Source organism: Mobula birostris, chromosome 8 (genome assembly GCF_030028105.1).
Source record: "Mobula birostris isolate sMobBir1 chromosome 8, sMobBir1.hap1, whole genome shotgun sequence".
Lineage (NCBI taxonomy): Eukaryota > Metazoa > Chordata > Chondrichthyes > Myliobatiformes > Myliobatidae > Mobula > Mobula birostris.
This window is the reverse complement of record NC_092377.1, coordinates 73,416,895-73,561,073: the sequence shown is the minus strand read 5'-3', so window position 1 is coordinate 73,561,073 and position 144,179 is coordinate 73,416,895. Positions and strand designations below refer to the sequence as shown.

Genomic DNA, 144,179 nt, shown 5'->3' with positions numbered 1-144,179 from the left:
CATCTCTGGGAGCCATGTTATATAATGTTTCAAGATACCTCAACTTAATTCGGATCTCTTTGAGGCCAAAATGAAAAAAGGAATAGAGAATGTTTTCGGGGAAAAAATGTTTACAACCAAATTAATTACAAGGCTTTCAGCACCCTCAAATAATACAGGCCTTACTCTGTCAATGCATTCTCAGTCAGGTAGAAGTAATTGAACAATTTTAGTGGTCTTATGTATTGTCTTTGAGCACTATAGCATGAATTCTGCACAGAATATTGACATAAGTAGTCACGAAGAGATGATTACATTAATCACTGGAGCTGTTTCCAGAATGAAGCCCCACAGATAAAAATTGACAGGCTAGCAACTACCAGAATGAAAACTTAATGGAATTTTACATCAAGATTGCAGATTCTTATTTTTACACCTAAGCATACTAATTTAGTAATTTGGAAAAATTATTAAATTGGTTATATTTGGTCTGGTCTCAAATCTACTGTGCATATATTACAGTGCTAATTATGAGACTGACTGAGAAACTAATCCACCATCATTTATTTCATTGCACTTTCAAAGATAAAATCAATTATTCTCATTCTCATTCAGATAAGGATATAACATTCCATATTGGACACAGTGCAATATTGATTAATATTTTAGCTGCAGTTTTAATCAAAAGTAAACAAAGGAAAATATTGACAAAGAACATAAGAAATATTCTTGATTTAATAAATAGAGTTGCACAAATAAGTAATAAAAATGATATTCAGACTGTTAATGGGAAAGTACAGTTATAACAAAAAATAAATGCTTTGGATACATAATACGTTAGCAAAACAAAATATATGACAAGTGAAAGGCTTGAGACTGAAATATATGCTGGAAGTAGGTTTATGGACTATCTGAATTTACATGCTTTTGGGGATTAATAAACTTCTCCCTTCTCATGGAAACTTGGCTTCCCACAATAATAGACACATATCCACAGCAAAAAAAAACTATACCGGTAACAACTGAACTTAAACGATAGTTCTGAGAAGTACTGTATTTTGCATGCATTTGATGCCCTATTTTAACATTTTAATTCAATGAAACTCAGCAAATCAAACAAAATTAAAGATTATGCAGCAATCATAACATATGCAAATGTAAACCTTCCCATCATTTTGTATGGAACACCCATTTTCACTGTCCTCAAACATATTCACATTTTGCTAACAACGTCGATTCAACATTTTAGGCCCTTAAGTCTGTTCTGCTGTTCAATGGCTGACCACAGCTCCACTTTCCCATGACATCCTGTATTTGTTCATTATGATTACACCATTCTTGCTATTTAATTTGCTGCACAACATAGTTATATAAGTTAATAAAACATTATGAACCCAACCTAAAGGCTACTTCTTGGTCAGCAGTTATTCTGTGAAGTCTAATTGAAAAACAATAACTAATAGGTTGCCCTCTGTGTCATCACTTTTGGTGACTCCACAGTAAAAATGAATTCTGTACATATTGCATTAAGGTTGGTTAGCATTACTGAATTTAAATCAGATATTTTTGGAATAAGCAATACTTTATCAAAGTTACCTATGCACTAATAAGATTGATTTATTGCATATTCAGTGTGGAAAAAAAGGTTTAAATAGTAGTGGTTATTGCATGTAACTATATGCAATAATTTTTACCATTTTTGTGCTTTTCTTGTCTAAATCTCTGCAATGTCCTCCTTTCTTAGGGTCATGATCCAATTATTAAAATCTAAAAAGATTGGTAAGACAATGGATTTCCAAAATAAAATGAAAGGTTAGTGGGATTTTGACATTGTGCCTAAAATCTATTATCTTTAGTTTTTCATCTGCTATATGAATGTAGAAAAGGCCAATGACATTGCTCTCATGGAAATAAAGTCACATGAGCTCTTTCCTTCCTATATGTAATAGGATAAAATAAGATACCTTTTTTTGGCCTCTTGACAGATATGGAAAAAGGGTTGTCAGAATGAAATATATACAGTATATATGCTTCTACAAATGATACCTTTAAACTTAGGTCTAGTATAGATGCATTATTATTCTTCACATAAAGGCCCCCACTGTCTGTCAGAGTCAATATTGAAATATTTGAGGGAGGACAAGTACTTGAAAGTTAATGATGATGGTAAGTTTTCAAACAATCCCCTACACATTAGACAGCTGCAGTTTTGCCATCTAGACCCTACCCTCTTCCCTTCTGGGACCTTTTTACTTCTGCACTTCCATGAAGAATTTATTAAAATGTGCCTTATTTTCCAAATTCCTGGTTGACCCTCTTGATCCATTCTCTGTCTCAATATTAGTGTTTTCTTCTGCATCTCTGAAATATGATGGAGCATCTAAAACCCTGCCTAATCACAAATTGTTTTTATTGTTAGTGTCATTATTGTACAGAGAAATCAGAATCTTTTGTCCATATTCTGAACATGCATCATAGATAATTCTTAACAAGTGAGCATACATATCCCTTCACATTTCACATTTTATGCCTTTATGTTGTCTATTGATCCTCTTGATAGTAATAGACTGGATTCAACTGCCATAGGATATTTGTGAAAGAATTGAATTAGGTTCTTCACAAAGCATTTTATTATAGTCATCTCTCTAATTATGATGGAGAATGTAATTTTTCATGTATAACAAATCTTCATTTACAAATCACCTCCCATACCTGATATCGGGGCATTCATCGGTATCCAAGTGTTGTGAGTAGTCGTCAGTTGAAGATAGTACAAGACTTGATTGTAATTTATGTCCTGACATTATTGCTGAAAAATAAGTTCACACTTACTATGAGGTGTCAAAAAAAGGTAATGGTCAAATGATTATATTGTCAATATCTGGTGAACTGCAAAGGGGAGTCATACAGTAAATGTGAAATGGCAGGTAGCATGTACCAGAAATGAGGTCCATACACAGCCAAAGGAATCTAAATTGGGTATTTCACATCCAACTTGGAGGGAATGAACAAATAAAACACAGCTCTAATCCTGTCATGATAGCAAGAGGACACAGAACAACAAGCTGAATAGAAAGATGGAAAAAAAAAACAAATTTTGGAAAAGTCAGCAGTGCATAGAATTTATATATATATATATATATATGTTTATCCATAGTTGGTTAATCTGAAACCAAATGAGACATTCACTCTCTGGAACAGAATCTGAATGCAACTATTTATGTGCTGTTTAGATTCCTAAAACTTTTGAAGTATCATCATTATGGCTATTCTGTTAGTGAAGCCACTAGTATGTGCATGGCAAGCTCCAACAAACAGCAAACTGATGACCAGATTTTAGTGATGTTGTCTGAGGGACAACAATTGGCCAGGGCACTGCATTTCTTCACATGAATGAGAGGTAGATATATTCAATTGAAGCTCATCTGAAAGATAGGATCTCCAAAGCATCAGACACTCTTCCTATTTCATTGGAGCATCAGCCCAGTTTCTTACATTCAACTTCTTGGAATGGTGCTTGAACCAATCCACTATATCCTTACATAAAGGTTACCAACTGGTTCATAAGCACAAATAACATGGAAGTCTTGTTGTGACGTGTAAAAGAAATCCCTGTCCATGGCACCAATTAGCACTGAGTCACAGAGTGAACCAAGCCCTCATGTGGTATGGTTTAATTCCAGCGCAGTGCCAAAGTGAAAAACTAGAAAGGGAAATGTGCATAAGGTAAAGAAGGGCTAATGCTAAACGCATGTAACGGAAAAGGGGAAAATAAGAGTAAAGCACAAATAATTTGAAGAAAATGAGGAAAACTGTCACACTAATGAAATGTTGCAGATACTGGAGAACGCAAACAACACCATCACCGACTTTATCCGCTCAGGGGATCTCCCATCCACTGCTACCAACCTTATAGTTCACACACCTCGCACTTCTCGTTTCTACCTCCTACCCAAGATCCACAAACCTGCCTGTCCTGGCCGACCTATTGTCTCAGCTTGCTCCTGCCCCACTGAACTTGTTTCTGCATACCTCGACACGGTTTTATCCCCCCTTGTTCAATCCCTTCCTACCTATGTTCGTGACACTTCTCACGCTCTTAAACTTTTCAATGATTTTAAGTTCCCTGGCCCCCACTGCTTTATTTTCAGCATGGATGTCCAGTCCCTATATACTTCCATCCCCCATCAGGAAGGTCTCAAAGCTCTATGCTTCTTTTTGGATTCCAGACCTAATCAGTTCCCCTCTACCACCACTCTGCTCCATCTAACGGAATTAGTCCTTACTCTTAATAATTTCTCCTTTGGCTCCTCCCACTTCCTCCAAACTAAAGGTGTAGCTATGGGCACCCGTATGGGTCCTAGCTATGCCTGCCTTTTTGTTGGCTTTGTGGAACAATCTACGTTCCGTGCCTATTCTGGTATTTGTCCCCCACTTTTCCTTCGCTACATCGACGACTGCATTGGCACTGCTTCCTGCATGCATGCAGAGCTCGTTGACTTTATTAATTTTGCCTCCAACTTTCACCCTGCCCTCAAGTTTACCTGGTCCATTTCCGACACCTCCCTCCTCTTTCTTGATCTTTCTGTCTCTGTCTCTGGAGACAGCTTATCCACTGATGTCTACTATAAGCCTACTGACTCTCATAGCTATCTAGACTATCCCTCTTCTCACCCTGTCTCTTGCAAAAACGCCATCCCCTTCTCGCAATTCCTCCGTCTCCGCCGCATCTGCTCTCAGGATGAGGCTTTTCATTCTAGGACGAGGGAGATGTCTTCCTTTTTTAAAGAAAGGGGCTTCCCTTCCTCCACTATCAACTCTGCTCTTAAACGCATCTCCCCCATTTCACGTACATCTGCTCTCACTCCATCCTCCCACCACCCCACTAGGAATAGGGTTCTCCTGGTCCTCACCTACCACCCCACCAGCCTCCGGGTCCAACATATCATTCTCCGTAACTTCCGCCACCTCCAACGGGATCCCACCACTAAGCGCATCTTTCCCTCCCCCACCTCTGCATTCCACAGGGATCGCTCCCTACGCGACTCCCTTGTCCATTTGTCCCCCCCATCCCTCCCCACTAATCTCCCTCCTGGCACTTATCCGTGTAAGCGGAACAAGTGCTACACATGCCCTTACACTTCCTCCCTTACCACCATTCAAGGCCCCAAACAGTCCTTCCAGGTGAGGCAACACTTCACCTGTGAGTCGGCTGGGGTGATATACTGCGTCCGGTGCTCCCGATGTGGCCTTTTATATATTGGCGAGACCCGACGCAGACTGGGAGACCGCTTTGCTGAACACCTGCGCTCTGTCCGCCAGAGAAAGTAGGATCTCCCAGTGGCCACACATTTTAATTCCACATCCCATTCACATTCTGACATGTCTATCCACGGCCTCCTCTACTGTAAAGATGAAGCCACACTCAGGTTGGAGGAACAACACCTTATATTCCGTCTGGGTAGCCTCCAACCTGATGGCATGAACATCGACTTCTCTAACTTCCGCTAACGCCCCACCTCCCCCTCGTACCCCATCTGTTACTTATTTTTATACACACATTCTTTCTCTCACTCTCCTTTTTGTCCCTCTGTCCCTCTGAATATACCCCTTGCCCATCCTCTGGGTCCCCCCCCCCACCTTGTCTTTCTTCCCGGACCTCCTGTCCCATGATCCTCTCGTATCCCCTTTTGCCTATCACCTGTCCAGCTCTTGGCTCTATCCCTACCCCTCCTGTCTTCTCCTATCATTTTGGATCTCCCCCTCCCCCTCCCACTTTCAAATCCCTTACTCACTCTTCCTTCAGTTAGTCCTGACGAAGGGTCTCGGCCTGAAACGTCGACTGCACCTCTTCCTAGAGATGCTGCCTGGCCTGCTGCGTTCACCAGCAACTTTTATGTGAGATACTGGAGAACATTCAGTTTGTCCTGCTCGCCGTTTTCCATACTTAGAATGGTTTTTGAATCATTCCTTTCTAATGTGCCTTGCTTACACATAGACGCCACTTTGAGCCAGGACATAGCACAGTACAACACAGGAACAAGCCCTTCAGCCCACAATGTTGTGTCAAACTAATTATTTAATGATCAAATGCCCAGCTAAACTAACCCTTTCCTCCTACACAATGTCCATATCCTTCTACTTCCTGCACATTCATGTACCCATCTAAAAGTCTCTTGAACATTCCTGTCATGTCTGCCTCCATCACCAGGCCAGGCAGTGTATTCCCACCATTGTCCATGTAAAAGGTTTGCCCCTTACATTTCTCCCGAACTCAACTCTCCTTACTTTAAATACATGCCACCGGGTGTTAAACATTTCAACCTTGGGAGAAAGATACTGGCTCTCAACTCTGTCAATGCCTCTCACAATCTTATAAGCCTCTATCAGATCTCTCCTCAGCCTTCACCACTCCCGAGAAAACAACCCAAGTCCGTTCAACCTCTCTTAGCACCTGACCTCTAATCCAGACAGCATCCTTTTAAACCTCTTCTACACTGTCTAGAAGCTTTGACATCCTTCTTATAATGGTGCAATCAGAAATGAATGCAATTCTCCAGATGCAGCTTATCAAGAGTTTTATAAAGCTGCAAATTAACTTGCTGCCTCTTCAACTAATAAAGGCATCTCATATGCTTTCTTCACAACCCCGTCAACCTGGGCAGCCACGTTCAGGGCAGTATGAACTTGGACCCCATGATCCCTCTGCACATCAACACTAGTAAGGGCCTCTTTGCATTTGATCTCCCAAAGTGCAACATTTTACATTTGGCTGGGTTAAGCTCCATTCGCCATTTCTCCACTCATACCTACAACTGATTTATTGCCTGCTGTATCCTTTGCCAGAATTCTATGCTATCCACAACACCAGCAAACTTTGACAAAACTTTCTAAACCACCAATCTATATTTTCATCCAGGTCATTTATATATATACCACAAACCGCAGAGATCCTTGTATGGCTATCTGTAGAACACACTGGTCACAGACTTCCTGTCAGAATTAAGTCTCATCAACCACTACCCTCTGCCTTAGTTTCATTGGGCAATTGATTGCATATACCCTACTAAAATCGATATAGAGAACATCCACAGGTCTATCATTCACCAGTCCATTTTAGGGATTCTTTGGCTACTTCCCATTTCTGATATTCATGCAAAAGTTAACATTTTTCTATGTAATTGTATTGTTTCTACTCCATAAATCCCTTATTCCATAACTGCCCCCCTCCCCACCCAGCATACACACCCTCCCTAACCTTCTCCAGCCTCACACTGTACAACTCACAGAAATTTGGAAAATAATTCCAATTAGGGACTCATATCATTTGCCTTGACTTGAGTAGCATAATGTCATAACAGTCAGTTGAGCTGCCTCACTCCTCCAGTGATGCAGGTTCAGTTCTGACCACAGGTTCTAAACATGTGGAGTTTGCAATTTCTCTCTGTGACCAACTGAGGGTTTTTCCCAGGTGCTCTGGTTTCCTCCCACATCTAAATGACACACTAATTCTGGCAAATTAATTGGTGACTGTAATAGTGTGCAGTGTGTGAATGTATGTGTTTGTGTGTGTGTGTGTGTGGGGGGTGGTGTTGTGATAGGAGAATCAGGGTAGAGTTGAGGGGCAAGTGAGAGACCATAGGTTAAAGGGAAATAAGCAGGGCAAAGGGATTCCCAGAGTTGGCACTGAACTGTCTCATTCTACACTTCGAGGGACATAGACAAGCTTTATGTCCACTAACTTATTCCCAGGCTGAGCAAGTCCAAAACTAGAGGATGTAGATTTAATGTGAGAAAGCAAGTATTCAAAAGGGACCTGTGGCCAACAGTTTCACACTGAGTATGATGGATATATAGAGAATGAGCTACCAGAGGAAGTTGTAGAGGAGGGCACAATTATAATGTTTAAAAGACACTTGAACAAGTATGTAGACAGAAAAAGTTTAGATGGGTATGGGCCAAATAGGAATAGCTGGTTTAGACATCTTAGTCAGAATGGATGGGTTTGTCTGAAGAGCCTATTTCCATGTTGTATAACTCTGTGAATCTATATACTCTATTTCCATTATGTGGGAACCCTTGCTTATTTTCTCCACATGATGAACCATTCCAGAACCTAATCATCTCAGAAAATGCTGTTTGCGGGTTTAATAAAGTTCCTGAATTGTGCTTCATATCATGGATAGCCTAGTTCATCCTTTTTAACATTTTTGCCATTCGTGTTTGCTCCAATCAAGTGATAATGATGGTGTTTATAATTCTGTTTAATTCAAAATATGCGTGGGTAATAGTAAAAAAATGCGTAAAAAGGTAAGATTTCCAAGTATGCCATCAGGAGAAGTTTTAACTGCCACGAAAGGGTAATTAAGTGCAAGTTCTTTCCATATGAAAATAAAGACGTTTGGTGCTGCAGATTTACAGAAGACGTTTCTTCTGTACATCTACAAAAGCTGCAAATGGTTGTAGATTCATTTGGCTCCATCATGGGCATTAGCCAGTCCACCATCAAGGATATCTTCAAAAGGCGAAGTCTCAAGAAGGTGGCATCCATCATTAAGAACGCCCATCGCCCAAGACATGCCCTCTACTCATTACTGCCAATAGGGAGGGACTACAACAGCCTGAAGACATACTCAACATTTTAGGAACAGCTTCTTTCGCTCCACCATCAAATTTCTGAATAAGCCATGAATCCCTGAATACTACCCCACTACTTTTCTCTACTTTTATTTATTTATTTGTTTGTTTGTTTATTTATTTTTCTTATTATAACAGTTTTTTTTCTGTATTGCACCGCACTGCTGTCGCAAAATGACAAATTTCATGACATATGTCAGTATTAATAAATATGATTCTGATTCTTTTTCTTTTGAGCTGCAGTCCGGAATCATGGACCATTAAAATAAAACATGATAAAAGATATTGATAAACATAATAAAAATTTCTGCTAAATCCCAGGGAGTAATGAAACACCATAGGGGATATTTTACATAAGTATCATAGAAACATAGAAACATAGAAAATAGGTGCAGGAGTAGGCCATTTGGCCCTTCGAGCCTGCACTGCCATTTATTATGATCATGGCTGATCATCCAACTCAGAACCCCGCCCCAGCCTTCCCTCCATACCCACTGATCCCCGTAGCCACAAGGGCCATATCTAACTCCCTCTTAAATATAGCCAATGAACTGGCCTCAACTGTTTCCTGTGGCAGAGAATTCCACAGATTCACCACTCTCTGTGTGAAGAAGTTTTTCCTAATCTCAGTCCTAAAAGGCTTCCCCTTTATCCTCAAACTGTGACCCCTTGTTCTGGACTTCCCCGATATCGGGAACAATCTTCCTGCATCTAGCCTGTCCAATCTCTTTAGGATTTTATACGTTTCAATCAGATTCCCCCCTCAATCTTCTAAATTCCAACGAGTACAAGCCCAGTTCATCCAGTCTTTCTTCATATGAAAGTCCTGCCATCCCAGGAATCAATCTGGTGAACCTTCTTTGTACTCCCTCTATGGCAAGGATGTCTTTCCTCAGATTAGGGGACCAAAACTGCACACAATACTCCAGGTGTGGTCTCACCAAGGCCTTGTACAACTGCAGTAGTACCTCCCTGCTCCTGTACTCGAATCCTCTCGTTATAAATGCCAACATACCATTCGCCTTTTTCACCGCCTGCTGTACCTGCATGCCCACTTTCAATGACTGGTGTATAATGACACCCAGGTCTCGTTGCACCTCCCCTTTTCCTAATCGGCCACCATTCAGATAATAATCTGTTTTCCTATTCTTGCCACCAAAGTGGATAACTTCACATTTATCCACATTAAATTGCATCTGCCATGAATTTGCCCACTCATCCAACCTATCCAAGTCACTCTGCATCCTCTTAGTATCCTCCTCACAGCTAACACTGCCACCCAGCTTCGTGTCATCCGCAAACTTGGAGATGTTGCATTTAATTCCCTCATCCAAGTCATTAATATATATTGTAAACAACTGGGGTCCCAGCACTGAGCCTTGCGGTACCCCACTAGTCACCGCCTGCCATTCTGAAAAGGTCCCGTTTATTCCCACTCTTTGCTTCCTGTCTGCTAACCAATTCTCCATCCACATCAATACCTTACCCCCAATACCATGTGCTTTAAGTTTGCACACTAATCTCCTGTGTGGGACCTTGTCAAAAGCCTTTTGAAAATCCAAATATACCACATCCACTGGTTCTCCCCTATCCACTCTACTAGTTACATCCTCAAAAAATTCTATGAGATTCGTCAGACATGATTTTCCTTTCACAAATCCATGCTGACTTTGTCCGATGATTTCACCGCTTTCCAAATGTGCTGTTATCACATCTTTGATAACTGACTCCAGCAGTTTCCCCACCACTGACGTTAGGCTAACTGGTCTATAATTCCCCGGTTTCTCTCTCCCTCCTTTGTTAAAAAGTGGAGTTACATTAGCCACCCTCCAATCCTCAGGAACTAGTCCAGAATCTAACGATTTTTGAAAAATTATCACTAATGCATCCACTATTTCTTGGGCTACTTCCTTAAGCACTCTAAGATGCAGACCATCTGGCCCTGGGGATTTATCTGCCTTCAATCCCTTCAATTTACCTAACACCACTTCCCTACTAACATGTATTTCGCTCAGTTCCTCCATCTCACTGGACCCTCTGTCCCCTACTATTTCTGGAAGATTATTTATGTCCTCCTTAGTGAAGACAGAACGAAACTAATTATTCAATTGGTCTGCCATGTCCTTGCTCCCCATAATCAATTCACCTGTTTCTGTCTGTAGGGGACCTACATTTGTCTTTACCAGTCTTTTCCTTTTTACATATCTATAAAAGCTTTTACAGTCAGTTTTTATGTTCCCTGCCAGTTTTCTCTCATAATCTTTTTTCTCCTTCCTAATTAAGCCCTTTGTCCTCCTCTGCTGAAGTCTGAATTTCTCCCAGTCCTCAGGTGAGCCACTTTCTCTGGCTAATTTGTATGCTTCTTCTTTGGAATTGATACTATCCCTAATTTCTCTTGTCAGCCACGGGTGCACTACCTTCCTTGATTTATTCTTTTGCCAAACCGGGATTAACAATTGTTGTAGTTCATCCATGCGACCTTTAAATGCTTGTCATTGCATATCCACCGTCAACCCTTTAAGTGTCATTTGCCAGTCTATCTTAGCTAATTCACGTCTCATACCTTCAAAGTTACCCCTCTTTAAGTTCAGAACCTTTGTTTCTGAATTAACTATGTCACTCTCCATCTTAATGAAGAATTCCACCATATTATGGTCACTCTTACCCAAGGGGCCTCTCACGACAAGATTGCTAATTAACCCTTCCTCATTGCTCAAAATCCAGTCCAGAATAGCCTGCTCTCTAGTTGGCTCCTCGACATGTTGGTTCAAAAAACCATCCCACATACATTCCAAGAAATCCTCTTCCTCAGCACCTTTACCAATTTGGTTCGCCCAATCTACACGTAGATTGAAGTCACCCATTATAACTGCTGTTCCTTTATTGCACACATTTCTAATTTCCTGTTTAATACCATCTCCGACCTCACTACTACTGTTAGGTGGCCTGAACACAACTCCCACCAGCGTCTTCTGCCCCTTAGTGTTACGCAGCTCTACCCATATCGATTCCACATCTTCCCGGCTTATGTCCTTCCTTTCTATTGCGTTAATCTCATCTTTAACCAGCAACGCCACCCCACCTCCCCTTCCTTCATGTCTATCCCTCCTGAATATTGAATATCCCTGAACGTTGAGCTCCCATCCTTGGTCACCCTGGAGCCATGTCTCTGTGATCCCAACTATATCATAATCACTAATAACAATCTGCACTTTCAATTCATCCACCTTATTACGAATGCTCCTTGCATTGACACACAAAGCCTTCAGGCGCTCTTTTACAACTCTCTTAGCCCTTATACAATTATGTTGAAAAGTGGCCCTTTTTAATGCTTGCCCTGGATTTGTCGGCCTGCCACTTTTACTTTTCTCCTTAGTACTTTTTGCTTCTACCCTCACTTTACACCCCTCTGTCTCTCTGCACTGGTTCCCATCCCCCTGTTGTGAGCTAACCTCCTCACGCCTAGCCTCTTTAACTTGATTCCCACCCCCCAACCATTCTAGTTTAAAGTCACCTCAGTAGCCCTCGCTAATCTCCCTGCCAGGATATTGGTCCCCCTAGGATTCAAGTGTAACCCGTCCTTTTAGTACAGGTCACGCCTGTGCCAAAAGAGGTTCCAATGATCCAAAAACTTGAATCCCTGCCCCTGCTCCAATCCCTCAGCCACGCATTTATCCTCCACCTCATCGCATTCCTACTCTCACTGTCGCGTGGCACAGGCAGTAATCCCGAGATTACTACCTTTGCGGTCCTTTTTCTCGACTCCCTTCCTAGCTCCCTATATTCTCCTTTCAGGACCTCATCCCTTTTCCTACCTATGTCATTGGTACCTATATGTACCACGACCTCTGGCTCCTCACCCTCCCACTTCAGAATATCTTGGACACGATCAGAAATATCCCGGACCCTGGCACCAGGGAGGCAAACTACCATCCGGGTCTCTGGACTGCGTCCACAGAATCGCCTATCTGACCCCCTTACTATCGAGTCCCCTATCACAACTGCCCTCCTCTTCCTTGCCCTACCCTTCTGAGCTACAGGGCCAGACGCTTTCAGAATAGATGTCTTTCAGAAAAAGGTTGATAAATCTATAACAGAAAGAAAGACATTTTGTTAAATTAAGGTGAGAAAAACTGAAGTAATTCTTGTTTTGTCCAGTTTGTGAAGTAATAATTCAGATGGCTCTTTGCAATTCCATATCCCTCAGTCAGCCAAATTAGCAGAAATATTCAGTGGTTCTAAAATAGATCATGTATTGCAAACTTTAATTCCTGTTAAATCCAAGACTTGGTCTGAAAATGTGTTGACTTAATTTAGAGACAGATGAAAAATGGAATATGATAGAAATCAATCGACCTTTGGATCTTAAGGAAATTATGGGAAATGTAGTTACAGCGGGAAAGTGGTGTTGAAGTGAAAAGTGGGGCTATGATTTTATCACACTGAGAAAAGGCAGTAGACAATGAATGGCTTACTCCTGCTTTTATTTCTCATGACCTGATAGTTTTGAAACATGTGAGTCATTCTGTATAGATTAGTATATTACAAGGCTGCATCCATGTTGCAGGCAACAGTGGTCAATCGCTCAGTGAAAACTTGCACCATTGAAACTCCTCCAGTCGCAAAAACAAAATTACCCAAGAGACCAAAGATTTTTGGCAGCAGTGTCCACAGATGGTTCTTTTTGTCAGCCTTTCAGATCATTCATCTCTTGACATTGTTCTGTACTACATGTACATGGTGAATTTTCTCTGTAACATTAAACCCTGGGCTGCTAATTTTAAGTTAACTTTCTGAATTAATGGAAATTTTATGCACTGTATTTCAGATAGAACTAATAGTTATGTGTAAAACAACAAGTTTAGTCTTCTTTATGAGTTTTGGTGCACCTATTTTGCTTCCTTGCCACATTTCTATCTTCCTGTATAAGCAATAATGTAGGAGCAAAATAAAACACTGCAGGTGGCGATGACAGATTAGCCCTACTTTGTAGTCACCAGAAATCAAGACAGCTTCCCTCTTGCTTCAGCTGGTCACTCTTTGACCTCCCTCATCAAACTGGGGTGAATGACTTTGGACTTGATCTGAAGCAAGAGCATGGGACCATTTCCCTGCTGTCCAATGCTGTGACTTAATAGCTCTGTGACAACAAGGGATGTTGTTAAGTGCAATGCTAAATTCTTCAGTTAATGCTTCTATTAGCTATATAAATCAGGAGTGTGACCCATAGGGTGATTCAGGTTTTCTGCTGCATCCTGCGCCTTTACTGTGCAATGCTGTCAATGAGTGGGGGCTTCCATCACCTCATGAGAAAGAACCTGACGATGCACAAGGCCTCAGAAAAAGCAGTAGGATGATAGTACACTTTGGCAATAAGATAATTGCTAAAGCAATCAGGGCTACATCCAGGGGGTATTTCTATCCCGTAATTTAAATGAAAAAGTGCCAGAGGCAGGACCACCAATACACTTCTAAAGCAAATTTTCAAACAGTTGAAGAGAACATTTGCAGGGCTAGAAATAGATGATTAGGAATGATTGACAGCACTTTCATAGTGCTGATGTAGGTATGAATAGCTTTCTGTTGTGTTCCAAGTTTTCTTTTATTCTGAAACCATTCCTTGTACCAAAGCTCTTCAGTAACTGTTAATTAAAAATGCTTCATCTGGCACTGGCCCCACCCCCAGTTAAAATTCTATCATCGACCCAAACATTGACACTGAGATAGAACACCACAACCTCTGACCTTTGGAAGTGGAAGGAAGGTTGGAGCTGCTGTAGTTTGCAAGGACAGAGGAGTTAAAGGTAGGTGTGGAAAGAAGGAATGAGACTGAGAGAAAGGGAGTTGGATGAGATGGGTTCTCAGAGGCAGGAGTAGAGGTAACAGAACCTGGAGAGTGTTGAAGCTGGAGCTGGGCTTAGGGGCAGCAATAAAATTTGGTGTGATATTACAACTGAAGAAAGGGAAGCAGTAGAGGCAGCTAAGCAATGGTCTTAATCAAACTGGCAAAATATAAAATGAGATCCTTGCGCCTGTTTTTGGAGGAATCAGAAGTGAGAGTTCTACACAATTAGTTAACACTGTGAAAAGAAACCAGGCAGTTGGGTGGAAAGTGGATAGGTAGTTATCAAAGTTCAAGGAAAGACTGACTAAAGCTCTGAGGCAATGAGGGGGTAGACTTTGATGTTCCTTCCAGTTAGGGTTGAAAAAGAAATTATATGCATGCCAGGGGGAAGACAATGGGAGATCAATAGCACTTTTATGAAATTTTTAGGTTACTGCTCATAATTCATACTCTTCAGAACAAACATATATTGTCCAGTAAGCTATGGCTTCTTTCCTCTGTTGAATCCTCCATCCATGCTGGTATTGAGGGGACTACATCACAGGAAAGCTCTCCTCGTCATTGAGGACATCTAGAAGGAGTGCTGTCACAAGAAAGCAGCATCCATCACCTTCCAGGCTATGCCCGCTTCTTGTTGCTGCCATCTAGAAGGAGGTACAGGAGCCTTAGGTCCAACACCAGATGTTTCAGGTACAGTTATTACCCTTCAACTATCAGGCTCCTGAACCAGAATGGACAACTTCACTCACCTCAACAACAATGCACTGCTTCCACAAAGGACTCTGCATTTCATGTTCTCAGTATTATTTATTTACTGTTTATCATTATGATTATTTGTTTTTTTTTGCATTTGCACAGTTTAGCCTTCTTTGGCACATTGGCTGTTTGTCACTCATGTTTGCTTGAAGTTTTTCAGTCGTTCTATTGTATTTCTTTGTTCTACGATGAATGCCTGCAAGAAAATGGATCTAGTATGTGGTGATATATATCGTACATATTTTGAGAATAAATTTACTTTGAACTTTGAACAGAAGGGGATAGTTGCATTGAACTTTGGTGTCAGCTGTGACTCTTGTTAGGATTCTTGTGTTTGAGTCAGAAAGTTGTGGCGTCAGAAAATACTTGATCATCAGCAAAACGAGACTGATACTATTGCAAGGAAGTTAGACACTATTGCAAGGAAGTTAGACACTCCATTTTGAAATCTGCTGTGCTGAGCAGACATAAAAGATCTCATGAAAAGAGGTCAATGTTGGTGACTTGATCAATATTTATGCCTTAAATATCATTAAAAAGAGATAGTATAGTATTTATCAAATTTCTATCTGTGGAACTTGCTGTTCAGAAATATCCATCACTTTTCATATATTTAAGTGCAGACTGCACCTGAAATATCCAAGTATATTTATATCTTTAAAACTCCTCAAAAGAAATGCTGACTATGAATGCTGCGTTATAAATCCATAGCACTTACTTTTTCTAGTACTTTAAATCATGAAGTGTTACCTACTCTTGTCTTTGATATATCTCAGCTGTCTCTGTTAATCCTCCCTCTCTCTTGTTTGAGATATCTGAAAGTGTAAAGCATATGTCTGTCTATAGAAAGCTAATAAGTTCAAGCCCAAAAGAAATACAGATCAGGATGCCTACTGCCAAAAAATGTCAAGGCTTCTGGAAATTTCAGTACCACGAGTTTCTTCCATAAATTTACAATCTGTCATGGGCAACTGCCTAACTGTGAGTAAAGGTCAAAGCTTACTCTTTAACAGAGTATTGAATTGTGTCCTCTTTGGAAAGCTGCCTGCTTGGCTGTGGCTGGTTATTGAACTCAGACCGTGATTTCTTCAAAGCTAAATGAAAATATGATTTTTGATTCAAGCTAAACAAAATGACTTCAGGAAACTTGTGGTGTTTCAGAAAAGCTGCTGGATGGGTTGACTGAATTTGCAAGCTATTGCTGCTTGCCGACAAGTTACATGATATGGTGAAACTGAGGGGAATGGTCTGTAGGTATACAAGGCTATACAATGCCCAAATAAACATTGTTAGGGGAGGTGAAAAATTAACATTTGGGGTGCCAAAATCTTCAAATTTGCCTTAACAATACTGAGAGCAAATTTTTTTTTATATTGGACAGATTTTGTTGTCAGTGTTTAAGCCCATCGCCCCTACTGGGGTGCAGGCCGCTGACAGCAGCTCACCAGAGTCCCTATCCTGGGCCAGTCTTTCAAGCTGCCCCCAGGTGTAACCAACCTGTAAAGGTCCTTCCTCTCCCAGGGATAAGGTCTTTGGAGCTTCTGTTGGCATTTCTATAGCTCTGGATTTTTATGAGGTGAGGTTGCTAGCCCCCTGGCCTCGGCCTCTGCCTCTTGCAGCCAGGCTTGGGACCGTCCGTGGCAGAATATGCTGTCAGTTCTATTTTAAATCAATAATGTAAAATCCAGGTTATAGTTAGGAGTTGCAACTCTCTGTGAATCGTTGCAGTCAGGCTGAAACACATTAATATTACTGCATTCTAATTCAAATGACCTGCAGTTCAATCAGGCTGGAGGAAGTCAGTGGCTCAGTGAGTCAAACGTCATCTAGTGGGAAGTGAGGGGAGGAAATGTCCATATTTCAGATTGTGACAAATTAGCTCAGAGGAGGGAGATAGAAACACCAATGCCCAAGAACAGAAAAGGCTACAGAAAGTGAAGGATACAACCCAGTCCATCACAGGCAAAGCCCTCCCCACCATTGAGCATATTTACATGAATTACTGCCACAAGAAAGCATTCATCATCAAGGAATGTCCCCCACCCCCACAATCCATGCCATGCCCTCTTCTCTGTACTAACATCAGGCAGGAGGTACAAAAGCCTTAGGAACTACACCACCAGATTCAGGAACAGTTATTACCCTACAACCATCAGGCTCCTGAACTGGCGTGGATAACTTCAATCTTCAATACTCTGAACTGATGTCTGCAACCTACAGATTCACTTTCAAGAACTCTTTACAACTCATCTCCCCAGTGTTAGTTTTTATTGGCACAGCTTGTCTTCCTTTGCACATCGATTGCTTGTCAGTCTTTGCCTGTTTTGTATAGTTCTCTGTAAATTCTATTGTATTTCTCTTTTCTTCCTGTAAATGTCTGAATGAAAATGGATCTCAGGATAGTACGTATATGGTAATATATACCTACTTTGATAATAAATTTACTTTGAATGTTTGAGTTTTCCTCTTTTTATTCCTTTCCCCCCACAGAGGATGTTCGATCTTCTGAGTTTGTTATTTGGTTCAGATTCCATCATTGTCACTCACTTGTATTTCCAGTCCAATCAGGTTTTAATACTGCAAGTGCCATGTTCAGGCTGTTATACAAAGTCTAAAGGATTGAACTGGGACTTACTGTTCTGAGAGCCGCAGTTTTGTAAACCAAATCTTCCTGCTGTGACGAGCAAGTCTGGCTTTCAAACCAATATAAATCAATAAAAAAACACCAAGGCCTAGAAATCATACTATATGGTGCCACATCATCTGGTTTCTCTGAAAAATGAACTGTGAAAAAATAATGGAGAGATGCCATAATTTGCAAAAGTTGCTATTTCTGTTTCAGTTTTAACCTTGCAAAACTCGTCAAGGGGATTTTCCTGCACTGGCCCCAGCACTGAGAACCACAGTCTAGCAGGCTCCTTTAAGGCTCCCTGTTTCCATCCAGGGGGTCAGCGTGGACATGGTGGAGGATTACAAATACCTGGGGATACGAATTGACAATAAACTGGATTGATCAAAGAACACTGAAGCTGTCTACAGGAAGGGTCAGAGCTGTCTCTATTTCCTGAGGAGACTGAGGTCCTTTAACATCTGCCGGACGATGCTGAGGATGTTCTACGAGTCTGTGGTGGCCAGTGCTGTCATGTTTGCTGTTGTGTGCTGGGGCAGCAGGCTGAGGGTAGCAGGCACCAACAGAATCAACAAACTCATTCGTAAGGCCAGTGATGTTGTGGGGATGGAACTGGACTCTCTGACGGTGGTGTCTGAAAAGAGGATGCTGTCTAAGTTGCATACCGTCTTGGTCAATGTCTCCCGTCCACTACATAATGTACTGGGTGGGCACAGGAGTACATTCAGCCAGAGACTCATTCCACCGAGATGCAACACACAGCGTCATAGGAAGTCATTCCTGCCTGCAGCCATCAAACTTTACAACTCCTCCCTTGGAGGGTCAGACACCCTGAGCCAAAAGGCTGGTCCTGGACTTATTTCATAAATTACTGGCATCATTTACACATTACTATTTAACTATTTATGGTTCTATTACTATTTATTATTTATGGTGCAACTGTAATGAAAACCAATTTCCCCTGGGATCAATAAAGTATGACTATAACTATGACCAAGTAATTTATTTCCTAGCTGTCTTTTTGGCCCCTATCCCTTACACATGGTACCAACTCCCATCTACCCCACCCCCAACAAATATGACTTCTACTGGCTTGAGCAGCTCCCCTACTGGTCACCTGACTCCCCCAACTAATCAGTTACCACAACTCCACCAACCTATGCCTAGCAGCAGAGAAAGTGGAGAGAAAAGTTACTTGAGGTTTATGATATTATGAGCGCTTAGATTGAGTAAAAAGGAAGGATTATTTTATTTGAATTGGAACTTCCTATCAGGAGGTTAAGCAAAAAAAGGCAAGTTTTTTTTTCATTTCTCTTTAGATATACTTTATATATGTCATATACACTTTATATCATTTTATTTCAAAAGTTTTGACTATTTCTTGGTATTTTATTGTTAGTAATTTGATTTTTAATAGTTGGAATGGCTTTTACATTTTTAATTATTATGGCAATGTTTTAGTTTGAGAATGTCTCTTAATGTTTGGAAGTAAAACTTCATGTAGTGCCTTAAAGACCAATTCTGTTCTGAAATCTCATCTTTTATTTTGTCATTTGCTGCTCTTAGTCAATGTACCTTAAAAGTTTGCTCGAACTTATAACAGAGTGTTCTGGGCAGGCGTGCATTGGCAGTAATTCTTACTGCAGTATCATGGAAATTGATGCTTGTTAATAATTTTGGATGCAATTTACTTTTGCCTGTCACTTGTTGTGAAATTTGCTTTAAAGGATTACACTTACACTTCAAAAGAATCCTTCCCGAGAATATACTTTACAGAAAATCTCAGCCTTCTGCATTTAACAAATCTCGGCTAGGTTTGCAAGTTATTCACTCAAGTCTGAGTAGTCTCACTGGTACAACAGCAGGTTAACTATATCTTCTGTTGTTTTTTAGGTTTGACATTAAGATCTTGGCCAGCCAAATGCAACAAATAGTTTGGCAATTAATTGAAATGATTTATTAACTTCCAAAAAGTTTTTTTCAATTTGTAGAATCCATGTTATCAAATTCACTGAAGGGAATAATCTAGCAGAAAGGAGACAATTAAAATGGGCAGGCTGATGAATCATACCACTCCTATTCGTAAAATTCAATTTATTTTCATTGTGAACAACATAAAGTGGTTTTTAAAGAAAAGTAGTTGCTTAATAAGCTTAACAACATAAATTAATTAATCTGCAAAGACTGCTGCTTGCAATCAAGTAACAAATAATCAGCTCCCTCTTTTAAACACCTCACAAGGAATTCACTTGTAAGTGTTTTAACCCCAAGGTGTGGAAAATAGTGTATGAAGCCTGTCTCAGATTGTTAGCTTCCAGCAAGAAAATTGCTGGAAGCTAACAATCCAGCAAAAATTCCAGCAACATTCAGGCCAAGACTGTTCCCAGTCTTGATGTAGGGTTTTAGCCCAAAATGTTGACTTTTTATTCCTTTCCATAGATGCTGTCTGACCTTCTGAGTTCCTCCAACATTTTGTGTTTGTTGCTGTGATTCAAAATAAACAAGGTACCAGAGTTGCAAAGGAACCAAAGGATGTCTGAATTGCTCAGACAAAAGGAAACTGGAAAGTTAGGAGTTCTAGATGGCATGCAGTGTTTTATGATTCCAGAATTCAAAGCCACTGGAATGTCCACATATACAAAAGCTATCTCTACACTGAATTTCAAAGGCTGAGGTTGAAACACTTTGGTTCTGGATTAGTTTAATTCCCAAGGGAAGGTTACTGCAGGTAAAATACAATGTTACAGTGAGAAAAAATGACAACTGTGAGGCAATAACAGCGTTGCTTCATAAGTCTGCACTAAGACTGAGTCTATTGTGGATCCTTTGGTTAGAATCACAATTTGCTTGCTATTATGAAGCAGATCTTAGATGGACTTGTGCTGGCAGTGAAGTTCAATAAGGATGTTCAACAATCCCTCTCAGTTGATTGAGTTATTAGCATTTTTTGAGGTTAAAAAAGAACATGTATATTAGTTGATGATCCTCCTTGCACTTTTCTTGAAGTTGAGGCAAAATGGGAGCCCGTGTCATTATATCTCTTGAAACACTTACAAGTAAATTCCTTGTGGGGTGTTTAAAAGAGGGAGCTGATTATTTGTTACTTGATTGCTAAGAGGCAGTCTTTGCAGATTAATTAATTTATTAGTTGGTAATCTTATTAAGCAGCTACTGTTCTTTAAAAACCACTTTGTTTTCTCAATGAAAATAAATTGAATTTTAGGAATACAAGTGGTATTCAGGAGGAGGAGAAGATGGCGGCGCTACGCAGCTTGCAGCGACCACTCCGGTGAATGATATCTGTAATCTGTCGAGCAGGGGTCCGTGCACAATCCTGATTTGATGGAGACAGACATGAGAGAACGGAGGAACATCTGGAGAAACTTCTGAAATGTCTTCTTCGCTGCTACTGTGTGATCCAGAATCTCCGGAGGGGAAGGCCCCGAGTCCTCAGCTTTGCTTGTTGCTCAGTGGCCGGGACGGGGTCGAAGCACTCGGCAGAGATGGTGCTGGGTGTCGAAGGGCTGGTCGGAGGCTCGAAGTTTTCGGACGGTCTCAGAGTCGGCTGTGGTTGGGTGCTTCCAATGCATCAACAGTTGTCGGCGCCTGGAGTTTTATGGCAGGGAGAGTTTCTCCTTTCTGCCGCCTGCTATCGGGGACTATCGGGAGTCGATTGGAACGTTGAGACTTTTTTTTAACCGTGCCCATGGTTTGCTCTTTATCAAATTATGGTATTGCTTTGCACTGCTGTAGCTATATAATTATGTGGTCTTGTCAGTGTTAGTCTTTGGTTTGTCCTTTTTTTTGTGATATCACTCTGGAGGAACATTGTATCATTTCTTAATGCATGCATGCATTTCTAAATGACAATAAAAGAGGACCGAGTGTCCTCATAATCTAATCTAATCTAAAAGATTGATCAAATCATCACTGCAATTTGGGGAGAACCTGCTTAATCAATGGTAAGAGTCAACTGAGGAGGAACCTGGCTGTGACTGGATTTGTCCTCTATCTTAAAGGCTTTCAGTACTAATCACAGACAGGTACTTAAAAACACTAATCAACAATAATTGATATCCTTTTTAGCTTTTGTGACAGGAATAAATTGAAATAATGATATAATGTGTCCAAATTGGGAAATCGTAAGTATTCCTGGTCATTTAATTGTGCTGTTGAGTTTGTAGAAAGGTATTCCTTGATGCATATCTTAACTAATATGGAAATAACTTCCCACATTGCTGAAATTCTAATGTTAATGTCAAATAATCAAAATAAATCTGGTTGGTCTGAGTGTAAGATAGGGAGAGTGAGGCCATTAAATGGGATACCAATAAACTATGCAGAAGCAAAGATGGAGAACAGCTATTTGAAGGATTTGCAAAATAAATGCCTTGATGATATATGAAATGGCTGACTTCTTTGGATGCTATTTCTGGCAGTGAATTCAGGGTCAATCAAGAGTAACTGGCAATAACTATGCACAATTATAGACTGCCCAACAATGCATATACCTAAATCCATTTTAAAGTTGGTGTTATCCCCTGTTTATGTGGCATAGCCAAGAAACAGATCATAAATCTATATTATCCAGTAGAAAAATAACACTGTTGAAGATAAATAAACAGCAACTTCTATAAAAATTAAACAAACTAGAAGGTATGAAAATTTGGGAAAATGATTTTTGGATAGTGGATAGTTTTGTTTTTAATGTTAGCTAATTTAAATATCATTTTGTATTACTATGACTTGGCCTTCTCCAAGATTATATTGCTGACTTGATTATAGCAGAAACTCTTGGGCAGAGGACAATTCTGCAAGGTTTTAACTACTTTCAAATATTCTGCAATTATTAAGGTAGGATGTACAATACCCTGGAATTTTGGCATCGTAACTGGAATTATTTCTACTGCAAAATAATTGCCAACATTCACACTAATTTTGTGTTCAATAATTTCTGGCAAAGTTTTATGATATTCCATGCAGTGTGTGCTGGAGCAGTACATCCACGTTTGCTGATGTCATAAAACTGGATCAGCAAGTGGGCTGTGAGGAGGACAAAGAATCCATCCAAGGATATAGGCAGACAAAGCAAGTACTCAAAAATTTGGAGCAAAATGGAATGGTTTATTCAGAAGAAGTGGAAATATAAACTAATTGATGTAAAACTTATAAAATATTGGAACAGCTATAAAATACAAAGAGTGTGGATTCCTCAAGCAATTAGGATAGTAAATGTTATGTTGTTCTTTATTAAAATGGTTATAAAACAAGAAAAGGAAATGTTACCATCATATATCTCTAAGATATGCAGCTAGGCTACAGTGTATAGTTTAAATCTCATTCCAAAAGAAGGTGTACTCTCCTTGGGCTCCTTTAGAAGCTGCAACAAGAGGGGCCGGCTGGTGGCGCAATGACATCAGCGCCAGACTCTGAAACAGAGGTTCCCGGGTTCGAACCCAGTCGGGTCCGCTCCGGAATACGCTTTCCATCCGTGCCAGGTTGAGTGTTGAGATCGCAACTCGACCTCATAAGGTAAAAGGGAAATACTGTGAAATGTCTGTGTGAGGAGTGGCACGCCACACAGTCTCTCTCTCTCTCTCTCTCTCTCTCTCTCTCACTCACTCTCTCACTCTCTCTCTCTCTCACTCCGCGTCTTGTAAAGGCATGAAAACGACATTGTCACACATTGCACATGCACGGACGCACACAGACACATACACGCACACGCCAAAAAAAAAAGCTGCAACAAGAGTTCACTAGATGTGTTCCTCCATTGAGACAATAACCCTGTGAGGAGGGACCAAGTGCCCAGTGGAGTTGAGGGGAGTAAGAGATCTCCATGGTTCTGAAAACTGCTCACAGAATGCAAGCTGAAAGGCTGCCCCTCTGGCTGGAGATACTAAGACAAAGGGCCATCATTCTAAGATATGGAATCAACCAGATGAAGAGAAACCTTTTCATTTGGGATTGTGATGTTTCATACTATTTGCCTTGACACCACTGATTAATTAAGCTTTGGGCATATATTGGAGACTTTGAGCAAAGGTTACCTTCTAAATAAATCAAGAAATATAAAAAATTATGTGGCAAAGTGATGGAGGATTAAATATTATTAAACATTATATTTAGATTAGATTATCAGGACACTCAGTCCTCGTTTTTTGTCATTTAGAAGTGCATGCAGTAATAAATGATACAACGTTCCTCCAGAATGATATCACAAGAAAACACAGGACAAACCAAGACTAAAACTGACAAAACCACATAATTATAATATATAGTTACAACAGTGCAAAGCAATATAATTTGATAAAGAGCAGACCATGGGCACGTTAAAAAAAAAAGTCCCAAAGTCCCGATAGACTCATCATCTCACGCAGGCGGCAGAAGGGAGGAACTCTCCCTGCCATGAACCTCCAAGTGCCACTAACTCGCCAACGCAGCACCATTGGAAGCACCCGACCGCAATGGACTCTGAGTCTGTCCGAAAACTTCGAGCCTCCGACCAGCCCCTCTGACACAGCCTCTCCAAGCACCATCCTCTGCTGAGCACTTCGACCGCGCCCCAGCTGCCGAGCAACAAGCAAAGCCGAGGACTCGGGGCCTTCTCCGGAGATTCTGCACCACATAGTAGCAACAGCAGCAAAGCAGGCATTTCAGAGGTTTCACCAGATGTTCCTCCGTGCTCTCACATCTGTCTCCATCAAATCAGGATTGTGCACGGCACCCTATTTGACAAATAACAGACATCACCACTGGAGCAGCCGCTACGAGCTGCATCGTGCTGCTGTCTTCTCCTCCCACCTTGTATTTATTTGTTCATTTAGAGATACAGCACAGAATAGGCTCTTCCGGTTCCATGAGCCACATCACCCAGCAACCCCTGATTTAACCCTTGCTGAATTACAGAAGAATTTACAGTGATCAATTAACCTACTAACTGGTACATCTCTGGATTGTGGGAGGAAACCAGCGCAGGCGGAGAAAACCCTTGCATTCCACAATGGTAGTACGAACTCCTTACAACAAGGTGATAGGGGAATCCTGAAGAGGGAGGGATCAAGTAAAGAGCTGAGAAGTTGATTGGTAAAAGAGATACAGGGCTGCAGAAAGGAGATTCTGATAGAAGAGGACAGAAAGCCATGGAAGAAAGAAAAGGGGAAGGAGCACCAGAGGGAGGCAATGGGTGGGCAACGAGATAAGATGACAGAGGATAAAGGGGATGGGGGGTGGGGAAAGGGGGCATTACTGGAAGTTTGAGAAATCAATGTTCATGCCATCAGGTGGAGACTACCCAAATGGAATATAAGGTGTTCCTCCAACCTAAGTGTGGCCTCATCATGACAGTGGAGGAGGCCATGGATAGACATATCGGAATGGGAAGTGGAATTAAAGTGGGTGGCCACTGGGAAATCCCGCTTTTTCTGGCAGACGGAACATAGATGTTCGGCAAAGCCACCTTTGTGGCATTGGGATCCCACCAGCAAGCACGTAGTTCCCTCCCCCCCACCCTCCCACTTCCTGCTTTTCGCAAGGATTGCTCCCTACACGACTCCCTTGTCCGTTCGTCCCTCCCCTCTGATCTCCCTCTGGGTAGCCTGCAATCTGATGGTTTGAACATTGATTTCTCGAACGTCCAATAATGCTCCCCCACATCCGCCCCCATCCCTACCACCTTCATCATTCCTCATTCCCCATTTCCTTTTCCCTCTCTTATCTCCTTGCCTGCCCATCGCCTCCCTCTGGTGCTCCTCCCTCCCTGTTCTATCTTCCATGGCCTTCTGTCCTCCTCTATTAGATTCTCCCTTCTCCAGTCCTGTATCTCTTTCAACAATCAGCTTCCAAGATCTTTACTTCATCCCTCCCCCTACCGGTTTCACCTATCACCTTGTGTTGCTCTCCCCTCTCTCCACCTTTTAAATCTGCTCCTCAGCTTTTTTTTCTCCAGTTCTGCCGAAGGGTCTCAGCCCGAAACATCACTGTACTCTGTTCCATAGGTTCTGCCTGGCCTGCAGAGTTCCTTCAGCATTTGCTTGGGTTTCCAGCATCTGCAGATCTTCCCTTGTTTGCCTCTGCTGCACTTATCTTTTCACTGAGTGTGTCATCCCATTTCAATGCCGTCAGTCAGATATGTTGGTACATGTTTCAACACTCATGTCATAGAGGAGTTGAAGAGCGAGTTATAGATGGACAGTTATTGTCTATGGAACCACTAGCTCAGCTTAATTACAATCCAACCCAACAGAATGCAACATATTTCCCAAGCTTTCTTTTGCTTGAATTGCAGTTTCTATATGTGATGCAGCCAGTTTGCCTCTCAAGCATTTCATCCCAAGAGGAAATTCAATACCTTGCATATTGCTATGTAATTAGAAGGAGGTGGCTGGAGTTGTTCTTTTCCCTGGACTACTGTGCACGCTATGTGCTTTTAAACAATGGGGTTTCCATCAGCTGAAGGTGGTTTTAGCATCAACTTCCATGTAGCTCTTAAAGAAGCAAGTAATTAGGATAAAGAGAACAGATGAGATGCAGACACAGGATCAGATATGCGCTAAAGTGTTTTGGGGAAAGCGCTGCTCTCAATGAGGCGAAGCTTTCCTAATGATGTTTAAAGCATATTGTAAGAATTGATTTACCTATTCTTAATGTAATTTGTCTGGATAAGGGACAACTGAATTGGGTAACCCTGATGTTATTTGCAGATGCAGATTTTTGTTTTTTTAAACACATGTGCAGCACAATCTTTCAAAGAATTATTTCTATTCATCTCAACCTGTAATATACCAATCTTGCAGGTTCTTTAGGAGAAAGTGACCAGGTGGGAGTTTCTCACATATTGGTCAGCTGCTTTCCATTCAGTCTGGTTGATGGAAAGGTGTGGGGGAAGAGGTTAGGATACCTCAGTCAGTCTCTCATATCTAAATTGGCCAATTTCTCCCAAAAATAATGCTTTTCAGTTATTTATAACTTGAAGCTCTTGATGGATGTGAGTTATAAAGATGGAGCATCCATTACACAGAACTCGTTCCTTTGTACAATTTTGTGCTGCACTCAGCTGACCACATAAACATAGCAGGTGTTGACATTTTCCACAATATCTGCTATAGTATTTAAGGAGTTACTGGACTCGTACAAAATGGAGTCAACTGAACCCATTGCAACCATAAGGGCCCAGTCTAATCCTACACTGATCCCACCTCATTTTCCCATCATTTTGCTGCTCCTGTTTACAGAGCCAGTTTCCCCAGTAAATGACAGATGGATGGGAAGCTGATGTATGCTATGAAAATTGATAACCAATAAAATTGATATCACATGAGGGCCAGACCTTTTGATCAGAGGGGGGAGCGGTAGGTGGGACATAAACATTCACGAGATTTAAGCAGTCTGTCTCTCCTGCCCTTCCTGCCGTTTAAGCAGTTTGCAATTGAACTGATAAATTGACTCCATTCCCCGCCCATCTCTTTATTCCTTCATTTTCTTTTATATAAAGGTCATTTCTGAATATACCTGTTGACATCCATGGCCTTGTGTGAATCAAGATTTTCAATAATTTGGGCCATTCTTAACAACCCTACGTTAAATAACTAGGTATCACCTGAAATATTCATTCGTGGGCATAGCATTGAAGATGCTCCTTAAATTATTTATAGTTCCAAAATCAGGAGGAAAGAAGAATGTGCATCCACTGCCTAATGACCATAAGACATAGGAGAAGAATTAGGCTATTTGGCCCATCGAGTCTACTCTGCCATTTAATCATGGCTGATCCATTTTTTATCTCCTCTTCAATCCCAGTTCATGGCCTTCACCCGTAACCTTTGATGCCATGTCCAATCAAGAACCTATCAATCTCTGCCTTAAATAAACCCAATGGCATGGCCTACACAGCTGCAAGTAGCAACAAATTCCACAAATTCACCACCATCTTGCTAAAGAAATTTCTCCTCATCTGTTTTGAGTGGACGGCCCTCTATCCTGAGGCTGTGCCCTCTTGTCCTAGACTAACCTACCATGGGAAACATCCTTTCCACATCTACTCTATAGGTATTTCAATAATCAGAAGGTTTCAAAGAGGTCACCATAACCTTCTAAATTCCAACAAGTACAGACCCAGAGCCATCAAACGTTCCTCATATGATAAACCTTTCATTCTTGGAATCATCCTTGTGAACCTCAGCTGGACCCACTCCAATGCCAGCACATCTCTTCTAAGATGAGGAGCCCAAAGCTATACACAATAATCAAGATGAAGCCTCACCAGTGTCTTATAAAGCCTCAGAATCACACACCTACTCTTGTATTCTAGACCTCTTGAAAGGAATGCTAACACTGCATTTGCCTTCCTCACCACTGACTCAACCTGCAAGTTAACCTTTGGGGTGTTCTGCACAAGGACTCCGAAGTCTGTTTGCATCTCAGATTTTTAGTGGATTTGAATTTGCATGTGGGCTAGACAATATTGGGATGATAGATTTCCTTCCTTAGGGGACATCAATGATCAGGTGGTACATTTTTACGATAACCCAATAGTTCTGTTACTACCATTACTGACACTAATTTTTATAGTCAATTTAATTACAAAGTCATCTTGCAATTTCTAACTTCCAAAGAGTTGATTGACCTCAATGATTCCAAAATATGGTCCAGTGATTATTTTTTAACCCTCTAATACAATAAATGAAATATGCAAACAATAGGCTCACTAAATGACATCTAATGATGGGTTTCAGTTACTACTGCTACCCACCATCACTGTACTGCGGCCATGCCCAATGTAAGCTAAAGGTTGCCCCGTGCTTCCAAGACTACACACACCTCATTACTACTCACTCTTTAGTTTTAGAGACTGGAAGCAAAAGTTTAGCATTGCCCAATTACTTCAAAATCCGTTGTCTTTTTTGTGTTCAATGATATCATAAACTTTGGCTCTACCCACCCTTAATATAATGAAGGGCAATTTCATCAGCTGGATGTTACTTGATGCTTGAAAACTCTTATCACAGCCTCAACAACTGCCTGTGATAATGAATTCCACCGATTCACCACTCTCTGGCTAAAGACCTTCCTCTTCATCTCCATTCTAAAAGGATGCCCCTCTATTATGAGGTTGTGTCCTCTGGTCTAAGATTTCCCCACCATAGGAAACATCCTCTCCATATCCAATCCATCAAGTCCTTTAAACATTGGATAGGTTTCAATGAGGTCACCATTCATTTTCCTGAATTCCAGTGAGGAGAGTCCCAAAGCCATCGAACGCTTCTCGTATGACAATCTCAGAATTATTTTCATGAGCCTCCTTTGAAGCCTTTCCAATGTTAGCGCATCCTTTCTTAGAAAAGTGGCGCAAAACTGCTCACGGTGGCCCAAAGTGAGGCCTCCTCAGTGCTTTATAAAGCTTCAACATTACATCTTTGCTTTCGTATTCTAGTCCTCTTGAAATGAATGCTAACATCACATTTGTCTTCCTCACCTCTGACTCAACCTACAAATTAACCTTTAAGGAATCCTGCAGAAGGACTCCCGAGTCCCCTTGCACTTCATATTCTTGAAGGTTCACTACATTAAGAAAATAGCCTTTGCTTTTATTTCTACCAAAGCACATGACTATACACTTTCTGACATTGTATTCTAACTGCCACTGTTTTGTCATTTCTCCAAATCTAAATCCTTCCGTAACCTCTCTACTTTTCTCAAAACTACCTGCCCCTCCACCTATCTTCGTATCATCCATAAACAGGGCCATGAAACCATCAATTCTGTCATCTAAATCGTTGACATATAATGTTAAAAAAGCAGTCCCGACACAAACCCCTGAGGAACACCACTATTCACTGGCAGCCAACCAGAAAAGTCTCCTTTTATTCCCAGTCTTTGCCTCCCGCCAATCAGCCACTGCTTTATCCATACTAGAATCTTTCCTGTAATACCATGGATTCTTAACTTGTTAAGAAACCTTGTGTGGCACCTTGACAAAGGCCTTCTGATAATCCAAGTGCACAAAATCCAACAATTCTTCTTTGTCTACCCTGTTTGTTATTTCTTCAAAGAATTTCAACAGATTTGTCAGACAGGATTTTTCCTTGAGGAAACCATGTGAACTACGGCTTGTTTTATCGTGTTCCTCCAAGTACCTTGAAACTACATCCTTAATCGACTTCTACATTTTCCCAACCACTGAGGTCAGACTAGCTGGCCTATAGTGTCCTTTCTTCTGTCTCTCTCCCTCCTTGAAGAGTGGAGTGACATTTGAAGTTTTCCAGTCTTCTGAAACCATTCCAGGATCTAGTGATTCTTGAAAGATCATTGCTAATGCCTCCACAATCTCTTCAACCACTTCTTTCAGAATCCTGGGGTGTAAACAAGCATCAGGAACAAAGGTGATGAACTGAGGGCTTGGATACATAGATGGAATTATGATGTAGTGGCCATTACAGAGACTTGGCTGGCACCAGGGCAGAAATGGATTCTCAATATTCCTGGATTTCAGTGCTTTAAAAGGGATGGGGGGGGGAAGGGGAGGATGGGTGGAATTACTGGTCACGGGTACTATTACAGCTACAGAAAGGGTGTGTAATGTAGCAGGGTCCTCTTTTGAGTCAGTATGGGTAGAAGTCAGGAACAGGAAGGGAGCAATTACTCTACTGGGAGTATTCTATAGGCCCCCTGGTAGCAGCAGAGGAGCAGATTGGGAGGCAGTTTTTGGAAAGGTGGGAAAATAACAAGGTTGTTATCATGGGTGACTTTAACTTCCCTAATATTGATTGGCACCTGTTACTTCCAATGGTTTAGACGGGGCAGAGTTTGTTAAGTGTGTCCAGAACGGATTCCTGTCACAATATGTTGACAGGCCGACTAGGGGGAATGCCATACTAGATCTAGTATTAGGTAATGAACCGGGTCAGGTCACAGTTCTCTCAGTGGGTGAGCATCTGGGGGACAGTGACTACTGCTCCCTGGCCTTTAACATTATCATGGAAAAGGATAGAATCAGAGAGGACAGGAAAATTTTTAATTGGGAAAGGGCAAATTATGAGGCTATAAGACTAGAACTTGCAGGTGTGAATTGGGATGATGTTTTTGCAGGGAAATGTAATATGGACATGTGGTCGATGTTTAAGGATCTCTTGCTGGATGTTAGAGATAAATTTGTCCTGGTGAGGAAGATAAAGAATGGTACGATGAAGGAACCATGGGTGACAAGTGAGGTGGAGAATCTAGTCAGGTGGAAGAAGGCAGCATACATGAGGTTTAGGAAGCAAGGATCAGATGAGTCTACTGAGGAATATAGGGTAGCAAGAAAGGAGCTTAAGAAGGGGCTAAGGAGAGCAAGGAGGGGGCATGAGAAGGCCTTGGTGAGTAGGGTAAAGGGAAACCCCAAGGCATTCTTCAATTATGCGAAGAACGAAATGATGACAGGAGTGAAGATAGGATCGATTAGAGATAAAGGTGGGAAGATGTGCCTGGAAGCTGTGGAAGTGAACGAGGTCCTCAATGAATACTTCTCTTCGGTATTCACCAATGAGAGGGAACTTGATGAGTGTGAGGACAATATAAGAGAGGTTGACATTCTGCAGCATGTTGATATTAAGGGAGAGGAGGTGTTGGAGTTGCTAAAATACATTAGGATGGATAAGTCCCTGGGGCCTGATGGAATATTCCCCAGGCTGCTCCATGAGGCGAGGGAAGAGATTGCTGAGCCTCTGGCTAGGATCTTTATGTCCTCGTTGTCCATGGGAATGGTACCGGAGGATTTGAGGGAGGCGAATGTTGTCCCCTGTTCAAAAAAGATAGTAGGGATAGTCTGGGTAATTATACACCAGTGAGCTTTATGTCTGTGGTGGGAAAGCTGTTGGAAAAGATTCTTAGAGATAGGATCTATGGGCATTTAGAGAATCATGGTCTGATCAGGGACAGTCAGCATGGCTTTGTGACGGGCAGATCATGTCTAACGAGCCTGATAGAGTTCTTTGAGGAGGTGACCAGGCATATAGATGAGGCTAGTGCAGTGGATGTGATCTATATGGATTTTAGTAAGGCATTTGACAAGGTTCCACATGGTAGGCTTATTCAGAAAGTCAGAAGGCATGGGATCCAGGGAAGTTTGGCCAGGTGGATTCAGAATTGACTCACCTGCAGAAAGCAGAGGGTCATGGTGGAGGTAGTACATTTGGATTGGAGGGTTGTGACTACAAAGTTCGGTTCTGGGACCTCTACTTTTCATGATTCTTATTAACGACTTGGATGTGCGGGTAGAAGAGTGGGTTGGTGAGTTTGCAGACGACAGAAAGGTTGGTGGTGTTGTGGATAGTGTTGAGGATTGTCGAAGATTGTAGACAGACATTGATAGGATGCAGAAGTGGGCTGAGAAGTGGCAGATGGAGTTCAACCCGGAGAAGTGTGAGGTGGTACATTTTGGAAGGACAAACTCCAAGGCAGAGTACAAAGTAAGTGGCAGGATACTTGGTCGTGTGGAGGAGCAGAAGGATCTGGAGGTACATGTCCACAGATCCCTGAAAGTTCCTCACATGTGGATAGGGTAGTTAAGAGTGCTTATGGGGTGTTAGCTTTTATAAGTCGAGGGATAGAGTTTAAGAGTCGTGGGGTTATGATGCAGCTCTATAAAACTCTGGTTAGGCCACAAACTCTGGTTGGAGTACTGTGTCCAGTTCTGGTCACCTCATTATAGGAAAGATGTGGAAGCATTGGAAAGCAGACAGAGAAGATTTACCAGGGTGCTGCCTGGTTTAGAGAGTATGCATTGTGATCAGAGATTACGGGAGCTAGGGCTTTACTCTTTGGAGAGAAGGAGGATGAGAGGAGACATGATAGAGGTGTACAAGATACTAAGAGGAATAGATAGAGTGGACAGCCAGCGCCTCTTCCCCAGGGCACCGCTGCTCAGTACAAGAGGACATGGCTTTAAGGTAAGGGGTGGAAAGTTCAAGGGGGATATTAGAGGAAGGTTTTTTTACTCAGAGAGTGGTTGGTATGTGGAACGCACTGTCGGAGTCAGTGGTGGAGGCAGATACACTCGTGAAATTTAAGAGACTACTAGACAGGTATTTGGAGGAATTTAAGGTGGGGGGTTATATGGGAGGCAGGGTTTAAGGGTCGGCACAACATTGTGGGCCGAAGGGCCTGTACTGTGCTGTACTATTCTATGTTCTATGTCCTATAAACCAACTGGTCCCAGTGAGTTATCTACCTTCAGACCTTTCAGTTTCCCAAGAACCTTCTCCCTAGTAACTGCAACTTCACACACTTCTGACCCCTGACACCTGGAACTTCCACCATACTGTTAGTGTCTTCCACAGTGAAGACTGATGCAAAAGATTTATTCAGTTCATCCCCAATTTCCTTCTCCCTTATTACTAACTCTCCAGCATCATTTTCCAGTGGTCCGATATTCACTCTCACTTCTCTTTTACATTATATGTATCTGAAGAAACTTTTAGTATCCTCTGATATTATTGGCTGGCTTATCTTTGTATCCCATAATTTCCTTCTTTAAGACTTTTTTAGTTGCTTTCTGTTGGTTTTTAAAAGCCTCCAAGTCCTCTAACTTCCCATTAATTCTTCTTCAATTATATGCCCTCTCTTTGGCTTTTATGGTGGCTTTAACTTATCAGCCACGGTTGTGTCATCCTGCCTTTAGTACACATCTTCCTCTTTGGGAAGTATATATCCTGAGCCTTCTAAATTGCTCCCAGAAATTCCAGCCATTGCTGCTCTGCTGTCAACCCTGCCAGTGTTCTTTTCAAATCAATTTTGGCCAACTCCTCTCTCATGCCTCTGTAATTTGTTGTTATACTGAAACTTCTGACTTTAACCACTTATCAAATTGCGGTGAGAATTCTGCCATATTATGATCACTACATCCTAAGGGTTCCTTTACCTTAAGCTTTCCAATCAATTCCGGTTCATTGCACAACACTCAATCAAGAAAAGCTGATCCCACAGTGAGCTCAACCATGAGCTGCTCTAAAACGCCATCTCATAGGCATTCTAGATATTCCCCCTCTTGGGATTCAGCACAAACCTGATTTCCCCAATCTACCTGCATATTGAAATTCTCCATGTCTATCATAACATTGCCCTTTTGACATGAATTTTCCATCTCTTTTCCCACCCCCCCCCTCCCCCTGTAATTTGTAGACTACATACTAATGTTTGGGAGTCTGTATATAATTGCCATCAGGTCTTTTTTTTTACCCACAATGAATCAACGAATCAACAGCTTCCAATCCTATGTTACCTCTTTCTATGTCACCATTTTTTTTTAACCAATAGAGCCACACCACCCCCTCTGTCTACTTGCCTGTCCTTTCGACACACCATGTATCCTTGGACATTAAGCTGCCAGCTATAATCTTTTCTCAGCCACGATTCAGTGATACCCACAATGTCATAGGTGCCAATCTGTAACTGTGCTACAAGTTGATCTACCTTATTCTGTATACTGCCTGCATTCAAGTATAACACCTTTTACATTGCAACTCATTGCATTCAGTGAAATTTTGCCCTGTCATCAGCCTGTCCTTGCTGGGAGTCTCTCTGCACACTACCTCTGTAAACCAACTACCCCATCGTCAGCACTCTCACTCCGGTACCCATCCCCTTGCCAAATTAGTTTAAACCTTCCTGAACAGCTCTAGCAAACCTGCCCACAAGGATATTAGGCCCCTTGAGATCCAGGTGTAACCCATCCCTTTTGTACAGGTCGTAACTTTACCAGAAGAGATCCCTGACCCCTGCACCAGTTCCTCAGCCACTTATTCATCTGCCAAATCATCCAATTCTTACCCTCACTGGTGTGTGACACATGCAGCATTCCGGAGACTACTATGCTGGAAGTCCTGTTTTTCAGCCTTCTCCCTAACTCCCTAAAATATCTTTCAGGATCTCAACATGTATGCAGACTTCTGGCTGCTGACCATCCATCTTGAGAATACTGTGTACTCGATCTGAGACATACCTGTAGTAGTGAATTACATAGAAACATAGAAACATAGAAAATAGGTGCAGGAGTAGGCCATTCGGCCCTTTGAGCCTGCACCGCCATTTATTATGATCATGGCTGATCACCCAACTCAGAACCCCGCCCCAGCCTTCCCTCCATACCCCCTGACCCCCGTAGCCACAAGGGCCATATCTAACTCCCTCTTAAATATAGCCAATGAACTGGCCTCAACTGTTTCCTGTGGCAGAGAATTCCACAGATTCACCACTCTCTGTGTGAAGAAGTTTTTCCTAATCTCGGTCCTAAAAGGCTTCCCCTCTATCCTCAAACTGTGACCCCTCGTTCTGGACTTCCCCAACATTGGGAACAATCTTCCTGCATCTAGCCTGTCCAATCCCTTTAGGATCTTATACGTTTCAATCAGATCCCCCCTCAATCTTCTAAATTCCAACGAGTACAAGCCCAGTTCATCCAGTCTTTCTTCATATGAAAGTCCTGCCATCCCAGGAATCAATCTGGTGAACCTTCTTTGTACTCCCTCTATGGTAAGGATGTCTTTCCTCAGATTAGGGGACCAAAACTGCACACAATACTCCAGGTGTGGACTCACCAAGGCCTTGTACAACTGCAGTAGTACTTCCCTGCTCCTGTACTCGAATCCTCTCACTATAAATGCCAGCATACCATTCGCCTTTTTCACCGCTTGCTGTACCTGCATGCCCACTTTCAATGACTGGTGTATAATGACACCCAGGTCTCGTTGCACCTCCCCTTTTCCTAATCGGCCACCATTCAGATAATAATCTGTTTTCCTATTTTTGCCACCAAAGTGGATAACTTCACATTTATCCACATTAAATTGCATCTGCCATGAATTTGCCCACTCACCCAACCTATCCAAGTCACCCTGCATCCTCTTAGCATCCTCCTCACAGCTAACACTGCCACCCAGCTTCGTGTCATCCGCAAACTTGGAGATGCTGCATTTAATTCCCTCATCCAAGTCATTAATATATATTGTAAACAACTGGGGTCCCAGCACTGAGCCTTGCGGTACCCCACTAGTCACCGCCTGCCATTCTGAAAAGGTCCCGTTTATTCCCACTCTTTGCTTCCTGTCTGCTAACCAACTCTCCACCCACACCAATACCTTACCCCCAATACCGTGTGCTTTAAGTTTGCACACTAATCTCCTGTGTGGGACCTTGTCAAAAGCCTTCTGAAAATCCAAATATACCCACATCCACTGGTTCTCCCCTATCCACTCTACTAGTTACATCCTCAAAAAATTCTATGAGATTCGTCAGACATGATTTTCCTTTCACAAATCCATGCTGACTTTGTCCGATCATTTCACTGCTTTCCAAATGTGCTGTTATCACATCCTTGATAACTGACTCCAGCAGTTTCCCCACCACCGACGTTAGGCTAACCGGTCTATAATTCCCCGGCTTCTCTCTCCTTCCTTTTTTAAAAAGTGGAGTTACATTAGCCACCCTCCAATCCTCAGGAACTAGTCCAGAATCTAACGAGTTTTGAAAAATTATCACTAATGCATCCACTATTTCTTGGGCTACTTCCTTAAGCACCCTGGGATGCAGACCATCTGGCCCTGGGGATTTATCTGCCTTCAATCCCTTCAATTTACCTAACACCACTTCCCTACTAACATGTATTTCGCTCAGTTCCTCCATCTCACTGGACCCTCTGTCCCCTACTATTTCTGGAAGATTATTTATGTCCTCCTTAGTGAAGACAGAACCAAAGTAATTATTCAATTGGTCTGCCATGTCCTTGCTCCCCATAATCAATTCACCTGTTTCTGTCTGCAGGGGACCTACATTTGTCTTTACCAGTCTTTTCCTTTTTACATATCTATAAAAGCTTTTACAGTCCGTTTTTATGTTTCCTGCCAGTTTTCTCTAATAATCTTTTTTCTCCTTCCTAATTAAGCCCTTTGTCCTCCTCTGCTGAACTCTGAATTTCTCCCAGTCCTCAGGTGAGCCACTTTCTCTGGCTAATTTGTATGCTTCTTCTTTGGAATTGATACTATCCCTAATTTCTCTTGTCAGCCACGGGTGCACTACCTTCCTTGATTTATTCTTTTGCCAAACTGGGATGAACAATTGTTGTAGTTCATCCATGCAACCTTTAAATGCTTGCCATTGCATATCCACCGTCAATCCTTTAAGTGTCATTCGCCAGTCTATCTTAGCTAATTCACGTCTCATACCTTCAAAGTTACCCCTCTTTAAGTTCAGAACCTTTGTTTCTGAATTAACTCTGTCACTCTCCATCTTAATGAAGAATTCCACCATATTATGGTCACTCTTACCCAAGGGGTCTCTCACGACAAGATTACTAATTAACCCTTCCTCATTGCTCAAAACCCGGTCCAGAATAGCCTGCTCTCTAGTTGGTTCCTCGACATGTTGGTTCAAAAAACCATCCCGCATACATTCCAAGAAATCCTCTTCCTCAGCACCTTTACCAATTTGGTTCACCCAATCTACATGTAGATTGAAGTCACCCATTATAACTGCTGTTCCTTTATTGCACACATTTCTAATTTCCTGTTTAATACCATCTCCAACCTCACTACTACTGTTAGGTGGCCTGTACACAACTCCCACCAGCGTCTTCTGCCCCTTAGTGTTACGCAGCTCTACCCATATCGATTCCACATCTTCCCGGCTTATGTCCTTCCTTTCTATTGCGTTAATCTCTTCTTTAACCAGCAACGCCACCCCACCTCCCCTTCCTTCATGTCTATCCCTCCTGAATATTGAATATCCCTGAGCGTTGAGCTCCCATCCCTGGTCACCCTGGAGCCATGTCTCTGTGATCCTAACTATATCATAATCATTAATAACAATCTGCACTTCCAATTCATTACACTTGAGATCGCTTCAATGTCTTCCCTTTCAATCTTTCCAGAAATCTGTGATCTCTCCATCCTGGTTTATTTTATGCATGTCGTTTTGTTTTTAGGATTTTGAGTGCTTCCATTTTGTTTTGAATGGAGACAAGAGCAATGCACGCTGCTGATGGTGTAGTTAGACAAAAATCTGAAATAAGTTTAACATTTAAATTCCATGTAAACCTTTTTCATGCATGTCCCTGAGTACCTTTGCTCTTTTACTTCAGTCTTGTTAGCTCAATGCAGATGAAGCTGCAGTTTCCATATTAAAGCGCATCTTCCATCTATCATAATAACAGTTAACAAATCTAAAAATTAAATACCAGCTTTGTTAGAAATTATGAATAAGTAGTATACAAAGTTTAATTATAGAAATGTAAAATCAGTTAAATGTTAATGTGCCCACTGCCAATTTTCAACATAGCTTTTGTCTAATAGTCATGTAATGTACTTGACAGTATAAACCTTCTGTATTCCATATGATCAGCACCAACGGGCTATGGATAATTTTATTGCATGTTATGGCAGGGATATGTTTCTAAGAACTTTTCAAAACTTTTCAAAACCCATAAGGTGGAGCCCCCTGCAATATAGCTAAATTTTGGCCATCCATTTAGTTAAACCAGGGTGTTTAACTCGATCATTCATATTTCTCTGTACAATGAAATATTTTTGTGTTCTCACATGGCAAATAATACCCACAGACCCCCAGAAGCTGACAAATCCATCCCAACAGTCTCCCAAACCTTTGTTCGTATATATGAGCTGTACGTTAGTCAGGCATTTATAGCCTTGAGGAGACCTGTACTAGTTACAGTAATTTTTAGACAGTAGACTAAAAATAACTTAATTTGGTTGTTTCTATAATCTAGCATAGTCCAATGCATAAGAATACAAAAAGTCACCAGAGAAATAGATTTAGATTATGGAACACACATCAAAGTTGCTGGTGAACGCAGCAGGCCAGGCAGCATCTCTAGGAACAGGTACAGTTGACGTTTCAGGCCGAGACCCTTCGTCAGGATCTATTTTCAGAAATACAAAGTGCATGATCAGTTGTTTCATTACACAGTATTTGCCAACCCTAGTTGTCCTTTCTGAGATTAAAGACAGACGGAAGACCATGATCACTCACATCATGTGACATGCAAATGTGATGATAATGATGTGTTATCTGTGAAGGTGAAGATAAATTGCCAATGTCTTGAATTGAAGACAATCCCACACTGAGGAGTTCTGGGGTTCCAATACTTTGATCCAGTGAGAATAAAAGATTTTATTGATGTATTTGTAAATAAAGAGGGGAACTTGTAATGCATTCAAGGACTTGTTTTCACTGTTTGTGGGTTTGAGGAACAGGAGTTGTGGAAGTGATAGGACAATGCCCAAAAGGAAAAATAAATTGTGTTATTGCAATGCATCCTTGTAGTTCATGCATTTATGTAATGGAGCGGTGGGGTGGGGTGGGGTGGGGAGGAGTGCTTGTGGGTAGGGGCGGATGCGTCTGTCTTCCCTATCAGCGTTTCTACTGTACTTAAGAGTGTAAGGCTGTGTATTTAGCAATAAAAGCCAGCTCTGTGGTTTTCATTAAAATCTTGTTTAATATTTTGACTTAATTTGAATCATTTAAATGGGTTTAAAAATTCTGTTAATAATTCCTGGAATCAATATTAATTTGGTTTTCTAGAGTAATGAGGTAATCAGTGCCTCAAAGTGCCATTGTGCAGGATACTTCCTGTCACAGTAAACTTTTCAGCTGTATTCAATTAATGTCTTGTAAGATTTTGAAAATGAATTATATTGTTATCACTTACACTAAGTCAAATAACAAGAATATCTCATTAAAAATATATTATCCATCTATCTGTATGTTAAGGGCATTCAATTCATCATAGTGTTGTCAGAAATTTGAAGCAGAATTGAACTTCCCAGTTTCGAATTCGCTACCACTATGAAGTCATATTTAAGAATGAGAAATAAATTTTTACATCTCCAAGCTTGTTTATCTTAAATACAGTTAGTTTCAGGCCACTCAATGCCAAAAGAAGACTTGCTTAAAAGAAACATTCATAAAACATCTGAGAGTCGGGATTATTTGTTTTGTTTGAGACTTCACAGCTGTAAGCAGGTAGTTCTGGTTGCCCCACTATAGAAAGAATGTGATTGTACTAGAGAAGGTGCAAGGAAGATTGACATGGTGGAGCATTTCAGCTATGAAATACTGGCTAGGCTGAGATTTTCTTCTCTGGAGTGGATAAGGGTGGGGGTGGGGAGCTGAAATGAGATAGACAAAATTATGTATACCATAGATGGGTACATAGTGAGAAACCAAAGGTGCCTAGAACCAGAGAGGTGAGGTTTGGAGGAATAGTTGAAATCAGGTAGTGGAGGCAAGTACTCAGAACATTCAAGTGTTTAAATAAGGGCTTGAAATGCTGTGGCGTAGAAGCTAAGTGCAGGAAATAGTGACTTAATGGCTAGCATAGAAATGGTGAGTCAAGTAGTCAATTTTATGCAATGTGACTTAGTTTAAAAGGGACAGAAAGCATCTTCACCTCTACTTTTTTTAACCTATGGCAGTATTCCACCAGGCCATCGGACTGATGAGCTCATGCTGATTTGAGTGTACTCTATATTACATTGACTGTTCTATTTATTACAAATTACAAACTTTGTATTATAATCTACTATGATTGCATATTTAGGTGGAGATGTAACATGAAGATTTTTACTCTTGTATGTGAAGAATGTAAGAAACAAAGTCAATTCAATATATTTACCAATTAATCACAAATAATATGTGTAACGCATCGAAGGAGAAAAATTTCATCTTTGATTTAATGTCTGTTTAACCAGTATTGCAGATTAATTACAATAGTCACTTTGAAACAAAAATGAAAACCAAACAAAAAATTTAAATAACATATTGCACCCTGCAGCCTTGTCAAGGCATCGTAATTTTTAAAATTTAAAAGCAGCGCTTACTGGGCTGATGATGCCAAATGGGTTAAAGTTGAAAAAAGCCCACAATGGATCCTTGAAAGTGGACAAAATGATAGTTGATAAAATTCACGTTCAAGTCTCATGTTGGGTCATAAAGAGAGCTTTTTGGTGCACTGGCCTTCATAAATCAAAGCACTGTGTACTTTTTGGGATGTTATGTTGAATTTGTATCAGAGATTGGTGAGGTCTAATTCAGAGTACTGCGTGCAGTTCTGGTCTTCTACCTACAGGAAAGATATCAAACAGATTGAAAGAATGCAAAAAAATTTGCAAGGATGTTGCTGAGATTTGAGGACTTGAGTTATAGGGAAAGGTTTGAATAGGTTAGGACTTTTTTCCCTGGAGCATAGGAGAATGAGGGGAGATTTGATAGAGATAAACAAAATTTTGAGGGGTATATGCAAACAGGTTTTTCCTAATCTGGTTTGGGAAAACTAGAAGTAGAGGGCATGGGTTAAGGGTATAAGGTGAAATGATTAAGGAGAACATGAGGGGAATGTTCTTCATTCAGAGGATGGGTGAGAATGTTGAACGAGCTGCTAGCAGAAAGGGTGAATGTCAATTCCATTTCAACATTTATGAGAAATTTGGATAAATACGTGGAATGAGAGGGCTATGTTTCATGTGTGATTCAATGGGATTAGACAGGACAACAGATTGGCACAGAGTGAGTAGGACAAAGGCTGTGTTTCTGTGCTGTCATACTGTATGACTTGAATGGGATAAGGTAATTGCACCTAAAACTGCCTTCAACTAAACCAGTGGAAACAACAACTCTGTAATCGTTTAATATGCCTAGCTATTGTTATGGTAGGCAGTGTTCATGAAGAAATAGGGCTGATTGGCTTCCTCCATCTGTAGTTTTCTAGTGAAGAAATTCAATGAGCAGATTGTCTCAGATTTTTTTCTCATTTAATTGCTCTAGCTCTTGTACAGGTGCTTTTCAAAATATTTTAGATCTGCTTCATTGGATGCCTACCGAAAACTGCTTAAAACCCACAAGCAGAGTGTGTGGGTAATTCTGGAGAGCCAAACTATCTCTAAAATCTAATGCTACCCTGCAGCTGTCAAAGCAAGGAGTATTATCAGCTGCCATATGCAACATAAAAAGGCTAAGTAGTTCTAGGGAGGGATAAGAAAGCTGATGAAGTTCATGATAGAACAGCTGTTAGTTTGTGATTTGCAATCTATTGTTGGCCTCAACAGATCAGTCACTTGATCTTGATTCACCTAACCTGAGTTCTGATGAAGCTGTGATTCTTTGTTTTTCATGAGAACATAAAATTATCATTAGACCATTGTATCACTATGTGTCCAGCATTATCCTAATGGGATTTAATTACACTGCTGACATTTCCAGGAATCAATGGTAGTTTCTTTTCAGCCTATCAGAATGATGCAATAGGTGCTTCAAAGTGACTTTATTACAGAACGCCTCTTAACAAAGTAAACACAGAATACAATTAATGTCAGACATGGTTTTTAAGAATGAGAATTTTAAAAATAAAATCATTGGTTCCATATCATTGTTTATGTATCCATCCTTTTCCCAAAATCCTATGGTCCAAATCCTGCATTATACAGAATCTTCTCTGAGAATCATCATGTTATTGCGATGGAGGAAGCTGATGAGTTCCTGAGATCCCGAGAGCAATGCTGTCTGGAGTTCAGCTCCTATTAAGGCCACCCATTGCAGTAAGGTCAAGCGGGAAGATCCAGACAAAGAAAGAGATCCAACTGAGACCTCAAAGATGGGGCTGGTGGAAGATGATGACACATTGCCTCGGCAGTGAATGCGGAGCAAGGGTTCAGCAATGAAGTGGTCCCCGGTTGTTTTTCACTCCATGCCACTGGACCAGGCCCTGATCTGTCAACGTCCAAATGGTGAGTGCTTGTGCATCAGCCTCGCAACATTAAACAAAATCACCTACAGGCGTTCTCCATTAAGGGCAACTGTTTAGGAGAAGATCACACTTGACTGGAATGATGGTACTACTACTACTACAAAATTGTCGACTTCACATTGTGGCATTATTTTTCTCCCCACCACCCAGATATCTGCTTGACTTACCATTGATGAAGCAGGAGACTACACAGCCCAGAGTATGTAAGTGATTGTTAACCCAGATGGACAACCTAAGAGGAAAATTGGATGATGGGGGGAGTGATGATGGTTGCTGTTGTGAGGCCAGTCTATCTCAGAGAGTTGGGAGCCTCCCAAGCCTAGAAGCAATGCTTTAAAGACATTTAGGAATACCCTGAACTTGTTATTAACTCAATTATTTCAAGGTCATGGAAATTCAGACAACACAGGGTAAAATATAGGAGACCCAACCCCCAGACAATGGGCAAGCTGTGTGTAGGGAGCTGGCTGGCTTCTTACTTCTGCTCCATATCTACTCAAACCAGAACTGAGCAAATTGAGGCAACTTTTGGGCCAGAGGTGTCAGGTTCGAATCTGGCCAGCTCCATGTTTGGTTGAGCATCAAGCTAGCAATTCAGCCTCGTAAAACAGACAAACGCAAATAAACAGCAAAGTTACAGCCCAAAGTGCCAAATGAGATGCAGGAGGAAAAAGAATGAGACATAGGAGCAGAATTGAGCCATTCAGCCCATCAAGACTGCTCCATCATTCCATCATGGTTGATCTATTATCTCTCTCTACACCATTGCCCTGACTAATCAAGAAACTACCAACCTCCACTTTAAATATATCCAATGACCTTGCCTTTACAGCTGTCTGTAGTAATGAATTCCACAGATTCACCACCTTTGGCTAAAGAATTTCGTGCTCATCTCCATTGCAAATGGACATCCCTCTATTCTGAGGCTGTCCTAGATTCCCCCACTTTATGAAACTTCTCTTATCCAGGCCTTCCAAGATTCGATAGGTTTCAATGAGATCCCCCCACCCCCTTATCCTTCTAAACTCCAGTGAATATTAGCCCAGAGCCCTCAAACACTCCTCATATATTAACCCTATGGTTCCTGGAATCAGTCATGTAGACCTCCTCTGGACCCTCTCCAATGCCAGCACATATTTTCTTAGATATCTTTGAGGAGTTCTTTGAGGAAATAACAAGCAGGATAGACAAAGGAGAGTCAGCAGATGTTGTATACTTGGATTTTCAGAAGGCCTTTGTCAAGGTGCCATATTGTGTATAGTTAAAATGGGGACACCCAGGATTCCCCTAAATTAATAACCATCCATAATACTTGGAAAGGGAAACCCACACTACAGATATGGTTAGATTTTGGAGCAACTTGCTCCAAGATCAGAGGCAAGGGATATTGCTTTGCAGCTGACTGCAAAAAGCTCAAGTAAATATAACTGCATCAAGTGATTCCAAAGCACATTATATTTCAAGGTTCATTTATTATCAAAGTTTGTATGCAATATACAACTCTGAGATTCATTTTCTCATCATACTTAACACAATAGGAAGCTTCACATTTTGCATAAATTCTTATTCATATATATTCTTATTATTGGGATACCCTTTTTATCCTGACATTTCAGCTTTCACAAACCACTCTGAAATTAGATCAATTAGTAACTGTTCTGCCGCAAGAGGCGCTGTTCTTTTTGTATGCAATTCATTTTGTACAGACATCACTTCCTGGTCGTAAGCTGTTTTTCGTACATAATTTCCAGAAGAGGTTAATTCAGATTTCAACTTGGAGCAAACACAGTAGAAAGACATCCATTTCCATCCACCCTTTATTTGACCTTGAAGTAGCAATATCTGTGAGTCTGAAGCCGCCTTAATATTGGTGAATATTTATTAGATGTACTTTGAAGGAAGTATTATATTTATCATTCATCTCTATTAGGCTATTGCTGTGGTATGAGTTCAGTCTTGTCCTCGGCATAGCACAACTTACCTTGTTTAATGCTGATCATGAGAATAATCGAAAATAGTATATTCAGGCACAGGACGATTTTATGTTGAATCTCATACGTGTTTTATCTGGCTGGCTGCAGTTTCACAAAGCTTTCTCATTAAAAACACTGAATAAAGCTTTCAGCTTGGGCGATTTTTGTGAGAAGGTATCTAACTTGTTGCCTAGTTTTGTACGCAATGTACTGTGAAGGCAGTAGAGTGATTATCTGAGTGTTTGCTGTAAAAAAAAAAGTCAATTAAAACATCAATCCAATCTGATTAATTCCAGATATATAGTAGAGTGAACGCCTCACTGGATATTTCACAAGTTGGGAACGACTTCAGAATGGTGCAATTTTGAAGGCTGTTCTTGGTGTCAGCCAGATCTTGTTGATATTCTTTGTTGACAAGCTGGTAAAGGACGTATTTTTCTGGTCATAGACTGTGCCAACCACCTGACTGGAGTGTTCAAGGAAATCTTCAATCTCTCACTGCTGTAGTTTATGGTTCTCACCTGCTTCAGATAGGTAGCAATCACACCAGTGCCCAAGAAGAGCAGAATGAGCTGCCTTAATGATTACCATCTAGTGGCACTCACATCTACCACTTTGACAGGTTGCAACTAACTCCTGCCTGAGCAAGGACATAGAACCCACTGCAATTCATCCACCACCGTAACAGGTCAACAGCAGATGCAATCTTACTGGCTCTCCACACTGCTTTGGAGAACATAGCCAATAGCAAGACATGCGTCAGGCTGCTGTTTATTAATTACAACTCAGAATTCAATACCATTATCCTTTCAGTATTAATCACCAAGCTTTTAAACCCAGGCCTCTGTACTTCCTTCTGAAAATGTAACCTTAACGTCCTTATTGGGAAACCACAGTTGATTACAGATTGGTAATTGCATCTCCTCGCCGACAATCAACACAGGGGCACCTTAGCCCATTGCTCTGCTCTTTTTACACTCATGACTGTGTGGCTAAACTCAGCTCAAATGGCATTTATAATTGATGCACAGACGACACTACAGTCATTGGCAAAATCTCAATGAGCACATGAACACCACCTGATTATTGATTTTGTCCTTACACTACTGCTGCCGAAAAACAACAAATTTCACACACTTCTGACAGTAATAATAAACCTGATTCTGTACGAAACTTCGTTTGCTTTGGCCCAATTAACCAGCAGGGGGCTACATCTGCCAATATAACCTCAAGTATAGTTCAGTAAATTGACAACAGCTAAATAATACATCTGGGCATTAAGATCCAAACAATTTTTCTCAAATTATTAGTGTTTCAGTTACACTTCCCACAGAATTTTGAAACCCTAAAGAAATCCTAACAATAATCAAAAAAATTCTTGTAATTTTCTAAACGCATAATGTTCACTGTTGATATTTACTATGTTCATGTGACATCATAGCAAGTGGGAGAAACTCGGGCAGAATGAGTGAATGAACGATTAAGGTGTGCATGGAAGCAATTGGAGGAATGAGCTGGTATTGACTAAAGCATAACCTCATTATTAGTAAACTGCTTGAGGAAGCTGTCATCTAACAATGTGTCCCTCATGGACTTGGTAGCCAGAGCTGAGCTGGTGTTGCCAGTTTCAACCCTATCAAAACAATTTCAAGTGTCATTTAAGAATTTATTCTTCTGCCCTATTCTGCTTTTTGATGTAATAGCTTTCTATTCATTATTTCTGAGCTCTTGTCTACACTATTCTCTATATTGCTGCATTCGTTCATAGCAAAATTCTGTCAGTTATTGTATAGGAGGAAAAATCAAGCAGCCAAGCCACTGTGTCGTGTGATACATTTTGTTGGTGTGGTTTAACAGATCAGCTGAAAACTTCACAGCCTTCATGGGATTGCCTCCTCACAAGATTAAGCTAATGTTGTTTGGAAGAACATTCAGTATGTATTCGCTACAAGCTCTATTAGTAACAGGTTTCACAGGCACAGTACACTTGGAACTCAAGGTACAGGACAGGCTTAGGTCCATCTGAGCTTCCTTGCCAGGGAAAAACTTGGCCCTTTGTACACAAGTAATTCTGCCCACGCTTCCATGTAATAGATTTGTTCAGCAACCTTTAAAGTTTCCATCAAGGCTTTCTATTTCCATTTACAGCAATCCCATTAGACAGAACTGCATGATGGAATTCTCATCACCACAAACAGAGTGAGTTACTTACTAACACTTTGCAGCCACTGTATATCAGCAATTTGTAAAATGTTTTTTTCCACTGATGTATTTGGAATTAGAAATACTAGGCCACATGCCCGATATTATGATTACCGCTCTTTTTCAATAAAATTCAGCACTGTTAATGAAGCCAATTGCCTAGAATTTCAGTTGCAGAAAAAATAATACTCATCACAAGAGGAAGAATTTACTTTTTTGAGCTAATAATCCCTGTGTATATTTATTTGGAGAACACCTATAGCTACTGTGGTAGATGAACTTAGTGGCTACTGGAGCCATCTGTTTTATAAATATTGATTGAATGGATAAAATATTTTGCACTCCTAATAAGTATCAATACTTTACAATTTTATTTGTGGCAATGTGATGATCCTCATAAGCTGATGGTTTTTTTTTCCATTTGCATTGAAGTTTGGAATAATGGAACAGAGAGATGATTTATTGAGTTTACAATGACATTGGTGTATGTGTTAAAGACTGCCACAGACTGAAATATCTAAACATCACTTGAATTGTCCAGTGCTGGAAAATAAGATTAATGCAGATATGCACTTGGTGGTTGCTACTGACATGGGTGTGCGTGTTCCTGTCCTGTATGATTAAAGTTCAAGGTAAATTTATAATTGAAGTACGTTTTAGCCACCATATACAATACAGATATTTGTTTACTTGCAGGCATACTCTGTAAATCCATGAGACACTCTTCTGAAAGCGTATAATTTGGTACTATTAAGGTAAATAGAAAACTATTCTATCAAACAGCCTAAAAGGGCAGAAGAATAAATTCTTAAATGACTCTGGAAATTGTTTTGATGGGTTGGTGTTGCCAATTCCAACCCTAACTCTGGATATCAAATCCACGCGGGACACATTGTTAAGTCAAGGCAGCCTGGGAGGACGACCTCTTCAGGCTGTTCACTATTGTCACTCAGCTTGTCAAGTCAAGTAACAACACAGCGCCAAGAGTCCAGTGACTGAGCACCAAATCACAACAGACTTCTCCTGGATGCAGCTCATTTTAATTCTCAAAAATTGGTATGTTGTGTTTAGAAAGATGCTCAGGGTCACTAGATACTGGAAAGTTTCCGGAGGATTGGAAAATTACAAATGTCACTTCATCCTTCAAGAAGGGAAAGAGGCAGAAGAAAGGAAATTATTGGCCAGTTAGCCTGACTTCAGTGGTTGGGAAAATGTTGGAATCAATTAATAAGGATGAGGTCTCTGGGTACTTGCAGGTAGATGACAAAATAGGCCAAGGCAGCATGATTTCCTTGGGGGAATATTGTGCCTGACAAATCTGTTGGAATTCTTTGCAATAACAGGCAGGATAGACAAAGGAGAGTCAGCGGATGTTGTTTATTTGGATTTTCAGAAGGCCTTTGACAAGGTGCCGCACATGAGGCTGTTTAACAAGATAAGAGCCCATTGTATTACAGGAAAGATGCCGGCATGGATAGAAGATTAGTTAAGTGGCATATGGAAAAGAATAGGAATAAAGGGGGCCTTTTCTATTTGGCTTCTGGTGTTCCACAGGGATCAATGTTGGAACTGCTTCTTTTCATGTTATTTGTCCATGATTTGGAAGATGGAATTAATGGCGTTGCAGCCAAGATTACAGATGATAAAATGATAGGTGGAGGGGGAAATAGTGCCGAGGAAGCAGGGAGCCTGAAGAAGGACTTAGACACATTGGGAAAATAAGCAAAGAAGTGGCAGATGGAACATGGTGCAGGGAAGTGTATGGTCATGCACGTTGGTAGAAGGATAAAGGTGTAGACTATTTTCTAAGTGGAGAAAATTCAAAAATCAGAGGTGTAAAAGCACTTGGGAATCTTTGTGCAGTTTTCCCCAGAGGTTAACTTGCAGTTGAGTTGATGATAAAGAAGGCAAATGTAATGTTGACATTTATTTCAAGGACCAGAATATAAAAGCAATGGTGTAATGCTGAGGATTTATAAGATCACCCTTGGAGAATATTGTAAGCAGTTTTGGGCCCCTTAGAAGACCATAAGGTATAACGTAGGAACATTATTAGGCCATTCAGCCCATCAAGTCTGCTCAGCCATTCCATCATGGTTGATTTATTATCCCTCCAACCCCATTCTCCTGTCCTCTCTCTGTAGCCTTTGACATCCTGACTAATGAAGAACCTTTCAAACTCCGCTTTAAATATACCCCCAATGATCTGGCCTCCGCAGCCAGCTGTGGACATGAGTTGCAGTGTCTTTGAATGTTAGTCTATAGTTGTGGAATCAGTTCAGAGTTTTTTTGTGGGGGGATGGGGGGGGGTGTCTGAGGCTTTGGCAGTGACTTTAATCTAGTATGCTATTAAAGTTCAGTACACCTCATTCAGCCTTTCCAGATTTTTTTAATTGCTAGAATAGTTCATAACATATGAGGTTCTCAACAATTTACTGAAAAGACAATAAGACACATGAGCAGAATTGGGCCTTTTAGTCTATTGGGTCTGCTCTGCTATTCCATCATGGCAGATTAATTGTCCCTTTCACCTCTAAAATCCTGCCTTCTCCCAGTAATCTTTAATGCCCTTACTAATCAAGAACTAATCAACCTCCTCTTTAAATATGATCCAATGACTTGGCCTCCGCAGTCATGTGTGGCAATGAATTCCACAGACTCAGCATCCTCTGTCTAAAGAAATTCCTCCTCCCTTCTGTTCTTAAGGGATATCTTTGTATTCTGAGGCTGTGCCCTCTGGTCCGAGACTCTCCCACTGCAGGAAACATCCTGTCCACATCCACTCTGTTCAGGTCTTTTAATATTTGACGGGTCCCCCTTCATTCCTCTACTGGCCAGCAAGTACAAGCCCAGTGCCATCAAATGCTCTTCAGACCTTAACCCATTAATTCCCAGAATCATTCTCGTGAACCTCCTCTGGACCTCTCCAAAGTCAGCACTTCCTTTTTTAGATATCTTTGAGGAAAGCTTGCGGAATCCTTTGAGGAAATAAGCAAGACAGACACAGGAGAGTCAGTGACTGGTTGTGCAATTGGATTTTCAGGCCTTTGACATTAGGTATGTGTAAAGCAAGGAAAGATAAGAGGCCAAAACCTATTCTCAATACTCCAAGTGCAGTCCGACCAATGCCTTGTAAAGCTTCGGCATTATATCCTTGCTTTTATACTCTAGTCCTCTTAAAATGAATGTTAACATTGCACTTCCCTTCCTTATCACCCTGCAATTTAACCTTTAGTGAATCCTTTACAAGGACTCCCAAGTCTCTTTGCACCTCTGACTTTTGAATTTTCTCCCTGTTTAGAACATAGTCTACACCTTTATTCCTTCAAACAAGTGCATGACCATACACTTCCCTACATTACAGTCCAACTGCAACCTGTTTGCCCATTCTCCCAATCTGTCGAAATCTTTCCGCAAACTCCCTGCTTCTTCAACACTTCCTCCCCCTCCACATATCTTCATATCATCCGCAAACGTGGCCACAAAGCCATCAATACTGATGTCCAAATCTTTGTCAAATAATGTGAAAAGAAATGGACCCAACACAGACCCAAAGAATATCACTAGTCACCAGCAGCTAACCAGGAAAGCCCCCCCCCCCTCTTTATTCCCACCATTTTCCTTTTTCTAGTCAGCCAATCTTCTACCCATGCCAGTATCTTTCCTGTAATACCAGGAGTTTGTTAAGCACCCTCATGTGTGGTACCTTGCCAAAGGCCACCTGAAAATCCAAGAATACAACATCCACCGATAGTCCTTTATCTATCCCGCTTTTTATTTCCTCAAAGAATTAAGACAGATCTGTCAGTCAAGATTTCCCCTTAAGGAAACCATGCTGAATTTGGCTTCTGTTATCATGTGCCTCCAAGTACCCTGAAAATCTCATCCTTAATAACGGACTCCAACATTTTCCCAACCACTGAAGTCAGACAAACTGGCCTGTCTTCTCCCTCTCTCCCTTCTTAAATGAGTGGAGTGATATTTGCAATTTTCCAGTCCTCCAGCACCATTATGGAATCTAGTGATTTTTGAAAGATTATTACTAATGCCTCTATCAATTTCTTCAGCCACCTCTTTCAGAATCCTGGCGCATTGTCCATCTGGTCTAGGTGACAAACCTATATACATTCAGACCCTTCAGCTTCCCAAGCACCTTCTCCTTAGTAATAGCAACGACACTCACTTCTGCCCACTGACTCTGGCATACTGCTAATATCTTGCACAGTGAAGACTAACATAAAATGTTAGGTAAGTTCATTCACCATTTCTTTGTCCCTCATTACTACATTTCTAGTGTCATTTGCTGGCAGTTTGATATTCATGCTCCCCTCTCAGTTACTCTTTATATATCTGGGAAAAAAAAACTTTTAGCATCCTCTTTCATATTATTGCTAGCTTAACTTCATATTTCATTTTTTCTCTCCTTTTGACGTTTTGTAGTTTTTTTGGGTTTTAAAAGCGTCCCAATCCTCTAACTTCCCACTTTTTTATGCTGTATTATATGCCCTCTCTTTTACTTTTATTTTGTTTCTAGCTTCCCTTGTCTGCCACAGTTGTGTCATCCTCCCTTCAGAATACTTTTTCATATCTGGGATGTATCTATCATGTGCCTTCATACGCTCCCAGAAACTCCAGCCATTGCTGTTCTGCTGTCATTCCTGCTAGTGTCCTCTTCCAATCAACTTTGGCCATGTCCTCTTTCATGCCTTTGTATTTCCTTTACTCCACTGTAATAGTGATGCATCTGAACTTTTCTTCTCCCTCTCAAAGTGCAGAGTGAATTCTATCATATTACTATCATGACTCCTGAGGGTATTTTTACCTTAAACTCCCTAATCAAATCTGATTCATTACACAACACTCAATCAAGAATTGCCTATGGCCTCAAACTCAAGCTGCTCTAAACAGCCATCTCTTGAGCATTCTACAAATTCCCTCTTAGGATCCAGCACCAACCTAATTTTTTGAATCTACCGACATATTGAAGTCTCCCATTACTATTGTAACATTGCCCTCTTTACATGCCTTTTCTATCTCCCATTGTAATTTGAACCCCATGACCCAGCTACAGTTCAGAGACCCGGATATACCTCCCACCAGTGTTGTCTTAATGTTGCAGTATCTTAACCCTACCCATAAGTATCCTACATCTTCCAATCCTATGTCACCTCTTTCAAAGGATTTGATTTCATTTTTTTTACTAACAGAGCCACCCCACCCCCTCTGCCAACCTGCCAGTCTTGTCGATACAACGTGCATCCTTAGTTGTTAACCTCCCGGATATGATCTTCTTTCAGCCACGGCTTAGTGATGCCCACAACATCACACCTGCCAATCTCTAATTGTGTTACAAGATCATCTACTTATCTGTCTATTGTGTGCATTCAAATACAACACCTTCAGTCTTATATTCATCACCCTTTTTGATTTTGCTTCCACATCACACTTCACTTCATTCCACCGATTGCAATTTTGCCCTATCATTTACCTGTCCTTTCTCAGAGTCTCACTACACACTGCATCTAGTTGTATACCAACTGCCTCATCCTCAACCTTATCACTCTGGTTCCCATCCTCCTGCCAAATTAGTTTACCCCCTACCCTATAGCTCTAGCAAACCTGCCCACAAGGATATTGGTCCCCCTTGGATTCAGGTGTAACTTGTCCCTTTTGCACAGGTCAGAAGAGATTCCAATGTTCCAATGTCATCCTGTTCTTATCCTCACAGGCGCTTGTCACAGATAGCAATCCAGAGATTAGTATCCTAGAGGTCCTGCTTATATCCTCGGTTGAAGACTTCCTCCTTTTGCCACCCCGAGCTACCTGCCAGCCTAGTCATCATATGGGAGCCCAAGCATAGGATGATGAACCCTGGGCGCCCTCCCAAGACTATGGTCAACACGCTCCTAGAAGACAGTGGCGCGGCTAATGTAGATGAACTGAACACACTGATGAGGGAGAGGGAGAAGTGGAGAATTCGTCATCGTGTCCGACGCCGGCCCCCTAAGCCTGAGTCAATGTTGTTATTGTTGTAGTAGTAGTAGTAGTCGTCCCTTTTCGTGCCTATGTCACTGTTTCCAATGTGTGTCACGACTTCCAGCTGCTCAATAACACTGGAGAGGACCTTAGCAACATTCCCTGTGAAAGAGGTGCATAAGCATCTGGATTTTTATACAGCTGTACAAATGCATGTTCTATCAGATTGTGGTAACAAGTCTTGATGGCTTCAACATTATTCTCATCATAACTTCCAGCTATGAGATATGCTTCGCTTGCACTAACGGGTCTCCAAGACACAGACATTGTAGAGACTGTGATTAATCCCACAATAAATTTGTTGGATTCACTGAAGCCAGCAGCCAGAAATGCAAACACTTTCCTCAGCTTTAGCAGATTCATTAAGTTTACTTGGGTTAATTGCCAAATGTAGCTTATGAACCGAAAGGAGAACACATATTACACAAAGTGCATTTAGGATGAAATTTAAATAAACTTTAATTTCATTATATGGGATAACACTAGAGGAAAATCAAAACATTCATATCCTATCAGCCATAACATGGATTTGTAAAGTGGAAATCATGGGTAAGTAAGTTATTTTAAGGAAACAGTGTATAGGGCAAAGAAATGCATCAGTTTAAGATAGATTTTCAGTTATTTATGACAAGGTGCTGAATAACGAAGGTGATACAAAACTTTCTTTCAAAATACAAAGGAATAAAAATATGAATAAATTAAAAGCTTTCAAGATTAGCAAAACTTTGTCAGTCATCGCACAACAGAAAATTCATTTGTTTTCTACTTGTAAGCTATTATTTTTCAGAATCAGTCAGGTTTATTGTCACCAGCATGTGTCGTGAAATTTGTTAGCTTAGCAGTAGCTGTTCAATGTAATACTTGATAATATAGAAAGAAAAATAAATAAGTAAATCAGTTACATTAAATATATTGGATTTAAAATAGTGCAAAACAGAAATATTATTTTTTTTTATAAATGAGTAGTTCATAGGTTCAATGGCCATTTAGAGATTGAATGGCAGAGGGGAAGAAGTTTATCCTGAATCGCTGAGTGTGTACCTTCAGGCTTCTGTACCTCCTTCCTGATGGTAACAATGAGAATAAGGGATGCCCTAGGTGATGGGGTCCTTAATGGATGTCATCTTACTGAGGCACCGCTCCTTGAAGATGTCTTGAGTACTATGGAGGCTAGTACCCATGATGGAGCTGACTAATTTTACAACTTTCTGTAGCTTCTTTTGGTCCTGAGCAGTAGCACACCCTCCCCCACACACCAGACCCTGATGCAGTCTGTCAGAATGCTCTCCATGGTACATCTACAGAAGCTTTCTATACTATCACACATAATGATCAAAATTCACAAATGATGCCAAATAAATGACACACAATAAGTTGCAGAAATTCAAGATGATAAAAAATAGGGGTTTCGTGGCTAACAGTTATAGAGTAATTCAGCATGAAATGGGTTTGTTGGCCCTCTGTGTTTCTATCAAACACCCATTTTCACTAATCCCATTTTATTCTTTCCAAGTTCCCATCAACTCCACCACCTCCCCCACCGCCCACAGACGCCACCACTCAGTTCAGCAGTTAGGGCAATTCACACAGGTCATGGAACCTACCAACCAGTACATCTTGAGGATGTGGGAGGAATCTGAGAAAACCCACATGGTTAATTAAATATTAATTAAGTTTGTTATGTTAGTCCATATCTTGTACTGTTATTGCTTTATCTGTTACTGCGAAAAAAACGAGTTTTCATGACGCCTATCCTTTGTGTATGTATGTATGCCTATGACAATATTAAACTTAGACTTAAACAATTGCAGAGAGCATGCAAACTCACATAGATGATCCTGGAGCAACATGGGATTGAATTCAGGCTGTGAGGAAGCTGTCCTACCTGTTGCACCGAAAGTCAATTTGTCCAGGTTTAGAGTGAGTAACATAAGGATACAGCACAGTATGCAAACTTGCAGGCATTTTCACTTCAGTAACTCAAAGAAAAGGAATGTTCAGAATCCTTGGAGTTAGTTTTGGGTGTTAAGTAATGTGCTATTGAATAATGAAGCACAGGTTTGGATGATTCTTTTGTGGCAACAGATTCTAATACATCATTGTCTCTTTGTACAGCTAGTAAACCGGCCATGAAGGAAAAAGGACAAATGGTGGAGCACAAAATGAGACGCGTTCCACATCTGAGGAGAAAGTTGCAGTTAATACTTTAGAGATGCACACAAGTTTTAGGATGCAGAGTATATGATATGATAGAGAGAGATTAAATTATTAAATAAGCAAGAAAATGATGGCAAGAACTCAAGGTGTGAAGATGCCACAACTAGGAATTGCAGAATGTCTCCAGTTAGTCCACTGGCATGACTTCAAACCTTTGGTTACCTACCCTGCTCTTTCCTTCACCTCAGTGTTTCAGTCGTTTAATATGAGAGGAACAATAGTCTTCTGGACTTGATGTCCTGTTCAACAAACAATGCTGCTGTTCCCATTCACACCTCTTTCATGACCACATTTTGTTTCTTTACCTTGTCATAAACTTTCCTTGTTTTTAATTCCACTTCCCATTTTCTTTGTGCTACTGTTTTATTTTGGACTTTTAGATGAAAGGTCGCTTACCTGAAATGGAGGCACAAGAAACCACAGATGCTGGAATCTGCAGCAAAAAATAAACTGCTAGAAGAACTATAGCACATCAAGCAGCTTTGGTGGAGGCAACTGTCTATCATCCCTCAACCCTCCCAGTCCTGATGCAGAGTCCTGACCCGAGATGTTGATCATCAATTTGCCTCCACAGATGCTGCCCGATCGATTGGATCCTTCTATATGTTTATTGTTTGCTCCACTTATCTTCTGCCTGCCTGCAGGCATTTTCCTCAATTATTATGCTTTATTTTATGCTTCCATTATTTTGTTCCATGTAATGTGTTTCTAAAGTTTTCCATCTGAATCATTAGTAATAGAAAACACCCAGCCCAAATTTTCTCCATTTATCCAGATGTCAGTCTTGCTGGCCTGATATTTTGATTACTCATCCAAACTCTGTGTCAAACAAAAATAAGGTAATTACAAGTTAAACGTAACTGAAATTTAGTCAGTGTGTTTTGATTGTATTGAAAGAGATTCAGTCTGAAAGTGGCATATTTTGCATTCTCACATCTAAGCAGGATATAGTAAGCTTTGTTTAAATACATTAAAAAGGTTAAGAAATGGGAGCAGATGTAGTCCAATTAGCTTGCTCCCCCATTCAATAAGATCATTGCTGATCTCCTTTTGGCTTCAACACCACTTCTTTTTTTTTCCCCCCTGTTAACTCTCTGTTCCTCTGTAATTAATATCTGTCAGTCTCTGTCCTGAGTGTATCCAGTGCCTTCACCTCTGTAGTTCTACAGGGTGCAGAACGCCAAATAAATTATGGCCCTCTGAAATAGCTTATCACTTGCATGCTAAACTTTTGTGTTTCATATACTGAGATATCCCAATCGCTTAGTAGAGTGGGGTTGTCATAATATAGTAATCTATGGATAAGGTAAACTACAGCATGGCAACTGGCCATTTGGCCCAACTAATCCAAGTTATTCTTTATATTTCAAATGGGCCCCTTGCCGGTTAATCATCTCCTTCTACCTTGCCATCACTGAAAATGGGGATGTACTTTTGCGTCTTCTCCTGTGTTGGATGTTTAATCGTTCATCACCATTCATAATTTAATAGTGAAGAATAACTACTCACCTCAATGATGAACTGACTCCCGAACCGAAAAACTCACTTTCAAGGATGTGTTATTTATTTATTTTTCAAAAGTTAATTGCACAATTTTTCTTTTACATACTAGGTACTTGTCAGTCTTTGTATAGTTTTTCATAAATTCTTTTGTATTTCTTTGTTTTCCTGTAAATGCCTGCAAAAATGAATCTCAAGGTTAGTGTAAGGTGACGTATACTGAGATAATAAATTGACTTTGAACTTTGAATATGATAGTACTGTGGAGCTTTGATCAATTGATGTCAGTTTGCTCAGCACTGACCATCTACGTTTAGTGTGATTAACAGAAAAATCATGAGAATGTCAATCAAAGTCAGAGGAACTGCAGACTGCCAAACCAAGGCCATTAATGGTTTGTGATGTAGTTAGTGTAGGAATATTTGTCACTATTTGTAAAATAAAATGTGGGTGCTATAATCTTTGTAAACTAATAAACATTTAATCAGCCATTTATCCCACTGTACCTGGTCTGGTTCTTTGGTGTTATGAATCCCAGTCTTTACCCAAAGCCCTGCAATATTTATTCCTTTGCAAGACTTTACCCAATCCTCTTCGTTTCTTTGAATCAAGCCTTGTCAATCCATTTAGCACTTTCACCTTTCACTCTCCAGTTCTTTCTGGATAATTCTGTAAATTATTCCCTTTCAAATATGCATCTAATTCTGTTTTAAATATTATTGAATCTGTTTTCAAGAGCTCTTCTGAGCTGTACATTCCATATCGGAACAACTTGCTCTGTTAAATGTTCCCTCATATTGCCTCTGGTTCTTTTGGCAATTACCTTAAATCACTGTCCTTTAGTTACATCTGGAAACAGTTTCTCCTTTTACAATCTATCAAAATCTGCCAAAACATTGAACATTTTTTGACAAATTTCCTGAGTCTTGCATGCTCTAAGCTATTGCAGCTTCTGTAGCTTCCCTGCACAACTCAACCGTAGAAACATGCAACTTCGACAACCCTTCTAAGGCTTTGACACATTCTTCCTAAGTGTGGTACTTGGGACTGAACAGAAAAGTTAACTGAGACATACCTCAGAATCAGTCAGGTTTAATATCACTGGCATATGTCATTATACTTTTTGGTTTGCAGCAGCATTACAGTACAATACATCAAAAATGAAATTACAATAATAAATATATATAATTAAATAAGTGCAAAAGAGAGGAGAAAAGAGGTGAAGGCTTCATTGTTCATTCAGAAGTCTGGTGGCGGAGGGGGAGAGGCTGTTCCTGATGTGCTATTATGTGTGTACATAATAAAGAACTTCAATTCTCAGTGAGCAATGCAGATGGTCTACCGGTGGTGAACTGGGAGCATGTGCTTAAATGTGACACTAGAAGCCATTGTATCTAGAGTGTCTGAATAAATGTGTTAGATTTTACCCATGCAAATTTTTCTTTTATCAGAAACAAACATGGCACCTGAAATGCTGAGTAGGCGTCGTCACAAGCCTGTACTATCTCCTCAATTGTAGCAAAGGATGCCACCTTTTGAGGCATTAACTTTTGGAGATGTCCTTGATGCAAGAGAGGCTAGTGCCCATGATGGGGCTGGCTGTTTGCAAATCTCTGCTGCTTTTTCCAATCCTGTGCGGTGATCCCCTCCATACCAGATGGTGATGCAACCAGTTAGAATGATCTCCATGGGTATATCTATAGAAATTTGCCTGCGGCTTTGGTGACATACCAAATTTCTTCAAACCTCTCATGAAATATAGTCACCATCACGCCTTCTCTAATTGTAACAATATGTTGGGCCCAGGATAGATCTTCAGAGATGTTAACACTCAGTAATTTGAAATTGGTCACCTTTTCCACTGCTGATCTCTTGATGTGGGCTGATGTGTGCTCCCTTAACTTCCCCTTCCTGAAGTCTGCAATCAATCCTTGGTCTTACTAACAATGAGTGTAAGGTTATTGTTGCAACACCACTTAACCAGCTGATCCATCTTGCACCTGTATGATTCCTTGTCACCATCCGAGATGCTGCCAAAAATAAGTCATCGGCATATTTACAGATTGCATTTGAACTGTGCTTAGCCACATAGTCACAGGTGCAGAGAGAGTAGAGTAGTGGTTAAGCATGCATCCTTGAGGTGTTCCAATGTTGATCGTCAACGAGGAGATGTTATTTCCAATTCGCACTGACTGTGGTCTCCCGATAAACAAATCAAGGATTCAGTTTTAGAGGGAGGTACAGAAGCCCATGTTTTGGACTTTGTTGATTAGTACTGAGGCTATGATGGTGTTGAATGTTGAGCTGTAATCAATAAACAGAAGCCTGATGTAGATATTGTTATTGTCCAGGTGATCTAAGGTCGAGTGGAAAACCATTGAGATTGCACCTGCTGTAGACCTGTTGGGAGATAGGCAAGTTACAGAAGGTCCAGTTCTTTGCTGAGGTAGAAAGCAATTCTGGCCATGCCAGACTCTCAAAGAATGAAAATAGACAATAGTCATTGAGGCAGTTCACCTATCTTTTCCTGGACGCGAGTATGATTGTTGACAATTTTGAAGCAGGTGGGAACCTCTGAATGCAGCAGTGAGAGATTGAAGATGTCCTTGAACACTCCCGTTTGTTGGTTGGCTCAGGTTATCAATGCTCTGCCAAGTACACCATCAGGGCTTGGTAACCTTGTGAGGGTTCACTATCTTAAAAGGTGTTCCGTCATCAACGTCCAGCACAGAGACCACAGGGTCACCAGACACTGTAGGGATTCACAGGTGTTTTTCACCTTTCAAAGTGTGAATAAAAGGTGTTGAGCTCAACTGGGAGCGAAGCGTCACAGCCATTCATGGTGTTAGTTTTGACCTTGTAGGAAGTAATGGCTTGTAAACCCTGCCAAAGCCGTTGTGCGTTTGATTCCATCCCTGACTTCAATTGGAATTGTTTTTTCTTCACTCTTAATATTGTTTTCCATAGTTCGTAACTGGATTTCTAATATATTTCTGGAAAACCAGTCCTGAATGCCACAGATCTAGCTGTTAGCAGACTGTAAATCTTCTGATTCATACAAGGCTTTTGGTTTGGGTCTGTCCAGTATGTTCTCGAAGGCACACTCTCATTCACACCGGTCTTGATGAAGTCAGTGATAACAGTGGCAGATTCACTCTGATTTGAAGATAAATCCCAGAATATTGACCAGTCCACCGATTGAAAGCAGTCCTGTAAGTGCTCTTCTGTCTCCCTTGACCATACCTTCATGGTCTTCACCACTGGTGCTGCAATTCTCAGTCTTTTCCTGTACACCAGAAGTAGAAGTACAGGCACGTGATCAGACTTTCCAAAGTGCTGACGTGGAAAGCGTTCTTGATAGTGGTATAACAGTGGTTAAGTGTTTTGGCTCCTCTGGTTCTGCAGGTGACATGGTGGTGGTTGGTCAGAGACTTCCTCAAACTGGCCTGCTTGAAATCCTTCACAATGATCAGAAAGGCATCAGGGTACGCACTGTTTTAAGACTGCTGATCACAGTGCTCAGCTCTTCCTATGCCTGCCTGACTTTGGCCAGGGGTGGAATGTACAACACTACCAGGATGATGGTGGAAAACTACCTCAGTAGATAAAATAGACAACACTTGATGGCTAGATGTTTCAGGTCAGTTGAGCGGGACTGAGAGAGAGCCGCCTCATCTGTGCACCACTGAGTTTGTCATGAAACACACTCCACCTCCCTTATCTCGTAAAGATTCAGTTGTTCTGTCTTTGCAGTGGATGGTGAAGGGCTGTGTCCAAAATGGTGGGGTGAGCCACGTTTAGGTGAAGTAAAGTACACAGCAGTCCCCAGTGTCCCTCTGGTACTGCAATCTTGCTTGAATGTCTTCAATTTTATTTTCCAGAGACTACATCCACAAGCAGGATAGTAGTGAGTGGAAGTCTAAGAGCTCTGTGTTTCAATCTTACTTGCAATTCAGTACGCTTTCCATGTTTCCTTTTTCTTGAAGGAACTACACCAGCAACCAGAGTCTGGAGTCTGAAAATTTTGAAGGTCGATAGATTTCAAAAAATGTCTATCAACAATGTTGCTTACTGAAGTACCAATAGCTGTAACTGCGGATTTCAGCTGTAGTAGTCCTCAACGAGAATATTTAATGACTCCCTTTGGAGCTGCGTGCAAAGAATCAAGACTTTCCGGTGCCATTTTAACTTATCATGCTTCAATCCAATGTCCTTGCTAAAGCCAAAGACCTTGTGTGTTTTTTCCTGTCCTGTTGTGTCAAGGATTGTGTACATCTGCCTTCTGACTTGTGTATCGAGTATGGCCAGAATCATTAGTTTTGGTTGGGTTACTGTTGCTTATATTCTAGCTATGTAATGTCTGGAGGAAAAAATTACACATCAAACTGAAATACTTATTTTTCATTTTGCTTCCCTCTAACTTTTTATTGCAGCTAAGCACTTAAAACAATTCTTGTCTATGTTTTATGTCCATTATTCTGGTTTCTGTTTCTTTATAATGATCATTTTGTTTCTGTGAGTTCCTGCACTAAACCCAGTTGGTTTTTGCACCCTGCCTCTTCACTATTTTCATTTCTGATATTGCTCATCCAATTTAGGCTCCCATTTTGTTTTCCTACACCACCAAATGAAGATTCAGTTCTTTTGAGCCTTTAGATTTTGCTATTCCAAAGATCCTTGGGTAACTTCTGACAATCAGTTCAAGAGAGCACAGGAAGATCGATGCATGTTAGATTTCAGATGTGCAATAAGTGTCTAAACCAGTGTCCAGATGACTTTTGCACACGGCAACTACCTCTACCAAGCACTCTCGTGACTCTTGAATTGCGTTAGTCAGGAGGCTGGTCAATTTGGACTAAAATTTAATATTGACAAAGGATGAAAATTTTCAGTGAATAGTGGCTTACAAGGAAAGTGATGTTTGGCCATGTGAAACCAGAAGTGGTTTCTTTCTACATGATGACTTTCTGCTTCAGTAATTCAGTTGGAACCTTGACTGCTACATCTAGAGAATGGTAGATGTATTTTTACAAACGAACAATTGCAAATCCCTCTGGTGGAAGATTTTTCACTCAATAAAATTCAGCTACCTTTTCTTCAGACTAATCATTTGTAACTATTTCATCTTTTGATGCATTCTATAATTTTCAGATTAGAAGAAACCCAGTTCCAAAGCATATTTGAACATACTGTTAAAGGAGGTTGTCTAGCTCTTTACTCCTGATTCCAGCATCTGCAATCTTTTGTGTCTCTACAGAAAGTTAAAATATGTTTTACCAATACTATCATTTAAAGACAAACAAAGTGTTAACTTTTTCAAGGTTTTCAGGTGATTGAACATGAAGGGTCCTGTGGTAACAACCGAGCAATGTCATCCTTCTCTGATAATGTTCTAACTGACTGAAATACTACCTTCAATACATTAATCAAAAAACCCTTAATTCAAACCTATCCTTCACCCTTCGCTCCCTTTATCAATTTGGTCTTTGTCTTGGCATTTTCTTCAATAATCCTTTCCAAGAATAATACAGATTTGTTGACCTTCAGTACAGGCCTCAGGATTGTCCTAAACGTAAAATAAGATTAGATGAATGACTCCTGGCTCAAAGTAATTCAATGTCAGGCTTTACGAGATACGGTCCAAGCTTTAGATGTCTAATTACAATCTTTATATTTAAAATTGCACTCCAAAATGGAAGCTGGCAAAAGCACTCAAAGCTCCCATATCCAAAACTCCCAACAGAACATGGAGTTAAGTTAGAGACAATTCACTTTTGCCCATTAGTTTAGCAGTGCAGGCGTTTCTAATGGTATGAGGCAAGTGGGCATCAGTTCATTGCATTTGGTAGCACTGGGGGTTCCTGTCAATGAAGTACTTTCCATCAGACCTCATAGACATTGACAAGGGTCAGAGTGGTGAGAAACAATGACATGAGCATGACCTCAAGGGTAATAACCTTGAGATTGCTGCCTGTGCCACATGACAGTGAGGATAGGAATGAGGTGGCAGAGAAATGTGTGGCTGAAGAGTTGGAGCAAGGGGCAGGGATTCAGATTTCTGAATAATTGGGACCTCTTCTGGGGCAAGTGTGACCTGTACAATAGGAAGAGGTTGCACTTGAATCCAAGGGGGACCAATATTCATGCGGGCAGGTTTACTAGAGCCATTGGGAGTGGTTTAAGCTAATATGGCAGGGGATGGGAAACAGTATGATAGAGCTGAGGATGAGCCAACAGGTTTGAATTGAATTGACTTTATTACTTACATCCTTCAAATACACGAGGAGTAAAAATTTTTATGTTATGTCTCCCTTCAAATGTGCAATGTGTAATTATAGTAATTTATAATAAATATGTACAACAGGATTGTCAGTATAACACAGAAATACAGTTGTATCAGCATGAATTAAGCAGTCTGATGGTCTGGTGGAAGAAGCTATCCCAGAGCCTGTTGGTCCTGGCTTTAATGCTGCGATATCGTTTCCCGGATGGTAGCAGCTGGAACAGTTTGTGGTTGGGGTGACTCAGGTCTCCAATGATCCTTCAGGCCCTTTTAACACACCTCTTTGTAAATGTCCTGAATAGTGGGAAGTTCACATCTACAGACGTGCTGGGCTGTCTGCACCACTCTCTGCAGAGTCCTGCAATTGAGGGAAGTACAGTTCCCATATCAGGAAGTGATGCAGCCAGTCAGGATGCTCTTAATTGTGTCCCTGTAGAAGGCTTTTAGGATTTGGGGACCCATACCAAACTACTTCAACCATCTGAGGTGAAAGAGGCGCTGTTGTACTTTGTTCACCGCACAGCTAGTGTGTACAGACCACGTGAGATCCTCGGTGATGTGTATGCTGAGGAACTTAAAGCTGTTCACCCTCTCAACCCCAGATCCATTGATGTCAATAAGGATTAGCCTGTCTCCATTCTTCCTGTAGTCCACAACCAGCTCCTTTGTTTTTGCAACTTGAGGGAGAGTTTGTTTTCTTGACACCACTGTGTCAGGATGATGACTTCCTCTATATAGGCTGCTTCATTATTACTTGAGATTAGACTAATCAGTGCACTGTTGTCAGCAAATTTAATTAACAGATTGGAGCTGTGGTGGCAACACAGTCATGGGTATACAGAGAGTAAAGGAGGAGGCTTAGTACACAGCCCTGAGGGGCACCAGTGTTGAGGCTCAGAGATGAGGGAGCCCACTCTTACCACCTGCCGGCATTCTGACAGGAAGTCCACAAGGCAGGGTGAAGGCCGAGGTCTCTGAGCTTCTTGTCGACCTGGAAGGGAATTATGGTGTTGAATGCTGAACTGTAGTCCATAAACAGCATTCTCACATAAGCATCCCTAGTTTCCAGATGTGCAAGGTTTACAAGTAGATGATGAATGTAACATGAATGTAAGGAAGGACAAGCCAATGATTGGGTACAAATGCAGACAGCAAAGAGTTAGACTGTACCACAGAGACAAAATTCAAAAAGGCAAAGAATGCAGGACTGTAGGTGCTGTATTTAAATGTGCTTAGCATTTGGAATAAGGTGGACAAACTCATGGCACAATTAGAAAGTGGTTGGTATGGTGCTTTGGGCATCACTGAGTCATGGCTGAGTAAAAGGATCCTTTTCTGTTTGGCTGCCAGAGACTCATGGTGTTCCATGGGGGTCGGTGTTGGGACTGCTTTTTATGATGTATATCAATGATTTGGATGATGGATTAAATGTCTTTGTTACCACCTTTTCAGATGATATGAAGATTGGTGGAGGGGTAGGTAGTGTTGAGTAAACAGGAAGGCTGCAGAAGAACTTAGATTAAGAGAATGGGCAAGAAACTGGGAAATGAAATACAATATTGGAAAATATATGGTCATGTAGAAGAAATAAATGTGCAGACTATTTTCTAAATGGGGAGAAAATCCAAAAATTTATGATGAAAAAGAACTTGGGAGTCCTTGTCAGAACACCCTAAAGGTTACCTTATGGGTTGAGTCGGTGGTGAGGAAGGCAAATGCAATGCTAGCAGTCATTTCAAGAGATCTAGAATACAAGAGCAGGGATGTGATGCTGAGGCTTTATAAGGCACTGGTGAGGCTTCACCATGAGTATTGTGAACAGTTTTGGGCTCCCTATCTAAGAAAAGATGTGCTGGCATTGGAGAGGGTTCAGAGGTGATTCACAAGGATGATTCCAGGAATGAAAGTGTTATCATCTGAGGAATGTTTGATAGTTCTGGGTTGTACTCGCTGGAATTTAGAAGGTCAAGGGGGGATCTCATTGAAACCTTTTGAATGTTGAAAGGCCTAGACAAAACAGATGTGGAGGGCACAGCCTCAAGATAGAGAGCTATCCATTTAAAACAGAGGTGCGGAGAAATTTCTTTAATCAGAGGGTGGTAAATTTGTGGAATTTGTTACCACAGGTAGCTGTGGAGGTCAGGTCTTTGGCTGTATTTAAGGTGGAGATTGATGGGTTCTTTATTGGCCACAACATCAAAGGTTACGGAGTGGGACTGAGGAGGGGAAAAAGGATTGGCCATGATTGAATGGCAGAGCAGACAGGATAGGTCAAATAGCCTAATTCTGCTCCTATTTCTTATGGTCTATAGTTAAATGACAATAAACTTGATCTATTGCCAAAATGGCAATAAGTAGAAAATCAGGGAAAAAATTGAAAAAAAAAGCATAGAAATGCAAGGAATAAAGAAATGATGAAACATGGCCATGTATCCTTAGAACAGGGTGAAGGACTTGGGTGGAGATCATGGTGGGGCAAGAGATGGCAAGGAACAGGTGAACCTGCAGACAGAATATATCTTGTAATCTGTGCTGTTAAAGTGACAAGTGACGTGTGTGTGTGTGTGTGTGTGTGTGTAATGCACACAGATGCACAGACACCTTGGAGCTCTGTGGTTGTCTGGCAAGGCAGTGGTAAAATGGTAACAAATGACGAAACAATGATTTTTTTCCCACCAAAGGCATTGTGCCTTTAGAGCAGGAATTCCAAGCTATTCTTAATGCCATGTACTCCTACCATTAACCGAGGGATCTGTGGGCCCCTGGTTGGGAACCCCAGCAGAGGTTGGAAATGGTAAAAAGACTAGAAGATGTGTTTGAGGGCTGAATGATAATTAGCTGAAAATGCTAAAAGATTATCTGCTGAACATGGATCAGCAAAATGGGAAATAATAGAAACAAATCCTTTCATAATTATGATAAATGGTTGGGTTTAATATAAAAATGTTGCTTTTGGGGCACTCTGATTGCTGTACCTTACTCTATTAACACTAATGAAAAAAGCAATTTAAAAAACACCCAGGTTATACTCCTAATACTGGTTTAGTGCTCAGAAGCTACCAGATTTCATGGACCCCTTTAAGTAGCTCAGTCATTTCTGATCGATCCTCTTCATTTCTCTTCCTTTTGCACTCCTAGCTGCAAGTCCTTCGGTTTTGTAATTTCTTGGCTGCACTCCCAATGATTATTTTTTGTATAAATTCACAAGAAACACATCTTCCTGTCTCTTCCCTTTCTAAACTCTGGAGGGCATGCTTCCTTACTGGCCCTCCACATCTTATTACCTCTGGTGGGGGAACATGTCGCGTCCTTTTCAAGGCGGGTAGTCCACCTTTAGTCCCTGCCTGGCATTCAGCTCTCACCTGTGGCTCCCCGTAGCTGTTTGCATGCAACAGCGGCCACACCCTGCTGGCTAAACCAGATGAGGTTAGCCAATGGGTCTCAAACCCTCGGTGAGATAGGGAGTTGTCTATCCCAGCATGTGAAGACAGACTCCGGCAGGTTGAGCGGACAAGACCAATGGAAGGTCCAACGATCAGGAAGGCGGTCTCTGCAAGCGTTATGGAATGTGTAGAGCACGACAAGACACAGAAGACGTCCTGGTCATCCACTGCGCCTAGTCTCATCTCCAGTTGTCTCGACTCTTGTCTTGCCATTGGATCCAGATGGGAATAGGGAAGAGAGAGTGAGGCTGACACTGAGCAACTCTCCCTCACTTAAATCCAAATCACGCGCTAGTCTCGACACCATCATGGTGTCGAGGTCTTCATCAACGAAGATGATGGGCGAACAACAACATTACCACAATACATAGACCCCTGCTTTTTGTTTTTTTTTACTGTGCTTTAACCAATTGTCCCAACAAGCTTTCAAATTAACTACATAAATACCCATGGATGCCACAATAAGAGCAGGAGACAAAGTATCCAATAAAATAATTCAAATGATTGTGCCATTATAGTTCAGTTCTAAGATATCATTATTCCGTAAGTTAAACCTATGTTTACTCAACATGGCTCATAAAGTGGTAGTAGAGAATTGCTTCTCCGAGTGGAGGCCTGTGACTAGTGGTGTGCCACAGGGATCAGTGCTGGGTCCATTGTTATTTGTCATCTATATCAATGATCTGGATGATAATGTGGTAAATTGGATCAGCAAGTTTGCTGATGATACAAAGATTGGAGGTGTAGTAGACAGTGAGGAAGGTTTTCAGAGCCTGCAGAGGGACTTGGACCAGCTGGAAAAATGGGCCGAGAAATGGCAGATGGAGTTTAATACAGACAAGTGTGAGGTATTGCACGTTGGAAGGACAAACCAAGGTAGAACATACAGGGTTAATGTTAAGGCACTGAGGAGTGCAGTGGAACAGAGGGATCTGGGAATACAGATACAAAATTCCCTAAAAGTGGCATCACAGGTAGATAGGGTCGTAAAGAGAGCTTTTGGTACATTGGCCTTTATTAATCAAAGTATTGAGTATAAGAGCTGGAATGTTATGATGAGGTTGTATAAGGCATTGGTGAGGCTGAATCTGCAGTATTGTGTTCAGTTTTGGTCACCAAATTACAGGAAGGATATAAATAAGGTTGAAAGAGTGCAGAGAAGTTTACAAGGATGTTGCCGGGACTTGAGAAACTCAGTTACAGAGAAAGGTTGAATAGGTTAGGACTTTATTCCCTGGAGCGTAGAAGAATGAGGGGAGATTTGATAGAGGTATATAAAATTATGATGGGTATAGATAGAGTGAATGCAAGCAGGCTTTTTCCACTGAGGCAAGGGGAGAAAGAAACCAGAGGACATGGGTTAAGGGTGAGGGGGGAAAAGTTTAAACGGAACATGGGGGGGGGCTTCTTCACACAGAGAGTGGTGGGAGTATGGAATGAGCTGCCAGACGAGGTGGTAAATGCGGGTTCTTTTTTTAACATTTAAGAATAAATTGGACAGATGCATGGATGGGAGGTGTATGGAGGGGTATGGTCCATGTGCAGGTCAGTGGGACTAGACAGAAAATGGTTCAGCACAGCCAAGAAGGGCCAAAAGGCCTGTTTCTGTGCTGCAGTTTCTATGGTAAGTCTAGTAAGTCAGTTTCTTTGTTTTGATTAATTATGCCAGTTTACATGTCAAACAAAGGATGGAAAATATTAATACAATTTGGTCAAAATTGTCACAATTTAAATCCTATTTCTTAGATGGCAAGGAGGACAGAGATATCTAAGCTGTGTGCTTGCAGTGTTTGTCCATACGGAATGGATATTGAAAATGTTTTGATCTGGGAGCAGAATCAATAAAGCTGATGAGATATAGAAGGAATAGAGTTCTACTAGGAAGCTCTGTCAGAAGTATCATTGAGTTAGCTGTGAAAATCAATGTGCTTGAAATTATATAGTTGCAAGCTCAACTCTGAAAATAGGGAAAGGGAATATTCAAAGATCTACCATACAAACAGACAGATGGAAATTTATCCTATAATGAGAGAACTTTTTCTTAAGATCAATGTACTGATTTAACCTATAGACATTGAGTTCTTAACCAAAGATTAAAATAATTCAGAAACACAAGAGACTGCAGATGCTGAAAACCTGGAGCAATTTTGTGTGAGGTTAAAATAATTTATCCATTTTAATGCTTTTTTTTCCTGAGGTTTATTTCATTTAAGAAAATAAACATCACAAGGTCCATATACCAATTTGTGAACTGTTGAAATGAAAACTAATATCTATCAGATAGAAAATATTTTCCATTCTTCCCAGAATAAGGTGTTCTTGGAGGGAATAGTTCACTTTGTCAACCAACGTGAATTAGACCTGTAGTGTACATTTAGTTCTATCTCTCTTCAATTTAATTGCCTCCATTAGTTTGCAAGAACATCACTGTGAGTTGGAAATGAAAAGATTAATGTCCTTCAATTAATGTCAATGGACTTCATTTGTAAAGCATTTCTTCTTTAAAGTTCAGTGAAAACAAAATCTGTAAAGACAAAACTAAGCATTAGTTAGTTTAACTCTTTGTTAATTCCCAAAAAATGAACTGCTCAATTTTAGGCAGAGCAGAGTACTGCTGTACTGCAGTGTATTAGTACCGGGATATAATAATTATTCCTCTGCACTTCCTGTCAGATTTGTAACAGGATTGCCATAAACATCTGGATTTACATTTTTAAAGTAATATTGTTAACATACAGGTCTGTGTCTAGTTAGCATTTAGGTATATGAATGAAAATCATTTCCTGAATCCCTAAAGATACCATGAAAATAGTATCTGGCTAGTGAAGATGGTGTCTTGGACAGTGAGCTACCAGGAAGTTTTGGCTCAGATCCGTAAAAAGCTGGATTCCACCAGAGGACTGCTGAGCATAATTCCAGCAGACCTTTCGGCATCTTGAATCATCTCACTAAAATACATCTAAACATTCATTTAAATATTACGATGTGTTGAAATGAATATAATACAATTTTGTATTCCTGTGGGCTTCTGATTCCCCCTTTCTTCATCTGGTCTAAATGATGCTTGCACAACGCTTACAAACTATCCTTCTTTCTTTTACAAAGTCAGAGTTGTATGGTGTCTTTAGTTTGGGATTCTAATATTAACTCCTGCATACAATTTTAAGAGAAAAGATTTGTTTTTCTCCTGAATACAATGCATTATTTATGCAAAGCCTAAAATGGCCTAACTTTCTTTAATTCCCCAGAAACCTGGCTGCCTCTTACTGGGTGTGAAAGACATTGTCATAATAAGATCATTGACATAACAGTTTGATGGGAAGTGCAAACTTTATTTTCAAGTTTGGTTAATGTCATTTCCAGTACACAAATGCAAAGGACAGCAAAATAATTGTTACTCTGGATCCAATGCAGCACAGAGGGAGGGAACGTCGACTCAGACCATGAGAGGCCTGCGTTGGGCATTTTCATGCCTTACAAGGCGCAGATTGGAAGTCTATGTGGGGCGCCACAACTCACACAGACTAGAGCAATGTGTGATTAAGTGCCTTGCTCAAGGGCACAAAAATGCTGCCACATCTGAGGCTCGAACTAGCAACCTTGAGATAACTAGACAAACGCCTTAACCACTTGGCCACGTGCCCACATGCAGCACAGAGAAAAAACAATAATATAAAGAACACAATAATTAAAAAACACAATGAATATAAATACATAAGATAACTTGCTTACATTGATTGTATGTCCATAAAGTGATGCTAAGTGCTGAAGTGACACTGAATGACACTCTCACCTGTGTTTCCCTCCTCCTTCTATGTTGTAAGACTCAGATAAAGAAATTTATGGAAAATGATTAGTTCAGAAGATGGTACCAGAAATTCTAGAAGGTAAAGTTATTTATATGTGTTGAGTTCTCTTTCACTTTATAGTCTTAAATATTTTAATCCATGCATTTTTCAGTGGAGTACAGAAGTTGTTATTGACTCTGGGATGGTGGGGCCAGGGATAATAAGTGGCTTCTGTTTTAAAAGTCTCATTTATTTATCATTATTAGCTTTGCCAAGAAATCTACTCATTTTAACATCAAACTTTCCATCAACTACAAAACAATGAGTTTTTAACTGAATGTATTTCTTAGTGCAAATGAGCACTTCAACCATTTATGAACATAAGACCCTTAACAGTGAGCCACTAACAGGTTTTGCTGCCAATTTACCAGCTACATGACTTTTTAAATGCAACTCCCTCACCGAGCTCGCATGCAGACTTGGGTCATTAGTTGGCTCTGCTAACAGCCACGGGACTCAGCGGAGAGAAGGCCATCTTTCTTAAACAACGTATGTCTAAAGTCGGTATGATCTGGGTTCAACCAAACAGGAAAGTTGGGATGTTTCAATTAACAGAACCCTGATTTGAGTGAATGCTGTGTAAACACTGCTCGTATACAATTATCGGTTGGCAAGAAATAACAGATTGTATGCCACATACAATTACAAAGAAAGTGTACTTACTAATTTCAGCTTTATCAAACAGTGATTAAGAGGGAAAAAAGAAAGAAAATAAAAGTTCCTATTTCAAATAAACTGGTCTAAATGTGCACTTACGTTGCAGCTCATATCACCCATAAGATGGGCGTGACTGTTACTCTCAGCACTGAATTCCCATTGCTGATGACTGGTAGAACTTCCCATCTTGGACTCCATCATCTTGCGAAGAGCTCCTCGCAATCATGTCTTCCTTTTGGATCAAATCCTATGGCAGTCTCTCCCTGTCTTCTCTTCTCCGCATCTCCCGCCAAAGACCATGAACACCACCAGTGTCTATCACAAATCTCTCTCCGCCCAGCTCTATCTAGAACCTTCTCCCAATTCCACCATCCTGATTGGCTGACACAACAATCCTAAGTTGAACATTATCAGCCCCTATCTTTAGCTGAAACCAAAATATTTTACTAGCAGGATATACTGCTTTTACAGAAAGCTGCTAAATGAAGTACCCTACAGCATTAGCAGTGAAAATCTTAACCAGAGCATTACATTCTCCCTCCATTAAGAGAATTCATGACTTTGAAATTTACCAAACCATTATTAATAACATATTATTCAAATGAATGTTGTGATTTCTGGAACCCCAATTCATTTGTAAATGGCAGTAATATAATCTCACTATGGGAATAGACACAGCACTCTGCTTCCCCAGTGTGTCATTTGCCAGCCTATCTGGGGGCCCCCTGACTCTATGAGACCTCCTTATCTCATCTTCAGCTTCTTCAGCATCAGGCACTCCTTGAGACCTTTCCTGTCTACATGGGGGTGCCAGCCCCTGTCCATTGCTCATGCCTTCTGGCAACTTGGGTCCCCCTGTCACCTGATTGAGCTCAGCTTCATCCCCAGTTACATTGGAGCCCAGCCTGTCTTCACTGTCCAGCATCATGTCTGCCCGGCCACTCCCCGCTACTTCTGAGTCAAGGTTGAGAGGTTCAGGAATCTTTTCATCAATTATTGGGGAGTCTGCATAAGGTAATGTATAACCACATCCCCATTTCCTCATCCTTTCAGTCTGTGCAGCATTCAGTGGTTAGGTCCTTTTTGGGTCTTTCCGTTGATTGCCTTTCTGTTCTCTTCCTCCTATGCAGAGTTCTCCAACTAGGTGTGGGTTCCGTGTCAGTCTCTGGGTCAACACGTACCTCCTGCCCTATGGGTAAAAGGTGGTTCTGATGAGAAATTTTGACAGGGCCATACCCATCTTCTGGGTTCACCTGGAAAACTGACACACTTGGCATCTGGCTCTCTACCACAAAAGGTGTAGACACTCAACAGTCAGCCAACATATGCTCCCCTGGTAGCCCCAAATTTCTTTAATGGCTCCAGGCATCAGTTGAGAGAACCTAATCTTTTGATCATATCTCCTGTTTTCTTCATTTTGCTTGGTGCAGAGACCACTGATAGCTCATAAGCCTCCTGCAATTCTTTCTTCATGACAGACACATACTTAAGATGCATCTTCTGCAGCAAATCTTCACCGCTGGCTCTGAAACAGAGATCTACAGACAACCTTGCTTCGCGCCTGGACATCAGATAGAATGGCATGTATCTGGTAGCTTCATTCTGTGTGCAGTTGTAGCAGTGGACCAAATCCCAATATGTTGACTCAGTTTGTTCTTTCTGCTGATATCCAGGGTTCCAAGCATGTCCAGTTGAACCATTCAGGCTGGAGATCACCCTGAGGATGTTAGGACATGGTCCTCGACTTCTCGACTCCGAGCATGCTCAATAAATCATGTATGAGCCGACTCTCAAAACCCCTTCCCTAATTATTGTATATTCTTCTTGGGAGGCTATAATGAACAAAATACTTCTCCCATAACACTTTGGCAACTGTGGATGCCATCGAACTTGGCATCATATGGATAGTCACTTACTTTGTCCATCACAGTCCATTTTAATGCCAGAAGCTCCAGTTTGTGCATAGAGTAGTTTCGTTCAGAGGATGACAGAGTCCAGCTGATGAAAGCAACAGGTCTCAAACCCTTACCCTGGTCCTGATATAGAATACCCCTTAAACCCTCACAGCTGGTGTTAGTATGCAGTACATATGGCAACTGGGGTTTGCAAAGGCCAACACAGGTGCTTTAGTCAGAAACTCTTTATGCAACCGAAAGGCCTCTTGACATTTTGCATCACATCTTTCCCCAAAAGGCTCTGAAGAGCTAAGATAAATTTTACCTTCACCTTATGTCCTCTTCCTTTTCTTCCCCAAGGGAGGGTAACCACACAGAAGCTGATTCAAAGGGTAGCTTACTTTGTAGTAGTCCTTCACGAATCTCTGGTAGTACCCACAGAATCCAAGGAATGAGCATAAAGCACTCACATTCGTGGACCTTGCCCATGTGGTCACAGCCTCTATCTTGGACGAATCTGTAGCTACTCCATTCTGCAAGACTATCTGCCCAACATAGTTGACTGATGTCTTGTCCAGTGACAGCTTCAACCTTTCAGCTTTCAAGTGGTCTAACACCTTCAGTACCCTTGTCTCGTACTCCTCCAGTGTAGACCTGAACATTATGAGATCATGCAAGTACACCAGTACCTCAAGCAAGTTCATGTCTCCAAAAGTCTTCTCAATGACACGTTGGGAAGTAGCCTGTTATACCCTGGGGCATTCTTTCAATTTGAAAGAATCCAAGTGGACATATAAATGCTGCCTTCTCTATGCCAGCTTCACTCATGGGTATCTGATAATACCCACTCCTTAAGTGCAACACACTGAACCATTTTGCTCCACTCAGGCAGGTGAGAGCATTCTCCATCAGTGGAATAGTATATTGGTCAGGGACTGAACGTCTTGAACATCTTCCCAGAAGAAGTGCTGGTGCTAATGACCAAGACCTTTCTCTGAAAGAGGCGTTCTCTGTCACTCAGATAGTGTGGTGAGTATTCTTGGAGCAACCCACATCAATCTTGTTAGTAGAAAAGACATCTTCAAACTTCAGCTTCTCCTCCATTAGTCTCCTTTTCCATCCCTCAGGTACTGGGGAGTTAACAAAGTTGAATGTTTTTGCTGTTAACTTTCTTGGTCCAGGAGATTGTCTCCCTTCTAGTTTTCTCACTGAGGAAACTAGATATTACGGTCACTGGGAAAAGATGTGCCATCGGCACTCCACGTCTGAGGGTGACCCCTCTCTTCATGGTGTTCCTGAAAATCATTGTCATCCTATTTACGTGTACAACTGAAGCTTTCTGCAGTTCAGGTCTCACCAGAACCCCAGCAGGTAAGCCAGGCTCTTCTTTGTGATCCTCTGGAGCATCCACTAGGAGGGCCTTGGCATCAGGCATTCCCAGGAATTTGGGGTTTCCTGTCACTTCCCCAGGACGTAACACGATGGGTCCGGGCTGTACTACATAGTTCCTCGTTTATGCTTGTCATCCTGCTGAGGAGGAACTTGCACCTTCTCAAAAACAGCTTTGAACACTGGGCGAATGGACAAGTTTTTCAAAAAATTCTCTCTATTTATCTCCTTGCAGGTTCCCATGAGCCTTCTCACAATGGGAAGCTTCACCTTTTTCAACCCTGTCTGTACAAACCAACATCAGTGTTTCAAGGGCCTCAGCTACTCCAGCGTCTGCTTCCGAAAACTCCAGCTTCAATGTCAAGTAACTGTCATAAGGATAATTGTCAGTACTAAGGCCCCAAATTTCTAGGGCACTGAGAGGTGTCAATGCTAAATGCATCAAATACCAGTTGTAAAAGGACCTGCAGAGTAGAGTAACCTGAGAACCTGTGTCAAGTATGGCTCTAGCATGAATATCCTCAATCCACATGGATACACCCGAGCTTGGCACACTAAGGCTTCAGGAATAGGGTTTTGTACTTCAGTGTTTTCCTTGATATATTGATTGGAATGTGCTCCCCCCGCAAGATGCCAGGTTGTTCCCTTACTGGGTGTCTCCGAAGTTTAACTTCCTTTTCTGTTTAAGTAACCATTGGGTTACTTTCCGAAGGTTTTTCTGTCCTTCACGCTCACATTTGAAATGTCCATTCTCACCACAATTGTAACAGAAAATACCGGTTGCTTCCCTTGTCAAGAGAACCCTGTCAGTAGCAGCCCTCTGCTTAGTACACCCTACTGGTGGGTCTGGTTTCCTATTGGGCTTGGTAGGCTTTGTTGTAACACTAGCTGATATCAACTGAGATACCTTGGCTTGCAGGTTTTTCCACTACATCCTACAAAATCCACAATTGTGTGGCATCAGGAGTCGCTTTGGCAACAGGGCCTACTACTGAGGACTTGGCCCTGCTGATGGAAGCATCCCACTCCTCCATTGTGTTTTCCTCCTCTCTTACTTCTCTGATCAGCCCATCAAATGAGGATGGGGGGGTTGCATTTTATGAGACATTTGTATGCTTAAAGCAATCACGTCATGTGACTACACACCCTTCACAACTTGACCCATCCTTAACTGATTTATCTCAGCCAGTTGAATATCCTTTTATGGCACAAGCAAAAAAAAAAGCAGCTGTCTCTTTAGCCTGACAACTTAGGCAGAAATTTCTCCCTTTCCTCCTGGAATTTGTGCCTGAACCTCATAAACTCTGCTGGGCTGTCTGTCGGACCAAAAATGTTTTCTCACACTTGCATGTAGCCTGCAGATGTGGCCCACCGATTTTCTGCCTTCACCTCAGCAGATGGACCTTTTTAGATTCTTTACCAGTTGCTGCCTTTTCATATCATCTGAGCACGGCCACTCATCCAGTATCTGAGATGTCTGCCCTGCCCCAGTCTCATATTCCTCTTCCCCATCAGGGGTGGGCTTGACTCCCAAGAATGTTCTCAGCCTACAATAACTTTGACTCTCCACCGGACCCTTTGGCATTTATCTACCAGTGATGTAATTGCTGAAACCAACTCAGAATTTTCACAACTCACTGAAGGACCAATTAGAACTTTCACATCAAATAACCCCATCCCCACACTTTGCAGAAAGGAGAACAACTTGTCCTCAACATCTTCACCCTCAGCTATGTAAAATTTGTCCTTAATATCTTCACCCTCAATCATGTGTCCTGCTTCTCTAAAAATAAGGGCTCTCCAGGCAGGACCCCACCTCTCCAGGTGTCTCTACCGTATCAGAGAGCGCATCTTTAGTTACATCACTGCCAGTCTGGACTAACACGACAATCCTTGATTGATCAAACTGCAGTTCAATCAGTGTAACTTTCCCCAAAACTTCCACAGAATTTAGCACTCTAATTAGCAATTCATCAGGGTTGCAAGTATCCACCCCACTCAGAACACAAGGATTATTTGTGGGTAATCTCTTTGAATTGCACCAAAACTTAATCCCTGCGATATCCATAATAAAGTACTTTAATCACTTTCCCTGACACTAGTTTAAGCACACAAACTGCTTACTGAATTCCTAACAGCAATTACACAGCATGCAGCAAATCCTAGACAAGCCCTCACAATGGTAACCCCCTCACTGAGCTCATTTGCAAGCTTGGCTTGTTAGCTGGCTCTGCTACAGCTACAGGACTCAGTCGTGAGAAGGCCACCTTTCTTAAACAATATACGTCTAGGGTCAGTATGATTTGGGTTCGACCAAACAGGAAGGTTGGGACATTTCAATAAATGGACCTCCAATTTGAGCTAACACTTTTTAAAACTGCCCATACACAAATATCAGTTGGCAGGAAATAACAGATTGTACACCATGAACAATTATAAAGAAAGTGTATTTAGTAATTTTAGCTTAACAAACAGTTATCAAGAGGGAAAAAAAGAAAAGGACCCATTACAATTAAACCAGTCTAAATGCACACATCCATTGGAGCTCGTATCGCCCAGAAGCTGGGTATGACTGTTACTCACAGCACTGAATTCCCATCACTGATAGAACTCCTTGGACTCCTTCATCTTGCAAAGGACTCCTTGCGATTGTGTCTTCCCATCAGATCAGATCCTATGGCCATCTCTCCCAGTCTTCCCTTCTCCACATTTCTTGCCAAAAGACCATGAATCCCATGAGTGTCAGTTACAAATCTCTCTCCACCCAGCTCTCTCTAGAACCTTCTCCCAATTCCACCATCCTGATTGGCTGACACACATTCTTAAGTTGAACTTAATAGCCCCTTATCTTTAGCCGAAACTGAAGGCAATGACATGAAGAAAAATCACTATCATTCATTTAAATTAATAGTTTTCCAATTTTCTAATTCTGAGAGTTCTGAATGTGAGAACAAATATTAAGTTGATTCTGATTTTATGCCGGATATTGTTTATAAAACAAAGCTAGAAGAGTATTTTTATTAATTCCAAATTGTGATTTATCATAATTACTTCTCAGTGAATGGAAATGATATTGTTGGTGGGCACCTATTTAGGGATTTATTCACTGCAAATCAGTTGAGGACACAATAGTCAGAAGGTTCAAATTCAATGGAATGATTATTGGCACTTGTTAGGGAGATGACAGCCATTCACCATTATCAAAGTTGCTGGTGAACGCAGCAGGCCAGGCAGCATCTCTAGGAAGAGGTACAGTCGACGTTTCAGGCCGAGACCCTTCGAAGGGTCTCGGCCTGAAACGTCGACTGTACCTCTTCCTAGAGATGCTGCCTGGCCTGCTGCGTTCACCAGCAACTTTGATGTGTGTTGCTTGAATTTCCAGCATCTGCAGTATTCCTGTTATTCACCATTATGTTTGTTTTACCTATTTACAGGAGGAATCCAAAACCTATCCCAGTAAATCACTTCATTGCTATTAACCTATTTTTTCTTAAAATGTTTAGAGAATTTTTCCTGAAAACTCTAATTGTTTCTAACTCAATGCTGTCAAAGTAAGGAATAATTAATATAACTTGTCAAAATTTGTCAGCATTATCATGACAAGCCCCTTGCTATTAAATGATTTTGTAGTAACTATCACAACTCTCCCAGTCAGCTAAGTACAGTTGAATACATACTGGTCCTTAGTGAATAGTAGAAGCATGCTCTGTTTTACTTTTTACTTGCAGTATCTGTAGTATTTTCCTGTTGATATGCCTTTAAAAGTTTTTATATAATTGTTATTGCTAAATCAAATTGGCTGCTATTCCTGTCGTTCACCCCTGCTGTCTGTCCATTTAGTGGATGGTGCCTGTTGAAAAATAAACAGCCACTCTCAGCATGAAGACGTGAGCCAAATCTAGCCTGTGACACTTAGTGTAACTGCATAATATTTCTGAGAGCATGAAAGAGTCGACATGACAGGCAGCTGTGCTGTGCCCTCTTGCCAAGATCAGGATGTCATGAAAAAATGATGGCAATACTGATTATTCAAACTGAGCTGCAGTCCTCTCCTTTATGCTTGCAGTCCAATTAGTTGACTCGGCTACCAGAGCACCTGTTCTTTGCCTACCTCTGAAATAATTGAACAGAATTATGCTGATTGCATTAATCTCCAAATCATTTAACTTATAATTTTATAATATTTTGTTTTTTATCCCCACTGGCTCTAGTATGGGAACAAGCCCTTTGGACACAATGTCTGTGCAGACCACGATGCCAAGCTAAGCTAATCCTACCAGCCTGCATAGTCTGTGTCCCCCTTTGACCTGTCTGTTCATGTGCCTGTCTAAACTATACTAATGTGTGAGCTTCCACTAACTCCCTTGGCAGCATGTTACGGGCACTTGCTACTCTCTGTGTATAAATATAAACTTGTGTAGTAAATCTCCTTTAAACTTTTCCCTCTATCTGGAAAAACACTATCTATCCAGTCTATGCCTCTCATACTTTTCATATACTGCACTCAGGTTATTCATTGGCCTCTGATGCGCTGAAGAAAACAATCCAAGTCTGCCCAACCTCGCCCTATAGTTAATGTTCTCTATTCACAAACAACATCCTGACAAAACCTCTTCTACAGTCTCCAAAGCTTCCACATTCCTCCAGTAATGTGGAGCCTAGGACTGTTCACAATACTCCAAAATATGATCTAACCAAAGGTTTAGACAGCAGCAGCATGACTTGCCAATTTATGCTCAATGTTCCAATGAAGGCAAGGTTTACCATCTTTACCATCCTATCCACCTTATTACTAAGGAAAAATCTACATCTTTATCTCCACCATTCTACTGGGAAGTCTATTCTACATATAGATTACCCTATGAGCAAAAAATGCAGACCCTTTCTCCACTTTGAATGTGTGCCACTTCGTTGATATTGTTGGCTCGCTTTTGAAGTAATGTTCTGGATTAAGCTTCTGTCTGTTTTATTGCTTCAAGTGGCTCAGAAGTGACTTGGAGATATACACTATTTTAATGCAGTAAGATGTCCCAAGAGAGTTTTAAGAAATGTAGTCATTTATACATAGCATTAGCCATTAAAGGATAAGCACATGACTATGTATTTGGTCAGAGAGCCAGACAGATGGATGATTTGGTAGGTTCACACCTTGCAAATACTACTTAAGTTCAAAAAAATATTTATTCATTTCATACTTTAAAAAGACGGGAAGGGATTTTCTCTAATCCAGCTTTAAGGCAAAGGTTTCTCCAGTCTTTCTGCTTTCACTTCGACTGCTTATTCATTTCCTGACCTGCTGAGTTCCACCAGCATTTTGTGAGTGTTGATTTGCAATACTGTGTTCAATTGCCATGGTGTTGGAAAGAGTGCAGAAGAGATTTACAAGAATGTTGCCAGGGCTCCAGGGTGAGTTAGGGAGAAAGGTTGAACAGGCTGGGACTTTTTTTTATTGGAGTATAGGTAAATGAGGTAAACATCTTATAGAGATATGTAAAATTAAGTGGCATAGATAAGGTCAATGTGCAAAAGTATTTTTTTCCATGATTTGGGGAATGAAGAGCAAGAGGGTCCAAGTTTAAGTAAAAGGGGAAAGATTTAATAGGAACCCTTTGAGAAACTTTTACACCCAGAGGGCAAATACCAAATGGAATGAGCTGCCAGAGAAAGTGGATGAGGTATGTAGATTAACAGCATTTTAAAGGGCCAAATGTGGGGAAATGGGAACCTTGGCTGACATGTTTCGGTTGGGCTAAAAGGGCCTTGACTATGCTGCAAGGCTTTGAAACATTATCATGCCAGAGAATTAAAGTGACCAGCCCTTTACCTCTTAAGTGAAAGTCCTTAAATTGTAATGGAAGCTTGGTTTCAGCTCATGTAATATACAGTATAGTAACTACATTTAGTTGAGTCTACATTTAAACATTTAAAATCTTTTTAGTCATGGCTTCGGCAGATATATTGTTTATGAATTGGTAAATGATTAGGCTAAAGGTTTGCCATTTCCTGTGCCAGTTGCTTATATTTGAGAGCAAGTCACCTGTTCTACTGTTCAGAAAAAATTAAAGGAATAGTATTTAAACCAGGTTCGACCTGCAACCAACAAAGCAAGTTTGTAAAATGAGCCTGTCTTAATATGGAACTGGGAGAAGTCAAAAGATCACATTCAAATCTGATCTTTTTCCCTGGCCTAATTTCTTCCTCCTTGATCCCGAGACCACTTTTAGCAGTTGTTCTTGAAGATCTTGTTTTTGATGCCCTTTATCTTAATTCTGGAGGCTGTTGCCCATTATACTGTTTACATTTAGAGATTCTCTGTATTTTCTGTTTTATGGATATCTGTAAAATGGACTCTATTTGTAACCTGGGGACAGCCTGTGAGAACATTTAAAAGTGCTATGCATTTGAGGGCAGTTAGGTACTCAAAGTAAGGAGCACAGCACTCTGTTTCCAACACATCTTGCTATAAAGGGATCCAACAAGAGTGGCTAAATTACCGAAGCTCAATGTAGCTTACCTACACTAGATCCAAAGAAAACCATTGCTTTCTTAATGATGAAGGATTAAGACTCTTGAAGGAATTAAAAAATCAATCTGAAGGTGTATATACGCAAACATGAGGAAATCTGCAGATGCTGGAAATTCAAGCAACACACATTAAAAAATGCTGGTGAACGCAGCAGGCCAGGCAGCATCTATAGGAAGAGGTACAGTCGATGTTTCGGGCCAAGACCCTTCGTCAGGACTAACTGAAAGAAGCGATCCTGACAAAGGGTCTCAGCCTGAAACGTCGGCTGTACCTCTTCCTATAGATGCTGCCTGGCCTGCTGCGTTCACCAGCATTTTTTATGTGTGTTGCTTAAAAGTGTATATATGCAAGTTGCTAAAAGTTCAAGGATAGGTTGGGTCGGTTGTAAGGAAGGCAAAGCAATGTTAGTATTCATTTTGAGAGGACTAGAATCTAAAAGTAATGATGTAATGCTTGAACTTTGTAAGCCATTGGTCAGACTGCACTTGAGAGTATTGTGAGTAGTTTTGGGCCCCTTATATAAGAAAAGATATGCTAGCATTAGCACTTGGCCAGGTATTTCATAGTGTTGTTTTCCATGGGTTCACCCTCCTAAACTATGCTCGCACCTCAGCCTCAAAGTCTGAAATCAGAGGATCATCAAAGCTTTGGGAGTTTCCTCTATATTTTGATGGTCAAAGTGAGCATAAAAGCCATTGAGCTCCTCTGAAAGCAAAGCCTGGTTGTTGCCTATGTCACTCTATTTTACATTATAAGATGTGATAGCATTCAAGCCTTGCCACAACTGTCAAGCACCCTTCATTGATTCAAGTTTAGTCTGGAATTGCCACTCATGAGATGGCTTTCTGGAGACTGTACCTGGACCTCTTGTAACTTTCTTGGTCGCCAGACCTGAAAGCCCCTGATCTGGCCAACAGCAGATTGTGCATCTCATGGTTCATCCACGACTTCTGGTTGGGGAAGACTATAAATTATTGGGGAAGACTATAAATTATTTTGTGGGGGGACAAAAATCCACAACTGACATTATAAAGTCCGTGACAACTGTGGTGTATTTGTTCAGGTTCTCTGAGTCCTTGAACACAGCCCAGTCCACCAACTTGAATGAAGTTACATAGCTGCTCCTCTGCCACCCATGACCACCTCTTTATTGTCCTAATCTCTGGAACCTTGCTCTTTAGCCTCAGCCTCTACACAGGTAAAAAGACGAACAAATGATCAGAGTTCCCAAAATGTGGTCTGGGTATGGAACGGTAGGCATTCCTCATCTTAGTACAACAGTGCTGTAGTGTGTTGGGACCTCTGGTGCTACAGGTTATATACTGATGGTAATTGGGCAAAGATTTCTTCAAGCAAGCCTGATTGAAATCCCTGACTACAATTATAGTTGGCTGCTGGTGGTATGTAAACTGTGGTCAGGATTATGGAGAATTTCCTTGGTAAATAGAATGGATGGCATTTGATAATTGGGTATTCAAGTTTGGGAGAAAACAATTTCAAAAAAACCTGTCACATTGGAGAACCACAGACAGTTTATCATGAAACACCCAACTCCACCTTTCTCCTTTCCTGAATCAGCAGTTTGATCCATCCCGTATAGCAAGAAGCCATTGGGTCTGATTGCATATGGTGTGCTGGGTGGAAGCCATGTCTTGGTAAAACATAGAACCCAACAATTTCTAATTTCCCTTCAAGACCACAATCTTGCCCTAAAGTCATTAATTTTGTTCTCCAGTTTATCTTCATTGTAATCAGAATTAGACGATACACTCTAGATATCTGACAAAATGCCTGTAGATGAAGATTCTGATCCTCATTTTTGTGTTTATAGACATAAGAATTAGGGCATTTGGCCCATCAAATCCTCTCTGCCATTCCATCATGGCTGATTTATCATCCTCTCCACCCTATTCTCATGCCTTCTCCCCTTAACCTTTGATGCCCTGGCTAATCAAGAACCTATCAACTTCGACTTTAAATGTACTGTGACTTGCCTTCCACAACCATCTGTGGCAAAGAATTCCACAGAAAAGCAGGCTTCAATTATACCAGGGCCTAAGAAGAATATGGTAACCTGCCTCAATGACTTGCATCCACAGTGATGAAATATTTTGAGAGGTTGGTTGTGATACATATCAACTTTTGCGTAAGAAGTGACTTGGATCCACTCCACTTTGCCTATTGACACAACAGGTCCATCAATAGATGACATCTCATTGGCTCTTCACACAACCCTGGAGCATCTGGACAGCAAAGATGCATACATCAGGCTGCTCTTTATTGACTGCAGCTTGCCATTCAATACTATCATTCCCTCAAAACCAATCAATAAAGCTTCAAGACCTTGGCCTCAATACCTCTTTGAGCAATTGGATCCTCGATTTCCTAACTTGAAGGTCCCAATCTGTTCAGATTGGCAATGTATCCCCACAATCTCCATCAGCAAAAGTATACCACAGTCTCTGTGCTTAGTCCCCTGCTCTACTCGATTTACACTTATGACTGTGTGGCTAAGCACAACTCCATAGGCTGTAGGCCAAATAAAGGTGATGGAGATTTGAAATCTGGCTGCGTGGTGCTACAACAACCTGTTTGTTATTCAGTCGTTAAGTCAAGTCCAACTCTTCGTGCCCTCATGGACAATAGGGTCCATAGGGTTTTCATGGCAAAATATGGAAGTAGATTGTCAAGCCTTTCTTCTGCGGAGGTGCTGCTGCTGCCCAGGTTGAGACCCGGCTGGGTTTGAACTCAGGACCATCTGCCTTGAAGTCCAGTGCAGATGCCACTACACCACCACCCAGCCCACTACACCACAACCTGTTACTCAGTGGACCAAGGAGCTGATTATTGACTTCAGGAGGAGGAAACCAGAGGTCCATGAGCCAATCCCCATTGGGGGATCAGAGGTAGAGAAGGCAGCAACTTTAAATTCCTCAGCGTTAATATTTCAGAAGGCCCAGCACATTAAGTACAATTGCAAAGAAAGCATGACAATGCCTCTATTTCTTTAGGAGTCTGTGAAGATTTGGCATGACATCTAAAACTTTGACAAACTTCTATAGATGTGTGAAGGAAAGTATATTGACTGGCTGTATCGTTGCTTGATACGGAAACACCAATGCCATTGAATGTAAAATCCTACAAAAGTGGTGGATAAACCCAGTTCATCCCGGATAAAGTTCTCCTCACCATTAAGCATATCCACATGGAGCACTGTCGCAAGAAAGCAATAGCCATCATCAGAGACCACCACCAAGGTCATGCTCTCTTTTCGCTGCTGCAATCAGGAAGAAGCTACAAAATCCTCAGGACTCACACCAACAGGTTCAGGAACAGTTATTACCCCTCAGACATCAGGCTCTTGAACCAACGGGAATAACTTCACTCAACCCATCACTGAAATGTTCCCACTACTCATGGTCTCACTTTCAAAGACTCGTCATCTCTTGTTCTCAATATTAATTGCTTAGTTATTCATTATTTATTTTTGTATTTGCACAGTTTGTTGTCTTTTGCACAATCGTATGCCCTGTTGATGCGGTCTTTCATTGATTCTATTACGGTTATTGGATTTATTGAGTATGCCTATAAGAAAATGAATCTCCAGGTTGTATATGGTGACATATGTACTTTGATATTAAATTTACTTTGAACTTTGAATAAAATTATCATTTAAGAGGCTTCACCACAGTGCCCAATTTGGAGTGCTTTGTTATATATTAAGATGTTATTTAAATGTAAGTTGTTGGTGTTGGTTTATCGGAACTTGATGAAGTCCAATTTGTAACTTATACATTATTAACTACAGGCATATATGAATCTCCAATGAAACAAAGCATCACAGAACAAAATAAATACAGCAAGACAAAAAAAATCAAAATTATCAAGAGCGAAAAGTGTTTATATTGTGAGATTTGCATACTAATTATATCCCAAACCCGTTTTGTATAAAAGTGAATTGCTTAGATTTACATTCAGTTAACAAGTCAAGATGAAAGTCTTAAAACTAAAAGCAGGTTAATTATAGTGTTAATCCACATTGTGCATTGTAGGATGAAGCAATTTTACAAAATTAATAATTACAAAGAACTAGAGCTGAGTTTTCTTTACATAAAGAAACCAGACTTTGTTATAAACTCACCTATTTCCAAAACCATGGACTGTAGACTACAACAGCAACTCATCGGCTGCTAGTAGGATCAACAAACGTTTTTCAGAAATAAATGCTTCATTTTTTCTAGTGCAAAGATGAACAGTTGCAATATACAGAAACTTTTCACATGTTCAAACAATATTGTAAACTTTAAGTTCTTGTACACCTAATTTTCCATAGTGAATAAGCTTCCATTTACAAGCTTATTCCATTTCTGAACTAATAATCATTTCAAATTGATAAGTGACTTCCATAAAGATAAAATATTAAGTAGCTAAAAGTACTGGACTGTCACAGAAACTCCAGCTATCAAATGTTATTTTCAGTGCAACAGAAAGAATCCAAGATTAATTAGTTTAAAATTTCCAATTTTTAACGCCTATTTACAAATCTATTAGCTTCTTTTCTTAATGTATCAATATCTTCATTTGTATCTGAACTTGGTTCCCAATCAGAATCTTCATCAGTAGGATCCAAATCATCATCTTCATCATCAATAAAACTATCATCCAGATCATATTGGTTGGGCTCACCATTGTCATCACTCTCACGATCCAGCAGACCTGGGTAAAGGAAAATATTTCCAAACCAGTCTTTATTAACAGACAACCATTTTAACATTACAATATTTGCCTTATTGCAGGCAAATCTAAGTGCATTTATTTGGGTCTAATTTTCATGTTGATATGTACCATTCAGAAGGTTTTAAAACTTAGATTACAAATAGATGTGGGGGTGAGAAATGGACAGGCAGATGACAATTATACAGTCAATGGAAGCAAACTTAAAATACTTTGAATAAAGCTAATAAATATTTTCAGTTGATTACAACTCTTGTATAGCTTTCCCATTATGAATGCCTGCACTGTAATGCTCTATATATCAAAGTTCAATAAATCTGCCTAGAAAAAAACTACAAGGTTTCAGCTCGAAACATCAACTGTACTTGTTTCCATAGATGTTCCTCCAGCATTACTAAGAAAAAAAAGCCATCAATTTTAGACTTAAATTCTAATTGACTGAACATTCTCAGCTTTATGAGAAAAGTAATTCTTGTTTGTGAATTTACTCCTACATGGTTTATAATTTAGAGGTTGTTTCCCTTGTTCCAAATTTCTCTCACCGCAAAGAGCTTCTTGGCATCCACAGTGAGAATCCTTTTATTATTTTATAGGCCCCAATTAAATCAAATAAATACACTGAAACTTCAAATGCAAAAGAGATCGAATTTACTTACACTGGTATCTTAATAATTCAATCCTTTACAATATAGCAGAACTTTTATGAATTAAAAAGTAACACAATCCAAGAACAACACATCTTTCTTACAATTCTACATTTAAATCTGATTTTAGTAGTCCAAATGATTGACTGCATAAAGCCCAGTACGATTCATGTTACATTTCCTCTGTGCCAAATCCCTGAAGATAAAAGGCAGCATTCTTTTTACCATTTCTATTACATTTTGTATATCTGTGTATTTGCTTTTATTGATGAGGAAATAATTTCAAATATCTCTACCTATTACAGTTTGTAATCTCCACATTTAAGAAGTATTTTGATTTGTCATTCTGGGATCCAAAGTAGACAATCTAACAATGTCCACATTGAGCTCCACATTTTTTACCCAATCTATTTATTCTCCTCTGAACTTGTTCTCATCTGTACAACTCATTTCATATTATAGTTCAGCATCAGCTGCAAACCAGGGCATTTATCTCTTCACTCCTTAATCAATTATCAATAAGACAGAGGAAAAAAAATTCAGGGTTTCAATGCAGATCCCCCTGGATCCCCGTTGCCACACTCAATTTCCTCTGTCAATCATTGCTAATGTTAGTTTTGAAAATGTTCAGCTTCATTGCTTTTTCAATACTTGTGCTATTGCCAAATTGGCCTATCATTTGTTTTGATATACAGTTTCATGTTAAAAAAAAAAGACAGAAATAAGGGCTCCTAGTATTCAATAGTCTTGCCCAATGGCATTACATGTCTTAGGAATATCCTGATTTTTTGTTTACAGTTATTGTCCACATATAAACCTAATATTAAAGAATACAATTCATTCCTCTTGGAGGCTCATGCTATTTAAAGTGTACAGCTGACTTAGCATCTTATACCTAACATGGGAAACTGCTTCATTTGAAAATTCTTTTAAAAAAAAAATGTATATATATATATATATATATATATATAGAACTGGATGCAGTTTTCCGCAATTTGCAGTTTCAGAAAAAAAAAATAACTGAAAGAAAATGAACATACAATTTTCACTTACACTTACTTGAAAATAGACATAATAGCTCCTTTGCAAATTTGGTAAATTATTAAGCAGGTAACTTGCACTCTGTTGGAAAGTGCAGAAGTCAGGATGTTACAAATTGCTCCAAATCCAACAAATTACTTGTGAAATGTAGCAATGTAATAGAAAAAATGACAGCCAAATTGTACACAGCAAGATACCAGATACTTGGAATAAGTTGTGTTGGTGGGAGAAGCAAATTGCAGAGGGGCTTAAATAAGTTAAGTAAATGAGAAAGGGTTGAGCAGCTAGTTTCTTGGTGCTGAAAATTTAAGAAAATTAATCTTGGAATACTGAAAAATGATTCCATACCTTTCTGAGCAACTTTCCTTCTTGATCTTCTTTCTTTGCTTTCTACAATTAAAATATTACCACATAAGCCTAAACAAGTCTATTGAGAACAAGAATTATGGCTATCAGAATCACAGGACAAAATACCATGAAACAATACTACTGTAGTCTACAAATAGCTACTTAAACAATACAGTGGGTTAAGACCAATGATAATCATCTTTCTCTGTTTATTTTAATCTTTCATTGTCTATGTTTGAATCTGTCATTAATGATAATAATCTTCCCTTTGCTGGCTTAAAGTATCTATATCAAGTAGGCTTAAGCAGTCTCAGCTCAATTCCTGTTGGCCCTGGGCATAAAGAACAAAACTGGCCCCAATTTAGCTGTTACTGGCAGTCTCCCTAAGGGAAGCTGCAAGGATGGAAAACATCAAGAAATGGAAAAATGCTCTGACTGATGTAGCACAGACTACTTGTCTGAAGATGGGTTAAATTACCTTGTTGGAGAATTACTCTACATCTGGCTGTAATATACTTTTCCTGGAAGTGCATTATTCTGAGATCAAGTACTCAAATCCTACTCCTCCATTCTGTCATTCCTTTCTCTTTTCATCATTGTCCAATAAACCTTTACAACATCCCAGGTCACAAAATATATTTAGTTAGCAGTTTTTTTTCAAGTGTACACTATTATTTTCCACCTTTTGGTCTCATTAATTTTAATTTGCATGCTAAAATCCTAAATATTAGTTATTTTCCCTTAAAATAGAGTACACTGCACATGACAATTATAAAACATGCAGTTTACATAAACTGTTGCAATAATTGAAGCAAGTGAAATTTGAGATGCTACACTATTCATAAAAATAGGAAATCATTTGTAAGTTGATAAAAATAGCTGCAAATATTTAAAATTTTAGCATTCATATTTTGCCAGTTTCTATCAAATCTATACTGTAATTTTGTTTCTTTAAAGAAAATCAACTAGGGTTTAATTTCATGAAAAAATGTTTCTGGACTTTCAGTTCAATATTTGCTTGCAGTAGCAATCAATCAAAAATGTTATATTTGAGCAGAGAAACTTTTGGTAATTGTTCACTAACATAACATTTTATCTGCTACTAGAAATCTAAAATTTCTAGCACAAGTCTTTAAAATATAACATAAAATGAGAAAAAGGAAGTTCCAATACCTAACATAATTAGTAGTGAACAGTCTAATGCAATATGCTTAGGATCAGGGTGCTTCTGGACTGGTAGGTTTTCTGAACATTGTTTCTATTAATACATCAATACTCTGAATTCACACTTTTAAGATGCTACACACAATTATGATTTTCCAGTGAACCAGGTGAGTGGAAAGGGAGCTTGGGCCCTAGGCCAGGTGAGCTAAATGCAGGATATCCAGATAGTTAATACATCAGTTTTACTGACTTTTGAAAAATTAGCACAAAAGATATGAAAGGAAAGCACTTTTGCAGTCTGTGTGTTATGTGATAATGCACACAATATATACTGACTACTGCGGTGTAAAGAACTTCACATCAAAGCCAACATGTCTATAAACTGTGTAAATAAATTAGATCAATTCAGTTTATATGACACAATACACAAGTCAATATTACCTGGAGGTTGAGTGTGCTTGTATCCTTTCTTGTGCTGTGGGTTTTTCCTTCAAAATGACAAAACATATTTTAATCTGCCAGTTATTCCTGGGTAATACATGTCATAAAATGGTGATGTGCTTTTCAGAATGACAGTGGATTAAAAAGTTCATGAATACATTTACTTTTACTTTATAAGTCTTCATAATTTTCTCCCTTCTTCTACCCTGAAGAGATTTTACTTTGAGTTATAGTCCTACCCAAAAAGGACATAACTCCAGCAACCAGTGTTCATGTGATGTGTATTTGAGTTTGCACGACTCCCACTGACTGCGCCCATTTCCCCAAGAGTACCGGTTTCATCTCACACTCCAAAGTCGTGTGGCTAATTAATTAATTATTCAATCACTGTAAATTAACCAGTGTGTAAATTAATACTAGAAATGTGACTGGATTGGAATGTGCTGCACGACTCTTACAAGTCCAGTCCAGAGATTGCAGTGATAAGCTATGTGAAATTAGTGGATCACAACAAAGATATTTTCTATTTCTAGGTGAAAATTGGGGTGCAAAACGATGAATAAAATGGTGTAGCTATCAATATTTCTTTGCAAAGGTAGATATTAAGTTATAATATATTTATAATATTTTCGCATTTCTTTGTCTATACTTGCTTTGCTGCCTTATCTGAATTTGAAAATTCAGCAGCTGCAATATTTAGCTTTTGATTGGACACATGATTTCAGTAATCATGAGGGAGTATTGGAGGTACTCAATTTAAGCAAAATGATTGAAAGGAAAACAGCTTTAAATTGGAGCAGATAATTAAGGACATAGGCATTGTTGCAGAAAGAACCAACCTGTAACAAGCAGTGCCAAAAGGACACTCTGGTCTGTCATCATCAACCTCTTCTCCTCCTAATGGGTCCTCATAATCTGGATCTCCAGGATGACTAAACTCTTGAAAGTGAAGTGGATTCTTCCTACACAGGAATTTAAAGATACTAAATAATTTTTAAAGAAGTTGCATTTAATGCAAACACTTAAAGCACACACAAAATGTTGGAGGTACTCAGCAAGTCAGGCAGGGTCTCAGTGTGGCTGGCAGCATCTATGGAAGGAACTAAAGCAGTCAACGTTTTGAGATGTCAGTATTCCAGTATTTTGTATGTGCTTCTGAAGGCTTCCAGCATCTGCAGAATCCCTTGTGTGATAAAACATTAGTGTTGTACTTTGAAAATGCTTGAATATCTTGAAATGTGTTCACAATCGTGTTTAAAATCTAGTTGAATACACATGAGATGATGAGATCTAATGCAAATTAGCAAGCAGTTAGATCAATAAGAATATTTTGAAAGGCACATGGAAATTTCTTTTCACTAGATTTACTAATTTTTGATATTTCGGTTATTCTCACCATCTAATGGAATACATCTGTTTATGGTTCATTGTAAAAACCTTGATCAAAACCATAAATAGAAGAACGATTTTGAAGCCTCATTGTGGATTATTTTACCTTTATTTCTGTACCTTTCTTCCTCCAGATTCTATACATTTTATTTATTTTCTCTCACCTTCACATCTGGGCCCATCATTCCAACCAAACAACTTCGCATCTCAGCTATCCAATTTTGATTCCAAATTGATACTACATTTTTAGTGTTGTCCTTAAGATGCTCCCCTTCCTGGTTTAGTTTGCTACTCATTGGCCAATTTAGAAAATGTTATCTCCCTCTTTATAATTCTTCATTTACAGACAGCACAGATTTAAAAGATTGCATTCACACATTGAGTGATTTCTGCCATAAACTTGCATTTAATTTTTGAGAGAACACTCTTTTGATTTAGTGTATTTGGTTCTCACCAAATCCTGATGTATATAACTTTGCAGTCTTACTTTTATTGTTATAATTACTTAGGGATAAATGTCTTAAAGAAAACAAGCTGCAAATATAATTTAAATACTATAATATGCAAAAATCAATGAGAAGTACATTCTGTGCAGGCGCAGTTGCAAGAGAAAGTTTGTGAACCGTTTGCATTTACAGGTGTCCCCCGCTTTTCGAATGTTTGCTTTATGAAACCTCACTGTTACGAAAGACCTACATTAGTTCCCTGTTTTTGCTAATAGAAGGTGTTTTCACTGTTATGAAAAAAATCAGCGCGCGATAAAAGGTAGCGTGCGCCCCGAGCAGCCGCTCTCCCCCGGATTCGGAACAGCATTGCTTTAACACGTGCCTGTGAGCAGCCATTTGCAAGATGAGTTCTAAGGTATTGGAAAAGCCTGAAAGAGCTCGTAAGGGTGTTACACTTAGCGTAAAACTAGACATAATTAAGTGCTTTGATCGTGGTGAACGAAGTAAGGACAACGTGAGTTTGGCTTGTGGAAGCTGACAAATGTGATGTTGAAGAGGTTTTGGCATCCCATGACCAAGACTGATAGATGAAGAGCTGATGCAATTGGAAGAGGAAAGGATAACAATCGAAACCGAATGCAGTAGCGAAATGAACGTGAAGCAATTGTGTGAGATTTTCGCTGCAATGATAAAGCACGACTTTAATTTTGAAAGGGTACGTAGGTTTAGGGGATATTTGCAGGATGGTTTGAGTGCTTACAAAGAACTGTATGATAGAAAAATGTGCGAGGCTGAGCAGTCAAGCAAGCCGTCTACATCAGATGCAGCAGATGACGAACCTCGACCTTCAACATCGAGGCAGGCAGTCATAGGAGAAGATGAGCTGCCTGCTCTAATGGAAACAGACGCCGACGAGATGACACCCCAGTGTCCCACCACCCCAACCCCCAGGCCGCGGACAGGTACCGATTCGCAGAGAATGCATCAGTAGCCGGGAGGCACACAGCACATCTTTAAGTAAAATCGGCAATCGCCTCTGATCTGGGCCAACAAATACGAGTCGGGCGGCACCTAATTAATTAGCATGTTTATTTCAGCTTTTTTCTTAAAGATGTGCTGTGTGCCTCCTGGCTACCGCTGTACCCCTGCATGCTTCGCGGATCGGTATCGGTTCGCTGCCCGGAGGGTGGGAGCCACTGCACCACCCAAACTCCAGCGACTCAGCCTAACACACCATCAATGTGCTTGGCGCTGTCTTCCCGATTCCCATAAGTGATACTACACTGTACATACATTATTTCTACTTTATATAGGCTGTGTATTTTTACATGTTTTTTGGTCTGATTTGGCAGCTTCATAGCTTAAAGGTTACTGGAGAGAGTGCTTTTGCTGAGAGCGCTTGCGTGAGATTTTCGCTTCGGAGAACAGTGCTGGCAATGATTGTGGAAAAGTATTTCTACTTTATATTGGCTGTGTATTTATCATATCATTCCTGCTTTTACTAGATGTTACTGTTATTTTAGGTTTTATGTGTTATTTGCATGATTTGGTAGTTATTTTTGGGTCTGCGAACATTCACAAAATTTTTCCATATAAATAAATGGTAATTGCTTCTTCACTTTACGACATTCCGGCTTACGAACCATTTCATAGGAATGCTCTACCTTCGGATGGCGGGGGAAACCTGTACTAGTTTTCTACATTAATTACTCATAATATGTGCTCTGATCTTCATCTAAGTCATAATAATAGACAAACACAATTTGCCTAAACTAATAACACACAAACAATTGTAATTGTCATATTTTTATTGAAAACTTTGTGTAATCATTCATAGTCCAGGCTGGAAAAGTATGTGAACCCTTGTATTTAATAACTGGTAGAACCTCCTTTAGCAGTAATTACCTCCAGCAAACATTTCCTGTAGCTGCTGACTGGACTTGCATAACGGCGAGGAGGAACTTTAGCCCATTGCTCCATTCAAAACTGTTTCAGTTTATTAATATTTCTGGGATACCTTGCATGAACAGCCCACTTTACATCATGTCCCAAAATTTCAATTGGGTTAAGGTCAGGACCCTGACTTGGCCATTCCAAAACACAAAATTTTCTTCTTTTTAAACCATTCTGACGATTCATTCTTGTCTTTCGGATCATTGTCTTGTTGCATTATCCAACTTCTATAAAGCTTCCCTGACATTCTCCTGTAAAATGTCTTGATACAATTTTGAATTAATTGTTCCCATAACGATTGCAAGCTGTCCAGGCCCTGAGGCAGAAATGTAGCCGCAACCATGATGCTCCTTCCACCATGCTTCACAGCTGGGATGAGATTTTGGTATTAATGTGCAGTGTCCATTTTCCTCCAAACATAGCAGTGTGCATTTCTGCCAAAAAGTTCAACTTTTGCCTCATCTATCCACAGAACATTGTCTAAGAAGCATTGTGGAACATTCAGGTGATCTTTTGTAAACTTGAGATGTGCAGCAATGTTTTTTTTTGGAGAGCAGTGGTTTCCTCCACGATGTCATTCCATGAACACCATTCTCGTTCAGTTTTTCTTATAGTGGGCACATGAACAGAGACTTTAGCAAGTTCTAGAGATTTCTGCAGGTCTTTTGCTGTTACCCATTCATCCTTTTTCACCTCCTTCAGCATTGAACATCCTGCTTTCGGTGTGATCTTTGCAGGACACCCACTCTCAGGGAGAGTAGCAACAGTACTGAGTTTCCTCCATTTGTAGACAATTTCTCTTACTGTGGACTGATGAACACTCAGGTCTTTAGAAATGCTTTTGTAGCCTTTTCCAGCTTCATGCACCTCTGCAATTCTTCCTCCAAGGTCCTCTGAAAGTTGTTTTGATCACGGCATGGTGCACATAAACAGATCTTTCTTGAGAAGAGCAGGCCCTGTCAATAACCTGACAGTGTGTCTTTTTTATAGAGCAGGGCACCTCTACAACCCACACCTCCAATCTTATCTCATGATTGGAACACCAGACTCCAAATAGCTTCTGTAGAAGGCATTATCCCAGAGGTTCACATACCTATTTAAACCTAGACTGTGTTTAAATGGTGTACTCAGTAATGACGAAAAGTACAATTGCTTGTGTGTTATTCATTTAGGCAGATTGCATTTGTCTATTATTGTGACTTAGATGAAGATCAGACCACATTTTATGAGTAATCTATGCAGAAAACCAGGTAATTGCAATGGGTTCATAAACTTTTTCTTGCATCTGTATTAACCACAGTGTTAATTGTACAAATAACTAAAACTGCTTGAAGATTAACGTCTCAATAAAGAGCATTTTGGAAGCACTGAAACCAAATCCTGTTATTACTACTTTAATGAGATCCAACTGGGCATTTCTTTATTCCATTAATGAAGGTGGATGTTGAAACTATTAATGATTAAATTTAACATTTTAAACATTTCAATGAACCCTGTGCAAATGTGAATTGGTTTAAATGCAAATGTAGTATAGTACTAATCCCAAAATTGTTTGATTATTTCATAGCAGTGGACAAATTCCTTGTCATTAAATTTTTTATATGTAATAGAAATTTTTTAGTACTTTCTTAGGCTACATGAGGTTGGCAATTATTACTCATCTCCGGACTTTACAGCAATTAAAAATTAATCCTTTTTCTTCTCTTCCTATTTGCCATCCATATCAACCAATTTCCTGGTGCAATTACAAACTTCTTTCTCCTTTGCATACTATTGTCCTCAATTCATTTTATGATATTCCTTCTCATTTGAGTCATGTATAATTTGTTCCATGCTCTATTACATTCCATAGTTCAAGAACAATCTCAGATAGTTTGCTGAATATATATTTTAGCACTTTTAACTGCCAACCTTGCCACATGCCCCATCCTATTACTGCAAACAAAAATGAAAACTCCAAAACTCCCCTACCAGTCACCTACTCCATCCAGGTTGCCCATTTCTTCATTGGAAACTAACAACCTAGTTTTAATCTACTACAGACAATTGCCAACTCTAAATGAAAGTCTTGATGCCACTTTTATTAATTCTCGAAATGGGATGCCCATGTGTAGTATGGAAGCTATAACTCACCAGTTTAAGGCCCTTCTGCAAACATTTTTGGATCTGGAAGGCTGCTTGGACTACAAGCTCTTTTGTCTCTTAGAAATGAATCTTCATTCCTTAAGGCACTTCCTTACCAAGCTTAATGATTTTCTTGTGAACAGTGGGGTTTCTTTATCATGTTACAGATTGGATTTCCAGTTAATACACAATACAGAGAAGCCAGCTAAATTTTCAAAAAAAAAATTGATCTGCTTCTGAAGTCTTTTCAAATTGTAAATTTTGCCATCTGCTCATATTTGTTTACACATCTCAGCAGATTTTGGAAGGCTGATGTATTTTATACATGATAGAAATAAAAAATAAAACTACTCATGTGCATATACGATATATTTCTATGTAGATGATAGATACCTGTAGCAATTAATTCCATATACACATGCTCTCTTCTTTTGTTCTTTAGCTTGAGAACAACTTGTGCTTCCGGCTGACTCCGTTTCTTCAAGTCCTGGGCTTCTATTTTTACAATGGGGATCTTGCATATGTGTGTGCCGCAGCTGCTCCTGTTCAACTGCTCCCACTTCCTCCTCTTCCTCCTCCACCTTCTTATCGCTCACTGGCCAGTTGCTTGCTTCATGTAATTTCTGTGGGCCACAATGTTCTTGGCTGCTACCTTCAACATCGTCAAGCTTGGTCTGAGAAGGCATACTGAATTGGTTCCTTATTTCTTCTTTCCTTTTCACATAAGTGGAATTTGTTCCAAAATTATTCTCCTCAGTATTGCTCTGGGAAACAAAAAAAATTGCAACCATCTGTTAGAGAGGTTATTTACTCATTTTACATGAAAGAGCAACATAAAAATTTTCACGTAAGAAAATATTCCAAAACATTATCCAAGACTGACATTAAATTTTGTATGGCAATTCTTGGTGTGTTGAACTGGTTTCAAAATGTCTTTAAAGAAGAAATGAAGTAAAGAAACAAAGATTTAAGAAGAAAATCCAGGAACTTGCCAAAAGGTACAATTATAAGAAGGCCACAGTAGGAGGACATCTCACAGGTGTAAAGGGCTGGAGAAGACAACAGAGAGGAACGGAAGTAAAAAGTCCAAAAGGTAATTTCTATGCAACAATGAGAATGTTAAAATTACACTTGCTTAAGCCAGAGCCACAGTGATCAGAAAGGTTGGGAACAATGAATGAACATTATATGGAAGTTTTAATTTTCCTTCATTGAGATTACGAGTTATGTCTGCCTTCATTGAGAGAAGCAGTCCTATTTGCAGTATATTTACAATGCTTACAGAAGTGATCCAGGGCAACCAAATCCAAGGGAGTAATCCAAAAAGATCCACAATATAAAAACACAGGTCAGAACACAAAGACTACATGTTTGTTAATACGGAAACTAGCACAATTCTTTAAAGGTCGATTCTTCCCAGTGGCTCTCTCTTGCCCACTCCCTCCAACCCGGATGCCGGTTTTATTAAATTGCACCCTCCAAATCTCAAGTGGAGCAGTCCTGACAAGGCGGCAGGTCTAGCAGAGCTCTACATTGAGACTGACAGTGCCTCAGCACACCTGGAACATGGAAAGGTGGGTGGAGAGAGAACAGATACAAAAACACGGATGCACACAGGAGTGGTTACCTAACATATTTGCATTTTACAGTATTGCATCCTGGACCTTAGTTGTTAAAGCATATAGTTGTTACTTTGGTGTGGATTACTAGAGGACTCAAGTTTTGAAAATGGGGGTAAATCAAAGTTATATTCTTTCAAAAACTTTGTGACAACAATGACTTTGAGCTGAGTCTTTGAAAATGCATGCATGCAAATACCACCTGCATACTGCAATTCAATGACTAAAGTTGAGGTTACCTCAGTTCTGGAGTGGAGGAGATGTGGGATGAACAGTGTCCCATTTGAGCTGGAAGTTAAGATCATGGTTTGTATGCAAAGACAAGACTTTCTGTAGGAAACCAACTTTAGAAAAGCATTTCAATCCTTTGTCTTTTGAAAGGTCATAAGGGTCTTATATAATAATTAATGTTTCTGATTAATTTGAAGTTGATATCCAGTGAAGATCATGTCTTAGAATAGATTCCACAACTGGGTTTGTCTCCTTTCTTGAAGGTTATCATTGTGAAATGTCTTCCTCCTTCTAGATGTGGAATATGAGAGTGTGAATGTGTGACTTTAGCTGAGAAGAACTTATTTTTTATTATTTCAATAGGGATACAATCTACGCCCAAGATCTTTCAGTTTCTAATTTCACATATGGACTTTTTGACAACTAATTAATCAGGAGATTGCAAAGTGGATGGGTGCAGAAAGGTTGCTGTGGAATGGAGTTAATACATTCAAATCAAGGACAGACAAGTTTGAGAAATTCTTTGAGCAGATGTTAAGTGCTGTTTTCTCCTAGATGAATTCACCTCTTGGCACATACTGAGCCTTTGGGTTACACTTGGCCTTGTAGTACTGAAGAATTCATGCATGTCACCATAATCAGCAAATTACTGGACTTCCTGTACTATCGCCACTCACCATCTGTCCTTTAGGTTACAGGCTTTACATTGTATCTCAGCCTTGAGGTGCCTGAAGAACCGTTTCTGAATAGAAAAATACTCTGTATTTGCAATTAGTTAAATCCAGGATTTCCTGATCATTCTCATCAAATTAGTACTGTGATTTTCTCATGTTCAGTTGTCTTTGGTATGGTCCCAATATTAATTTCCTTGTGCCAATATTTCTGTTGCTGCCTTTGTTTTGGAGGTAACAAAGGATAAAGAAATGGTCAATTTAAAACTCCTCTGCATTGAAATGACAAGGGTGATATAATCTAACATGGGTGATGTAATCTTCCTGGATTCATGTATTGTTACGACATCTTGCACTTGCCTCATTGCTATTTTTTTTAAACTGCCCATTACGCTGCTGGTGTTTAGGGCAGCAATGAAGGACCTCTATCTCTGGTTGTGTTCAGGGCTTCCTTCAGCATGTCAGTAACTTGCTCTTGGTTGTCACTACTGTCAAGCAAGTAAGTCCTGGGTGGAGGGTCAGGAATACCATCACACTCAGATGTAGAAAAATTCTTCACTGCTGTTTCTGTAACAATTTTGTTTTACTAGTCAGGGTTGTTAGCCCTGAGTTAAACCCCTGAACCTGGCGGATCAGCGAACCACTCTTAATATGGTCTCTACCCTTTGACATTTTAGGCATGGGTGACCCTACCAAGAGCCAAAGCATAAAGCCCTGACTCCAGCCAACATAGCTCTCCAGATCATTGAGGCACACAAGCCTCCAAACCCTGACAAGGCTTTGGTCCTCTCGGAGGTCATTGCCAACAGTGTGCAGGTTATGGCAAGACTTCCTCCAAACATTTTATGAGGCAGGGAGCTTTCCCTGCTGCTTTCTTGCCAAATTCGCCTTGCCAGAGGACATCTCTCCCTGGAATTGAAGCTGAACGTGTTTTAACATGTCTACAGTAGTTATTGGACACTAGTCATCGTAGACTTACTTGTCACTGAAGCCTGTGTGGTAATCAGGATGAAAGACCATCTCACATTCTGAAAAATTAAACTATACGAAAACAACCACTTCTCCTTAAGAAAAAGCTCAGCATCTAGAATGGTAGAACCCTCATGGATCTTGTTGTTGAAGAGATAAAACTGTACATCTGGGGGAAAAAAAGTCCTAAAATTGGATTTGAGATCAGTGTTTGCTTGCTGATACAGATATTAATGATCAGAAAGTAAGACAGCATATTAGTACTAATATTGAACAAACCACAAATCATTTCTTACCTTGCTGAGAGTAGGCTTCTCATTTTCACTTGCCTCAGTTTTTTTCCTTCTGCCCTTTTTCTCTAGTGGTTGATCTGAAGCTTCATTTTCTTTGATATTCTCAAATGATTCATTTCTTTTTCTTCCTGGTTGATTTACCTCAGTTTTGGTTTCCTCTGCACCACTTCTTCCTCTTCCTCGTCCCCTTCCTTTACCTGAAGCAAATAAAATGAACAAAGAAAAAAAACTGTTAAGCACAAAAAAAGCAAGTTTTTTTAAAATCAATAGTGATCATTTTAACAAGTTGACCACCAATTACTCAATAGATGGACAAGCAAATTAAAAATAAAAATAGATTAATCAAATGATGAAAGGAATAGACTTGCTTGTTAGATGGTATGATGACAGCCAGAATGACCTGTAGCTCAGTACAAACGCACATTTGGTCAGATAGCATTTTATGGACAGCAAGTTTATTTTTCACGACAACAATCCTTCATCGGAAAGGCCTGAAATGTTATCATAAATGCTGTTTCTCTTTACACCTGTTGCCTATTTCCAGCACTTTCTACTTTTATTTGCTTTCCGATGTTCACTATCATCACTATGCTCGGCTGGTAGCAACAACTGGATTTCCTGGCATTTAAGGTTGGATACAGAAAACCAGAAGCCGCAGTCACTGATTCTGTGAAAATACAGGCTACACTTTTAAGTTGAATTCAATACTGCTTAACAAGAGAGCACAAAAACATAAAATTAATTTTTTATTACAGGCAAATAACTTGCACCAGTATTCTGAAGGGGCACAGAGTACCTGCATATTTATAATAAATGATAATAAATGAGAAAAGCTGCATGGGACTCTGGTAAAATGTTACTAATAAGACTTTCCAAAGATTTATTAATTTAAAAACTTTATTTCTAAAACTTTGTACAGAAATGTAAATTAATAAGCCATTAAAGTGTTTAAATGCTGAATATAACGTTGAAGTTTTCAAACATAAACATTCAATGTTTTTAAAAGATCTGCTTAGCTAAATGTCAGATTTCTTTTGATGTTATGGACTGGAGTAGCTTTGACTGACCTGTGTTGTACCACTGCTATGTCTGCAGAAGAGAACAACGTTCAAAGACATGCAACAAAACTCTGTTTTTCAAAGTTTGCAGATACGTACAGTATACATTTTGTTTTTACTGAGGTCAATTGCAAGTACAGGCTTTTGACAACAAAATCCAGGTCATAGTATCCAGCATGCAATAGTTGTAATATTATTAGGAATTAAATATTATAATCATTTTTATAACTGAACAAAATTATCCATGGTGCAATTGCTCAAATGCTGCTAATCTTGGTGATTATAACTTCTTTGTATACATGTAACAGTAACATCCTGGAATATTTTTATGCTGCCTAATAATCTCAAAGATAAAAATACAAATTGTATTTCAATACTTTTTACAAGCTGAGCGCTCTTAAAGGGAGAAATATGTAAAGATTGCTGATTTCCCCCTTTGTGGATCTTTTGCAACTGTAATATTTACTTATCTTCTTACAGCAAAGATCATTTTCTGCAGATCTATTGGCAGCAATCTATTCCTACCAGGATCCAAAAAGTACTTCACTATTGCTCTGGAAGTTGAAAATAAGTTTGTCTCAGTAGCATAACTAAACAAATGTTGAACAGTGCCAAGGAAAACGTATTTATGAAGGAAAAAAATTCTCCTTGTTTTTATATATCACCAATTTGCACACCGGAGCATTCATAACATAAACAATTTGTACGATTCAAATCAAAATGTTAGAAATACTCACATAAAATAATAGTCAATGTAATCTAGATTCAAAACAAAACTTTTAAAAACGGTAGTTGTTATACCTATTCTGCAGCTGATAATTTAGTATATGCTGTTTAATTACTAGTAAGTATTGTAGTTCTTTTCCAGGCAACTGATTTATTTTACATTAAAGTAAAAGGCTTATTTTACATAAGCCATATATCCCAACATACAACTCTGCTGCTGTTTATATCCAGTTAAGGTCTCTTGTAATTTTATGTGCCTCATTATTTCATTTCTTTTTATCTAGTTTCTTCTGAAATTATAAGGTAATAATTTAACTCACTCTACTGGTTTGATAAAAGCATAAAGCAAATAATAGATAGCTGAAACCAGGTGAGGGTAAAGGGAGGTGGGGGGGGCGGTGGGAATGAAGTAAGAAGCTAGAGCGTGGTAGGTGGAAAACGTAAAAGGCTGAAGAAGAGCAATCTGATAGGAGAGGTGAGTGGACAGTGGAAGAAAAGGAAGAAATAAAAGTACCAGAGGGAGGTGGGGCAGATGTGTCAGAGAGGAAAGGGGGAGCCAGAATGGGGAATGGAAAAAGGGAGAAAGGGTGGAGGAGAAATTACAGGAAATCAGAAAAATCGATGTTCATGCCATCAGGTTGGAGTTACAGATGTAAGCTGGGGAAGGACCCTGAGAGGAGAATGGATGGAGTCAATACAGAAAGAAAGAAGACAAGAGCAAGCTGAAATAATACACCTGCCTAGACAGACCACCTTCTGGATATTGCCAGAAAAGGAAAGCTTTTAGGGGCTATAGTAATACAAGGTTAGAAACTGGAGTCTTCAGTTTCAAATTTTCTCCTTATAATCATTAAAGATTGCTGCTATGGTATTGTTTTGTAGATACCTGCAGCCCCCTCGTGGTACATTGCTGTATTCAGGTATGTATTTCAAAAAGCTGCTCTGCTGGTGATTCAGATCCACAAATAGGATCATTTCAGTATTATATACATGTATAAATTCTGTACAAATCGATCACTTTCTACTAACTCATAAAAGGCATTTTATTATCAGGAACTGCTGGACTGTTGTAAAAAGCCATGTAGTGTACTAATGTCCTTTCACAAAGACAATTTACGATATCTGCTGGCCTATCTCTGCCACCAAATTTATGTAAAAGGACAGGCAGTGATGAATGATAAATGCTAGTTTGCAGGGGCCATCCAGATCCAGAAATAATTAAGCTAAAAAGCTACTGTCAAGAACAATATAATGTTTTTTTTTATTATTTACAGCCTTCTACTTCTCCTGCATCTTCTGCCAGGATCAGGATTCAGTGGACCTATTTTTCCCTCAAGTTCACAACATATCCGAAGAGGCCGTTGTTGCTAGAACTGTGCTACTGACAGATCTATGTTCTCCATTTCCTTCTACACCCTTACTTTCACAAATCAAACCTAATGCCATTGCAGTTTCTACAGGCACTATTGCGTTTCTTCTTGTGTAAGTATCACAGACATCCCACCTCTCCCGGAAGTTCCGGGCATCTCCCGCATACTGATATCGGCTCCCTGATGCCCGCAAATTATATACAATATCAGAATGGGGGGGGGGGGGGGGGGAGAGAGACCATGATTGATCTCTCTTTAAGCTAAGTCGACCTATCAGTTTTCTCTATGGGCGAGCTTTACAGTCAATCTCTCTCTCTCTCTTTCATTGTCCATCAGTTCAGTTTAGTGTCCTGCAGCGCCATGGCAGATTGTTCCAAAACAAGAAAATATAAAACATACTTCACTCCAGACTACACTAAAGTGTACCCCTGCCTAACAGGGGTCAAAAATAATGACAGTGTTGCTCGCTGCACTGTTTGCAACAGTGACACTTCTATTGCCCATGGTTGGTTAAATGACTGTAAAAGACATGTTGAGGTGAGTCCTGGATTATGTCTCAACTAACCTTGAAGGACTGGTGCCAAACTACAAAAGTTTGCCAGTTGAGTTCTGGGGGAAGCTGTCCAAAGTAAAATCTGTGAGCACAGGGCAGTTGAGATTCAAAGAGTTCTGCCAGTTGATGAAGCTGCTTTTAGTGCTGCCAAATTCTAATTGTGATGTAGAAAGGGCATTCAGCATGGTGCATCACATTAAGACAGAATTCAGAAGTCAGCTGTCTCACAAAACACTTGTGAATCTGATGTCTTGCAAAATTAACAAATTCATTGACACAGACTGCTATGAGGTTGAGACTTCTGGTTGAGACCTCCCTGAAATGAAGTTGAGACCTTCCTGAAATGAGTCTCTGCAGGATCGGATGCCTGGTATCAGTTATTCTGGAGACATTGAATCCAGTCCAGCCATGCAGTCATCCTGACCCACACTAATCTTTTGTGGACAGACAGTTCCCAATGACAAGGCCTGGCTATCACAGTCATTCCATGAAACTGAATGGCTGTAAGCCATAACTAGACCATTAAACCTTCAAAAAAAAACACAAATTTATGATATTATTAACAAATGCAATTAATTTAAAAATAACGGTAATTTCATTAAAGCTACAACATCAATTAAAATAAGGTAAAAAAAAAACTAAGATGCATACTTTCTCAAGTGAATGGGGCTATTTTAGACATTTTACAGCTGCCATAAGTTGAGGGCCCAAACGCAAAGTGTATTCAGTCTCTCATCTTGTGCAGTTATTCAAAATCAATAGTGAGTCCAGTGACATATTGAGAGATGAGATGCACTGTCTCGACTGCTTTCCATATTCCTATAGTGCTTAAGGCAATTACCTTCAAATATTAATAATATGACAAAGAAGGTTAATACCCTTTGTGAGAATCAGTAATTTCAGAACTCAAGGCAAGTCTTGAGTTCCAGGGAAGTACACAGCTAATGACCCAAAATAATTTACTCTCCTTTGTCTATACACCCCGGTTTGAAGAAACGTTGTCTCATTTCTATATACATTATATAGTTATATGTGTTATACATACGTTTATGTATACTGAGAAGGTGCTTGGGAAACTGAAATAACAATAAATAACAATAAACCTGACTTGATTATCCTGCCTTTTACTTCTTCAAAGAATTCCAACAGATTTGTCAGCAAGATTTCCCCTTACAGAAATCATGCTGACTCTGGCCTACTTTATCATGTGCCTCCAAATACACCAAAACCTCATCCTTAATAATAGACTCTAACATCTTGCCAACCGATGTCAGGCTAACTTTGCCTGTGCTTTGCCTCCCTCCCTTCTTAAACAGTGGAGTGACATTTAGGATTTTCCAGTCCTCTGGAATGATTCCAGAATCTAGTGATTCTTGAAAGATCATTTCTAATACCTCCATAATCTCTTCAGCTACCTCTTTCAAAAACCCTCAGGTATAGTCCATCTGGTGCAGGTGACTTATTTACTTTCAGACCTTTCAGATTCCCAAGCACCTTCTCCTCAGTAACAGCAACTACACTTACTTCTGCCCTTTGACACTCTCAAATTTCTGGCATGTTGGTGGTGTCTTCAACGGTGAAGACTAATGGAAAATACTTATTCAGTTTATTCGCCATATCTTTGTCACCCATTATTTCCTCTCCGGCATCATTTCCTAGACATCCAATGTCCACTGCTGCCTCTCTTTTAAACTCTTTATATTCCTGCTTATATTATTGGCTAGCTTACCTTCATATTTCATATTATGTCTCCATTTTACATTTCTTACTTTCTCTCCTTACTAATTATCTTGACTGATATGAAAATATCAGAAGTGAAATTCCAATACCCCCTCTATCCACCCTCCCTGCATGTTTCTCTTTCACTCATCAACACTTCTGTGCTGTCAGATAGCATATCTGATATCTGGTCCTAAATCATCACGCATCCTGTAGATAACAAAATTAAACCTTACTCCTGATTTCTGATATCATTTAACGCTCATTCACTTTCCAGAAGAACTAAGCAACCTGTAATACTACTTTTACCAGCTACCTATTCCAACAGTTAAATCTACATGAGAACTGCTTTTTTTAAAAAAATAAGGCAACATGACATTTCAGCAAGAAAGTGACACCCTTAGCTGTTCATGTATTGATAACAATAATGCTTATCAGTTTGCAGAAATAAGGGAGTAGAAGCATTTTTTTCAAAATTCATATTATTGCATAGTCATTTTTATTTACTGATATCTTCCTTTCCAATAATTACATGAGCAGGCAAAATAAACTCCATATTTGCATTTATGACAATAAAAATATAAAATATAGACAATAAAAGTAGCAATTCCAAGTTCTGTACTAGCAGAACTTAGAAGCACCATTCTTGTCCAGAGTGAATATCTTCCAATGACAAGATTTATGGTCTAACATTTATTAATTTAATTACAACTATATCTTTACTCCTAATGGATCAAGAAAAATAATGTTCTAAATCTTCTTCAAATACCTTCACTACAGAGCAGAAACTTGCAATTTCACATTAGTTGATCAAAAGAGGTTACCTAATTGGCCTTTCCAAAGTTCTGTAAAGACTTTCATACATTATCCAACACCCCTCTAGGAAATCGGCCTTAATGTGCAATTTTAATAAGTACTTGGTACTTGTGTAATGCCCTGGTTAAGAGTTCTACTGTTAATCCTGTAGGGCATTTCATTTAGCAGCTTTCTGTAAAAGCAGTGTGTCCTGTTGATGGAATGTTTGAGTTTCAGCTAAAGATAAGGGGCTATGATGTTCAACTTAGAATGTTGTGTCAGCCAATCAGGATGGTGGAATTGGGAGAAGGTTTTAGAGCTGGTGGACACTGGTGGGGTTCATGGTCTTTTTGGTAGGAGCTGCTGGGAGGACAGGAGGGAAGGTGGCTGAGAATGCCATGGGAAGGAACATCCCTATCGAACAAAGTGCTTTGTGCAAATGAATGGCTCCACGGAGGAAGGGCCAATACACCCAAGAGAGCTCATTGGTTTGAGATGGATCTCAAGCAAAGTTTGGAATGTGGAGTATACCTTCCAGCTACATAGAACTCTTTCCAGTTGGCCTACCACTCAAACCAGTCTACTGTTGATGATATAGCCTCAGCCCTCTACTACATCCTGTCCCACCCAGAAAAAGATGCCTCATACACCAGGATGTTGTTCATCAACTTCAGCTTGGTGTTTAACAAAATTATCCCTCAGGATGATGGGCAATTTGCCCTCACTGGGACTCAAAGCCCCTCTCTGCATCTGATACGGGACTTTTTGGCAAAAACCCTCAGCCAGTCCAAGTTGGTAGCAACATATCAAGCTCCAACACAGTGAGCACTGGTGCCCCCCCGCCCCCAGGGCTGTGTGCTCAGCCCACTGCTGCTCACGCTAACTCATGACTGCACTTCCAGATTCAGTTCAAACCGCATCAAGCTCCCTGATGGTACTACGGTGGCTGGGCTCATCAGCAACAATGATAAGTCGGCATACAGAGAGGAGGGAGAGACACTAATCAAATGGTGCAAGAACAACAACATGTGTCTCAGCGTGAGACAAGACAAAAGAGATGACTGTGGATTTCAGGAAGACACAAGTCGACCACTCTCCATTGCATGTCAATGGTTCTGCTATGGAGAGCACAAAATTCCATGGTGCGCACTTGACAGAATCGAACCTAGGATCCACAACACCTCACTAGTCAAGAAGGCACAGCAGCATCTACGCTTTCTGTAGGTGCACCGTGGTCTGGAGGAACATTGTTTCATTTGGTTGTATACATGTACAGTAAAACAGCAAGATGGCAATAAAGTTGAATCTGTATAGCAAATGAGAACCAGCAATCATAGGGAAAAGCAGCCTTCGATCAATTTCTGTTATACACCAAAGCTCAGTGTTCTGTTATTGAAAGCAATTTGATAATCAAATTCATCAGGACATGAAAGGGATAGATAAGATAGAAGTAGGAAAGTTGGTTCCATTGATAGGTGAGACTAGAACTAGGGGACATTGCCTCAAGATTCAGGGAAGAAGATTTAGGACGGAGATGAGGAGAAACTGTTTTTCCCAGAGAGTGGTGAATCTGTAGAATTCTCTGCCCAGGGAAGCAGATGAGGCTTCTTCACTAAATATATTTAAGAAACAGTTAGATAGGTTTTTACATAGTAAGGGAATTAAGGGTTATGGAGAAAAGGCAGGTAGATGGAGCCAAGTTTACGGACAGATCGGCCATGATCTTATTGAATGGCGGGGCAGGTTCGATGGGCTGGATGGCCTACTCCTGCTCCTATTTCTTATATTCTTATTATGTTCTTATACCAGTGTCAACAACTGCTCTCAATTAGAATGACAAGCTAATGACATACACAACACACTGAAATTACTTAGTTCTGAAAACCATAATATCCATACAGTATTTAATGGTACTTGGATAAGTTAAAGATACAGATATATACATCAGAAAACACAGCAAATGTGTAATGACTAAAAGGCATTCTGGCAAACTTGACCAAATGTCATAATTAAGACAGGTAAGACCAATATCAGTTTTAACCAGAATCCACTAAACATCCTGGAGAGAAATACATCCAAAAGGTATCTGGCAATGTTGCAACTTGGAGATAACACAAAGGGCCATACGCCTCAAATTTAAGTATATGGTGATGGGAGACTCTGGATAGTTCCCCGACCAACAGCCACATCAAAAATGCTTGGTTATATCTGATGGACTAGTAATCAAATATTATTTTTATTTCACAAATATATAAAATCGCTCTGCATAAATGATAACTTGAATTGATAAGTGTCTAGAAGAGAATGCCACAGACGACACCTGCAGGATATAAAATTTCAATCTTGGAATCTTCACCACAGATATAGAATCTATTTCTCAATGAAGATTGTCTAAAAGTTAGAACCTGAATGTTTGAAAATTAAGAAACACATTCCTAAAATCCACCACATCCACATATAGATGCTGTCATACGCTCATTTTTATGTCATTAATAGTGTTTGTTACTCAAACATATTTAGAGAAACGCAAAGATGTGTATCTGGAGTTATGATCTTAATAAACTATATTCTATTTGAATGATGTCACAGGCTCAAGGACCAGTAGGACTCAATTTTGTGCAAATGTCCCGAATAAGAATGCCAGAGCAGCTAATGAGCAAAGTATTCTGGCTTAAGCACTATAAGCTTAAAATCAATTCCAAACATAATAGCCTTAAAAATCTTCAGGTTTTTGGGTCAATGCATTATTTTTATTGGCTCCATTTAATGCACTTAAAAGTAACTGCAATTTTTTCAGCAGATCATTTAAAGTTATGATGTGGATCTTGCTATGAGCATCAACCATGGATAAAGTTACACCAAAACTATGTAAAATAGATAGGAAATACTTGAATCACTTGCATACACTGTTTAAGCCTTTTTACTGGGACGCTTTCAGAAATCTAATTGAAGAGATTAAAAAACTAAAATAAAAATAAAGCACAATAGCCAGCCAAAATCAGCAGCCTAAGAATACTTCAATAGGCCAAAATTGGAATAAGACAAAATGAAAACAGATTACAATCTGAATATTGCTTACATATAATGAAATACAGATTTTTCACATCAGGACATTAAATCTATGATCCCGAGTACTCAAAATGCACCTAACTAGTCAAAATCCAGAATGTATATACCTTAGAATATTGAAAGGCCTGGATGTAAAGAATGCTTCCTATAGTGAGTGAGTTGAGTCCAGGACCAGAGGGCATAGCCTCAGAATATAGGGACATCCATTTAGAACGGAGATGAGGAGGAATTTCTTTAGCCAGAGGGTGGTGAATCTGTGGAATCCATTGTCAACACCAGCTGTTGAGGCCAAGTCATTAGGTATACTTAAAGCAGAGGTTTATAGAGTCTTGTTTGCAAAGGTATTAAAAATTACAGAGAGAAAGCAGGAGTATGGGATTGAGATGGAAAAATAAATCAGCCACGATTGAAAGCAGAAAAGACAAGATGGGCCTAATTCTACATTTATGTCTAATTGTCTGAATACTTCCATAGACAAATCATATTATTGTGTCAGTCTAAATGATTGAGATTCATGCATTTTACTCAAAGCACACAATCACAGAATGTGACTAATACCAATGAGATTGTGGAAAAGAATGACTCGATGATCACAGAGAAACATGGGTGCATATGAAATGATTCATAGGTTAGATTTAACTACCAAACAATTCACACAAAATGTTGGAGGAACACAGCATCAGTGGAAGGGAATAAACTGTTGATGTTTGAAGCCAAGGTCTCTCATCAGGACTCAGCTTCAGTCATCCATTGGGATGTCATTGGAGCTATCAATTCAGCCTTTAAAATTGTTAAGATTCCAATGGACAGAAGCAGGACAGGTACCGAAAAAAAAAATGCTATTTTGAGAATAATGGGTGCTGCAATGGAAAACTTTGCATAATAAAAAGTCAGCCATTCAGCTTTCCTTAAATCCATAATCATTTATAATTCAACCGGTCTGACAAGTAGGAAATCGAGATCACATGTAGATTTAAAAGTTCAAAGTAGTCATTATGAACATGTTAAATATGGTTAAGGACATCCTACAAAATGATAAATGAATGTGATAGCTGATTAAACATACACAGGCAACTGTGTCCCATTGGCTTCACATCCATAATGATTAATTAACATTTGGGGTAAATAGATATTATGTGGTGATACAAACATTAAATAACTTATAGCTAGAGATTCAGAATGGGATAGTTGCAACCAGTTCAATTATGATAAACGTGTGAGCCTTGTTTCTCTTCTCACATATGCTGAATGATCAACAATTTCTGTTAGTTTTTAAGAGTTATCTTGGATAAGAAATCAGCTAAAAAATAAAGTAAAACAAAAAAAAGTCTTGCACTGAAAGAGAAAACCTAACTGAAATTTTACATTCAATACCAGGAAGCACTGGGACAGGTTTGATGAGAAAGACCAACAGATCTAAGAGCTAATTAATCATAAGCAGCAACATGTTCCAGGACTGCAAGCTCCAGTGTGCTCTAAAGGGGAAAAAATAGCTCTAGTTGCCTGAAGGCAAGGTTCAGTGATCCCTAAAAAACTGGATGAGAAAAGGGGGGGGGGGGGTCAACAACTCATTGCTAATCATGATATGCATGAAATCTGTCGCACTATCAAGGCCATCTATCGTCCAGACACCCAAAGGGAGCAGCCCTTCTAGAGTTCTAAACTTTAAAGGAATTTCAGTCACAAATTCATCCTTAATCGCCAAATCTGGAAACTATACTTCGGATCTTCAAATTATTACCATCTTCAAGAAAGGAGGTAAATTTCATTGATGCAACTATTTATGGGTCTACTTGCCATCTGCCATGAGGAATCACATCATCCTCCTCAATCATCTTCTTTCTATGTACTGAGAACTACATTCCATTGGCAAAGGCACAAGAAACCCAAAGCAGATATTGGAAATAACAAAACATCTTCCAAAGTATCTGCCCTATCAAGTAACTCCTCCTGCCTTGTAAGTGCCAGAGTCAGCAGGTTCCATATTGCCCTCATCACCAATTCAGAGCCCGCAACAGTGACCCCAGGAATTGCCTAGAAGAAGAGGAGTAAGGTTACCCGCCCAACTCAGAAAGCAGCACTACTGGTTGTCGTGAGAGTTCTCAATGGCAGGCACACTTCAGAAAAGTGACATCCAAATTCTAACTGAGAGAGCTTCATGAGAAATTTGGTCATTCCACATGTGCTAAGCTATTAATGCATGCATTTCATAACACAAAATCTCCAGAAAAACTTCAAGAAATGGTGCAATTTGAGCTGGAAATGGCCAGAATTGTATTCTGTCCAGGAAACAAACAACTCTCATACATGTAGAGCTGAGAAAAACATCAAGCAGTATGAGTTTCTATGGTAGTAACATGTCACTCCTTTTCGCATTGTTAAGAAAAGCCAAGTTTGCAGGGAGAAGCACACCATCCCTTCCTGCCATTGTGGAACCCAAAACCACAGAGTGAACAAGGTCTTCACATCAGTAAATTATTTTGTAGGAAATTTTCATCTGCCAAAAGAAAGACACTATTCAATTATGACAAAAAATGTTTGTATTTACCACAATGCTCACCTTGCTCATTGGCAATCAAACTTACAAGTTCTCCTCTGATCCTTGCATTTGCAACCACTGCTGCTGTTTTCTATCTTGCTGATATGTGGGCAGCCAAAACATCTGAATGATAACTACCACTCCTGATGTGGACTTACTGATTTTATTTTGACATAACTCATCTTTTTCTGTTGAGCCATTTCCATTGTTAAATTTGCAAACTTAATTTGAAACTTGTTAGTGAGCAATTTTGAATGATCGCAGTATTAGTCAACAGCTGACGGGAATATAGAAATGGGCAATATTCTATCTGGCAGCTTCAGCTTTTATTTTTACTATTCAATCCAGCTGATTAAATCTGCAAATCGTTTAAGAATAACAAAGGCAAGGTGACATGTAACAGCTAAATTGAAGCAAATACTGGACCCTGATTGGGGCCTATTAGTGATAGAGAAGCAAGTAAACAGCTGACAGAAACATGCTCCATATCCTCCTGCCTGTGACCCTTTCAGCCCCACGCCAAACATCCATACTGATTTGAAATCCTGCAGAATACCTTTGGTAGGAGTCGGAGTCCAAACCAATCTGGAGAAACATCTGCTAGTTGAAGAACAACTTCAAAGCATAGAGCACTACTTCTAAATCCAGGACTACCAACTTCACAAGACAACTAAGGATATACAGTAAATATAGACCCAATAGTACTTAGGTCACTTAATTCATAAATGTAGGACATACAGTAGAGTCTATGATTCGAGATCTCATCCTACACCTGTTACAGACATTCTGAATGGAAGAAGTTCCAAGTAGATAAAAGCAGTGTATTAACCTACTTTTAACCTAAATACATCTATGCTATTTGCAGAATTTGAAATAAATTACATGACTATTTAAAAACAAATCACCTCTCATGTACTCCGGATACCTCAAAATGATTCAATTAAATACATAGAAGTATTACACATTTTAATAATGAAGGAAATGCTGTAGCTAACTTTCATACAAATCCCTCACAGAACAATAAAGTTGGTTAATGAGATAGATCAGAAGTCAATTATTAGCATAAAATAAACAATTTGGTAGTGCTTCTTTGCTTTTTATGGAATAGAGCAAGGAGATGTTTCACACCTACCTGAGAATGACAGAGGAGGGCATTGAATGTCAGTAGGTTTGTTAACCTGTGACCTTTAAAAGTAGCTATCATAACGTTTGAACAAAATGCTATTGCAGAAACTACACTAAGTTCATACCCTGTTGCTTTTCTTCAAGCCTGCCATAATACACTCAGTGGCCATTTTATTAGACGCAAGAGTGGAATCCGGTGTGGTCTTCTGCTCTGCAGCCCATCTACTCCAAGGTTCAATGTATTGTGCATTCAGCGATACTCTTCTGCATATTACTGTTGTAATGTGAATTTATTTGAGTTACTGTTGCCTTCCTGTCAGCTTGAACCAATCTGATCATTCTCCTCTGACCTCACTCATTAACAAGGCATTTTCACCCATAGACCTGCTGCTCACTGGATTTTTCTTTTCGGTTTCTCGCACCATCCTCTGTAAACTCTGGAAACTATTGTGCATGAAAACCCCAGGAGATTAGCAGTTTCTGACATGCTCAAACCACCCTGTCTGACACCAACAATCATTCCATGGTCAAAGTTACTTATATCACTTTTTTCCCTCATTCTGACGTTTGGTATGAACAATTGAATCTTTTAACCATATCTGCATGTTTTTATGCACTGAGCTGCTGCCACATGATTGGCTGAGCTGGTGTACAAGTGTACCTAATAAAGTGGCCACTAGGTGTATGTACAAATTTAGATCAGAGAAGGTTCTCTGTTGCACAGAAACACTGGACAATTCCAGTGGGAAATCTATTAAGTAATAAGAAAATTCAATAAAAACTGTTAGCCTGTAGTCCTACCTTGTTTATTGACAGAAGGTGAAGTACTTTGTATTTCATTTGGAACTTGCAGCATCCAAGCTGGCAAGATCCTTTTCCTCTGCACAGGATTCAGTGATGCATTATTATTCTTCTGTTGCTCATTCTTTGACTGCAAGATAATTCGACCATCTTACAATGCATGTAATATTTTGCCATGTGGAAGTACAATACGTGGACATTAAAACTGCTCGATCCCATCCTCACCAGCTGTTTACCACAGACAGAAAAGTACATAGCAAATGTGAGCTGAAGTTGTGACAGACTTCTTCCCTACCTCAAAGAACTGATACTGAAGCTACTTCAGAGCAGTTTCCACCAGCTAATTTTTCAAAGGGACTGGTAACAGATGTTCCCTCATCAGATCCAGCCTTCTTGTTGCTGCTTAGTGTATAATTTTCTCATTTCTGATGATTCATCAACAGAACCAGGAATGCTTCAATTTCAAAATCCATCAGAAAGGATGATTTGAATATATGACAATAAAAATTTTGAAGTAAAAGTGGAGGGAGTGTTGGTTCATTTAAAGAGCATTAAGGTGGACAAGTCCTCTGGGCCTAATGGGATGTACCCCAGGTTACTGAGAGCCACAAATGAAGAGATTGCTAGGGCCTTGACCAATATCTTTGTGTCCTCTCGAGCATGGGTGAGGTCCTGGAGTACTGGCGAGTAGCTAATGCTAGTCCATTGTTCAAGAAAGGAACAAGGGACAGTTCTGAAAACTAAAGACCGTTGAGTCTCACCTCAGTGGTAGGGAAGTTACTAGAGAGAAATCTTAGTGATAGGATTTATGATCACTTGGAAGACCATGGTCTAATTAAGGAGAGCCAGCATGGATTTGTACAGGGCAAGGCGTGTCTCACTAACTTGACAAGGGTGATTCATGAGAGTTGTAGATGTTGTCTACATGAATTTTGGTAAGGCATTCTTCATGGGAGATTCATCCAGATTAATAGACATCCCACCCTGCAAAAACTCATTTCAGGGAGGTAGCACCATCAATTTGCGGGAGACTCCTGGGAGAGGTGGGATGTCTGCAATAGAGTAGCTCCTTAGCAGCTAGCCAGCTAGTTTAAATAACGTTAGCTATGCTAATGAACAACTGACACCTGTTAAACTCACCTCAACATGTCTTTTACAGTCTTAACCCACCATGGGCAATAGAAAAGTCACTGTTGCAAACAGTGCAGCGAGCAACACTGTCATTATTTTGACCCCTATTAGGCAGGGGTACACTTTAACGTAGTCTGGGGTGACGTACGTTTTATATTTTTTTGGAACACTCCGCCATGGCGCGCTCTCGCTCGCGATCTCTCTCTCTATCGCTCGCGCGCTCCTGCTTGCTTTCGCTCTCGCTTTCTCGCTTGCTTGCTCGCCTTCGCTCACTCTCTCTTGCTTTCTCGCTCGCTCGCCTTCACTCTCGCTTGCTTTCTCTCTCGCGGTCGCTGTCGCGCGCGCTCTCTCTCGCGGTCGCTGTGGCGCTCTCTCTTGCTTTTCTCTCGCTCGCTCTCAAAAAAATTGATTTCTGTGATATTGTATATAATTTGCGGGCATCAGGGAGCCACTATTAATATGCGGGAGACTCCCGGAAGTTCCAGGAGAGGTGGGATGTCTGGATTAAGATGCGTGGGATTAATGGTGAATTGGCTGTTTGGATTCAGAACTGGCTTGCCCATAGAATACAGAAGGTAGTGGTTGAAGGGACTTAGACCAGAAGACCATAAGACATAGGAGCAGAATTAGGCCATCTGGCCCATCAAGTCTGCCCCACCATTCAATCATGGCTGATCCTTTTTTTCCCCTCCTCCTCAACCCCAGTTCCCAGCCTTCTGTAACCTTTGATGCCATGTCCAATCAAGAACCTATCAATCTCGATGAAAATGTAGATGGGTGAGTTAGTACGTTTGGCAATAATATAAAGACTGAAGGTGTTGAGGATCTAATGACAGGCAAAGAATACAGTGGAATATAGAACAGTTGCAGATATGGGCAGAAACAGGGCAGACTGAATTTAACCCTGCTAAATGTGAAGTGTTGCACCTTGGCAGGTCAAATGTAAAGAGGCAGGTCACTGCTAGAGGCAAGATCTTTAACAGCGTTGATGAGCTGAGCGATTTTGGGGTCCAAGTTTGTAACTCCCTGAAAGTGGCTACACAGGTTGATAGGGTGGTTAAGAGGGCATATGATATGCTTGTCTTTATTAGTCGAGGCATTGAGTTCAAAAGTCAGGAAATTATGTTGCAGCTATATAAAACTCTAGTTAAATAACTAGAGTATTGCATACAGTTCTGGTCACCCCATTATAGGAAGGACGACGAAGCTTTGGAGAGGATGCAAAAGAGGTTTACTAGGATGCTGCCTGGATTAGAGGACAGGTACTATAATGACTGGTTGGACAAACTTATGTTGTTTTCTCTTGAGTTGTGGAGGTTGAGAGGAGATATGATAGAGGTTTGTAAGTTTATGAGAAACACAGACAGAATAAACAGACGGTATCTTTCCCCCCCCCAAGGCTGAAATGTCTGATACCAGAGGGCATGTACTTCAGGTGAGACGGGGTAATTCAAAAGGAGATGTGAGGGGCAAGTTTACTTTTTTTTAAAAAACATGAGAGTGGTGGCCTAGAATGTGTTGCCTGGGGCAGTGGTAGAGGCAGAAACATTGGGAATTTTAAGGGACATTTAGATAGCCACATGAATGTGAGGAAAATGGCGGACTATCGATATTGAGTAGACAGAAGAGATTAGTTCAATTAGCCATTTGATTGCTAATCTAATTGTTTCGGCACAACATTGTGGGCCAAAGGCCTGTTCTTATGTTGTACTGTTCCATGTTCTATGTAAAATGAAAGTTAAGTCTACAATCAAAAGGAGAAGAATAAAATTTGACTTCATTCTACAAGCACTTTCTTCAATTTCAAGGTCATCAAATCTAAATTCACAAAGAAAATTTAAATACTTTCAGCAAGTTCACTTGAAATTGGAGAGAGGATCCAATCCGTATACAATTTCACAGTATTTTACACCTTTTATCCAAATCAGCAAATTTGATTTCAGGAATAACACAGATCTCCATTTTGGTGACATTATGGTATAGCATCATCTGTGGTTCTAAAGTAGCAAAAAAAGCTGACCAAAGCAAAAAATGGCTTCAATTCATAGGGCAATCAGCATCAAGGATATTGTAGAATGCTTCCAGATTTTTGCTAAGCATCCTTGAGAATTAGACAAAAAAAAAAGAAAAGAAGCAGCAAGATTTTCAAACTCGGGAGGCACAAGAGCCTACAGATGCTGGAATGTGGAACAAGAAAGTGCTGGAGGAACTCAAGAGGGATAAGCATCATCTATGAGAGGATCTAAACTGTGAATGTTTTGGGTTGAAATCCTGCAAGACTGAGAGCAGCAAGACATGATTGCCAGTATCAAGAGCAGAACGGAAGTGGTATGAATCCAAAGTGTCTTACCATTATCTTACTAAGATTTTCCAACTCCTCATAGCTGCTGCATGGTTCAATAAGATCATGGTTAACCTTTTACCTCAGCAGTACTAACCTCAATTCCCTTAACATGCAAAAATCTACAAATTTCTTTCAAATCTACTCAGTGACTAAGCATCCACAGGTCTCTTCGGTATAGAAATCGACAGATTCACAAGCCTGAGTGAAAAGTTTTTCTCACCCATTCTCTATGGCCAACCTCTTGCTATGTGATTCCGATTTCTGATAGGGAAACAATTTTTCTCTCTATTTCCACCACTCCCATGTCCTCTAATTTTGACCTTATCCAAAGCCTGAATGTTTTGAATCATCCAAATGCTCAAATGCACTACATCCACTCATTTCCTAATCTATTCTACTGAATCCAATCTCAAAATTCTTCATACACAAGTCAATTATGATTTTCCTATAATTAATCCACCTAATCCTAGTATTTTTTCTAAATACTGTATCTACTTGATTAATAATCAGGTACAATTGATGTCAGATAAAAAGTTTTCCATTTTTTAATCTCCCTTTTTTTTTTAATTAGTGGGATTACGTTTGCTACCTGCCAATCTACTGAAATCTTTTTAGAATCAACAGAATTTTGCTAGGTGACATCCAGTGCACTTAAAATTTCAGATTAAAATACTGAACAACTGAAAGGGATTAAAAATATCAACAAACCACAGGATTGACTTAAAACTTTAATTATAGATTATAAACAAGTATTGTAGTGCTACTACACCCAGCAATCAACTGCACGTTGTCTTACCATTCATTTAATGGTCTCTGTTAATATGCGAAACTTGCATCAAAACAAATCAAAATATTTTGATCATTTAACATGAGCTGTTAGAGGCGTAGTAATTTATTAATAAAGATCACAAATGAACTGACGATAGTTGCCAAAATTTGTTGGTGCTCTGCAGATTAAAATAAATTACATAATAATGGGATACTTTAGAAACAATACATGCTGCTGTTGCTGTCTGAAAGTCTGAAGAATTATTAGAGTATGAGGAAATACTCAAGTCTAAAAATCTGAATGACAGCTTCCAACTCTGCAGCATCTGCTATTGCTTTGGCTCAGCTAACTTTATAACATCAAAAACAGCTACTCCAGTCCTGATGAAGAGTCTCAGCCCAAAGAGCCGACTGTTTACTCTTTTCCATGGATGCTGCCTGGCCCGTTGAGTTCCTCCAGCATTTTGTCTGTGTTGCTTGGATTTCCAGCAACTGCATATTTTCTTGTGTTTGTAATCCAATAAACTACTTTACTGACTTCCCGTTCTCAACTTCTGTGAATTTCAGATCATCCCGAACGTTGCTGGCAAATACTTAAGTCTCTTCACTTACTACATTGGATCTCATTATGTAATGTTAGCTCCCAATCTCTCAATGAAATATTATATTTTCATCCTCATGGTTCAAAACAATCAAGACCTTATCACATTTTCTCTCTGCCACCAGTCTCAACTCTCAGCCCCCACCCAGAGTTTCTTAGCGCTTTCTTCCTTCTCCTCATAGCTGTGCTTCAGCTGACAAAGTTATACACATTGTATACTGTATAATTATATATTAAAAACCTTTGTGTTTTCTCTTTATAATTGCAATTTTATTCAGCATGCTGTTTTGATATTAAAACCCTGATGAGCCATGGGATATTATGTTCAAGGCGCTAATTAAATGCAAACAGCTGGCTCTGCAAAATTGCAGTATATTGATTGAAGGTACACAATTTTATCATCTTAAAACAAATTTAGAAAGTTGCTGAATGGTTATTTCACAAGACTATTAGGATAATTTAAATTCAAGTAATTAAATAAACCTGGTATTCAAATCCAGAAGGAGTGATGATGCTGTCGGACTGTCATGGAAACCCAACTGCTTCATGGATGTTTTTACTGACACCTAATTGCTTTTAAAGATAATTAATAAATTAATAAATCCTGGGCTTGGAAACATGGCACATATGCTTGGAAATAATAGATAATTCAAGATTTCAGAGCTCCAAATCTGCCCTCACTCAGCTGGCATAGTATTAGCATGGTTAAAATGTATGAATTGGTTTCTAATTAACAAAACATTGATTAATTATATAAGTATTACCGTATTCTCCAAAATGTTCTTTGGTTCAAATGTGCTGGATTTGGTTTTTGGATCACTTGTCTTTGGCTTGAAAGATTCAGTCCGTTGTTCTGTGTAATCCTCCGATTTCTCAGAGCCATTTGTAAACTTCTTTTGACCTATTTGCAAACTTTCTGAGTTAGATTGATCATCTTCAAAACTGGACAGGTCACTGTTTCTGCAATTATAGAAATGACAGAAATATTTTATTGCCTTATCACTGCAGGCTCAGTTTACATTCAAGACAAAACCTGTCGGTACAGCACATGAAATTAATTTTCACTTCACAATCGTTTTCTCATTGGCATAACAATTTAAATATCTCAGCAAAATGGTCCCATCACAAAATATTGTGGACTCGTAAAACATTTGAAAATAATATCCATAAATAATCCACATTTAACAAACGCACTAATTCATCATTTGAGGCAAACAGAGGTATTTTATTCAGCAACTTAATTATGACTGCTATTCTGCAAAAATATGACTGTTCTTAACACTTTAGTCATTTCTGTGTTTCAATTTTTAAGTTTCTTTCGAATTTGTTGTTGTTTTATACATACCATAATGTTTACATTTAAAGTACCCTTATGATAATGTATTTTATATATTTTATCAATTCATAGAACCATTAGCTTAGAAATTATAATACACCAAAACTGGTTCAACAAATTTTGGATATGGGTAAATATTATATGATATCAACCTGAGCATAAGGCAATTTGAAATTTTCAGGAGCAACAATATGTGTCTGGGATTTGGGTTACAAACTGAATACACAGTGAGGAGGTTGGGTGGGATAAATTTTACTGGTAACACACATCAAAGTTGCTGGTGAACGCAGCAGGCCAGGCAGCATCTCTAGGGAGAGGTACAGTCGACGTTTCAGGCCGAGACCCCTCGTCAGGGCTAACTGAAGGAAGAGTTAGTAAGAGATCTGAAAGTTGGAGGGGGAGGGGGAGATCCGAAATGATCTCTTACTAACTCAGCAACTTTGATGTGTGTTGCTTGAATTTCCAGCATCTGCAGAATTCCTGTTTGCGTTTAAATTTTACTGGTGGCCATTTACCTGACACTGCTGAGTTGAGGGTCAAAGAGATGGAAGTAATGAGGAGAGAGAATAGAGCTTATGACTTTGATCAATATTGGGGAACAAAGAGCGATCGGAGTCCATGCTTTGGATTAGGATAGAAAGGGACCAGAGGTATTACAATTGATGAGACAGAGGTAACACTGAGGCAGGTTATGGACATGAGTGTAGTTGGAGACTGAAGCACTCTGTGGAACTCTTGGGCAATCAGGGGATGAGTGATTGAAGCACTTGCATTAAGTTCAGGTCTCCAGTCACCATACATGAATACAGCCAAACGAAACAGAATTCCTCGAGGGCCAAGGTGCAAAAGGCATTACCAACGGCACACACCACATGGCACAAATAGCACATATGGTTATGATTTCAGAAAAACATACAATCATAAAGAAATAAAATAATGTAGACAAGTCCCTGAGTCACGTGACTGTAGAATGATGACAAGTTGTTCTGCTCCAGCTTATTCCACCACTGAGCAAACACCAGAGGGCAGCAGTGCCAGCAGAGGTCAGCCACCAACGCAGTATAGTTCCCAGCAAGTTCACAGAGTGCTCTGCTCTCTCCCACACCACCTCTCGCGTCTCCTCTCGTGGGCGGCTACAACAGGCCACCCCACGGCAAGGACCTCGTCTTCGCCACAACCGAGGTAACATAGCCACCGCACCATCAGACTCACCAATGAACCAGACCGTTACCAATATCCAACAGAGTCTTGCAATCACAATAAAAACATCCAAGACAATCAATTGCAAATTGCACTGTGTACAACAGTACACAATAAGTCCAGCTCCATCTCTATCAAGCAAACGCTGATGGGATAGTCCTGCAGTACTTGATGTCCTTAGCATCCAGCAGTTATTTGCGATCATTAAGAAAGGATAAAAATAAAAATATCATCAGGATATTGGAAAAAATAGGGCATAATGGTGGATGATGCCAGGAAAAGGAAAGCTTATTAAAAGACTTCCCTGTGAGGGATTTCAATACAAGATTACTTTAAGAAAACTAATTATCTCAGGATCTCCCAAATTAACTTAACCAAATTTTCCCCACAAGGCACCAAAACGAATGTTTCAGAGGGAACAAATTTCAACTCATGCGTCACTTGGTTTAACTGATTATTTCATTCCTGGAAAGTATAGAGACAAAAGTAAAGCAGTGTTATTTTCTAGGCAACTAGCTGTTAATTGAGCAAAGATGGAAGAAGAAAGATGTGGAAGGCAAGGAAACGTTCCTAGAGAGAATTTTTTAAATGTAGTTATCTTTTGCATTGCATTTTACGTTCACTTTTAGAAAACAGTAATTATCTTACTGTATTGTGCTGATGCACAACACAAAAGAATACAATTAATTTAGAATGAGAAAGCATCTTCATTTTTATTAGCTGCATATCTTCCGTTTGCCACACAGTTTGTTGCAAATGTAAAGTAATTCTCCACATATTAATCAAGAATCACTGCCACTTAGCAAGTTCTGGAAATAAAATTAGAAACTGCAAGGCAAATAGGGTCAACCATATCTAATGTAAATATAGGTTAAGATATATATAATTCAAGACAATTAAAAACAACTCCATTGATGAAGTTAGATGTGTATAATCTTAAAAACTGTCTCAAAACCCATTGAACAAAAGAGATCTTTCAGACCAGTGTGTACATAAGACTTAACTGCTGATAATCCTATGACAGCACCTTTATCAAAATATTATAATATTTTGTACGAACATTCAAAAGTAAAAAAAAAGTGACCAGGTCAAATAATCTATAAAAATATCACCCTATTAACCTTGAGTAAATCTGCCACACATTGATCAAATGAAAGGTCATTGACTTGAAACGTTAACTTTGTTTCTCCCTGCACTGACTGAGATTTTCAGCAGTTACTGTTTTATTGCACAATGCATGTGTTTGTCGTTTATTAAAACCAATCAGTCACCTTAACGTCTGGTCAGAACTAGAAGAAATAACTTTATATATGTATTTGTCTGGCAGCAAAGAAAAGCGGTCTCCTAGGTCCAGCCAGTGCCATTTATCTTTCTCCAAGGGCAGAAGCTGGTCTCCACTGGAGGACTGATGGAAGCATGGATTAACATGTATCTGGAATGTACAAAGGAAATGATCAACAAATTAGATTGCTTACTCATTTTGCTTTATATGCAAAATAACATCATAGTAGAAACTGGCTAAATATGACAAGCAGTGTGAATTACATCAACTAAGTTTCACAACAACACTTAAATCACTACTCTTCATTACAGAATATTGGATTTTTGACAGATAAGCAGAACATGAATTAGAATAACACACACACAAAGTGTGGGAGAGACTCAGCAAGTCAGGCAACATCAATGGAGAGGAGTTGACATTTCTGGCTGAGATCCTTCATCAGGACTGGAAAGGAAGGGGCAGAATTCAGAATAAGAGGTGACGGTGGGGGAAGGAGTACTAACTGGCAGGTAATAGTTGAGACCAGGTGAGGGGAAAGGAGGGATGAAGTAAGAACTTGGAAGGTGTTATGCGGAAGAGGTAAAGGACTGAGTAAAAAGAAGAGAGGAATCAGAGGGAGGTGATGAGCAGGTGAGGAGAAAAGAATGAATAAGAGTATAACCAGACTGGGGAGTGGAAAAGAAGGTGGGGGGGAGGGAGGGTATAATTACTGGAAGTTAGAGAAATTGAAGTTCATGCCATCAGGTTGGAGGCTACCCAGACAAAATATAAGGTATTGCTCCTCCAACTTGAGATTGACCTCATCATGGAAATAGAGGAGGTTATTGACTGACATGGCAGAATAGAAACAGAAAGTCAAACTGAAATGGGTAGCCACCAGGATTGTTTTGCAGCAGATAAAGCAAAGGTCCTCGATGAAGCCTTTCCATAAACATTGCCTGACCTGCTGAGAGCTTCCAGTATGTTTGATTCATGTTTTAGATTTACAGCACTTGTAGGGTTGCTTCTCTCAACATAAGGTGTCAGCAATTTAGGACGAAGATGAGAAGAAAGTTGTGATTCTTTGAAGTTGACTACCAAGTGACTGTAGATGCACAGAAAGTTCAAGATTGAAATTCATTGGTTATTTTAGTGGTGCTGGCAGAGAAGATTAGACACAATATCATGAGATGGAAGAGAAAGCCTTCTGATTACTACTAAAGTTCTTCTTTTCTGAAAGCTCTACAGATTCAACTTTAAAGAACATGAAGAATTGAAAATCTCACCAAGAATTTTAAATAGTTCTATCACAAGATCACATCTACAAACGTCCTTTTTACAGACCAACCAGAATAATAGTGAATTATCTCACTGTCAATAATTTGGAAAACAGCTCAGCTAAGGCTTCACACCGGGAAATCTGCAGATGCTGGAAATCCAAGTAACACGCACAAAAAATGCTGGTGAACGCAGCAGGCCAGGCAGCATCTATAGGAAGAGGTACAGTCGACGTTTTGGGCCGAGACCCTTCGTCAGGACTAACTGAAAGAAGAGATAGTAAGAGATTTGAAAGTGGGAGGGGGAGGGGGAGATCTAAGGCCTCCTTGGATAGATTATGGTTTGAAGATAATTTTTTTAAATCAACTAGATAATGTATATTTACCTACTCATCATAGCCCACACTTAATGCCCTAGAACTCCCATGTAGATTCCCATCCATGTATCAGCTCTGTATCTGAGTAGTTTTAAATCAATTTGCTTCCAGAGATTAATATTTGGGATTATTCATACTTTATCCTTTGAACCATCATCAAAACATGACATTTGTAGAATATTAAAAAATATTACTGAGCCATAAATTTCCTCACCGGTTTAATGCGCAGTTTCTCATCTAATACTTCCAGCAGGCCATGGTTTCGGGACACTCGTTTATCAGAAACCTAAAGGATTCATTCAAATAATATACAGTTAAACCACTGGCAAGAATTTTTGGATTAGAAAAATCCAAAATAGATAAATATCCCAAATTCAAATTGTTGGGAACTGGAATGGAATCAAGCAAAAAAGAAGTAAGTCACAGCAAGGATGTAATGTTGAGACTTTATAAAGCAGCAGTGAGGCCTCACTCGGAGTACTGAGGGCAGTTTTGGGCCCTTTATCTTAGAGAGAATGTGCCAAAACTGGAGAGGGTTCAAAGAGGTTCACAAAAATGATTCCAGGTTTGAACATCTTGTCATGTGAAGAGCATATGATGGTTTTGGCCTGTATTCACTGGAATTCAGAAGAATGAGGAGTGACCTCATTGAAATCTATCAAATGGTGTAAGGCCTCGATGGAGTGAATGTGAAGAGGATATTTTCTATGGTGGGAGAGTCTAAGACCAAAGGATACAGCCTCAGAATAGAGGGATGTCCTTTTAGATCAGAGATGAGGAGGAATTTCTTTAGACAAAAAGTGGTGAATCTGAGGAATTCTTTGCCACAGACAGGTGTATAGGTCAAGTCTGTATGTATATTTAAGACAGAGGTTGATAGATCCTTGATTGGTCAGGGCATGAAGGCAAGAGATTGGAGCTGAGAGGAAAAATAGATTAGCCATGATGAAATGGTGGAAGAGTCAATGGGCCAAATGGCCTAATTCTGCTCCTATGTCTTATGATATTATATAAAGACATCAGAATAGTGCAGGATAAGTGTAAGCAGGTGCTTTATGGTTGGTACAACCAGAATGGACCAGGAGGTCTGTTTTCATTTAGTATGACATTATAAATCTGAAGAAATCAGAAGGGATCAGAAGTGGAGAGAGTGAGCAGCTTCAAGTTCCTGGGTGTCAAGATCTCTGAAGATCTAACCTGGTCTCAACATATCGATGCAGTTATAAAGAAGACAAAACAGTGGCTATACTTCATTAGGAGTCTGAAGAGATTTGGCATGTCAACAAATACACTCAAAAACTTCTATAGATGTACAGTGGAGAGCATCCTGACAGGCTGCATCACTGTTTGGTATGGAGGGGCTACTGCACAGAACCTAAAAAAGCTGCAGCGGGTCATAAATTTAGTCAGCTCCATCTTGGGCACTAGCCTACAAAGTACCCAGGAAATCTTCAAGGAGCGGTGTCTCAGAAAGGCAGTGTCCATTATTAAAGACTTCCAGCACCCAGGGCATGCCCTTTCCTCAGGAAGGAGGTACAGAAGCCTGAAGGCACACACTCAGTGATTCAGGAACAGCTTCTTCCCCTCTGCCATCCAATTCCTAAATGAACATTGAACCCTTGGACACTACCTCACTTTTTCAATACATAATTCTGATTTTTTGCACAATTTTTGATCTATTCAATATACATATACTGTAATTGATTTACTTATTTAATATTGTTTTATTTTGTTTTTATTTCTTCTATATTATGTATTGCATTGAACTGCTGCTGCTAAGTTAACAAATTTCACATTGCATGCCAGTGTTAATAAACCTGACTCTGATTCTGAAAATTCAGCAAAGCCATGAGTAAAGAGAAAATTGAGAGATTGTGCTGTGTTAAGGGATTTAACAGGATGTGCTGGACAAGACAACAGTGCAGAGAGAACTAAACACAGGATCTTAATTTGGTGTACAGAGGTTTGTGAACTTCCGCATACATATTATTGCAGACAGCTTGATAGGATATGTGGGTTAAAGATAGCGTTTTAAGGTGTCCGGGCCATTGAATAAAACAACCAAGTTATATTAATTTTCCTACTGCAGTGAATGATCCTACCAAAGGAGAACAAGAACAAGACATCTCAATGTTGCCTGGACAGATCTGGTGATTAGATATGCATAGACCAGGGGGAAAAAATAAAACTTCATCAGCAGGAATGATCACAATAAAAAAAGTTTAATGCATCAACTACTAGAGTTTAAAACGGCTATGCAATTCAATAACAGAAGTGGCATTCTGATTGCAGTTGGAAGATAGGGCTGCTAAAAGCTCAAAAGTGTACGGCAAGAATTCAGCAAAGGATGAGCTGGACTCCAGACGGAATACAGGCAACAATACAGAGGTGGAAGTAAGCAGTACTTGTGATTGGTAGCTGGCTCCATCAATCTGAAATGTTGTTATTCTTCTCCCTTCCGGTTCTACAGCGTATTTTCAGCATTTACTATATTTTTAATATTGTTATATGTGGCTCATTCGTTTTGTCAATCACAGAAATAAGTGTTTGCTACATTAAAGGGCACTATACTTTGAAGTTCTTGGAGACCAACTGTTTAAATTGAAGAGATTCCAGGGAAAGGCTGTTTAAGGGATTAAGAGATAAAAACAGATTTAACAGAAGGTCATTGACCTACGAAGTTAACTCGTTTTTCCTTCCACTATTACCTCCTCCCATCTGACCATTTCCAGCATTTTTAAACAAAAAACAAACGCAGATCAATAAATTAGTGAGCAATAAAGTCAGGAGAAGCTTTATTTTAAAGCGAAAGGATGTTAAATTTGCAGGACTTCCTGTTACAGAGATCAGTCCAGTCAAACATAATCTGTGTTTCGATGGGAACTGTATAGGCACATTAAAGACCAAGGATCACGTTGATAGGACACGAAAATTTGAAAGTAAATCATAAACATCGGCCTGGATCACGTAGAAGTGGAATGACCTGCCTCAGTACGGGTTGCTCGATGTAATTGGAAAATGTTCGGTGAATCCTGCGGAAATTTCTTTCGCCTCCACCGTTAAAATTACAATTATACTTTAACCATCCGGAGACTTTACCAGCAGCTACTATAGCACTTACCCCAAGGAGAGGCCCTCGCCCGATGGTGGTGAGGCCGGGAGGCAAGTCGATGGTCCCTGACCCGTCCACACACTCCAACATCATCTTGGAATATATCCTTTGGGCATCAAACACAAGCCAGACTATAACCAAAACGCAGCCGACTCCCAAAACCACTGCCTTTGAGAGAGGAAAAAAATAACAAGCAAACCAACGAAAACTTGTCACGATGCACACAAATAAACTACAGCTCCCGGTATGCTCAGCGGCAAAACGCCTGAACATGATTTCCTGGTCCTGCGCCCGTCTGCGCATGCGTACTCCCATGCAAACAAACGTCAACAGTCCGACATTTAAAACCCGAGTGAAGAGCAGCAGAGCAGGTGACGGGGTAGTTTACTGAATGGTAGAATAGATGTGAAGGGCTGAGTGATGTATTTCTGCGTTTTATGAGTTGGGCAGTATGCTGTGCGTGTGTTAGTCTCAAATAAAAGGGTGAATGTGGTTGAAGGCAGTATGGGAGGAGTTAGAGTTAAAGGGATGTAGGTGAAGGAGGCAGGAGTTGGGGAGGGGTTAAATCAGCAGGAACCGGGTTGAAGGATGGAGCTGTTGACTGAGGTAGGAAAAGTCCCAATCTTATCTTAGTGTCAGTTTACGGCCACTAGAATAATTATTTGTTTTCTGTTTACTGTTGTTTTTAACTGGGAACTCCTCTTTCCGCCTCGCTCCACTTTACTCTTGTCCACGCCTTCCTTATCCCTGTCTAGTTTATTTCGCGTTTATTTGGGGTCCAGGTTTTATTGTTTATATTATTATTATTAGGGAGACCTAAGCACTGCGTTGTGTGCAGGGAACATTATTCAGTCAGAGAGGAGCTCTTACGATCATTGGAGTGAGTGTGCCGTCTATTTTTTTATATATATAGATGGTCTGTGGGCATTATCTTAATTGTTGTTTTGATTGTGGGCATTGGTTTAATATTATGGGTTAGGGTTACGATTAGGTTTGGTGCTAATGTGGTTATACGCATAAACAATGAAGTCCTTGCTTGAACTACAGTGGACAACTTAAAATGTATATATTATGTGTATGTTTGTACAAGCTCTGAGCCATTGTCAGTTTCTTCGCTGAAGCATTTGAAAAAGTTGCTCTTGCACTGGACACCCTTAAGGCTAAGGTACAATAACAACCCGCGTTTGATGGGCCACGCTGCCCGTTAACAATAAAAGTTCATGATGAGAAATCGCTTCTCTTATTTCGGATTCAAATCTGCATTAAAATTTTTGAATGAACAGATCATTTGCTTTTTTTGTGGCACTGAATGAGGGATAGTGATACTGTTTAAAATTCTCAATACTGTATAGGAAAAGTGCCATGAAATCAATTAAAGACAAGCATGGTACAGAACTGAATTTGTCTTGTATAGTTAAAGGCCAGATTTTGGAAATGTGAAAGAATAAACCTTCTGGAAACACTGTGTAGTGCTATTAGCATTAAATGGTAAGGACTTAACAGTATGGAGTTCACTGAGAAATACCAGAAGTAAACAGATAAAATAAACCATACAGTTTCAATAAATAAGGTCACAGTATAACATGCAAGATGCATGAGTGGTGATATATTTGTCCTGGAAGAATAGCTTGGGCTAAATTTACAAGTTCAGTAGTTTTGGAAACATTACAGTTAAATTACTGAAATAATGGTAAGACTCTTGGCATTGTGGAGGATCAGAGGGATCTTGGGGTCCGAGTCCATAGGACACTCAAAGCAGCCGCGCAGGTTGACTCTGGGGTTAAGAAGGCATACGGTATATTGGCCTTCATCAATCATGGAATTGAATTTAGGAGCCGAGAGGTAATGTTGCAGCTATTATAGGACCCTGGTCAGACCACACTTGGCGTGCTGTGCTCAGTTCTGGTCGCTTCACTACAGAAATGATGTGGAAGCCATGGAAAGGGTGCAGAGGAGATTTACGAGGATGTTGCCTGGATTAGGAGTATGCCTTACGAGAATAGGTTGAATGAACTCGGCCTTTCCTCCTTGGAGTGACAGAGGATGAGAGGTGAGCTGATAAGAGGTGTATAAGACGATGAGAGGCATTGATTGTGTGGATAGTCAGAGGCTTTTTCCCAGGGATGAAATGGTTTCCACAAGAAGACACAGGTTTAAGGTGCTGGGGAGTAGGTACAGAGGAGATGTCAGGGGTAAGTTTTTTACTCAGAGAGTGGTGAGTGTGTGGAATGGGCTGCTGGCAATGGTGGTGGAGGTGGATACGTCAGGGTCTTTAAGAGAATTTTAGATAGGTACATGGAGCTTAGAAAAATAGAGGGCTTTAGGTAAGACTAGTAATTTCTAAGGTAGGGACGTGTTTGGCACAACTCTGTGAGCTGAAGGGCCTGTATTGTGCTGCAGGTTTTCTATGTTTCTATGTTTAGTAGCTTGATGTGTTTTTAAAATCCAGAGGCAGAATTTGGGGAATTTTAATTCATTTACATCAAACCTAGTTATAGCAGTGATGATAGTTGCAGCAACTCATATGTTTTAGTAATGTCTTTCAAGGAAGCAAATCTGCCATCCTTCTAATTTTACAGAAGGGTATCTTGCATCTATACCAGTTTTAGCTTCTGTTTGATCTCAAACACACAGCAACATCATTGATTGTTATTTACCCTGAAAAATGATTTCCTAAACTGTTCCATTGGGAGTTGAGGGCAGATACAGATGATCAAGAGTAGTACAGGTCAACCTTCACTAATCTGACTACCTGTAATCTCATTTCTTTTGATAATCCAGCACTGATTATGCTTAATGTGATCCTTCTGTAATTTGGCATTTTCACTAATCCAGCACTCCTCAGGTCCCAATAGTGCCGGATTAGTGAAGGTCGACCTGTAGTACCAATGACCCATAATTTTATAAAAATTACATTTACAGATTGGGGCACAATTTGGAGGTAAACATAACACAAAGGATTTTATGCTATAGGGGATATTTCTGCTTAAAATTTTGCTTTATGCCTATATTTTTACAAAAAGGAATAATAAATAAGACAAAAACAAACAATGGAACCACTCAAAGTTGGGAAGTTCAGGGGAGAGAGAAAAGCAGAGTTAACTGTTTACTGTGATGATTGTTCAACAGAACCTTTTCGGAGACTTGTAAAGTAGAATGTAGAGTATATTGAGAAATTAGAAATTGGTGTAAGTAAAGCATTCCTGCCCCCCAAAAATGGCAGCTGAGATAATGAAGTAGAATACACAAGTAGTGCAGAAAGAAATGGTGGAAGATGAACAAAAACAGCAACACTGACATTTGCAGAATCTGCAATCCAGCATCTGCAGAATTCCTGTTGTTTGCGTTTAAAGAACACTGACATTTAGGTGGGGCCATGTACTTTAATCTACAAGACAGAAATGGTGGAAAAACAATAAGATAGTAAAATTCTGTTTCATAGGTTTTCAAAATACCTCTGCAGTTGTGGAGCAAGCAACAATGGAAAGACTTTGCAAAAGAAACAAACATATTACTGTTGTTAAAGGTAAAATAAATTTCCCAACCAAGCTGAAAGAATTACAAAACTCTCCCAATTTTGCTCAGTTTTTACCTCAAGAGCTAACTCTGAAAATTTTCAGTGAATTGGACATTCAAAGCCTGTCTAGTGCAGCAATGACATGTAAAGCTTGGAATTATTTGATCGAAAACAGTGACTTTCTGTGGCGTAATCACTGCTTGACAACATTGGCTGTCTGCAAAAGAGAACTACAATGTGATAGAGCAAGCGGATTTTCATGGAAGGTAAATAATCTGTGACAGTTTGAGGAATTTAAAAAATAAAGCACTTTTTACACTAACTTTCAATCCATCTTTCCTTTGTATCTCAGTTTCAATTATTCCTATATTTCTTTTGCTTTTCTTCCCCCACCCCCCATCCCCCATCATTCTTTGGCCTGACACTGCAGCCTTCTCTAAATAATTGTTTCATTTGAGTTTGCTTTCAAGATTCTATTCCATTAATTACCTTTCAGTGATTGGTAAATGATAATTATTGGATTTTAATTTAATTTATTTTAACTAGGGAACCAGGTGGCTGAAATTTTAGGGCATTGTTAGTCACCTGTCACCAATCCAGCCCAGATAAAACATTTTACTGGGTGGAAAGTTATGCATGGAATTATAGAGTAATACCCCATGGAAACAGGTTCCATGCCAGCTAAGATCACCATCTGAACTGGTCACATTTGCAGACATCCCACCATGCAAAAACTCATTTCAGGGTGGTAGCACCATCAATTTGTGAGAGACTCCTGGGAGAGGTGGGATGTCTGCAATAGGGTAGCTCCTTAGCAGCTAGCCAGCTAGTTTAAATAACGTTAGCTATGCTAATGAACGAATGATACCTGTTAAACTCACCCCAACATGTCTTTTACATGTCTAACCCACCATGGGCAATAGAAAAGTCACTGTTGCAAACAGTGCAGCGAGCAACACTGTCATTATTTTGACACCTATTAGGCAAGGGTACACTTTAGTGTAGTCTGGGGTGACGTACGTTTTATTTTTTTTGGAACACTCTGCCATGGCGCGCTCTCGCTTGCTCGCACGCTTTCACTTGCTTTATCGCTCGCTCTCTCTCGCTTTTGCTCGCTCGCATGCTCTCACTGTCTCTTGCTCGCTCTCTCTCGTGGTCGCTCTCGCACTCTCTCTTGCTTTCTCTCGCTTGCTCTCAAAAAAATTGATTTCCGTGATATTGTATATAACTTGCGGGCATCAGGGAGCCACTATTAATATGCGGGAGACTCCCAGAACTTCCAGGAGAGGTGGGATGTCTGCATTTGCCCAAGTTCCTCTAAACTTTACTCATGCATATCCTAAGAGCTCTTTAAACGTTGATCATGAAAGAAGATTGGACAATTTCAATCCAGTTCTTAGGCATTTCAGATTTATTAAATACACAACTATGCTACTGGTAATGGAGGCTTACCTCTGTAACCCACTTGTGACACACACCTGAAAATTCCACTGATGGAGGTGGTTGTAACATAGCCACTAAAACAAAGATGGTACCATAGGTATATTTTTTTTAGTTTAAGATGGTAATCACACCTCTCTGAGAAAATCTTATAAAGATGTAACAGTACATGAAAATATGTTTTCAATTACTATAGTACTTACTGTAAAAAGATCCTCATTCCCTGAGTTGTGTAGGTTCTGTGGTTCAAGAGATCCCAAAACTACATTATTGGTACCAAATTCACAGTTGGTTCCTCACCACTGTAAACAAGAGTGGATCTGTAATATTAATCTTTGATAATCTATTTTAAAAAATAAAATAATTTGTCACATATATTAGAGAGCAATTATACCATTTATTATTATGCAGTAAAAGTTATAGCTTCCAAATTATGAGCAGTTATAATCAATGCATGCCATCCAATGTAAGAGGAATATTAAAAATGTTTAAACAGTTTTTGCATTGTTAATTTTTAGGTTACCCTGGTGAGAAATTACAAGAAAAGCAACATAAAACAAGCATGGTTGAATGGTCATTATAGTTACATTCGTTCTGCAAATGAACTTCTGCATAAAAGTATGTGCGAAATGGATGCCGATGCATGGGGAGAGATATTAGAGGCTGAATTGGAAAGATGAGAGCTTGGGAATTTAATTGTGTGGAGCAGCATTCTTGTACTCTGCAATTCAGATTTAAAGTGTTAAAAAAAATCATGAAGGAAATTTTGGGGCTTGCTTTGAGTTTCATTTTGGATTCACCATGCTTCTGACGCACTAGTACACAGAGGAGGTCAGATGTGTGGTGTGATATCCAGAGGCATGTAACATATTCCTGCACAAAATATCTGTTAATTTACACCACAAATGAATAACTTATGGGTGATGCAGGCCATTTCCAACAGCTTGAATAGTCTATTTTACCGTTAGTTAAATATGTGAAGTCCACTGCTGGAAGCTCATCTCCAATTGTTCGTCTTCAGATAAAACACTTGTCTGTTTTTGCTGTTCTGAACATTTCCCCCTGCCCTTACTCCAGTGCCCACCAACCTGCTCCGTTGGCCAGTGATGATCATGAACACAACCCCCACCTCAGCCATATTAACCCTCAACACTGATTTCCAATAAGATACCCACTACCCACCCCTCTCACTCTTCACTCACCGCCATTTCCCAGCCTCAGTCAATCCTTGCCCCCAGTCTCCAGCTTTCCACCTTGCTTAGTAGGAGTCCCCTTGAACCTACTCCACACTTCAATATAATGTCTTGTCCAATTGTAACTGCAATATATCCACAGTAGCCTTTTACCCCTTGCTTCTCAACAGCCCCTGCTGTAAGTATATTCAGATTCAGTTTCTGCTATCTTTTGAGGAAGGGAAGTTTCAAAAGACTCAAGTGCCTCTGAGAGAAGAAAACTACCCTCAGTTCCTTCTTAAAAGAGTGGCACTTTACTTTTAAATAGTGACCCACAGTTCCAGATTCTTTTGTGAGTAAACTTCCACTCCACATTCCCTCAGGTCTTGTATATTTCAGTCAAGTCTAAACTCCAGCAGATAGGTGCTTAGCTTCTCCAATGTTTTCTCGTAAGGCAACTATCCTAAACCAAATTAAACTTTCATGAATTGCTTTCAAGGCATTATCACCGTTCTTTAAGTTAAGAGATCAATATTGTGTACAACAGCAAGATGTGGTCTCACTGATACTCTTATGTAAGTGAAGCATAATCTCCCAATATGTTTATTCATTTGCCCTTGCAATAAACAGTAATATTCTGTTAACTTCCTTACTCTCTTGCCGTATCTGTAAACTGGCCTATTATGAATCATCCACATTATCTTTGGAACTTTTCAAATTCTCCCTATTAATTAATATGTTGCCTTGTTTATTTTTCCTGCCAAAATGGACAATTTCATATTTGCCCAACCTTATTGATCAGATACTTGCCCACCCACTTAACATATTTATATTATTTTTGTAGCTTCATAATATCATCTTCACAACTTCTTTGCCTATTTTTGTGACCTATACTTTCTCCATGTGTGACATCCACCCCTACCTCAACCAACCTGACATATTTTCCACTTTGTTGTGCTGCCACCACCTCCCAACACCCTCTAACAATCTTCCATTTACCCTTTTACTGATACAGTATCTCCTGACTACCATCAGTGTCCAATCACTCCTGCTTTCTCCCCGCAGTTGTTTTGACCCTCCAATCACTCAGCTTCTCCCCTGCACACTCCATGACTCATATTTGGAATTATGACTTACGTATTTCCTATGTGCATTCATAATGGTCGACTTCAGAAATGAAAGGCCTTTGAGTGTGTAAGTGTTCTATAGCAAGGAACAACCTGGCCCTTGTGCACTATAAAATTTTATGGCCACCTGCCCTCATTGGTTCAATTGGCAGCACCTATTCAATGCACTTTTCCAGACTTACAATTTCTAAGTTAAAAAAAGATTAAGTTTAGTTATTTTTGTAGCATTGTGCACTTAAAAAGATGTAATTGTTTTTATTTGTTTAATAGTTTGTGTTTTGATGTTAAAAATTATATTGAATTTGAAAACCATCTTTCTATTGTTAGGTTACAAATATTTAATACAATGATATTGAAAGGTCGTTACAGTTCAGTATCTTTAAAAATGTTTTACACACTCTTTTAAGCACCTTTGTTTTACTTTTGAAAAAGCTTTATCATGAAAATCTAATAGTATTGTAGTTTTTGAATTCTTTGTTTTTTACCCATTAAAAATAAACGTTGAACTTGGAACGCACTCTCAAATGCCTTGTTTAATTAATCTTTATGTAGCATTTCCAATTTAACTGATTTTATAATGCAGCAGAAATCAGCAAGAGTCTTACATTTAGTTTAGTTTATGAAGGTGAAAGGTGAATTGATTTCACAGGTAGCAAAGTGCAGTGGAAAAGATGGCGTTCATGCAGATCAATTTGTTGCATTAGTGCTTTGAGGAAGTACAAGGGAAAACAATAATAGGTTTCAGAAGAATGTTACAGAGAATGTGCAGTGCAGTTTGACAGTGGTGTGGAAGGTATTATTGGGGTGGGTTGTGAAATCAAGTGTCCATTTTATTATACCAGGGAACAGTTCAATAGTTTTGTAACAGTGGGGATAGAAGCTCTCCATGAACCTGGTGCTACCTAATTTCAGGCTTTTGTATCTTCTGCTCAATGGGAGGAGGGAGAAGAGAGAATCTATTGAATAAATACATGGCTAGTGTTGATAAGCTTTACTAATTGTTTTAGTTCTACAAAAAGGCCGTGATTTGTTAATTTTCAGATACTGGAAACCAAATTACATGTAAGGGGGTTGGAATATAAAAGTTGCTTCAATTGTAGAGGGCTTTAGTAAAACTATATTTAGAGTAGTGCCAAATATAGTCTTAATATTGCTGTCCATGAAATGATATATTTTCTTGGGAGTCGACATTGACTGTTCACTAAATAGATTCCTGAGATGAGAATGCTCTCCCAAAAGGAAAGATCAAGTGGAGTGATTTGATTTTCAATATATTTTAAAGGATGATGGATGATTTAGTTGAAGCATATAACGCTTGGGATAGATACAACAAAGCTCTTTCTCATGGCTGTATAATTTCAGAATCAGAATCAAGTTTAATACACTGGCATATGTCATGAAGTTTGTTGTTTTGTGACATCAATACAGTGCAATACAATAAAAAAACTACAAATTACAATAAAAGAATATATACATTTAAAATACATTAAATAAGTAGTGCTAAAAGAAATCAAAAAATGAGGTAGCGTACATGGGTACATTGTCCACTCAGAAATCTGATGGCAAAAGGGAAGAAGCAGTTCCTAAACATTGAGTGTGCGTCTGCAGGTTCCTGTATGTCCTTCTTGATGGTAGCAATGCAAAGAGGGAACATCCAGGGTATTGGGAGTCCTGAATGATGGATGTACTGTTTTTGAGGCATTGCCTTTTGAAGATGCCCTCAATACTAGGGAGGCTAGTGCCCATGATGGAGTTGGGTGAGTTCAGAATTTTCTGTAGCTTTTTCAGATCCAATGCAGTGGCCCCTCTGTACCAGATGATGATGCAACCAGTTTGGATGTTCTCCACGGTACATCTATAGAAAATTTGCTGGAGCCTTTGATGACATACCAAATTTCTTCAAACTGCTCATGAAATATAACCATGGGCGTACCTTCTTTAGAACTGCATCACTATGTTGGACTCAGGATAGATCTTTAGAAATGATGACACCCAGGAACTTCAAGCTTCTCTCCTTCTCCACTGCTGATCCTTTCATGAGGACTGGTGTGTATTCCCCCAACTCCCCCATCCTGAAGTCCACAAGCAATTACTTGGTCTTAATGACATTGAGTGCAAGGTTGTTACTGCGACACCACTCAACCACCTGATCTATCACCCTCTTGTCTGCCTCCTCATCACCAACTGAAATTCTGTTAATAATAGTTGTGTCATCTGCAAACTTATTTTTGGCATTTGAGCTGTGCCTAGCCACACAGTCATGGGTGTAGAAAGAGTAGAGTAGTGTTGATTGTCAACAAGGAGGAGATTTTTTTTCTGATCCGCAGTGACTGTGGTCTCCTGGTGAGGAAGTCAAGGATTCAGTTGCAGAGGAAGGTACAGAAGCCCATATTTTGAAGCTTGTTGATTAGTACTGAAGGTACCAAGGTGTTGATCACTGAGCTGTAATCAATAAATAGCAGCCAGACGTAGGTATTGCTATTGTCCGGGTGATCCAAGGCCAGTGAGAAGGCATCCACTGTAGACCCATTGTGGCGATAGGCAAATTGCAGCAGGTCCATATCCTTGCTTAGGTAGGAGTTAATTCTAGCCTTGACCAACCTCTCAAATCACTTCTTCACAGTAGGTGTGAGTGAAACTTGGTGATAGTCATTAAGGCAGCTCACACTGCTCTTCTTGGGCACTGGTATGACTGCAGCATTGAGAGATTGAAGATGTCCATGAAAGCTCCCAGCAAGTGGCACAGGTTTTCAGTGTCCTACCTGGCACACTAATAGGGCCTTATGAGGGTTCACCTTCTTGAAAGGTGTCCTGACATAGGCCTCTGAAACACAGATGACAGGGTCACCTGATGCTGCAGGGGTTCGCACATGTAAAGCTTTATTCTCCCTTTCAAAATGTGCATAAAAGCCATTGAGCTCATCTGGGAGTAAAGTATCACAGCCATTCATGAGGTTTCACCTTGTAGGAAGTAATGGCCTGCAAACCCTGCCAGAACTGAAATGCATCCAATTGTCTCTAACCTCAATTGGCATTGATTTTTTGCCCTTACTATAGCATTCCGTAGGTTGTCCCTGGACTTCTTGTATCATTCTGGATCACCAGTCTTGAATGGCATAGATATGACCGCAGTAGGCTACAAATTTCCTAGTTCATCCACAGCTTTTGGTTTGGGTTTGTCCATCTCAAAGGCACACACTCGTCCATAAAATTCTCAATGAAGTCGATGACAACTGTGGCGTTTACATTCAGATTCGAAGGTGAATCACAGAATACTGTCTAGTTGACCAAATCAAAGCAGTCCTATCAGTGCTCCTCCACCTCCCTTGGCAATACCTTCTTGGTCCTCACCACTGGTGCTGCAGTCTTTAGTCTCTGTAGAAGTACAGCCGGGTGATTGGGCTTTCTAAAGTGCGGGCATGGGATGGCATGGTAAGTGTTCTTGGTGGTGGTGTAGTAGTGGTCAAGTATATTAGCTTCTCTGGTCCTACAGGTGATAGGATGGTGGTAGATGCCTACAGACTTCTTCGTGTTGGCCTGGTTCAAATCCCCTGCAACAATATTGTTTTATGACTGCTGATCACGGTGCTCAGCTCCTCCACTGCCTGTCTGACATTGGCCAGAGATGGAACGTACACCATAACCGGGATGATGATGGAAAACTCCCTCGGCAAAACAACTTATGCTTGAGCCTCCTCGGGGAAAGCTATCTTAGGTTGGGTTTTGTGTAATAACCCAGATCATATTAGGGAGCTTAATGTAAAGGAAACCTTAGGAGGCAGTGATCATAATATAATTGAATTCATACTGCAATTTGAGAGGGAAAAGCATGTCACATGTATCAGTATCGCAATGGAATAAAGGGAATTACAGAGGCATGAGAGAGGACCTTCCCAGGTGGATTGGAGAAGGATACTGGCGAGGATAACGACAGGTGGCTGAAGTTTATGGGAATACCTCACAAGGTGCAGGATAGATATGTCTCACAGAAAAAGTTGTTCTCAAATGGCAGGGATAGGCAACCTTGGCTGACAAGAGAAGTTAAGGACTGCATAATAGCCAAGGAAGGGGCATATAAGGTAGCAAAAGTGAGTGGGAAGTTGGATGATTGCGACGCTTTTAAAATCCTTTTTAAATCTTTTTATTAATTTTCCAAAATTATAAACAGAATAACAATGTTGATACAGAGAGATTGGAATAATCTTATTGTTGATAAGAATATACAAAAAAGATTTCAAATAATACAGGTATAATAGACTTCCAAACTCTTGATATAGTTAATCATAGAGAAAAAAGAAATAAAAAGAAAAAAAAATACAAAGAAAAACCCCAAAAAGAAACAAAGAAAAATAAAACTAAATACTAAATCCCCCCAAAAATCAAACGGAACAAAACAAAGCTAGACCATGATCTTGAATCGACCACGTTCAATAATGTCGTCAACTCCGCTCCTCTATTCATATATTTTAAGTTAATAAGAAGGATTTGGAAAGGTCAAATTACATCATTTGAAAATGTTGAATAAATGGTTTCCAAGTCTCTTCAAATTTAACTGAAGGATCAAAAATGTCACTTCTGATTTTTTTCTAAATTTAAACATAATATAGTTTGAGAAAACCATTGACATGTAGTAGGAGGATTGGTCTCCTTCCAGCTCAATAAAATGGATCTTCTGGCCATTAAGGTAACAAATGCAATCATCCGACAGGCTGAAGAGGATAAAAATCTATGTTCTACCATTGGCAAACCAAAAATTGCTGTAATTGGATGGGGTTGTAAATCAAAACGCAAAACTGTTGAGATAATATCAAAAATATCTTTCCAAAATTTCTCCAAAAGAAGACAGGACCAAAACATATGAGTTAAAGAAGCCACCTCAGAGTGACATCTGTCACAAATAGGGTTTGTATGGGAATAAAAATGGGCTAATTTATCTTTAGACATATAGGCCCTATGTACTACTTTAAATTCTATTAATGTATGTTTAGCACATATAGAGGAAGTACTGACTAATTGAAAAATTTTATCCCATTTCTCTATAGGTAGCAAAGTTGAAATTCCCTTTCCCATTCATTTTTGATTTTATCAAATATACCTGGCTGTAATTTCATAATTATATCATAAATAGATGCTATTAATCCCTTCTGAAAGGGATTTAAACCTAAAATTTTATCGATGATGTCAGTAGAGTATGAGGTCGGGAAGGTAGGCAGCATGGTATTTAAAAAGTTTCTTATTTGTAAATATCTGAAAAAATGGGATCTGGGCAAATCAAATTTATTAGATAAATGTTCAAAAGACATGAGACAGTTATCCAGAAATAAGTCACGAAAACATGTTATACCTTTCGTTTTCCATATCAAAAAGGTTTGGTCCATAACCAAGGGTTGAAAGTAAAATTAGATATAATAGGGCTTGATAATATAAATTTGTTCAAACCAAAATAATTGAAATTGAAACCATATTCGTAATGTATGTTTAATGATTGGATTGACCATTTGTTTATTCAATTTAGATAATACAAAAGGAAGTGAAGTTCTTAAAATGGAAGCCAAAGAGAACCCTTGTGCAGAGTAGCCTTCAAGCTTTAGCCAATGTGGACCTGGAATTATATACCAATCTTGTGTCCAAAATATTAAATATTGAATATTAATAGCCCAATAATAGAATCCTAGATTAGGCAGTGCTAAACCACCATCTTTCTTGGACTTATGTAAATATTTTTTACTTAACCTGGGATTTTTGTTCTGTCATATATAAGAGGAAATTTTGGAATCAATAGTATCAAAAAAGAATTTAGGAATAAAAATTGGTATTGCTTGAAATAGATATAAAAACTCAGGTAAAATAATCATTTTAATAGCATTAATTCAGCCAATCAGTGATAGAGATAATGGGGACTACATAGTGATCAATTGTTTAACCTGACCAATTAACGGTAAAAGGTTGAACTTAAATAAATCCTTATGTCTCTTAGTAATTTTAACTCCCAAATAAGTAAAATAGTCAGTAATCACTCTGAATGGAGAGCATCTATAAATGGGAACCTGCATATTTAATAGAAAAAATTCACTCTTATCTAGATTCAATTTATAACCAGAAAAACTACTGAACTGAGCAAGCAGAGTTAACAATGCCGGAATGGATTTCCCCGGGTTAGAAATATATAATAGTAAATCATCAGCATATAGTGATAACTTATGTGTCTCATTTCTACGGGTAATACCAAATATATTAGGGGAGTCACAAATAGCAATAGCTAGCGGTTCCAAGGCAATGTCGAATAGTAGTGGACTAAGAGGGAGCTTTTAAAACCCAACAAAGGGCAACTATAAAAGCTATAAGAATGGAAATGATAAAAAAATGAGGGCAAGCTAGCCAATAATATAAAGCACGACACTAAAAGTTTTTTCAGTTACATAAAGCGTAAAAGGGAGGTAAGAGTTGATATTGGACTATTGGAAAATATGCTGGTGAGCTAGTAATGGGGGACAAAGAAATAGCAGATAAACTTAATGGGTATTTTGCATCAGTCTTCACTGTGGAAAACACTAGCAGTATGCCAGAGGTCCATGACTGTCAAGGAGCAGGAGTGAGTTCCATTGCTATGACAAAGGAAAAAGTGCTAGGCAAACTTAAAGGTCTTAAAGTGGATAAGTCACCTGGACCAAATGGGCTACATCCCAGAGTCATGAGAGAGGTTGCTGAAGAGATAAAGGATGCATTGGTCATGATCTTTCATGAGTTATTTGATTCTGGCATGGTGCCGGAGGACTGAAAGATTGCAAATGTCACTTCACACTTTAAGAAAGGAGGAAGGCAAAGGAAAGGAAATTATAGGCCAGTTAGCCAAACCTCAATGGTTGGGCAAGTGTCTGAGTCTATTAAGGATGAGGTTTTGGGGTACTTAAGGCTAATGATAAATTAAATCAAAGTCAGCACGGATTCGGTGAAGGGAAATCTTGCCTGATAAATCTGTTACAGTTCTTCGAGGAAGTAACAAGCAGGGTGGACAAAGGAGAGGCAGTCATTTACCTGGGTTTTCAAAAGGCATTTGATAAGGTTTTTGACATGAGGCTGCTTAACAAGATAAAATCCTATGGCATTACAGGAAAGATACCGGCATGGATAGAGGAATGGCTGACAGGTGTGTGGGAATAAAAAGGGCCTTTTCTGGTTGGCTGCCAGTGCCTAGTGGTGTTTTTCATGGGTCATTATTAGGACTGCTACTTTTCACATTGTTCGTCAATTATTTAAATAATGAAATTGATGGCTTTGTGGCAAAGTTTGCAAATGATATGAAGATAACTTATTTTATTCTGTTGTTCAAGAAAGGCTATAAGAATAAGTTGGAAATTTATAGGACAGTGAGCCTGAAGTCAATAGTGGATAAGTTATTGGAAGGTATTCTGCAGGACAGGGTATATAAGTATTTGGATAGGCAGGGCCTGATTAGGGATAGTCAACATGGCTTTGTGCATGGTAGGTTGCGTCTAACCAATCTTACAGAATTTTTCAAGCAAGTTACCAGGAAATCTGATGAAGGAAAGGCAGTGGATGTCTTCCGCATAACTTTAGGAAGGCCTTTGATGAAATCATGCATGGGATGCTGGTCAGGAAGGTTCAGTCACTTTGGTAGAACATACACAGTAAGCAATAGTGCACTGAGAAGTGAAGTAGAACAAAGGGATCTGGGAATACTGATCCCTAATTCCTTCAAGGTAGTATTACAAGTAGATGAGGTCATAACAAGGTCTTTTGGGACATTGGCCTTCATTAATCTAAGTACTGAGAGAACAAAGGGTTCAGAGAATACAGTTCATAATTCCTTCAACGTAGCGTCACAGGTAGATAAGGTCATAAACAGAGCTTTTGGTACATTGGCCTTCTTTAATCTAAGTACTCAGTACAGGAGTTGGGATATTATATTGTAGTTGTATAAGATATTGGTGAGGCTAAATTTGATGTGTTTCAAGAAGTTCTGGTCACCTATCTACAGGAAGGGTATCAATCAGGTTATAAGAGTGTTCTATTATTCTACTTTGATTGTGAATCTTTGTAATTTCCTTCCTTAGGGGCAGTAGGTACTCAACCAATGAGAATTTTCATGGACAAGATAGGTCTTTGAATTCTAGAGAAATAAACATGAGGATTGGTAATTGAAATACATCATTAATACAAGCTCACAGAGCATTCAGAATCAATCCACATTCCTGGTACCTTCTAATGGTTGAGCCAAAGCTCCCTCAGTCCGGTTATGTCATCTCATTGGGAGAAGTAAGTTACAACAAATTAAATTGCTTGATGAAAGCTATACTTGCTTAGCTTCAGGAACTTACCATTTTCTCTCAATGCAATTGCTTTCAGCAAAACATTAATTTGTAACATATATTTTGCTGATGATGCTACAAATATACCGAGGTGTGATCATGAACATAGGACAAAATAAAATTCACCTGTTGAGAGCAGTTTCTGGAATGGAGTAGAATTGAGCAAAAGGCTTGTATCAAGTCCAAAAATTACACTAGAGGGGGCACTTGTAATGCAGCACAAAACAATAGCCTTAAAGCTGCCTCTCAGTTTAAGTCTATTTTTGTGCAAGGTTACTTGTGAAATGAAAGGTTTTTTTATGATTTATAACTTACAAGTTACCTACACCAAAATTAATAGTCTTCATATAATTCAGTTAAAACACTGAAGAAAATGTTTATGATCCTAGGTATAATAGTCCAGGAAAATTCTGCCCAGTTTCTGTTCATTTAAATGACAACTTAAACTAAATGAGAGAGTCACTAATGAAACTGCTTTCTGGCCTATCCAATCTTTGTAAATTAATTGTATCAAGTGATCTAGTATGGCAAGTAAATATATTCCATAATATTCACACATCTGCACAAACATAAAATTAATAAAACATTATATTTAAAGTTTATACAACGATATATTTTATTCTGAAAGTAATCCATTTTTGTTTTGCTTGCATGCTTGGTGCATGCAATTTTGACATCAAAAAAATTACTTCTTATGTAAGATCAGAGTCTTACTTTCTTTAATTTAGAGATGGTTATTAATTGACGTGGGTAGAAAACTGGTTGGCAGATAGAAAGCAAAGGGTAGCAGTGAATGGGTGTTTCTCGGAATGGCAGGTGGTGACTAGTGGGGTGCCATAGGGCTCGGTATTGGGACCACAGCTGTTTACGATTTACGTCAATGATTTAAAGGAAGGCATTGTGAATAACATCAGCAAGTTTGCTAATGATACTAAGCTGGGTGGCAGTGTGACGTGATGAGGATGTTAGGAGAATTCAAGGTGACTTGGATAGGCTGGGTGAGTGGGCAAAAACTTGGCAGATGGCGTTTAATGTGAATAAGTGTGAGGTTATTCACTGGGAGCAAGAACAGGAAGGCAGATTATTATCTGAACGGTGTGAAGTTAGGTAAGGGAGAAATACAAAGAGATCTAGGAGTACTTGTTCATCAGTCTCTGAAGGTGAATGAGCAAGTGCAGCAGGCAGTGAAGAAGGCTAATGGAATGTTGGCCTTCATTACAAAGGGAATGGAGTACAAGAGCAAGGAAATCCTTTTGCATTTGTACAGGGCCCTGGTGAGACCACACCTGGAGTATTGTGTGCAGTTTTGGTCTCCAGGGTTAAGGAAGGACATCCTGGTTGTGGAGGAGGTGCAGCGTAGGTTCACTAGGTTAATTCCTGGGATGTCCGGACTGTCTTACGCAGAGAGGTTAGAGAGACTGGGCTTGTACACGCTGGAATTAAGGAGATTGAGGGGGGATCTGATTGAGACATATAAGATTATTAAGGGATTGGACAAGATAGAGGCAGGAAATATGTTCCAGGTGCTGAGAGAGTCCAGTACCAGAGGGCATGGTTTAGGTAGGTCATTTAGGACAGAGTTGAGGAGGAACTTCTTCTCCCAGAGAGCTGTGGAGGTGTGGAACGCGCTGCCTCAGAAGGCAGTGGAGGCCAATTCTCTGGATGCTTTCAAGAAGGAGCTAGATAGGTATCTTATGGATAGGAGAATCAAGGGTTATGGGGACTGGGTATTGATAGTAGACGATCAGCCATAATCTCAGAATGGTGGTGCAGGCTCGAAGGGCCGAATGGTCTACTTCTGCACCTATTGTCTATTGTCTATTGTCTTTATTAATCAATTGGAGGTATTAATTTTATTGTTATATTCATGAAGATGGAATTTTTTTTTGCCCTTGCGTTGATACAGAGACAAAGTGGGAGTGAACTGCACAGCATTTTTTCATGCCAGTGATGGATGACGAACCTCATGCATATTCACAAATGCCACAGGAAGCAGCGCTGAAAACAGCAGTGCCTGATAAAACCACAACAGGTCACAGCCACTTTTCAAAAGTTCAGATATATGTAAACTTATCAAAAGAGAAAAATCTGTTTCTACCTGTATTTTTCACTTCTGTGCTATGTTACCAAGGTTTGACATTTGAACAATAGCACAGATTGCATAACTATTGGTCTTTTGATTAAACTAAATGCTTCCTACCCATAACAGTAATTTGCACTGTATGCCAAATTGAAAGCGATAACAATTGGTTAAAACACATCCTGTGGAAATTTAATGAAGTTTATTAATTTAACAAGCAAATGCAAATTTAACAAGTCTACAACTGCTGATGTTTTTTCATTTGTTGTGTTAAACATTTTTAATGGTTTAAAAATAAAAGTGATCTTACATATCTCAAAGATCATACTAAGCTTAAACCGAAACTAAATTCTAAGTATTTCACTAACAACATGAGAAGCAGAAACCAGAATTATCCTATGTGGATCTTTTGAGCCATTTGCAGCTTTCAGCAAGATTGTGGGTGATCTGATTTTGGCCTCAATTTCAGTTGCCCCCATTTAATGCTGAATCTTCATTCTCTGAATTAAAGGAACAGCAAAGAATCTGCCCACAGGTAAAAGAGAATTTTCAATGCCAAAACTGTACACAGCAAACAAACAAGCAGACAAAAGTGCTTACTTTCAGAACAAAATGAATTATTGTACAAAGGTTATGCCAGCATTGAATACATTTAATAATTCACCCAACAAAACTTTCC

At 39.8% G+C, this 144,179-nt stretch overlaps 2 protein-coding genes across 3 annotated transcripts; one reads left to right on the top strand and one right to left on the bottom strand.

Moving 5' to 3' along the window:
- Positions 1 to 84,479: 84,479 nt before the first annotated feature.
- Positions 84,480 to 126,103, bottom strand: aplf (aprataxin and PNKP like factor). Its single transcript, XM_072265453.1, has 11 exons — positions 125,844 to 126,103; positions 122,937 to 123,008; positions 121,079 to 121,239; positions 118,036 to 118,231; positions 112,428 to 112,557; positions 98,676 to 98,869; positions 95,283 to 95,653; positions 89,817 to 89,939; positions 88,978 to 89,024; positions 87,373 to 87,414; positions 84,480 to 85,321 (listed from the first exon to the last, which is right to left on the bottom strand). The coding sequence occupies exons 1-11, from the start codon at positions 125,925 to 125,927 to the stop codon at positions 85,131 to 85,133; spliced, it is 1,611 nt and encodes a 536-aa protein (XP_072121554.1). The 5' UTR covers positions 125,928 to 126,103; the 3' UTR covers positions 84,480 to 85,130.
- fbxo48 (F-box protein 48) lies at positions 125,845 to 133,578 on the top strand. 2 transcript variants are annotated; one of them, XM_072265456.1, is made up of 4 exons: positions 126,161 to 126,440; positions 126,645 to 126,714; positions 129,277 to 129,617; positions 131,310 to 133,577. In XM_072265456.1, the coding sequence occupies exons 1-4, from the start codon at positions 126,423 to 126,425 to the stop codon at positions 131,469 to 131,471; spliced, it is 591 nt and encodes a 196-aa protein (XP_072121557.1). In that variant the 5' UTR covers positions 126,161 to 126,422; the 3' UTR covers positions 131,472 to 133,577. The 2 variants fall into 2 exon arrangements, with proteins under 2 accessions (XP_072121556.1, XP_072121557.1); XM_072265455.1 differs by lacking the exon at positions 126,645 to 126,714 and having other exon boundaries at positions 125,845 to 126,205; positions 131,310 to 133,578.
- The last annotated feature ends 10,601 nt before the right edge of the window (positions 133,579 to 144,179 follow it).

What these genes read in the sequence shown, in the direction of transcription:
- aplf (XM_072265453.1), bottom strand. Translation starts at nt 125,927, where the DNA reads ATGATGTTGGAGTGTGTGGACGGGTCAGGGACCATCGACTTGCCTCCC. An exon ending in AGAAGCCTACTCTCAGCAAG is followed by an intron (nt 95,654 to 98,675) that starts GTAAGAAATGAT and finishes TTTGTTTCCCAG; the next exon opens with AGCAATACTGAGGAGAATAA. An exon ending in TTTGGCACTGCTTGTTACAG is followed by an intron (nt 89,025 to 89,816) that starts GTTGGTTCTTTC and finishes GTCATTTTGAAG; the next exon opens with GAAAAACCCACAGCACAAGA.
- fbxo48 (XM_072265455.1), top strand. Translation starts at nt 126,052, where the DNA reads ATGCACACAAATAAACTACAGCTCCCGGTATGCTCAGCGGCAAAACGC. An exon ending in AGTGAAGAGCAGCAGAGCAG is followed by an intron (nt 126,206 to 129,276) that starts GTGACGGGGTAG and finishes TCTGTTTCATAG; the next exon opens with GTTTTCAAAATACCTCTGCA. An exon ending in CAAGCGGATTTTCATGGAAG is followed by an intron (nt 129,618 to 131,309) that starts GTAAATAATCTG and finishes GTTAATTTTTAG; the next exon opens with GTTACCCTGGTGAGAAATTA.